Source organism: Chinchilla lanigera, unplaced genomic scaffold, assembly GCF_000276665.1.
Source record: "Chinchilla lanigera isolate Chin_1 unplaced genomic scaffold, ChiLan1.0 scaffold00070, whole genome shotgun sequence".
NCBI classification, from domain to species: Eukaryota; Metazoa; Chordata; class Mammalia; order Rodentia; family Chinchillidae; genus Chinchilla; species Chinchilla lanigera.
The window spans coordinates 3,504,085-3,647,534 of record NW_004955471.1 but is presented as its reverse complement, the minus strand read 5'-3'; the positions used below and the strand labels follow the sequence as shown (position 1 = coordinate 3,647,534).

The following is a 143,450-nucleotide window of genomic DNA, read 5'->3' as shown; positions in this document are numbered from 1 at the left end:
TGTTATGAGCTCTAGGTCTTAAGCTGTACTCATGTAGGACATTTTCGCGGGATCCAGGCCCTCAGCTGAATTCTTGGTCTATAGGGTATGGACAGATTTCCTGCACTTTCTTATACATTGTTCTTTGGGTGACTATTATAAATAATCATATGAAATATGTGTCCTGTATTATATTGCTCCTCTTGCAAAAATAACCCCCAAACCAACACAGGTTGCGTGCATGCACACATGTGTATGTGTGTACATATGTATGTATGTATACATAGATAAGCTGAGTAACAGATGACTAGACAGTGCAAAGACACAAAGATAAACATCACTCTTGATACCCTCAAACAAAATGATTGGAGTGAAATAGACCAAAAGCTGTGTAATGGTATCTCCAGGAGATAAGATGAAGAAATATTTTTCATTTGTCTTGGACATCTCTATCTTTTCTGTACTTTACATTAATACTATGCATTCATTTTACACACCATATAAAAAACCATCTAAAAAATTCTGAGGAGGATTGTATTGTTATATTAAATTCCACTATACTAAAGAATCCACAATGACAGGGACTGTTAGCACTTTGTTCACTATTTTGAATCCAACAGAGCATCTGGTAGAGAATAGGCACCCAATAAAAGCATACTGAACTTATTAATGAATTAGCTAAGTAATTAGGTTAAAACACTTTCTATTAAAGTGCAATAAGTGTTTTTTTTACATGCTACTTAATAACTATCTCTCTGTGGCCATTAAGGAAAACCAGATTGTTGAAAAGAAATGCCAGATTTAACTTGAATTAAAATGTACTCTTGACACAAGCGTATTTTTAATGCGTCCTTACACTTAAAGTACCTCCACTGGAGCACAGTTATTTAAGAGTTATTGTTCACTATAAGAGGAGCCATTTTATCAAGGCATACATACAATCTGTCACAAATATTTGCATCTCAATTTAATACTCCAATTTGTTCTCATATTGGCTTTTATCCTCCTATTTCACTCAGTTCCAGACAAAAAGTTTTACAGCCACATTTTATCCCCAGATTCACTATCACTCACTGGTCTTGCACTGATCGATATACGGAATCCCCATACTCCCCACCCCTGTTCATGTGTCCATCCCTGGGGATTCCCTTGACCTACTTCAGTGCTGCTTCTGTCTTTGTACAAATGGATGAAGAGGATGTAGTTAAAAGACCTCAGCTTCAAGCCCTGAGGCTACTTGTGATATTTGGTTCTGGCAATGGAATAAACACGAAATTGTTAAGTCTCTCTTGTCCTCTGCCTTCCTCATCCGAATCCCTCTATGTCCAAGTCTCTCCATCATGACTTGATTCTGTCATGTTAGAGAGTTTGGGGTGGTTCTAATGGACCAGCTTTCCCAAGACATGACTTCCTCCCTTCTCTTAATGGTATCAACGACAAGACATACACAGTCTAATGCTGTGTCTATTCTGTCAGTGATCTTTCAAGACAGAGAGTGGGTACAGGTTGGGGGTATGGACCTAGTAGAGTCAGAGGTTGCAGGAGTTTCTCTATTTGGAGTCCACTCTTAAGAGCTTAGGGGATGCTTCCTCCTTTCTTATACTGAGTACAGCCAGAGCCAGGTATCAGGTGTTTCTTTCATGCAAGCAAATTAAGCTACTCTTGTAAGGGTAAGATGTATTTTAAGGTCTGGGCAAATAGCATCTGTGTTGATGTGGCTTTGTCCCCTGAAACTTCCCAGGCCAGGTTGCAGCACACTGCTAGGTCTCACAGCAGAGGCCCTGCAAGATGCTCACAGGGACCTTATGGCTACCATTAATTTGAAACCACAATATGTCTTTTAGAGGGGAGCAGGGGAGGAAGGAAGAGGGGAAAAAAGATTTTTAAAAGTCCATACTCTTAAGTGAAATAAATTGGACACACATGTTTAAATATCTGGTGAGAAGGGGCTGGGGATTTAGCTCAGCGGCAAAGCGTCTGCCTGGTAAGCGCAAGGTCGTGAGTTCGGTTCCCGGTACCGGAGAAAAACCCAAAAAAAAAAAAAAAAAAAAAAAATATCTGGTGAGAGAAACTGAAAGGGTAGATAAGGACCAAAATGTATAACATACCGGGAAATAGGAGGAAAATATTCAAATGGGAAGGGGAACAAGGGAAGGGGGATGGGAAGGAGGAAGGGAAAAGAAAAAAGGGAACAGAAGGAAGAAAATGAAAGCAAAGTTTTTGTAAATAAGGAGGCTAAGAGGGGTTCAAAGGAGGAGAGAGGATTGGGGGGGAAGAAGCATTAAGAAATATCATATACAGGTACAGATTCCCTCCAGTGAATGTGATCATTATGTGTATCTAAAATGTACCAATAAAACTGATCAAAAGTAAAAAACGTAAATGTATGACACACACCTATCACTCCCTTGAAATCTTGAAATCTCACATTTAACCACATCACACAGACATATATTTCTTCTTGCTAAGCTTTTGATTTCTTCCCTTTTGTTGAGGTTCTTCCTTGGTGGCCCTCCCTCTCCCTCAGAATTTCACCAGGAAAGTCCAGGCTGTCTTGGGCCATAATTTGCAAAAGTGCTCAAATTCCAACAGCAGGTTGAAAATGCAGGGCTCCCTAAACCAACAGCTTCTCCATCATGGCCCTACCTGCGTGCTAATCTATTTACCAAAGCATTGTTAGATCTACTGTATGTTGGCCGGGCTATTAACTAAGTCGCTAAAAGGGGAAATTGGTTCAGATTTCATAAATGGAATCAACGCAAAATCGAATCCATCAGCAGTAACTAGTGAAAATGTAATTGTCCTACTTGTTTCAGCTTACCCAATTTTCTCTAACCATAACAGAAGAATTGTTTTGCCTTCCTCTAATATCAAATGACCTAGAACAATTTCCTTCAGTAGCTATCAAAGTACCTCTCTTTCAATGGAAATTGGAAAGGTCTCGACAGCTTCACTTGTATTATTATTCTCCAATATAAGTTTGTATTTTCTCTCAGGTGAAAGCCATAACTTTCTGGGGCATTAAGTAATGATGTCAAAAAATGACAGCCACCATCCTATTCATGTGACAAACATCTGCTTCCACCAGGTAGGAAAAACATGATAGGAATTTCAATGACAGTCGGTAAGTTGCAAGATTCTTTGCACAGGACTTATTCAAGCCCCTTATTCCTAACACAAGGAAAGCATAACTCCTAATAACTGAAAGACATTCATTTCTTCAGGAAGATTTTTGGAGCAGGAAGAATACAAAATTTTCGAGTAACAGCTTCTCTCCTAACCTTCTGAACCTGTATTTTTAATCCTCTAATTTCTGTACTAATATTTGAATCTCTTTTTCCTCCTCTGATTATCAAGCTCTGTGTGATTCTCTGAAAAGAAATAAATAGAAATGCATTGATATCTTACACCAGGTCTTTACTATCTGGAGAATTATTCCACACCTAAATAAATAGCATTGGTAGAACCTACTCTGAATGAAACCACTGTCCAGATATTATATAAACACATTTATTTTCATAAAAATAGCTAACACCTTCCACTGCTTTTCTTTCTACAAAACTATTTCATGTGGATAACTGTTCTCTAATTGTCAATGGGGTTTTCCTCAAAATGTCTACTTTGAGTGCTCTTTGAATAACACATGACAGATACGGCATTTCAAGAAAGAATGTACCCAAAGTAATCTTGTGTCTTTGCCTTAAAGTTTAAATAAGCTGTAGGGTTTTTTTAAATTCAAATAATAAAAAGTATAGGTTACAAAGTAAATGACATTGCTCTTCTCCACCACTACTCTTTTCTTACTGTTTATTTCACAGACACTTCCTAAAAGGGAATTGATATAAAATTGCCTAAACTTTAGTGTATATATTTGTACACAAAAGCACATATGGCTGTAAATAAATTGCACCTTATTTATTATTCTGAAATGCTATTTATTCTCGCTTAATAATAGATAAGATTAATAATCATATTCTCCTGTCTTGTAGATATTCCCCAAGTCTTTTTGAGTGTGGCAAAATATTTATAATATACAGGTACCATATAACCATTCCATTATTGATTTATATTTAGGCTAATTTCAGTTATTCTTGATAAATTCTGCTGCAATAAATATTCTAGTATCTAATTTTATACCTATGTCCAAAGAAGACATTTGGTTCAAAAATTAAGCTTATTTTAAAACTCAGTAGATACTTGCAAAGGTCCTCCCAATAATCTTGACCAATTTATATTCTCACCAACGGTATAGTAAGTTCACAATCACCATTTCCCCAGATACACCAAAGTTGTATATTATCATTTTTTTTTCTTTTTCCCTAAATTGTGGGAAATTTTTTTCACTAGTTTCACTTCTTTCACCTCCATAGTGCAGTTTATTCGTTTCAAAATTTACAATATTTTTATCTTTCATATTATTTGACTTTCTTCTTATTGCTGTGATTTTTGTATTGACCTCTGGATTGTTTTTATACGTTAAAGATTTTTCTATGTTATTCATGTATCTATAATATCTTTATTCTAGCCTATAACTTCACTTTTAAATTGGTTTCACCATGCTTATATATTTTTGTTTGTTTAACTTGCTTTTGAAAGTAAAATCCTTTGGCTGATGTTCCTTCAGATTCTAGGTTTGTTCCTGTGTTTCTGAAGGCATTCCTCAATCCAACTGGAATGCCACCATTTATTTTATATTACTTAGTGAATTAATTTTCTATTAATTTTATACATGCACATGAATCTCTTTCTGGGTTTTAGATTCTGTTCATGTGTTTAATTATGAATTGATCTCCAAAGACTTGATAGGGCTTGATGCTCGAGCAATGCTCAGAAGTAAGGACCTAGAGATCTCACTGGAGCATAAGTGCGCTAACCTCACCAATGAATGGGCCCATTGAGGCATCCATAGCTGAGCAGACAGTTGGGAGCTGGGGCCCAGGTGGAGGAAATAGCTCCCCAGGGATGTGCCTTTGAAGACTGCTTCTTACCCCTGACCTCTTCTTTTCTGGCTCTCTCCCTTGTCTTTGTTCCCTGGCTGTCGGAAGGTAAGTAGCTTTTCCCCACATTCCCTTCCTCGAGGAGGTTTCTCGCTTACTGCACAGCTAAAGCAACAGAGCCAGCACAACTCACACCCTGAGTGCTCTGAAGCCATGAGCCAAAATAAATCTTTCTTTCTCTAAGTTGTTTTCCATGGGTATTTTGTCACAGCAGTGAAAACCTGACCCATGTCCCATTGCTCTATTCACTTCCTTTTGTATCAATGTCTCTACCTATGTACATTTACATTTACAGTACTTGTATAATGTGAGTATATTGTGTAAATCTAAAAGATAGTAATATATGATGTAATATATTGTAAGATATTTATATTACTTCTATTGATCGTCATAATATAAATATGTGTCTTAGTTTCTTTCTCTTTGCTTCACAAGATGAAGAAGGAAAGGTGTAGTTTCAGCTCAGAGTGTGTAGAGCTTACAGTCCATGGTTGGCTGGCTCCACGGCAGGGAGGCCTGGCAGAGGAGAAATACTTCATGACATGGCAGCAAGAAGTAGAGAAGCACCAAGCGAGGAGGAGAGAGTACACACCCTCCGAGGCCATGCCCACAGTGACCCCTCTGTTCCCACCAGGCTTCAGCTCCCAGCATCACACCTAGCTATAAACCCATCAGTAGACTAATTCGGTATCACACACCCATGATCCAGGCACTTCTCAAAAGCCCCACCTATGAACATGACATCTAGTATAAACCATACAAATCTGTAAGTTATTATATATAAAATAATATCAATAACAAAATACAGTTTATACATCACTTATGTTTATAGATTTTTAAAATGTTTAATTTATCTGAGCAAGATTTCTCCTGCAATGTCATATAATAATAGTTGTAATAAATAGTTTTGTCTTGTGGTTGGTCATAAGGTGAACAATTAAAATAATTTATCATTAAGTGTGATCTTTCATCCTTAAAGTCTTTCATAAACATACCATATGGAGTTAAAAGATCTGTCCCTTAACTTCTGTCTTTCTAAGATACTTTTGCAAGAATTCAGGCTTCTCAACATCTATTCATTTATTATCCTCTTGTTCTTTTAATTTACTAGTAAAATGAATTGCACCACTATCTTTCTTTACATTAAACTGTCATTGCAAACCCAAAGAAAATCCAGGTGATCATGATGTATGATAATTTATACACTGCTATATAAATTCACCATCATGTAGTTCTTTCGTATATATGTCTATAAGTGAAGAGAGGGAAAGGAGAAGACAGGAAGGGAAAGGGAATGAAAGAAAGAATTAAGATGTGTTATGTGCATGTACCAACTCCACACAAGGAATGTGAGCATTATGTACTGTAGACACGGACTAAGATAAATAAATAAATAATAATAAGGGTTGATGTTTCAGATATTATGGTGGCTAGGAACTTGGAGGGACTAGTTATCCTTCTGAAAACAACTAGAAATACTATATTAAAGATAGAACTGTCATGTTCAAGCCATTTATCATATGACAAAATAGCATTGTCAATCAAAAGTTAAATAGATCAGGGAATATAAATAACAGGCAGAAGACTAAAGCTACTTTTGTCATAGACATATGTTCTGAACCAATAAACTTGAATTTCATTATAAACAGCCTCCTGGAGTCAAATGCATTGAAAATAAGCCACAGATTTCACTCAACTCAAGAAGTCTGTAAGCAACTCTTTCTAACCAATAAGTTGGGGACTCAAGCAGCTGCAAACAGTGGAAATGAATCAGAATTAGCTACCCCCCTTTCCCTGCCTATGGGAGCTGCAAGGAAACATGCTTTGATGAAGGTGAACAAAAGGGACAAATCTTCCCTGATAAGTAGAAACCATAAACTAACCTTTGTATAGAAATATAGCTCAAATTTGTACTATGTGTGTGCTCCAGAAGACTTAATATTATCCATTTGGTTTAATATAGTCCCAGATGTAACTGTCTTAGGTACTGAAAAGAAACAACCAAAAAATCTCTTGATATTTGAGGATTTGTCTTCATCTCTGGTCTTCTTTTAGGACTCAAAATAGTCCCGCCTGTGATTTCCCAAGCAAAAACTCAGAAATACAGCTATCTACAGGCCAAATCAAGGCACCATAAGAACAACACAAATTCAAAACAGACTGAGATTTCAGATATTAATGTCATTGTCCATTTATTATGAAATGCTTAAAGAAGATAACTACATGTACCAGGTGTATCGTTGCGAGTTCAAGACCAGCCTGGGCTAAAAGTGAGCTCCAGGCCAGCCTGAACTGCACAGCAAGACCTTCTCCCTCAAAAAAAAAAGACTTCTATTGTCTGTGAAAGAGGTGAAAGTATTTTTGACATTACATTTTTTTATTTTAAAGAGAATAAAAAATTAAAATGCAGAATTTCAAAACAAGATGATAGGAAATTAACAATGGTTATTATATTGCATATTGTTATCTTCACAATAATTGCTAAGATTATCAGATACAGGCATGTAAGATTGATCAAACAATATAAACATTAACTGTTCCTTTCAATGAACTAATAGAAATTAGAAGTAAAACTAACTTAGTTTATATATATATATATTCCTTCCTTCTTTTCTCCTTTCCCCCACCTCAGTTAATCTTTCCGTTTGAGCAGTTTCTTTCCCTTTCACACTGTCTGGTGTACCTTTTGGATCTTATTTATTCTTTCAGGCTCTTATACTAGGAAGACAATACGATATCCACACATGTGAGTCTGATTTATTTCACTTATGAGTATGGTCTCTAGTTGCATCCATTTACCTATAAAAGCCTCAAGTTAATCTTTCTATATAGCTGAGTAATATTCCATTATATAAAAATACCACAACTTTTTTATCCATTTTTCAACTGATGGGCCTTTGGGTTGCTTCCAAGAGTCAGCTAGTATAAATTGTGCTGCTATAAACGTGTGCTGCTATAAATTGTGCTGCACATACATCACTGTGATATGATGTTTTCAGTTATTCTGGGAAAATAACCAGAAGGGGTATAGCTAGGTTGAATGGGACCTCTAATCCTAGTTTTTTAAGGAATCTTCACACTGATTTCCACAGTGGTTGTACCAGTCTACACTCCCACCAGCTGTGGAGAAAGCCCCACCAGCATTTGTTATTGGTTTTCTTGATTATCGCCATTCTTACCAGGGTGAGATGTAATCTCAGTGTTGTTTTAATTTTCATTTCTGAAATGTTCAGTGATGTTGAACATTTTTTCATATATTTACTAGCCATTTGTATTTGTTCATCTGAGAAGTGTGTATTTACCTCAGCTGCCCATTTTTGGATTGGGTCTTTGAATTTGGGAGGTCTGATTTTTTTTTTAAATTTTTTTATGTGTTTTAGATAGAAGTCCTTCATCTGAGGGACTATTGGCTAAAATTTTTTCCCAATTCATGGGTTTTCTTTTTACTCTGTTCATGATTTTTTTTTGATGTGCAAAAACTTTTTAATAAGATGGGACCCCAGCTGTTGATTCTTTGCAGTACTTCCCATGCAGTTTTGGTTTTTGTTCATGAACGCTCTGCCTATCCCTATGTCTTCAAGATTTCTATCTACTTTCTCTTCAGTAGATTTAGTGTTTATGTTTTAATATTTAGAGCTTTGATCCATTTTGACTTTAGTTTAGTGCATGATGATAGACATCGGTCTACTTTTCATTTGTGGCATATGGAGAGCCAGTTTTTCCAGCACCATTTATTAAAGAGGTTTTCTTTCTTCCAGTGGACATGTTTGGCCCCTTTGTCAAAGATAAAGTAGCTGAGTATGTTTGTAGTTGTGTCTGTGTCTTCTTATCTATTCCACTGATCCTCAGTTTGATATTACATTTTGACTGTTAATTACTCATATTATAATTTCTAGGAGAAAACACTGAAAGTAATGAAACATAATACACATATGACTTTGGGGGTGCTAGATAAGAATAATAAGAAATAATCTTAAAAAGGAAACAAAGTCAAAATACTGGATAATTTAATTGGGGTTTTTTTGTATGTTTGTTTTTCTTCCAGTACCAGGAATCAAACTCATGACCTTGCACTTGCAAGGCAGACCCTGTGCCACTGAGCTAAATCCCCAGCCCCTAGTACTGGATAATTTGAAATGTTAAAAATTTTATTAAATTGAAATGTGCTAAGTGGTATAGGTAAAGGACAATAAAATTTAAACTGTATTTTTAAAATTCCAACTATGTTCTTTATGGATACAACTTAACAGAAAAAATTGGAAAGGACAAAGCTATATCCTAAAACACTAACCAAAACAAAGTTGGTATATTTCATCTACTATCATCCCAAATATTTCCTCTCTCATTTTTCTGTTCTTTAAGAGCTCAGAAAAAAATCATAGAAAAGTAAACAAGGGGCTGGGGATTTAGCTCAGCGGCAAAAGCGCCTGACTGGCAAGCGCAAGGTCGTGAGTTCGGTTCCTGGTACCGGAGAAAAATAAAAAACAAAATTAAAAAAGAATAAAAAGAAAAGTAAACAAAAAATAGAAAGACAAGATTTTTGACCAAGAAAATGGATTTTTCTTGGAGAATCTAGTACTTGTTTGCTCAAGCAACCTGTCAGGTCTTCCTCTCATGAAGCACAGAAGGTCATTCCCATTCACACTTTGCAGTTGCAAGAGGAGGACCCAAGACTCCCTGCAAGTTATACACACAGCCTCATCAATGCCAGCAGTGCCAAAGCCATGGAGTGGAGGTTGAGGGGGCTCAACAATTGGGAAATGACCATAAGCTTTGTGGAATTTGAAATGGGCCTCACGAATATGTGTCAACATGATTAGCGATTTCTGGAATTCTTTGGGGAATGGAATTAAAAAATATTAAACATCCTGGCTTATGCAAATGTATACTAGGATTCATCAAGATATGGCTAAATATGTTAATTAGATAGCATCTGTCTTCACCAGCTGGTAGTAACTTCACCAATTTCCATAGAATGCTTCTGAAGAAACATCAAACTGTAAAACTTAAAACTAAAACTACTTGAGCAGTTAAGGTACATCTTATAATTGGGACAAATAGTTTCCAAAAGTAAACTAATACATTTTGAGTTCTCTTCCTTAAAATAAAGTCTCCTTATGTCCTTTCAGCTTAAGCAGTATGTTTATTTCTGGAAAGCAAAAGCATCAGGTAATGAAAGTAGCATGAACCCTTGTAAAGGGTCAAAGAATAGCTCAGGACATTTAGAGTAATACGTGGTTTCAAATGTGAAAATATGTGGAAAAAACTCACTTTAAAATGGTCTTAATTTTAAAACCATTTGAAAATCTGAAGTCTAATACTGTAATTGGTAAACTGCTCCACTGTCTGTAGAACCTAAATAAAAATCGCTTTGGACTCTTAACATCAAACTTCCTTTTTATACTTCAAAATGTAATGCCATCCCCTATGGCCCAGATCTCAGCAAAGTGTTGAGTCTCTTCCTGTGTGTTAGGGTCCTTGTAAGTGGTTTGTATTTGTACTTGCAAAAAATATAAAGCCTTTGGATATCAGTGCCATCTTTCCATTCACCTTACAGGTAATGAAATTCAGGCTTAGAGTGTTTTCAAATTACTCAAGGTCAAAAGATAATAATTGTCAGAGGTAGCAGTACAGTCCAGCTTCTCTCCCTTCCAAGTTCTTGCACTTAACAAAGTCACAACTCTTGAGAGCAATTAGTAGTTGGTTTATCACATCTAAAGCATCTGGGATCCATAAAAATTCTATTACCCCTCCTGTCATTGATACCAGAATATGAACATAAATCTCACTGAAAGTATAGCAGTATTATTGGCCAAAAAATGAGCAAAAGTCCACTTTGGGACAAAAAATAAAGACTCCATCAAAATTTTAGATTGCTTCCTAGTTTGTTTTAAGAGTACGGCATCATTATGTATGTAGCTATTTTTCTCTTTGAAAATTTTTATTGAAATGTTTGGGATGCAAACTAAATATATTCACCATGGGATATTGGTACGTATACTTTCCACACTTTGAAAAACTCAAAAAAACTAGTAACATCAACAAATGGTTAAAAGAGTGAAAGAAAGAAAATGGAAGAGAATGCGCAGAAAACCAGCAAGAAACTCGAACATTGTATCTTATTGTCTTCAGGAGGGGAAGGGAGGGGCTTCCAAGATGTTAATATCGGTACAGCTTGATGACTCATCCCTGGATCCCCCACAGCACCTGCCACCCTGCCTCGCATATGTACATAATCAATATTTAAATGAATGGATAGATGCATATGAAGCATTAGCGTTCCAAAGTGCTATATCTCAATTCTCCCCCTCAAATCTAACATCACATACTCATCGTAAGTTATGAAATCTGAAGTAAAAATAGATTTGAATCTATGAAGGGCACAAATTACTTAATATTTTAAACTTTAATACAAAAGATACTACACCTCTATGGGAACATATTTATGTCACAAGGTAACTCATACATAATGCCGTTCTTTTGTAAAAAAGAAACTACCTCAAGATTTTGTGACTCAACACAATAATTACGCTTCCCATGGTTCTGGAGGGTGAGCTGTTTTAATTTGGATTTTTTTCATGTGGTTGCATTCCAACAGCCACTAGAGTCCTATAAAACCCTTGGCTGGGCTGGTTACCCACGATGGTAACTTTTGGTGCCTTGCCCTTGGTAATAGCTGCGAGCAGGCCTCAGGTAGGGCTGTAAACTCACACTATAAACACATAGCTTCTCCATGTGTGTTGGATTTTTCACAGCAAACTAGATGGATTCTGAGAGAAAACATCCCCAAAGATCAACAAAGAAACTATGAAATGTCTTATATTCTAGCTTCAGAGTCTCCAGAGCATCACCTCTACCAGGTTTTATTTACACTCATCACTAAGGTAGCTCAGATGCAGGGAGACGGAAATTAGACTCTACATCTTGGTGTGAGGAGCAGTGTATATGAACAAGGAATGGAGGGTGATCATCAGAGAACACCACAACGTCTACTCCTTACAGAATTGATAAAGATGAGATGTAAAGTGTTACATCTGAATATTGAACTGCATGAAAATGCATCATGTAAATTGAATATTTACCTGATGGAAAGAATATTTCTGTTGTACCCAATCTTTAAAAACAGCAAATCTCCAAATCAACTCCATTCATTGTGATAATCTGATAAACTATATGGTAGTTTTAATGGCTTATAAAATTTCAAATGAGTATACTGTACTTAGGTTACTTCTGAGAAAACATGGGAAACAATATTATTATTTTCTAGTACTAAATCCTGTTTCCTCTGGTTAACAGCCTTATACCTCATGAAAACTAAAATATAGCCTTTCCGTTTCTCCTGGTCTTTGCTTGATAAAAATAAAGAGTGGTTTGCATTGTCCTGCTAATATACTCAACAATTAACCACAAAAAGAAAAAGACTGACACTTTTCTATCATCTATAATGTGTCAATATTGGGGGAGAGTATGTATAAATTAATTTAATCTGCATTAAAAACTAAAAAGATAGAAATGATTTGCCCTATGATGCAAAGGAGAGTGAAGTCCTTAAAGGTTTAGCAGATTACCTAAGTTAATAAAGGGAATAGTAATAGGATTCCAATCTTTTTTTCATATATTATTTTGACAGGTAAGCTTGATTATGTCATTTGATTGAATTGGTGCCTTCCCAGGGTATTGATGAGGTGCATTTCTGTTTGTATCTAGGTGGGTTATGGAGGCATGACACTGAGTACTACATTTGGTCCTTCAGCCCTCACTCCCTGACACTCTTCTCCTGGTCCAATTCCTGGCCACCCAGGGCTAAGCAACTCTTCTCCACCACACATTCTGCCATGCTATTTCTGCTTTTGAGCCAGCCAACCATGGACTGCATCCGTTGAAACCATGACCTAATTTAAACCTCTCCTCTTTTAAATTGTGGGGATCAGGTATTGTTACAACAATGGGAAAGCTGGCTAATAAATGCTTTTGTCTCATGAGGCAATGTGTGTTTATGTCTGTTTGTGAATTTATAAACACACACATATACATTTATATATACACATGCATACATATACTTTCTTTCTCCATGACATACATATAAGAATTTATAAGTATACACACACATAGTATACACATATATGCTTACCTTCTCCAGGGAATGTATACTATGTGTGCATATTTATACTCTATAATTTTCCCCAGAGATTATATTATATATAATTTAGACATAAAAATATCTCCCAAAAGGAGATGTTACTGCAGGAGTATGTACCAATAAATAGGAGGAAAGATTTCTTTTTAAATAAATATAGTCTCCACACTGCACTGGTTCACCAAATATACAAAAAGTAAAAAAAAAAACTATATTCATATAGAGGTCCTAGAAGGATTGTCTTGTTGTCAGTGATTCAGGAAATGGAAAGATTCCAGTAAGTGTGAACAGACATGAAACAATTTTTTCATAGATTCATATTTAATACTATAGTCAATCTATACTTCTGCAAAATATACTGGAAGAGTATTACATGGCATTAAATTATTTGCCTTTATGACTAATCCTTGATCTAAGCTGCTCAAATAAGTAATTTAGTACAAAAAACTGAACCAAAATGTGCACACTTTTTTTTTTTTTTAGCTCACTAAGGTTTAGAAGAATATTGCCACCTTTCTGGTAAGGAGACACATTAATTAAGTTTAGAGCTTCCAACAAAAGCCTAAAACCAAAGATAACTAAAACACTGAATCAGAATCTGATAGATGTATTATTTAAATATTGGCACAGATGTGCTCTTGAATGTGAAGCATTGAAATTTAAGTTGTTTATCTCTCAGACAGATATAATTTAATATCATGCAAGGCAAACAGACCTTTACTTATTCTGGTAAAGTAATGCTGAATCAATTGTAGCTACTACCCACTAAAAGAGAAAAGGAAAATGTAGCAGCAATCATTTGTGTATCTGAAGAACAAAGAAGATTTTAAATGTTGTGAAATAATTTTTCTTTCTTATAATTAATAAACTAAAAGTGTGCAGGACTCTTGGGTCTTTGCTCTGATGTTCCAATATTCTCTGTCTTCTAGAACAGGCAATGAAGGCTGACATAGCAACCAAGGTCAGAGAATCCTGTTTTGTTTTATATGATCTGTCTCAATAGTAATATTGTGTTTAGTATATTTTTTTAAAGAGCAGAATTGTTTTCCTCCAAAGGTAATCCTTGTCGCATCTGCAATGCCTTACATAAAATAAAGACTCCATAGATGTTTTAGGAATGACTTGAATGTGAGTTTATGTGAGTTTATTTCTAATCTATACGAGATTCCCACACTACCTATGAGCCCTCCTACTAATTTGGAATGCTTCACGAATTGTGTGCACTTCTAGAGTCCCTAAACTATATCAATATAGGGAATTTACCCAAACAACTTGATTGTTTTGACTCATTAGAGCAATCAAATTCTTTAAATCAGTCAAACTGGTTCATTTACAAACCACACCATCTTAAAAGATAATGTTAATGTTGCTATTTCCCTTAAACAACTTACAGGGATGTGGCATCTTACTGCAACTGCTGATAAGGTTTGATAAAATGATAAAGTATGTGGAAGGATACCTCCTCTTCCCCTGTTTAAAATTCATACGTACTACTGACTGCCATGTTTTATGAGTACCCAGTGGCTTGAGAAACAAGTCTTATTTTTCAAATAAATCTCTTATCTCAGTCCCTGTTCAAGGCTTAGGTCCACTGCAATGGCTTATGTCACAACCTCTAAAATTGGAGTCATTTAAAAAGTTGCCCACACCCTTTGTGAGATAAGAAGTTGGCAGTGTTAAATGTATGGGTAACCATTAAAGTAATAATCCCCAAACACTTATGTTTCTAAGCAACCTCTAATAAAGTAGGGTGGCATTTGGTATATTTGAGTTATGCCAACTAGTCAGATGTCCTGTCCGGTGTATTGACCAGTCAAAGGTATTTCAGAAAAAAAGAGATCTAACTCCTTTCTTTTTGCTTCTTAAAAATAATATAGCATAAGGAAAAAAAACACCGCATAGCAAATGTTCTCACTCCTAACTCCCATGGGCAATATGTTCATATTCAGAAACCTTAAATAACCTTTGTCCCACAGTTCCACTGACCAAGCTACAAGTAGCGAGTGGTGATCATAAATTTATCTTACTTTTGAAAATCCAAACACAATAATTGGCTCAAAAATCTCACTCAGGTAGGGAGATAATATACCGTGCTTTCTAAGCACATTTCTTTCACTCTTTTAATCCACTTTCATTTTCTAAATAAATATTCTGAGCTACAGGATATGGCTTGTCAAGAGTAGGAAGGCACCAATTCTTCAGCTTGGATAACGCCTTCACATATGAACCAAAACATTAACAGCTCTTTCTCTATGGGTATTGTGGGTGTTGGTAGATTCCATATACCCTTATTCAGATTCTGGTAAGTGGAGACTACTGACAGTGAACGTTCTACTACATCAAAATTGCAGATGCTCTTTGACTTTGGCCTTGGGATCCCACTTAAGAACTTCTAGGATACTGGAGCTTGATGATATATAAAGTTGAAGTGGATCATAGGGTTGTTAGGATTGGCTTTGCTAATTTCAAATGTTTATGAGAGATTTTTTACCAAAAATGCTTCCTTTTGCAACGTGGTAATATGACCTCTGCATTACTTATGAACATTCACAAAGACAGTCTTACTCATCCTAGCACAGTGCTGTATAAAAGGTATGCGTTCAGTATGTCCTTTGCAATTAAGTGGCATTGGGCTGGGGATATAGCTCAGTGGCATAAGAGCCTGCCTGGCAAGTGCCAAGGTCCTGAGTTTGATTCCCAGTACCAAACAAAAAAAAATTTAATCAATGAAGTGGCATTATGTGTGATACTTTAAAACATCCTCAAAGACCCCAAACCATAAGGTTCCAACCAAACTTTCATATGTTAAACCCAAATGTTAACACATTTTATTTTTGTAAACCCAGAATAATCTCAAAAATTATTTCATTTATGTTTTTCCCATAAAGATATGAGTTACACTAAAAGTATTTATGCTGTATTAAAAGTATTTCTGTACATGAAATTGGCACTTTTACATATGTATCCTATTCCACATTAGCTATAGAGTTGCAGCAGATACTTAAACAGAAAGAGCACAAGAAAAATTGGTCAGGATTCAAATCCCACTTTCTCTACTGCCTGATATATTTCCTACTGTTTGTTGGAATGACAATACCTTGCAGCAAAGTTATGGGACTAAATGAGAATGTATATGAAAATTTCCTGGTACAATCAATGCCTAGCATGTAGGAGGGCTCGATTAATGTTTCATGATCAGCATGTAACAAAAAGAAAAGACTGAAGTATTGGAAAGAGACTGCTCATTTCACTCATGTGATAAGGGCAAACCCTTAGAGAACTACCTAGTTTTACAAGCCAAAGGATTTGTATTATGTTGCTTTTTCAAAAAAAGAACTGCTACCATAGAATAAGATATAAGTAATAAGATATATATAAACTCATTCATTCATCCTAAAGAAATGTCTTTAGGCTTACATCGCTTTCAGGACACATTAAAATTTCACATTTTTTCTGAAATCTTAGTCTTCCTGAGTTAGTGAACTTGTCGTCTTCGTGTTTGCAAGGAGAATGAAAAATTGTTTTCTTCTGTAATCATGGACTCACCTCTGTTTCCTCCCTAGCGACATCGGCCATCATGACTGGCTCCTAGCAACCACATCCCTCTATCAGACAGCTTTCTTTGAAACAATCTTCACTGCAGAAAAGGTAGTAGAAAAAGAGTTCACATTAAAAATAAAAGTGAAATATTCGTGAAAATAGATAAAACTGATGCTTCCTTCAGATGAGAGTAGCTTTTCCTTGTATGATTTTAACAAAAATTGCAAGTTAAAAGAGAATAGATTTGTCAGAAATCTGAAGAGATGTGTATTTCATTATCTAAGTGCTGCATTCCAAATGCTATGCTAAAAGAATTGAGGAAGTAACATGGAGAGGCAATGGAAGGAGAAATCCTGTTCAAGCTGCAAAGTTCTAAAACATAATGTGTCAAATATTTCATGAGAGCTTTGTGTTACTAAACACGATTTTGATACAACAAGCTGTACTTTGAGTGTTTCTGCCCTGCAGCTTCTGGATGAGTTAATTTCTATATCAAGTTGGCTCTCGGTGCCAAAGGTCTGACAGAACACAGGAAAGTTTAAGCAAACAGTTCACTTTATTTGAAACGGATTTACTACTGTCATTGGGAACACTGTGTCCCTCATGGCCACATTTTATGGCCCATGCACCTGATGGGCGAGTTCCTGACAAACTCGTTCCTCACTGCCCGCTCCCTCCCTGCAGAAGCCTTCCCCACAGGCTCCCATAGGACCTCCGCCCAGCTCTTCCTTTAAACCCAGAATTTTCTCAGCCCAAAACAGTGATCAGAAATAGCCAGATTTCATTTCTGTCTACCAACAGACTATCTTATATTCATATCCAAATGAAGAAACAAAATAAAAAGTTATACCTTAAAAGAATTCATTGATATTCTAAACCAGGAAACATCTGCTATGGAAACTAGGAAAATAATATTAACTAAAGAAGGTATATACCATACTCTTAAAATCTTAGCTTATATATAAAAATATGGAAAAACATTTAAAAATAAAAGCTTTGTGTCTAATTTTTGTTTTAACTAATGCATTAAAATGTACATATGTATGGGGTATGTTAATGTCTAATGCTTAAATTTAAACAATTTTAACTGATCTATTAAAGTTGTACATATTTACTGGAAAATATGCACAATGTTCATGCATCAGAAAATAAATCAGGTAAAAATTAAGTAAAAACAAACAGAAGACATAGAATAAAATTTCTGATAATAATGTGTTTACAAATGTGTAGCATCTTAAGCATCTAAAACTATTTCAATGGCATGCCTAGGCTTACCTTGAAAAGCCTTTCAAGCAAAGAAAGGCCAATAATTATTATTCCCATGTTATAGGCAATGAATCTGTTCAATGTCATATCGTAAATAGTGACCTACACAGAAGTAAAGCAAAATTCTCCTAAATATGATCTAGACTCTAGAGGAAATTTGGGGCTTTTTAAATAGAAAACTCTCTTTCCAGTTCCTCATCAGTCCTATCTTAGGTTATGTTCTGTTGTGCTCCCTCCCAACTCACAGGCATATAAAACAGCCCATGCTAATATAAGTATACAGCTCTGCAGCTCCACTGGCAAGGAGTAAGAGAATAGCATAACTGTGCAGTCACTTTCTATCACTGTACCAAGTACCTGAAACAATCAGCTCATAAAGAAAAACGGGGTATTTTGGCTCACAGCTTTGGAGAATTCAGTCCATAATTGATTGGCCCTGTTGCTTTGGGATCCATGGCAGGTCTTCATGGTGGGGTACATAGTACAAAAAAACTGCTCACCTCAAAACTGGAAATCAAAAGAGCAAGGAAAGGGCTATGGTGGCACAATTCCCTTTGAGGGCACCCTCCTATGACCTGAGGACCTCTGTGAGGCTCCTCCTCTAGGGCCGACTCAGGAATGAAGCCCTTACCACATTAAAGGCTTTGCAGGACACAAGATCCAAACTAGAGTGATACCAGTGGATATATGCCACCAAGATTTGAAAATAGACATCCCATGATGTGGGCAACACCTAGTTACTCAACACTTCTTAACCCTCAGCCATTCTTCTAAGACATTACAGAAACAAAAACTAAAGGAAGAAACATCTCTGTCTGTATGGTGCTCTTTTTCTAAGAGGAAGAGACAGACCAGAAATTGTAACCATAATATATAGGTGAGTTATATAGAATATTATATCATGACAAATGCTAAGGGGATAAAAATAGGATATATTAGGGAGCTCATGAACGTCAGAGTTTGAAAGAGGTGAGGTGTGATTGCAGGTAGGACAGGGGTCAGCACATTGTCCCTCCTTTACCTTGCAGCATTTTATGAAGGGGGACAGAGTAGGAAAGACTAGCAATAGAAAGGCTATTCACAGAAAATATGTCATAATGAACATACTTGGTACTAACTGGAGACACTACATCTACATATATCTATATATCTATCTATATATATTTATTTCTATCTTATCTATGTATGTATTTATCTCTATCTATATCTATCTTATATATATATATCTACATATATCTAGATATATAGACAGTATATCTATATAGGTATATATAGAGATATATATCTTTTCTATATGTACATATAGAAAAGTCACCAGTGACCTGGGATATACAACCCAGTTTTCATCATCTGCAAATTCTGCAGTCACGTTCCCCTGAGGACTGACATATTAGATTTTCAAGTGTTTCTCTATTCAGATTGAACCACTTCCCATATCTTCTTACATGCTCTGTTATACCCTGTGCCCATCTCAAGACTCATCCATGCAAGACGCCCCATTCATGAGATGTGTCTCTGTAGAACCATGTTCTGGAACCAGGGTCAACTTGATTGCAAATAAAGTGTTGTCTCTCCTCTCTGCTACTCTGGGACTTGTCAATCAGGTGCTGCTGGGTTGACAGTCTTGGTTCTACTTGCTCCCCGGTTTATCCCTAACCATATTTCTTTCAAGAAGGAACAGAGTCCTCCTTTGTTTAGGGCATTTTTCACTCACTCTGTTAAGCCTCCAGAACATGCCACACTCTGCCTTAACCAGAACACTGTTTCCTTATTCCTTTGGGGTTTTTTTCCATCCTTTCATCAGATGGCAGATTCTACTTCCCATAATAATTTACCTATCTCTGATTTCTCTTCCAATTTTAGCAAAATTGGTCAGCATTGCTAAATGTTTCTACTGGTGGTATTTGAAACAGGATATCCTTTGGGTACAAATACTTCCTTGTACTACTCTTCTCTCCATAATCAAGAACATGCTCCTCAGCCAAGCAAAAGTAGAAGGTCAAGTTCAAGGTAGATGCCTCCTTTATCTCAAAATTCAGCTTCTGGGAAGTTAAAATAAAAACAACCAGAGCACCTAAATATACTTTAAGCTTCTACTGTCCTATTCTGAAGTCACTATCAAGAAGGCAGAGACCAACCAGGTCAGTCAGGTGTAACATCACAGATGAGAAAGAAAATAGAAATTTAACTTGGGGGCGAGGGTGGTGGTGGATTCAGATATACCAGGAAAAAATACAACAAACTGATGTATGCCTCTAATTCCTAAAAATTTGGTTTAAAATATATGAAGAACAAGCAGATATTTTAAACCAAGGACTTTCTATGAAAGGAGTCAAAAAAAGGATATTCACCACACTTATTTTAAATGTGTTTTTTCATTAAATATCAAAAGTAACAAACAATAGTTTTAAATATGACAAATTACATTCTCTGGTGGATTGACAGCTAGTGGTCAACTTGTAACACCCAGCTGAACTGAACCAGCATGGTGCTGGGTGTGGGAGGCCCACCTGAGGATTGTTGCCAGCAGCATAAGAGGCAGAACTGGAGAGGAAGAAGTGAAGCTGTTGGGAAGCTGTTGGTTTTCCTGGAGGATCTTGTCCTGTTGGCTTTCCCAATGAACTTGGAGGTGCTCAGGACCTTGTCTCTGAGAATGGCTATTGTTCACTTTGAGGAAGCTCTTGTCCTTACTTTGAGCATTGATTTCCGGCTCCGGAGTTGAAGATGGTGCACTGTTCAGTTTCCTGGAGAAGCTTGTCCCGTTGGCTTTCCTGATGGGAACTCCACTGTTCTCATTATCAGAGAAGCTCAGGACCTCACTCTTGCTGAGGATGGCTGTGGTACTTTTCGGGGGAGCTCTGGTTCTTACTTTGAACATTGCTTCCTGGCTCCAGTTTAGCACCCTCAGCCTGCTAGCACAGATCCTTCACCTCACTAGCACAGACTTCCTAGATTCCACAACTGACCTTTGGGTCTTCCCAGCACAGATCCGTGAAACAGACCTGCATGATACATTGTTGTGGGCTCTAGGCCTCCAGTTGGACTCGTGGGGTCTATTGTTATGGGCTGTAGGTCTTCAACTAGACTCATGTAGGACATTACCATGGGATCTAGGCCCTCGGCTGTCTTCTTTGGTCTTTAGTGTATGGACAGATTTCCTTCACTTTCTTTATATATGATTCTTTGGATGACTATTATAAAATAATTTTATAAATTAAGTGTCCTGTATTGTATTGTTTCCCCTTTCAAGCCCCAGACTACAACACACTCTGATGATAAAATTGAAATTAAAAAGAAGGTAAATATATAAGGCAGATTACAAAGCATACTCAGGAAAATAATCTGCCATTGGTCATCACCAAAGGTTTCTAGCTCTAGGTCTGCCATTAACCACCTGTGGTGGGTAATTAGGGGCAAATCATATGTTTCTTAGTCAAAGTTTTATTATCAAGTATATTAATGTTTCAGTATATCAATCCCTATCAGTGTTTTGGACTAGGAGTTCTCCAAGTTCCTTCCATGCTGAAATTATTTGAATCTCCAGATGATTTATACAGGTTTATAGAACTGTAGGTTAGAAATTGCATAATTGTTTTACCCATGCCCTTTGATTCTAAAATCCTATATCATTTCCATTATTTCAATTTGAAGCAGATCATCACATAAATTTAAACAGTGATCCTACAAAATAAGACAAGAAAGACTCAATTGCTATTACCCAAAACTATAAACCTGAGGTTCATTGTCTTTTAATCAAATTAAAAACAGTGTTCTGAAAAAAATAAAATAGGAATAATTCTTTTAACTATAAAATGTTAACTCTTACTTTCCTGAAGTTATCTAAATAATTTATCTCACAAATTACAGTCTTTAGTTCTAATTTTCTGAAAAGAAAATGAAGTACTTTATGACCTCTTATTATTGTTGTTATTACTTTTTGCCATGCCTTAAGAAAACTTTTTTTAAAGAAAACTTATTAAATTTATTTTCTTACTTGGGGGTAGATATAAGTACAAAATTATCAAAGCCTAGTTTCTTCAGTTCTGTTGAATGCATTTAAGGAGAAAATTTAATCATCCTCGTTTACAGAGAATGTTTTCAGGATGAGTACTGGTCTCTTTGAACAAGGTGGTCATACCAAATTAGAAGCCAGAAAGCAGAATTTCAGCTGGACTTTCCTGAAAACCACACTGACTGCTGTTCCCTCGATGTACCAATTCTCAAAGTGTTTCATATAAAAGATCTCTCAAAAATTAGATATCAGTAAGGTGAGAGTTTATTCTTCCAGTCCTTATAAATTCCATTTATTTGTCAATTTTCTCTAGAAGTCAACCTAACCCAGCTCACTCTTTTGTTAAAAACCAAATCATGCACACATATAATATGTAAGTATGTCATAAACATGTGCTCAGAATATATGTATATAAACAGACATGAATATCATATATGGATATGCACATATGTATGCAACATATTTGTAAACGTTTCCATTCTTTAGTGTCTATTTAGTTCCTTAGCATCCTGACCTAGATGTGTTAGTATAGATTTAGAAAATATTACTAATCTATAGATTGCTCCTAAGAGTCTCTCAAATTTAACTATTGAGATGATATTTGGGATAATTTATACCCCATTTCACTTTCTTCACAAAAAAATAACCAAAATGTTGGAAATGACAAGAGATTAATATTAAAGCATATTTTCAAAAGTTATTTCTACAGCTATTCTTCAATAACCTTAAATAGATTTTTAAAGATTAAAAATGTAATTAGAATATAAAATTCCACTTGCTTCATAGCTACAGAAAACTGCATCTGATTATTTGAATTTGGTCAAGATTTCTCCTTAATTAACATTTTAAGATTCATTTAAAACATTCTATAAATTCTAGAACATCACTAGACTAAATCAGATTTGAACTGTTAGCATTTTTATTAATCTAACAAATGAAAATTTGGTTTATTTTTATTTCTGTAATGTTTAACTCATGATTTAAAAGTTACCATTGTATTGCCTTGGATCTCTTTATTGGAGTGTAGTCCTGTTTTCTAGCTTTTAAGGAAAAGAAGCAACTATCTCAGTTAATTACTGTTTCATTGCTGCTACCCCAGAGCAAGCACAGTTAAGTGTGCAATGTTCCAGTGTAATTGGCAAGGATTGGGAAGAACCAGGACATATAAATTTGCACTAACAACTTAAGCTAATTGGCAAAATGGAAACGAAGACAAGAATTTAGTGATTACCCTACACTAAAGTCAAAGGAATGGCTGACAGTAAGCACAATCCCAGAACACAAGTTGAACGAATCCTGTGCAAGTTACTAGACACTTTAATTGGGATGGCAAATAAAATAATGCGTTCAGACAGCCTCTGTTTAATCAGCATACACACACAACTGATAGGGAAATATCCATGTCGAAAGAGGTCACAAGAAGTGACAACTCTTTATAGCTCTTTATTTGTATCTAAAATTAGTGAAAGAGGAATCTCTTTTTGAAGGTAGAAAAATGCCTCAAAGCATCATGCTTCATACAAATTAGGAAGACCAATAGTACAGTATTTATGTTAAAAGCCTTAATGATCTGTGGATGTAGCTCAGTGGTAGAGCACTTGCCTAGTATACACAATGCCACAGGTTCAACCCCAGCACGGCAAATGTAAAACTAAGAATAAATAAAAAGCCTCAGTGTACAAAATGTTACCTGAATGACAGTGGATTCTGAGGAGACGTTTCAACCTATTTGGTAACTGAACATTCATATACAAACAAAATCATAAAACACCATAGATCACTGGCAGTACTCTGTTATCAGAAATGATTATTTATTATGATGATGATATCTTTAGTTTGGTTGCCTAAAATCATTAAAGCACAGGTTTGGGGAGGGATCTTTTTTCTTGGCAAAGTTCAACCATGGCAAATCATAAAATGTTGCTACTCTGGACTCACGAGGTGGAGTTCAGTCATAAACAGAACCAGATGCTTCACAGGGAGGCAAGGACCAAGCACTGAGGCCACGAGTATTTGCAGGGCACCCGCCACATCAGCACAGTAAACACGGCCTGTACATTTGACAGCAGCTCAGTGATACATGGGAAATCTCATGAGGCAAAGTGTAGCAAAGAATTCCTCCACAAAATCAATATTGAACTTTATATTTTCTTCATCCAAATATACAGCCATTGTACACTTCACACCTAGCCTCAACCACACAACCAAACCTTTGTGCATCCCTTGAATCCCAGGGACATACTGTTGCTGTCCAGTATCAGATAATAGAAGTTGAGGTCCTGAAGCCTGGCCTCTCTTCTACTCCCCCAGGATCCATCCCTTACTGACTCTGTTGCACTGCACATTCCCTGTGTCTCCAAACCAAAAAACTGCTGCCCACATCCAGAGTCTTCAGGAGCTTCTATGATTTGTTCTTGACTGAGAACAACCCCAGCTGGCAGATGTTTATTCATCGTAGATGAGCTCAGCTTCATGAAGTCCTTCAGTTTTTCTAAAGCAAGAGAGAAATGCGTGGAAGATCCATCCCATCTGGGTATGACCCCTGATGGAGCCTGTTTTCTCATCTATAAAATAAGGATATTAATACATGCCATTCACTGTTAACTGCTGAAGATTATTGTTAAAATTAAATCTTCAGCTCAGTGCCTGCCACTAACTGTCCAAAATCCACTGCTGTAACTATTATCACCTGTCCTCGCAGAACAATTTGCCACAATTCTAGAGTAGGGTTTATGCACTTGTATAAGTCTCCATTGTCATTCTCAAGTAGATAAACAGATATTGTGTCTCCAACATCCAGAATGTGATCACACGTGTACTTAATATATAGAACAGTCAGGAAATGAATCATCCAGGGGACATATTTGATGGTCTTCATATTAGTATTTTGAAATGTTCCCAGTGGAAATTTTCAGTTTTGATTCTTTCCTTTCTATAATCATATGGATGAAATAGAAATAGAACCATGTAGTTCCACAGCAGGGTGATTTAGAAACCAGCATCACCAGGAACTTCTAAAGTAGATGGGGAAGCAGATCTCAAAATTGCATGGTACAAAAGATCTGTCTGGTGGAACCTGGGTGCCACTGAATGTTGAGCTCCTCAGCAGGACCTGTGGCACAATTTGCATGGTAGATGAGCTCATGATCAAAAATTACATACAGAAGGGAACAAACCACCATGGAAATGAATCAGCTGATGCAACAAACGTAAAATTTCATAATCTGAATTACAATTCAAATGCAACCTAATAGTATTTCACATTTTGAATGAGATAAAAGTAAATCTATATTTTGTAAGGCAAAATCAAGATAGGCAGAAACAGAAATACTAGAAGTAAAAACTATAATCAGTCCAATGAACAATCTTACTTTGTGATTTACAGTTTAAACTGTGAATAAAATATGATTAAACAATATGACCTTTCATATTGGATATCTTTTAAAATATACCTGATGCAAGAAAGATTTTCATTTATCTCCTTAGGCATATGCTATGACTTGGATGTTTAATGTCCACCAAAAGCCCATATGTTAATGGGTGACCCTGAGAATCGTCGGACCTACTGAGAAATCCTTAGATCACTGGAAGCATGATCCCCAAGAAGATAGTGGGATGCCAGTCTCTCTGTCTCTGTGTGTCTGTCTCTCTCTGTGTCTCTGGGTCTTTGTCTCTCTCTCTCTCTCTCTCTCCTGGTTCATCACCTGAGGACTTTGACCTTCTACGTACTTCTGCCATGATGCACTGTCCTTCCCAGAGGCCCAAAATAATGTGGTTCCCCATCTTGTACTGTATTGGAATCAGTTGTGTATTAGTTGTGTATTACCTGATTGCTTTGCAACTTTTGAGTCTCATCACAACGTGATATCCATGACTTCTTCATTAGAGATGAGGAGAGAGATGATCTGTTGGAGTCTTCTGGTCTTTAGATATAAGAGGTCAAGGTTCCCAAAGGGTTTGCTGGTTGCAGTCCAGGACTGCATATACAACCTGTGGGATGGTGCCTCAGTCACATAACTGAAGCCTACTACAGTAGCTCACAGAAGAGCATAATCTCCAAGAGCAACTTTTGGGGAACACAAGAGGAACCAAAGTGACCATATTAGGAACAGAGAGGTCCCATCTCAAAGGTGAAACTGAAGGAGAGTCTCATTCCAGTCCTTTTTCCACTGGGTATCAGAAATGTCTTTCAAATAAATAGAAATTGGAAAGAACATCGACATGTTATACAATCTAACATCAGTTGCAAAAGCAAGTACTAGAGAATGCTCTCCAAGGTTAAACAAAATGTATAGCAACAAGTATATCTCATTTTTGGATTTTATCTTACATTTAGGTAACATGAAGGGAATTGCAATTGTACTTTATCATCTGTATCTTGTGGATAGATGTGATTTGTTGATTGTCACCACTCACAGGAAAAGAAACTGAGAAACCTAGTGGTTAAGAGACTTGCTTTGTGTTACCCAATGTATGGATAGAATAGCTTGTTTTCATTTCACAGTTAATATGATGCCTTAAAATAGTACTTGCTCTTAGGGAGAACTGGAGCCAGCAGGATGCTTCCCTTTATAAGAAGCATTCTCAGTGAGACTTAGACAGTCTCCAGCTCTCTGTGCCCAGAACCAAACTGACTCTTTTTCTAGTTGCTCAACCATGACCTCTTCTTTCCTTTCAGTTCCAGTCTAGCACCAAACTCTGCCAATTCTGCTTCCTTGATGCCTTTGATGCCTCCGAGTACTTCTTCTCTCCTCCCCAGTGGTTCCATCATGGTTAGACCTCCTGTCTTGGTTACTTTTCTCTCATGGCTGAGACAAAATACTTGACACCCAAAATTAAGGAAGGAAAGGTTTATTTAGCTCACAGGCTGTGGAGGTTTCAGGCCATACTTGGCTTGCTCCAAGACAGGGTGGCACATGGCAGAAGACAACAGTTCATGGCAGTGGAAGATAGCAAAAGCAGCAAGAGCACAAGGGAGGAGTGGCAGAGAAGAGCAAGCCTCTTTCCCTCCCTTATATTATAAGCAGGCTCCCCCACCCAGGGGGCGTGTAGCTCTCACATAATATCCATGCCCTCCTCTTACATAGGCTCAGGATGAATACAAAGAAAGCACACTGGCTCCCTGCTGAGTCACATCGTTAACCTTCTAAACTTCTCAAGTGGATACAATAAAAAACATCCCAGAAGGGTAAGGCCATGTCCTTTTTACCTCAAGATGTAGAACTGCTGAGTCACTTAGCTAAACCTCTAGACTCCCCAAGTTAACACAATGTATCAGTCGTAACATCTCCATAATCTCTTGCCTGGATTACAGGCATTCTGGATTCAGGCTGGTTCTGTCCAACATATTTCCCACTCTGAAATGACTAAAGGTTTTCAGTAAGCTCGGCATTATGTCCTATTTCTGAAATGGTGTAGAGAGAAATACCCATTCTCCTCTTCCCCTTGCTCTGGACTCCCTTTGTTCCCAGCATGTTGCATGATTTCAGTTCCTCTGCTCCACCACGCACTTTCATCCTCCCGGCCCAGGTCTGTTCTGTTCCTGCTGACATAAACATGCTCCCTTTTTCTATCCTTTCTACTAGCCAACTCCTGTTCATACTTCAAAGCTAAGCTGAGCTGTTATTTGCTCTGAGAAATCCTGTAATATTGTATTTTCTCTGACCTGCTTGTATTCCCAACCCGACTGCATGTGTTACAAAGGAATGTGTCTGAGTGACCTACCACTAAATCCCTAGTATCTTGCAGTGCCTGATAAGTATTTTTTCTTTATGCAATATTTTAATATTTTTGTTTAAAGTTTTATAAAAGAATTACAAAACCTGTCCATCCTCCCCATAGATAATCACAATGTTGCTCTACAACAGCATTAATGCATTTATTTTACATAAATCATATCATACATTGGCCTGTTAAGTCTGATTTTTTTACCCAGATTCATACATATTGTTGCAAGTGATTTTAGATCATCCATTCTCACTGCAATAATGCCCAATAAATTTTTATTAAATGAAGATAATTAATGAAGCAATGATCACCAAACTCCAAAAGAAGAAATAAGCATCCACATTTCACAAAAGAAATGGCCCTACCCTGCTCTTCTGTCTAAATCTCCTCAAGTTACAAGAGATATAAGAAATAATATAACAGAATCGGTCACATGACCCTCCCTCTTGTCGCAATAGTAAACTGAAACATCAGCGGCACACCTTTCCCATTGTTTTACTTTTAAGGTGTGCCCTCTCCATAATTAGAATCACAGAGCCAGGTGCAATGGGCCTCAGGTGAGTTCTAGGATGGTCATTAGAACACAAGCAAGCAATCCAGACATTAAATGTGGAGTTACTTCCTGTTTTTGTGCTTCACTATATCCCTTTTCATATGCCAAGTGGTCTATGAATCCCATCTGTCAGATTAAGGAAGTACAGTACAGTGCAAGCAAAGGAAGCAAATTGAAAGTGATAAAAAAACAACAGAGGCAGAGTACAGGAGCAGAGGGATGATTCATTGAGAGTATCAGGTGGCAATCCTGGGAGGATGGCTTTCCTTCTGAACTCAAGTTTCCAGTGAAAATCACCTGAAGAGAATTCTGGTGGCTGGGATCCTTCCCAAACCAGTTATTTTTAGGATGGCCAGGGGTGGAGAGCAGGCATCAGTATTTTTTCAAAGCTCTCCAGGTGATTCTGACATGGAACTGGTATCAGAACCACTGATTTAAAACAAAGACCACAGTGAGACAATAAACAGACACACCTGAAGTTGTTCCCAAACTTTATTATGAGGAAAAGTCACCTGGAGAACTTGTTTAAATTGTGGATTTTCTCAAACCCACCCACACCACCCCCCAGAGAGCAGATTCAGTTGATCTGGGTGAGCCTTAGGACTCTCCACTTGTCACAGTCTCTCCAGTGATCCCAAAAAAAGACAAACCCTAGGGACAAGATGGTTAATAAGGGATGAAGAAGGAAAGGAGAAGTGGAACTTCATCGATGAGGAAGTTCTGCCTAGCCCTGATCCAGAGCGAGCACACTAAAACTCAGACCTCAAAAAGGTAACAGATTCATTTTCTCTTAAAATATAGAACACTAGAAATTCAGTGTTTATTAAAATTTCACTTTCTGGTCAATTTAAATTTTTCTAAAAGCATGTGAGTACTACTGGATGGGCACCAGTGACTTATTCACCTTACACAGAAGCAAACCCATTGGGCCACCCTGAAGCGAACACACAACTGCATATGTTCTACAACACACAGCTTTCTAAACTTATCTAATACTGAATAAGCATCTTCTAAAATTAACACGAGAGAATGTTTAGAAAGGCCAAAGCAAAGCCTATTTGAATGAACAAGGGCATGGGGGACAGGGGTGGAGGGAGTAAATGGCCTTTAGAATTCTTTTCATTATGAGATGAAGAACTCAACCTGAGAACTTCAGACTTTTTTCCCCCTCTTACAACCTGCTAAATCATTCAGTGGTCTGCTTCCACATTCCAAGGAATTGCAATGTAAAAATTGTTACAGAAAGAAACGATTGCACAAAATATTAGTCCCCAAAATTTAGATGAAGAGTACAAACTTAAGCCTGGGTAGGGAGTCCTAGACATAAATAAGGAGCCATGGGGGAAATCACATCGCTGACACCTGTGTGAACTCCAGCACATCACTCAGTCTTTCTGGATCATGGTTTCCTTGCCTGTAAATTAAAGCTTCTAATAATAGCTACCATTTACTGAACTCCTGTGCAGCAGTACTTTTGTGCATACTTTTATACAGTAACTCTATTAGAGACTTTTCCCCCAAGTTAGAGATGAAAAAAGTGAGACTCCAAGAGACCAGGTAATGAACACAAGGTAAAGCTTGTAAGTGGCAAAAAAGAGTCCAGTTTCAGCACGTTTGAAGTGTTGCAGTGCAGGGCCCACATCTTGCTCACCGTCGCTGGACCTGGGTCCAGTGACAGCAGGTGCTCAGTGCATTTCTTAAGCCATTCAGTCAACATAACCCCAAAGCTATGTTCTTTCTCATTCCAATTATTCTATGTGCATCAAGAAATGGACACTGGTGTTAATCTCCCAGAACAAAGTTTGTGGAACTGAGATTAGAAACATCTGAAAAGTTCAGGATTTTGTTTCAGATGAGTGGAAGGGGAGATGCAGTGGATTTATTAGGTGGCAGTTTGCTCTAGTTACCAGATAATAGAATGTTGACGAGTCCCCACCTTCTTAATCTTGTTACTTTAACGCCGGTCAGCTAATCTCACTTTCCTCATCTGAGAGGCGTTGTGAATCCAAAGATCCCCAAGGTTCACTCAGATATTAAATCTCTACAGTAAACATTCCTTTCTTAGTGTAATAAAAAGACTATCCACATCTCTATTTTAAATATCCCCAACATCCACTTATAAGGAGAAAACCTGTATAATCTATACAAAGGCTTGTAAACAGAATTGACCATTCATACTTTTTGGATATTATATTTATCCAAGGATCTGCATTCTCTCCATTCTATTTATGTTTAGTTTGTGGGTAATCTCTGATTCAGTGACAGGGAGTGGAAATCAAATACTATATTCTGAGTGAGAAAAATAGTTTCATTTCACTCAGCACTTTTGAGTTCTCTTTTTACCAAAATCACCCAACAGAACACTTAGAAAACTGCAAAGAAACACTTTGCTAGAGACACAGCATGTTCAGGAAATGGGAAGGGCCAAGGGGTCAAAAATTACTTGAGATTTAGAACACATTTGTACTTAAAAATTGTGGACCTGGGTTAGCTACACAGTAATTCTTAAAATAATCAGAAAAAACAGAAATGGGAACCTGAAGATTCCTCTAGATCACCTAGGAGCGGGACTCCTATCTGACTTCAGGAGGTAGCAATTCTTTCTCTGTCAACTATCCAATCTCCTGTTCTTTTTCATTCTACTTGTCTCTTTTACCTACATTGCATACCTACTATGTGCACCCAATAGTGGAAATCAAAGAACAAATTTTTAAAAGTGTCTAAATTTGGGAAAGGTGAAAATAACAGGAAGACACACAGATAATCAGACATCATAAAATATATTGGTACTAAAAAGCCAGTCTGGGGACAAGTGCAGCTGGGTTTTAACCCCTGCTCTACTAACCATGTAAAGTTGGGCACGGTATTTAATTTCTCTGAGTTTAGTTTCCTTAGATTCAATAAATAAATGCTGCTGCTGCTGCTGCTGCTGCTGCTGATAATGATGATAATGATGATGATGACATCTAAGTCATAAACTTACTATAATGACTTAATATAGGTAAATGCCAATTGTGTATTTGGTACTCTCCCAAATGATAGCTGTTCTGGTAAGTAGAGATGAAGGGTTAAAATCCATTTTAACCAGGTTGTGGTCATAGACTTCCTAGGTTCTTAACTGACTACACTGCTGTCTTGGTTACTTTTCTCTCGTTACTGAGACAGAATACCTGAGGCCCAAAATTAAGGAAGGAAAGGTTTATTTAGCTTACAGTTTGTGGAGGTTTCAGTCCATACATTGCAGATTACAAGGCAGGCTGGCACATGGCAGAGGGCTACAGCTGATGGCAGCAGAACACAGCAAAGCAACAAGCACACACCAGGGTGGAATGGCCTCAGGCACCCTTTTCCTCTCCCTTACATATGCAAACTATCCACCCCAGGGCGGGTGCAGCTCTCACACCTATAATCAATCAAACTCTAAAAGCCTGCCCCATGGCCACATGAGGCTTTGGGGGGACACCCAGACACAAACCATAACAACTGCCCTTAACACAAAAGAGCACTTATTTCTTCTTAAAATTCACTTGGTTTTGCTACTATCACAATAGCCTTGTTGGCTGTTTGTTCCTTGAACTTATTGAAAAGCTGTCTTCTGGTTTGGTGCTCTTTTTTCCCCTTATTGCTTCAAGACTCTCCCTACTTCTAGTCCTTGCATCTTGAATATCATGTCTTGACTGTATTTCCTCTTGGGCCATTTCCACGTCTGTGCTACTGCCTTTATCTCTACTCCTAGAGCTGAATGGACCTCCCAAATGAAGTGGCTGAGCACACCAAAGGCTGGTGCCACAAAGGTTATAGCATGGTCCAGAGACAAGATACTAGAAATTAAAAGAAAGAGCTTGAGTTCATCACAGGAAAAGGCCCTCTTGGCTAACTGAGGGCTCCTTCTATGTACTAGGGCAACACTGCCATGGAAATCTTCCAACATCATAGCCTATATTCTTTTGTTTCTGTCTTCTGCTTCTCCCTAATAGATACTGCTAGTGCTTCTCTGCAGGAATCCTTTTGTATACCCAGGAATATATTAACCACCTCTCTCCAAAGCTATTTTCATCAACCTATCTTCTTGCTAATAAATTCAGTAGTCTGTTTTTCTACAGTAATAATGCATGTAAAAGTGCATAACACTTTGCCAGGCAAATAAAGAGTTTCACTAACAGCCCTGCATCAACTCCAGCTATTTTTGGAGACCATATGAATGGTTTTATCTGTTCACTGGCATCCACTGGCATGGGGGTGAGTGCTGTTGCCATTTGCAAGTGGTGATTCCACATATTCCTTGTTTGCCTCCTGTACATATTCCCAGAGACAGCACTCCTTCTCCATTTCCCCTTTAAAGAGACACTTTTGACTGTCCTTCACACTGTACAAAGATTCCTTAGAACCTTAAGAGCCAGAAAGGAAAACAACTACCCCTAAATTGTAGATCAAGGTGCAGGATATGAATAATACACCATATCCAAACTACAGGAAAACTCATGAGAAAAATAAGCACTGTTCTAAACAGTGACTTCTTTCTGTAGAACAAAGAATTTTTTTTAATTGCACAGTTAGATCCTGGTCTCTTGGTTGGAAAGATAGTGAGATTTATAGTTCCCTAAGATTTATATCTTCTTAACTACAAATCTCAGAACCTAGTTGCATTCCCAGGTGTAGATCATTCAACAAATATTTATTGAGAGCGTGCTATTGTGACAGCACAGTGCTAGAGCTTTCAGGAGACTTCTAGTCTGTTAAAGACTGCACAAGCATGCGAGTTATGCACATAATCATATTCTGGTAAAATATACAGAAAAGTCTATGCCATTATAAGGATTGAGAAAAGCAGGAGTTTGTGTGTATTTAGAAAGATACAAGAATCTTCTCAAACAGACTGCTATTTGAACTGGAAAGAAGGGTAAGATTTATGACAGGTAAAGATGTGGAGAAAGTTTTATAGTCTGAGAGTAGTGGGTACCAAGAAGGAACATGAGGTCCTGCATAGGGAACAGTGAATTGTCTGGCTGAATGAAGATGTACAATGTCTGCAGGAGTAAAATAAGAAAATCTCAGGGACAGAGGTGAAGGTCAGGACAGGAGTGGCCTTATTTTCCTAATTAACACAATTAGTTTTAGTTTAGTAGTAAGTGAAAATCCACTGAAGGATTTTGAATATCCATGATCTGCACCATGCTTTTATGGAACCAATTTCCCACAGGTTAAAAATTTGCTTGTGAGGGGCTGGGGGTTTAGCTCAGCGGCAAAGCACCTGCCTGCCAAGTGCAAGGTCCTGAGTTCGGTTCCCGGTACTGGAGAAAATAAAAAAAAAAAAAAAAAATTTGCTTGTGGTTTGAGGTCTTTGCCATTTTTTTGCTGGAATTATTAGCATGATAATCTGTATCCTCTTCAAAACTAATTACCTGGTATAAGCATATGATTTACTATGATAACTATTATTTAACCTTCAAAACTCTGTTGTGATCATTCTTTATTAATATTTTCTCCTATTGTGTTGTGATCTCAAAGGCAGAGGCTATACTTTGCCAACTGTGTGCCTGGCCTTCATATAACATTTACAGGTATTGGGTTCATTGTGACATGTGATTCATGCAGTGAATAAATGAAAACATTTAGGCAGGAAAGCCAAGCAGCAGGCTATGGAAGGGAACAAATAAGACACAAAACTTGGGTTGAGATTACCTTATTGGGAGTGGACCCAAAACTGTTGCATAAATGTTAAGATCTGGATCATTTTCTAAAATGATAATGAAAACTACAACCTTCTTTCTCCTTCATGAGCTTCAGAACAATGTAGTAAATAATGACTGGTAAGCAACATAGAAAGCATCCTTTACTCACTTGCCATGTATATCCATGCTTAGGTTCAAAAGGTATACACCAGTGTATGCACATAAACACACTATTCTTGATGCTGGGTTAACCACCAGTTAGGAATGAAAGTAAAAGAATATTAGTGACAGAAATACAAGGAGAACCAGAAAAAGAAAATGAATAACATATTTTTTTAAAAAAAAAACAGTAAAGCCTTAAGAAAGAGTAATGATTAACAAAACGTGCTCATAGTCACGATACAGCCAGTAATCGAATATTTTCACCATCCAAAAAGGTTTAAATTATCAGTAGAAATAGAAAAAAATCCTAAGAATAGCTAAAATCCAAAATAGACAAGATATACTGGCAAGGAAATGGAATAACAGCAACTCTCATTCATTGCTGGGGCAATACAAAAAAAGTATAACCACTTGGAAGCCTGTTGAGAGTTTCTTAGAAAATTATAGATATTTTTATTATATGATCCAGTAATTGCACTCTGTTATTTACTCAAAAATTCAAAATGTACATCCACACAAAATCCTGTGCATCAATGTTCATGGCAGGTTTGTTCATAATTGCCCAAACTTGGGAGCAACTGTGATGTTCTTCAGTAGGTGAAGAGGTCAACACTGATAGATCCATATGATGGAAAATAATTCCACAATAAAAAGAAATGAGGTATCAAAGCACAAAAAGATATGAAGGAAACATAGGAATGCATATTGCTGTGTAGAAGAAGCCAATCTTGAAGGGCTATATATCGTTATGATTTCATCTATACAAGATTCTGAAAAGTAAAATTACAGAGACAATGAAAAGATCAGAAGTTGCCAGTAGTTCAGAGGAGGAAAGAGCAGGAAATAAGGAAAGAAAATAGGTAGTGCACAGAAAATCTTTAGGCAGTGAAACTCCCCCTCTGCTACTGCTGTGATAGGTACATGTCATGCGTCTGCTAATCCACACAGAATGTACAATACAAAAAGCAGGAACCCCAATGTAAACTAAGAATTTGATTAATAACCCTGCACCCTTGGTATACACTTGCACTAGATTCAAAGTAATTAAGTTTTGTAGTTTGTTACCATCAAAACAAAACTCAAAAGAACAGAATGATAGTTACAACTATCAGCTGTCTCACAAACAACAAACATGTTATAATTCAGATATAAGACTTATTTAATAGCACAGGTACAGAACAAGATGGAAAAATAAGAGAGTTCTAGCTTCATTTTACCACATGGAAAAATACAAGTAGCAACTGTCCACAGGTAAGAATACCCTCCCAGAACTCATGAATCCAGGAGAGAGACCTCCTTGGACCACAGACCTGATATAAAACTTAGTCAAATGGCATGAAGAATGACTTGCATTGACCACACTGCCTCTCCCTCAACTACAGAGCCATCCACAGAGAATTTCCTGGGAATTGCAGTTTCTACAGTGAGAAATGCAAATTCAAGGTGAGCATTCAGCTTCCCCACTATTCTGGGATGCTGTGCAAGAGACTCACTCCTGTCTTGCCCGCAGGAAACATTGGGAGTATCTACCGGCATACGCCACCAGAGACCAGTCAGAAATGAAGAACAGGGTAAGGGCTCATACTGAACTTGATGTTGGTGCAGTGTTCTTAGTGGTTGCTCTGTCTTTCAGTCAATGGAGGCATCACAGAAGAAAAACAAGCCAACAGCATCCCACTGAGGGAAACATGGTCCATGGTCTTCCAGGCTTGAAACCTCAGCCAGGTTCCCCACATTCCCCACACAACCTGGGTGTTCCTATATCTTCTCTAGACAGAGGTAGCTGCAGTTCAGTAATTACAATAGAAGGAGTATCTGACCCCCATTTAATTCCAATTACAGGGTTACAACTCCACCAAACCTCCGTGCTCCACCTCAGGCTCCCCAAAGACAGAATGTAAGTCCATTTCCACGTATATCTGAAGCATAACTTCTAGCCACACCTACCCATGTGTCTGAGCAGCAAACCTAGAGACATTACTAACCTCAGACACCATCACATGGCCCAACCACAGATTTCAATCAATAGCACCTCCCAATAGGGAAGACAGCAAGTAGCCCTGCCTGATTAGAAATAATCACTGAGCTTAGCCAGCAGCCATACCTAACAAAAGAACTCACCCTGTGATCTTAACAGCGTGGAGCACAGTTGTCAATATCATTCAACTGCAGAGAACAAGAAGTAGCCCAGTCCAGCTAGAGAACCTTGCCTGTCCAGCATTAGCAGGGAGCTCATCCAGATTCCCAGGTAGAATAAATAGTGAAATCTACCACTACCAAATAATAAAGGGCCATAAAAAGTGGCCTCTCTCCTCCAATGTGCAAGTATCAATGCAAGGACAGAAAAACTATAAAAAATCATGGAACTATGTCATTACCAAAGAAACCAATAAAGCTCCAGTGCTGTAGAAATGAAGACCTATGAGATTCTGGTGAATTCAGAATAACCCTCTTAAAGAATTTCAGGAAACCACCAGAAAACAAGGATAGAAAATGGTATAAAATTCAGAAAACAATTCTTGAACAAAACAAGTTTGGCCAAAAGATAGAAACAAAAAATTAAAATCATAAAAAGAAAGAATACAATAACTGAACCAAAAAAAATAATCAATGCAAAGTTCCTATGTTATTTTTTAACAGAAATCGGCGGCGGGGGGGGGAGGGGTTCTTTAAATGTTTACGGAAACACCCAAGATACCAAACCAGAAAAACAATGTGGGGTAAAAAGAACAAAGCGGGAGGCATCACACCCTCTGATTTCTTACAAAAGTGATTGTAAGAAAAAACAGCATGATACTGACACAAAAACAGACACTTTGATTAATGGGACAAAATAGAAAACAGCAATAAACCCCATGCCTTTACATTTAACTGATTCGTGACAAAGGTGCTATGAAGGCACAGCGGACAAAGGACAGTGTCTTCAGCAAACGGCATGGGGAAAATTGAATAGCTACATACTGAAGAATGAAATTAGACCCTTATTTTATGCCACATGAAAATCTACTCAAAATTGATGAAAAATTTAAATATATGACTTGAAACTGGAAGGTTATTAGAAGAAAATGGGGGAGGTCTTCATGACAAGGGTCTTGGCAAAGATATTTTTATATGACGAAAAACACAACAAAAGCAAAATTAGGTAAGCGGGATGGTGCCAAACCTAAAAACTTCTGCACAGCCAAGGAATAATTAACCAAGTGAATAGACATCCCACAGAATGGGAGAAAATATTTGCAAACCACACATTTGATAAGGGGTTAATATACAAAATGTGTGAAAACCACAAACAACTCATAGCAAGAAAATATTTAACTTAAAAACAGGCACGAGTCCTGAACAGACATTGTCAGAAAAAATCATATAGACAACCAATAAGTACATGCAAAATGTTCTCTATCACAATCATTAGAGAAGTTGTTATGGTTTGTATCTAGATGTCCCCCCAAAGCCTTAAGCAGTCATAGGGTTTTTTTGGTTTTTTTGAAGGCAGCTGAGTCTAGAGTGTGTGATGCTGGGATTAAGTGTGTGTGATCCATTCACTGATTAGTTCAGTACCGCCTTAATCCCAGCAGCCTAGATAGAGTATAAAAGGGACAGGAAGATGCTGTTAAGGTCACTTGCTTGCTTTTACTGTCTTCTGCTCCCATGAACTGTTCTCTGCCATTTGCCATTCTACCTTGGAGTCAGCTGATTATAAAATGAAACTTCCATAAACTATTAACTAAATGAACTTCTAGTCCCTTAATGTCAGGCATCAGATATTTTGACTCAGCAACAAGAAAAATAGCTAAAAGAAATTTATAATAAAAATATGTTAAAGTCACACCTGTTAGAATAGCCTTTATCAAAAACACGAAAAATCCATGCATGGTGGTGCAAGCCTATAATCCCAGTACTCAGGAGGCTGAGGCAAGAGGATCACTGCAAGTTCAAGGCCATCCTGGCTACAAAGTGAGTTCAAGGTCAGCCTGAACTGCATAACAAAACCCTGTTTCAAAAAGACAAAAACAATTAATTAAAAAAAATAAAAGGACCATGAAAAATAAATGTTTCAAGAATACAGAAAATGGAAATCCTTACATGTAGTTGATGAATATAACTTAATGCATCCATTATGGAAAATGATATTGAAATTCCTTTTATAGCCAAAAATAGAACAAATCTGGGACCCAATAATTCCACTTCCAGATATACTGTCAGAGAAGGTTGATTAATATGTCAAAGAGATATTTCCACTTCCATGCTCATAGTAACATTATTCAAACTTGCCATCGGTCTAAATGTCCATCCACCAATTAATGGATAAAGAAAACGGAATACTATGAGGCCTTAAAGGGGTGGGAATTCCTGTCATATGTGACAAAATAGATGAATCTGGATAACATTATGCTATGTGAAATAAGCCAGGCACACAAAGACAAATACTGCATGATTTTATTTATATCTTCTTTTATTTATATTTTATTTATAATAAACTTGAACTCTTAGAGGTAGAGGGTAGAATGCTAGTTACTAGAGGCTGGTAGATGGGGAGAAAAACAAGACAGAGTAGTTGACCAAAGAGTTCTTAGTCTCAGGTAGACAGGACGCATAGGCTTTGAGATTTATTAAACACATGCTGACTATTGTCAGTAAGATTCATTATATATTTCTGTCTTGGGGTGGAATATGACCCAACATATTATGACCCAATGTATTTGGATAGATTTATTTAACATTATCTGTATGTATAAAATTATAGGAAAGCATTTATTTTGTAAAACTATATATATTTTATACTTGCTGTAACAGTGATACATATTGCAGCAAGATATATTTTGCCTTTAACCAACCATAAATGGACTGGAACTGGAACTATGAAAAGCTGCACATGTACCATCAACAAATCACACACACAAACTGGGCGCAGTGACGCACACCAGTAATCCCAGCGTTGACGGAGGCTGAGGCAGTAGGATTATAAATCTGAGTTTTCTTGGGCAACTTAGCAGGACCCTGCTTCAAAATAAAAAAGAAAAAGAGCTGGAAATGAGGCTCAGTGGTAGAGTGTCCCTGAGTTCACCCCCCAGTACTGCAGCACATATATGCACATGTGCACACAGAATGCAACAAACATAAAGAAAAATGCATTGTTCATAGCTATGTTCAGGAGTATTAGGCTTATTCAGAGTAAATCACATCAGGAAAAGATCTTTCATACAATGATTCTTTTGTGCAATGGTTTGCAAGCCCGGCTAATGATGACTGTTCTATTCTGTGGTAGGGCTGAAAGAAACCTGGTTTGGGATTAATCATTTAGTGTGTATCTTCCAGTTGTTGACTAAGTAGTAACACGTTGAATCAGGACACCCTACAGAATCATCAGAAAATAGTGGTGCTACCAAAATAAAATCTATCAGGACTGCAACTTGAGCAATAGCTCTACCCTCTTCCTGACTTCATGGATGTTCTGAGGCAAGCTATCCCCTATAGAGGACAAATCTCACGTTTAGATTGAGAATCCTACAGAATATCTGGCTGCTCATTTCATAAGCAAGAAAATTAAATTACACAGGCTTAGGAAATGAACAAGTACTTTCAGTATCCAGTGGAATATAACCTTCTCCAGAAGGGAACCTCAAATATGTAAAAGTGTTTTGGATGAGAGAAGGAACATTTTTGCAGCCAATAAAAATTAACAGTCTATCCTCCATCTCGTGTCATATTGCAGATCTGTCATTGAATGGCTATACATTCAATAGAGAAAATACCCTTTCTATCCCGCTGTTATATATAAAAGAAAACTTGTAGAAATAAGTACAATGTTTTAAAAACTGTATTACTTTAAACATTTAGAAAGTGTGCTTATCTCTTTCCTTTGTTAACAAAGCAAAAATGCCCGAATCGAAAGTTGTTCTTTCTAGAATACCTTAACATATAAATTTTGGAGTTAAAGACATTTTTATACTGTCTGAACTACATTTTAACACGAAGTTATTTTCAGAATAGTGAAGCATTCTGTAAGTTGTCAGATATTTAGATCATCTACTGAGAGATGTCATTTTAACAGTCATCAATTTGTATATATTATTTCATCTGATACTTACAAAAGGAAAAAAAAACTTTGAAATGGGATAGTAATTTGATCTTTATGTTTGCGGATAAGCACAAAGAATTTCAGAAAGCTAAGTAATTTAGACTGAAAGACTCTTAGAAGTGATTAAACCTTCAAGGCATACATCAGAGTAACTTGGTGAGTGAGGGGGTTGTTTAAAATTCACATTCCTAGACACTACCCAGCACTTGTGAATCAGGATCTCTGGGAGCAAAGCCCAGGAAGCACTGACAGGCCCTAATCACTCCCAAACCATTTTCTGAGTCATAGAGTTCTGCAGAATCAGTTCAGGGACTCCTGGAAGGGCCTAGGGAAACCGTAAAGGCAAGCCTCCCAAAGAGGCTGCAAATTGGCTGTATATTGGATTTCTACATATGATTTCACCTAAAGGAAAAGTAGAAGAGGTGTTCTACTGTTTAAAAACTTCACCTGCAATTTTCAGATGAGGAAGCCAGTCTCGTAAAGGCCAAAGTTCATATAGCTTGCCAGGACAAATCTAGTTTCTTTGAAGCTTTGGTACCTATTCTAGAGTTTTCGCCATGATATCACAGTGAATCTTCCTGCTGTGAAAATGTGCTCAGTCCACAACCCAAAAGATCTACAAAAACCAAGTGTATACCTATAAATGCAAAACACAAAATTAGCCCTACAATGGAGCCATTTCAAGCCATCCTGTTAGGATTTTCTTGGGAACAACTTGGCTCATCAGGCAAACATTAGGGGCTTTAAGGTAAGAATACCACAACTTCATGGTTTAAGTTCCTGACCTCTGCTGCTCCATCTCGGGACACTCCAGCTCAAAAAAATCTTAGCCTCTTGCTTCATCTCTGCCTGTCCTGCTTGCCCTGCCTTGAAGGCACAGAATCTCAAAGCAAGAATTCTCCACACTGCTTCACTCAATCCCCACACATTTTTTGGGAAAACAGAGTCCAAGAGTTGAAGTAAAAGGTCACTAGTTCACTGGGGTACACTCAATGTCCAGGCTGTCTCTTTTTATGAATTTAAATCTAGTTATTAGAAAACAGCCAGAAGGATGAAATCTCAATCCCCCTGAAAAATCTGCTAAGAAAAGACCTCAGTGGAGGCATCTCTTAATTCAAAAATCGTCCATCTGAGAGAACCACCAAATGATTTTATGTTTGTATGTATGCACTGATCGTACTGAACAAACATTTTACAACTGGAGGTTTTCGTTCCTACTCATTCTTTTGCTTTTATACCATGGGTTCTCTCTTACATTGTAAATGAAAACTCTTTCCATAAGGTGCCTAGATTACATTGAATTTTATAATAATTTCCAGCCAAGAGATTCATAAAAATACTTTAGGAAAGTGGCCCCTTTCAAAGCTATCTGGAGGTATAACTCCACTTTAACCACACAAGCTTATTAGAAAAGTACAAATGATCAGGAACTACAACCCCACTCAGAAGAAAGAATTCTGACCTGCTCTTTCTTGACTTTATTCAGAGAGTCTCTGGGTATCTGTTTTGGCTCCTTTCTGCTTCCTATAGGTGCTGTGAAAGTGATTCTCTCTCAACCAAAACAAAAGTCCCTAAGTAATTATTTAGCAAGGAATATTGAACTCATGGTTTACCTCCCCAAAAGATTTAAATTTGAAAACTCCTGACCTTACAGTACTTAATGATCTGCCTAAATATAAGTTTGAGTTTTCCACTGAAGTTCAATTTCGCATGGGTGTTTGTGGTAGTGTATGTTTATTGTTTGTGAGAAGGTACGGTAAGTCTTCCTGTTATAGAAATACGCTCAGCTCAGAACTTCTGCTATTGCATATTTACAAACACTGATTATGCCACATGTGGAAACATCATATTGCCTCGTTGGTGTAGGAACCTGAAAGAGCAAGTAAAACTCAAAATGTACAGTAGATGATAGAAAAGGGAGAGAAATTGCTCAAAGGAAGGAACAACTGGGATGAGAGAAAGAAGAAAAAAGAAAGAAGGTAAAATATAAATATATGTATGAATAGCTGCAATAACTGCATTGTTGAAGTCTGATGGTACAGTGAAAGGAATAGTTAATGCTTAAAATTTTTTATGTTCTGATCAATTTTGCATGCTTGTGTCTGGTAATCTGGGCAGCTGACTTGAAGGTAACAATACACAATGGAATTACCATGGTGAATTCCCACCGTCTTGTCTAGTGAAACTCTGTATTATCTCTAATGTTTTATCTAATAATTATTTTTTTATTCTCTTTAATTGTTTAAACAATCTTCCATTCTTACATCTGGTAATCTGAGCAATGTAGTTGAAGATAACAATTTGTAATATAACAACCACTGTTAATTCCTATCATTTTATTTTGAAACCTTGTATCTCTTTAAATGTTCTTGCTTTGGTTTGTTTATGTTTGTGATACTGATATGCTGCTATTTTTCTATTTTGTTTGTTTGTGTCTCATTTATTACTCTCTTTAAAATAAAATAAATAAAATAAATACTGGCCATGCTTTTAAAAGTAAAAAAAAAAAAAAAGTTCCTATGTGGTACAATAAGATAGGAATGCTTTTAACTGAAAATTAGCTGCCCATTTTTTAGTGCTGCCTTTATCATTAATATATTTTCAGAGATAAAGAACCTTGCTGACCAGTCTGAGTCCTCTTTTCTGACATACAGATCTATTTGTTAGGATTTTGCTACTATAGTTTGGTGGTGAATCATATTTGGAAGACCAAGTCTTCCTGCTTGGTTTATGAGCTTCTTTTTCTTTGCAGTAAATTTTAAGGAAAAATATTGTATTGTATTTTAATATCTTATTGGAAATTTGTTTTGAATGTATTGGGTTTAAATTATCTTAGCTACAAGCACAGAACTATGCTTCCCCTTTGTGTCAAGTAATCTTCTTGCTTCCTTCTTGGAATTTAGAAGTTATCTTCAAAGAGTCCTTTGTATTTTTTTAAAAATACTGACATGTATTAATTGTATATAATATGTAAGGGTTTTAGGTGTGATATTTCCATATATGCATATACTGTGCTCTGATCAAATTCAGACTCCCTGTTTTTACTCTTCCCCTCCCACTAACAAACTTTCCTGATCTCTAATAATCAGTGTTCTGCTTTAAAATCTACGGGTTTTGGTTTCCACATATGAGAGTGAATATGTGACACTTGTCTTTCTGTGTCTGACCTATCTCACTTAACATAATGTCCTCTAACTCAATTCATTTGTGGCAAATGACAATATTTCATTTTTCTTTATGGCTAAATAATGCTCCATTGTGTGTGTACACACACACACACACACACACACACACACACACACACCATTTTCTTTATCCTTTTTTTGTTGACAGGCGTATGGGCTGATCTCATATCTTAGCTGTTGTGATTATAACTGCAATAAGTGCAGGTATGGATATGCAGGTACCTCTTTGGTATATTGATTTCATTTTCTTTGGCTATTTACCCAAAAGTGATGAACAGCTGGACCATCTGCTAGATCTAATTGACTTTTGTTAGGGAACTCCATACTGTTCTCTATCATGGGTGTATTAATTTATATTTCCACCAACAGTGTACCAGGGTACCTTTTCTCCATATCCTTTCCAGTACATATGTATTTATTTATTTTATAATAGCTATTCTGACTGAGATAACATAGTATTCCATTGTACATGTGATTTGTATTCCCCTAGTAGTGAATGATATTGAGCATTTTTTCATATATTTGCTGGTCATTTATATTTCTCCTTTTGGAAAATGTTCATTCAGATCATTTACTCATTTTTAATTAGATTACTTGTTTTTGTGTTTTTTTATATTCTGCATATTAACTCTCAGAAAGATAAAGTTGTTGGTAGCATTTTGTTCCATTCTGTCTGTAGTCTCTTTACTCTGTTGATTGTTTCCTTTTCTGTGCAGAAGATTTTTAGTTTAATATAATCCCATGTGTCAAGGTCTGATTTCTTTCCTGTGTTTTTGAGGTCTTATCCAGAATGTAACTAACTCTGTCAAGGTCTTAAAATGTTTTTCCTATGTTTTCTTCTAGTAATTTAAATTCCTGGTCTTACACTTAGGTCTTTAATCCATCTTGAGTTGACTTTTGTACACAGCAGAAGATAAGCATCAGATTTCAACCTCCAAATGTGTCTATACAATTTTCATAGCACAATTGGTTGAAGAAGCTGCCCTTCTTCCAGTTTATGTTTGTTGCCAGCATCTTTGTTTATAATCACTTTGCTACAGATGCATGGGTTTGTTTCTGAATTTCCAAGTTGTTGCACTGGTCTATGAATCTATTTTTATGCCAATACCACACTGTTTTGATTAGTGAGGCTCAGTACTATGTCTTGAAATTAGGTGTTACAATGCCTGCCTATGGTTTTTGATCAAGAATGCTTTGAATAGTTGAGGTATGCTGCACTTCTGCATGACTTTAGGGTTCCTTTTTCTTTTGTGGAGAATATCATTGTTATTTTGGTGGGGGTTGCATTGAATCTGTAGATTGTTTTGGAGACGTTTTCCTGAATGTGTGTTTTAAAATACCACTTTTTTGTGTAGTGTTGACTTTGATTCCAGCTGGGTACCGTGTTGTAGTCTCCTGTAGCTTCTTTTCCTGTGATTTGTGATTTGGGCACAGTGTATACTGCAGTGCAGTTGGAAAGACCCACTTTCTCTGTGGGTCATGCAAAAGTGGGGATACTCTAGCAGCTCAGGCAGACATGGTGTAGACAGCAGTAGATATGGGATACTCACTGTGTGAATCCTCTTACAATAGAAAGTGATGTCCCCAGTCAGGTGAAGGGGTTTTCTTAGGTACGGTTGGCACTAGCTTTGTGACTATCAAGAACCTCTGACACTGGCAGCCTAGGTAGTGGTGAGGGGCCTGAAGGACATGTCCTCCCCCAAGTCAGTGGTGAAGACCTATTTATTGCACAGGGAGAAGCAGTGGCAAGAGCCATGGCATCCCCTCCATGGCACTCACACCAGTCCTGACAGCAGTGGGTGTTCAGGCCATGGATCTGACCATGAGAACCACTGTATCCTCCTTATCCTGTGAGTAATAGGTACCTATACAGAGGCAAGAGGCGCCCAGAGCCAGGTGGGCCTTTTCCTTTGTCCTGGCATGAATCTACATGTGACCGGTGACACCCTTAGTCTCACAGGCAAATGTGTGGACCTGGTTTTGAGGGCTGCACTCTCCGTTTTCATCTTATCTCAACACCCATCCCCTACAGTACAAGTGTGGTTTGCTAGGCAGCTACCCACATGCCAGCACAGTAGAATGTCTGTGGAGTAGCTTCAGAGATGGAGTATGCAGGGATTTCTACCACCCAAACTCAGATAATAGCTCTGTTGTCAAGGGGGCTCCTAAAGGTTTTGTGGGACATAGTGTAAGATGTTTTGCTAACCAAGTCTACTGTGAAAATCAGGCTACTTATCTAAGTGAGTTGCAAGCCTGAGAAGATTGAGAATCTCTTGAAGCTAGGATATTCAACGTCTATGGTGGTACAGTGTGCTGGGACTGTCTCTTTCACCCCTACTTCTGTAAAGAGGAGACATCCCCTCCCCAAAGTGTGAAACTGGGATGGCAGATACTAGGATGTTTCGTTTCTCTTACTGTGCTGTTGTTCCAGGTCTTTCTCTCTCTTACTGATTTCTATGTTCCCTACAGTCACTCACCTTAAAAGGCAGATATACTCCTGTTACTTTTTTCTCTTTTTTACTTTACAGAAAAAAAGCCAAAACAAAAATTCATAACAAAATTACAGGAGAATAACAATAGTTAATACATTACATATTGTTATCTGTAAAGTGGCTACCTTTCTACCTCATTGTAGAGGAAGATGTAAGTGCTGCTTGCCTCTATTCTGCTATTCTTAGATGATTTCCCAGGATTTTTAAAAAATTATTCAACCATTTTATAATGTTTTCAGTAAAATAAGGAATTTAAACAAAATGTTACCAGTTCAGCAAGTTGAGAGTTAAATGAAAGTTTAAAATAAGTCTGTAAGTTTCCACTCATTCTTTTTTTTCTATAACTTTTCACTAATCGAATGTATCTGAAAAGAGTCTGCCTAAATTTTTCAAAATAAAATTACTGCTGGGCTTCAACCATGCATTTTTTAAGCATGGATAATTTAAATCTGAAAAAGATTATTTCAGAAGGCTTTGAACAACTGGAAGAAAGGGTTATAATGAAAATTACCTTTCCCTACTAACACAGCATTGTGTTATAATATGGAATTCTCACATACTTAAATGTAGCTATTTCTTCATCTGGTCTCCCACAAAATACAGTCTTGTTGGAGTCATTATCATTCCAGGAACCAGATTCTGAAATCCAAGTTAGCACCCAGGGTATAGTGTAGGCAAAAGCCATCATCCAGGCTGTAGTGTAGGTCCTGCTTATAAGATGCTACATCACCTGGACCTTGGTTTTACCCACTTCAAAGTTACATTCTCTGAAAAACACTGAATTAGACTAAATTAGATGCTCCATATTTGTCTTGGTTACTTTTTTCTCATTGCTGGGACAAAATACCTGATGCCCAAAATGAAGGAAGGAAAGGTTTATTTCGCTTACAGTTCTTGGAGGTTTCAGTCCATACTTGGCAGATTACAAGGCAGACTGGCACATGGCAGAGGGCTATGGCTCAGGGTGGCAGACAACAACAAAAGCAACAAAAACACACCAGGGCGGAATGGGGGAGGAATGGCCTCAAGCACTCTCTTCCTCTCCCTTACATATGCAAACTATCCACCCCAGGGCGGGTGCAGCTCTCACACCCTTAATCAAACTTTAAAAGCCTGCCCCGTGACCGCATGAGGCTTTAGGGGGACACACAGACATAAACCATAACAATATTACACTGAAGTGATATTTGCTTTTTATCTGAAAATTTCTGGAGACATATAGAAATAGTGATAATAGATGCTTTGTATAGTACAACTGAGCTTCAAAGTGAACTATATTCCTTTTCTAAATCATAGGCATGGTGGGAGTAACCTCTTCGGAGAGACTTGGATTCTTCCTCTACTAAATAGGAACTAGTATTCTAAAAAAATCTCTAAAATAGTACACTGAATATAAACTACATGACTGATTCCAAATATGAAAACTACATCATTGTTGCCCCTAACAAGTGGTACATGTTGTAGAAATTAAAGTTTTGGTCTACAGATTGTTAGGATAAAAGTTTTGGCTGGGGATATAGCTCAGTGGCACAAGCACCTGGCTGGGAAGTACAAGGTCCTGAGTTTGATTCCTGGTACAAAAAAAGAAAAAAGAAACCAAGAATAAAAATTTTATGTATCTGATAAAATGGCAACCAATCTGCCACTGGCTGGTGGCTCTTAAGCCTGGACTTAGCCATAGTAAAATACTACCAAAAATATATAGGATAGGACTGTAGAAGGGTGATAATGATAAACTAAAAGTCTTTTAAGGTGTGTAAAATTATTTGTTCAATTCAAGAAGAAGATAGCCTTTCAGAAACAATAAAATTCAGAAACCTTTAGGAGAAATGAATTTAGGTAGGAGCTCTCATAGATTTGGTATATCTTCTCAAGAATAGGAGTGAAAGTATAAGTTCAAAGTCAGAAAAAATGCAGAACTAGGTAAGAAAAGAAACAAAAAAGAAGCAAATAAAATACAGGACATAAATGAACTTAATCCATTTTAAAAGTAGCTACAGTAGATATAAATTATTCAAATCCATCAATCCAAAAAAGATTTAACTTTGGACTAAGAGCGTGATCTTGCAATATATTGAATACTGGAGTCACAACAAGAGCAAGCAAATATAGAAAGGCTGAGAAAAACATACAAAGAGAAAACACATATCAAATACAATTATAAAATGAAAGCTGAACATTAAGTTTCAGTACAAACATAGAAAGAACCTAGAAATTTTCAGCCCTGTGCTTATAAGAAAGTACTGAGCAAATGTAGAACCAGTGACTTTTCTTGAACCTATCAAAGAACTGAGTTTGTAGGACAAACCACCATCCCAGAGTCTAACAACACTGAAAAATACAGATGCTCACAGTCCAGATCTACTTACCCTGGAACAGAAGTGTCTGGTGTAATAAACAAGTAGAAACACTTAAACAGCAACTTTGATGAACTGCTGAATGTAGGCTAACTTGAGTGTGAGAAACAGTCTACAAGTGCTGTATCTCCAGGAAATCCGCCAGCTGCTCAAAACTGATGGTTGAAAAAGGTCTTCCTATGGCTATAACAAGGGATGGGAAAGAGTAACCTTTAGGAAATACATCGGGAGGCCTCTCCATTTGAAAATGTCCTACCTTCAGAAAGAAATACATTATCAGAGCCTTCTCTAATAGGTGTAGGAGAGGACATTTATCTCAGTCTGGGCCCCTCTTCTTGGTACACTTAAGGGGAATGGGATCATATATCCAAGAAGAAATGCTTGTGAGGTTCACAAGCTAAAGGCCCAGACTTCACTATAACACTGACAATTAATTGGAATACTATTGAATGTACTCCTACTGCACCACAAGCCACATCAACAGGTTTCCAGTATAAGATAAAGACCATTTATTCCAATTTTCTGTAGAGTTTTATCATGAATGGATGTTAGACTTTGTCGAATACTTTTTCAGCATCTATTGAGATGATCATGTGGTTTTTGTCCTTGGCCATGTTCATACGGTGTATTACATTCATTGATTTGCATATGTTGAACCATGGCTATATCCCTGGGATGAATCCTACTTGGTCATGGTATATAAGCTTCTTGATGATTTGCTAAATACTGTTTGCCAGTATCTCATTGATGAATTTTGTGCATATTTTCATTAGGGAGATTGGTCTATAGTTCTCTTTTTTTGCTTGGATCCTTCTCTAGTTTTGGTATCAGGGTAATGCTTGCTTCAAGAAATGAGTTTAGAAGTATTGCTTCCCTTTCAGTTCCATTAAAGTGTTTGAGGAGTAGTACACTAGATCTTCTCTAGATTTCTTATAAAATTCAGCAGTCAATCCGTAAAGACCTGGGCTTTTCTTTGTTGGTAGGTTTTTAATTACATCTTCAATTTTATTGTCTGATATTGGGTTGTTTAGAATCTTTATATCTTTTTGACTCACCTTTGGTAATTCATATGTATCTAGAAATCTGTCTATTTCTTCTGTGTTTTCTATCTCATTATAATATAGCTTCTTGAAATAGGTATTAAGGATCTTCTGGATTTCTGCAGGATCTGCTGTGATTTCACTCTTTTCATTCCTAATTGCATAGATTTGAGTCTTTTCTTTCTTTTTTTGATAAAGTTGGACAAGGTTTATCAATTTTATTTAATCTTTCAAAGAAACAACTCTTTGATTCATTGATTCTTTGTATTATTTTTTAGCCTCAATTGCATTAATTGTTATAATCTTTATCATTTTCTCACTCGTATGAGCTTTGGGCTTGACTTGCTCTTCTTTTTCTAGAAGCTTAAGGTTCAACATTAGGTTTTTTTTATTTGAGGCCCTTCTGTTTATCTGATGTGAGAATTTACTGCTATAAATTTCCCTGGTAGGACTGCTTTCACTGTGTCCTATAAAAGCCATCTATGACAAACCAACAGCCAATCTCATACTAAATGGTCAGAAACTGAAAGCTTTCACTCTAAAATCAGCAACAAAACAAGGATGTCCACTGTCTCCACTCTTATACAATATAGTTATGGTAACATTAGCCAGAGAAGTTAGACAAGAGAAATAAATAAAAGGAATAATGATAGGAAAGAAAGAAGTAAAATTACCATTATTTGTGGATGACATGATACTCTATATAGAAATTCCAAAATACTCCACCAAAAGACTTACGTTTAATAGCCAAATTCAGTACTGTCACTGGATATAAACTCAATACCCAAAATCAATAGCGTTCCTGTACACAAATAACAAGCACACTGAAAAAGAAATTAAAGAAATAACACCTTCACAATAGCCTCCAAAAAATCTAATACCTAGGAATCAGCCTAATGAAGGAAGGTAAAGAATTTTACATTGAAAATTACTCCCCTCTGAAAAGGGAGATCAAAGAAGATATCAAAAACTGGAAAGATATCCCTTGTTTTTGTGTAGGAAAAACTGATATAGTAAAAATGGCTGTACTCTCAAAATTGTGATACAGATTTAATACAATCTAAATCAAAATACTGATAGCAGAACTCACAGAACGGGAGAAACCAATCCTACAATTCATTTGGAACCAGAAGAGACCTAGAATAGCAAAAGAAATTCTGGGCAACAAAGACAAGGCAGGGGGCATCACAATCCCTAATTTGAAAATATACTACAAAGCTACAGTGATAAAACTAGCATGGTACTTGCAAAAAAACAGACCAAAGACTAAAACTAGACCCATATCTCTCCTCATGCACTAAACTAAAAATGGAAATGGATCAAAGACTCATACTCTTAAGTGAAATAAACCAGTCACATGTATTCAAATATCACATAATTTCTACAGCATGAGAAACTGAAAGTGTAAATAAGGACCAAAATGTACAATAGTTATTGTGCAATACGCATAAAATGTTCAAATATGGAAGGGAAACTACGGAGGAAGGGAGCGAAAAGAAAGGGAGGGAAAAGGAAAAAAGAGACTAGAAGGAAAAAATGGAAACCAAGCTTTTGTAAATAATGAGGAGTTAAAGACAAGAGAGGGGACTGGGAAAAAAGCAGAATTAAGGTATATCATGGGGAGCTGGGAATTTAGGTCAGTGGCAAAGAACCTTTCTGGCAAGCACAAGGTCATAAGTTCAATTCCTGGTACCAGAAGAAAAACAACAACAACAAAAAGATATATCATGTACAGTTTCAAATTCCATCTGATAAATGTTATAAATATGTATATCTAAAATATACCAATAAAGTTATTTTTTAAAAAAGATAAGTTTCCAGTAAAATAATAGTGGATTTCAGATAAATAGACTTTCTAAGAAGGAATACTTAGGGAAGCTGAAAGTCAAGAAGGAGAACAAAATCCAGAACACTAGAAGAATATGAAGTCTCTGGCACGAAAATATTACACAAAGCCCAACTCCTAGTTGGATGATCATAAATACTTAACTGGAGGACTATTTACCTCACTTTCTAAAACCAGTTACATGTCCGCCTTTCAAAAAAAATTACAAAGCACACGAACAGGGTAAAAAAAAGAAGCAACCACAGTCTAAAGAGACAAAGCATCATTAAAACCACACAGGGAGACAACATAGATTTTGGAATTAGCAGGAAGGAATTACCTATAATTAATATGTTGATGGCTCTAATGGAAAACGTAGAAAGCATTCAACAACAGAGATGGATGCTGTACAAAGAGAGAAGGAAACTCTCAGAAAAAAATTAAAAATAAATGCTAGAAAACAAAAGCATTGTAACATAGATGAAAAATTCTTTGCTGCAATTTCAAGAGACAGAACATAGCAAAGGAAAGAGATGGTGAGCTCAAATATATGTCAAGAGAAACTTTACCAAAAAAAATGTATAAAATACAACAAATTAAAGAAAGAAAACATCCAAGAACATTGGAACAATTTTAAAAAGAAGTTGTAGTGAATTCCTCTAATTTTATGTGGCTGAGATATCCATTTTTAATATAAACTGTGTTTCCTTATAACAGAAGTTATTAGTTACTCTTAGTACAATTTCCTGTCCTCTGTCTCCTCTCAATTCCTCAGTTTGCTGCATCCAGATATACACCTTACACAACTACCTCCCACCTGGGCTATTCTATGAGATAGCCACACACAATCTAGTACTTGGCCTACCCTCACAGGCTCATGCCATGTCTGCAAGGACTGTTCAGGCACACCACAGCTACCACTCTCCATCACAGTGTGGTCTCCTGGAATCTGTGCCTGCTTGCTGATAACACCAATTAGGCCTTCCTCTGAGAAACTCACTTGGGGATGCCCTTGATCCCAAATAAAGACTTCAGCCCGCAGATCCCTCTGTGTTTCTCCTCACCTGCTGGTTGAACATATGTATCCTGATGCCCACCCCCTTCCCATTGGCCCTGCAAGGCATGTTGTCCTCTTCTCTCAAGAATCTGTGAGTAATAACCTTTCATCTCATGTGCTGTCTGGAATTGCCTCTTTTGTGTCTCATTTGACCAATATACCCGGACTGAACTTCTATCCTGCCAGGACCTGGAGAGTGGCTATCTTTAGAGGAATAAGCTGGACACAGGTCACACAGGATCTACAAGGGCTTTGGTCAGTAACAGTAAATTTCCTATGAGATAGATGCCTGGACATGGATCAAACATTTAGACATTAGGCCATCAGTCAGGATATGGATGTAAACCTTGCAAGGTACATTGTGAATGAACATCCTTAAGCCAAGCCCTTGGACTCCAACCAGGGCAGGGCTAGAGTTTGTAGTCGCTCTCCAGAGAAAAAGACTTCAAGATCAAATTAGAGAAAATTAGATTACAGAAAGAGAACACAGAGGAGGCAGAATGGATTTATTTGAAATAATAATGACTGAGAACTTTCCAGAATCAATAACAGACACCAAACTATAGACCCAGACAAGAATGCTCAAAAAATATGAAGTAGAATAAATACCAAAAGAAAAAAGTGCATATATAAATGCATTTAAGTAAAAGTAACTTGGATATAAATATAAATATATTCATATATAAAAATTCAGAGGAAATAAAGTTAAAATATTTCCTTTTTTCCACTCATAACTGATCTGAGAACAGCTGTTTAAAATAATAATGGTAACGATATATTGAATATTGTGTATGTTTAGGTAAAATGAATGACAGTGATGTCATAGAAATAAAAAAAATCAGAAACATAAATACTGTGTTATAAGATACCTGCATGATATGAGAAGCACAACAGTGTTATCTGAAGATCAATGTAGTTGAAAATGTATTTTGTAAAATCTAAAACAAATCTTTAAAAAAGGTAAGAACATGCAGTATATACTGGAAGATGATAAGTGGAATCCAATAAGGTGTTAAGTAAAAATTAGAGAAAGAAACAAAAGAAACCACTATCAACGGCATGAGATAATTACAAAAATATTTGAGATTAACCCAAATGTGTTAATAATCATTTTAAATGTGTGTGGTCTAAACACAACAGTTAAAATATGAAGACTAACTAGATTTTTAAAAACAAGACCTAACAAAACATTATTTCAGAAAACCCACAGAATATAAAGGAAATATTAAAAGCAAGGAAATGGGAAAAGATAACTAATCACAAAGAAGCTGAAATAGCTACATTAATTTCAGACAAAGCAGACATCAAAACAAAAAAATTGAAAATAAAAGTATATGGCAGAAAATAGACAAATTCTTCCCCAAAACATTACGACCATAAATGTGTATATTCTTAAAATATAAAATACATAAGACAAAAATTGATAGAAGTGAAAACAAAAATAAATCAAAACTATTTTAGCAGTTTTTAATATCCCCTTTTCAATAATTGATACATGAAGTAGAGAGGAAATCAATGAAGCTCTTGTTCACCTGAACAACACTATCAATCACTTGATCTTACGGACATTTGCAGATCATTCTGTTCAACAAAAGCAGAATCACCTTCTCTCAAACTCCCCAAGGTACACCACATGCTGGGGCAGAGAACATACTTTGCCAAAGTTAGAGGATTAGGAATCAGACAAAGTATGTTCTCAAACAACAATGAAGATAACTTTTAAACTGTGAAAATCCATTAATATTTGGAAATATACAGCTATAATTTACAACAGCACATGAATAAAGGACAAATATTAAATGTTTTAATTAAATGAAAATTAAAATACAACTATAAAACTTTGTGGGACGCAGTGAATGTTTAGAGAGGAAGTTATAGTATCCGAGGCATATGCTACAAAAACAAAGAAAGATTTAAAATCAGTAGCCTAAAAAAAATCAGTAGCCTAAGTCTTAACCATGAGAAATTTAAAACTGAACCTTTAAGCTTATAACAAAAAGAAAAAAGATTATTAAAATTGAAGTACAAGTCTATGAAATTGAACAAGAACTCAATAAGAAAATAATGGAGAAAAATAATGAAACCTAAAGGTGGTTATTTGATAAGATTGATGAAATGAAACCCAGCCAAGCTAACTAAGAAATATAAAAAGAGAAGACCCAAATTACCAATATTAAAAGTGAAAAAGGGTCATCACTATTGATCCCATGGATGTCATGATAATAATAAAGGAATATTACAAATAACCCTATGCTAAAAAAATTTGACTACAGATAAAATGAACCAAGTCCTGCAAAGACAGGGATAATAAGAACACACATAGGAGGAACTACCTAGATGTATATTTATAGAATAATATAGTTAGTCAGCAATTGATAATCTTTCAAGCCAGGAAATATTTGGTCCACATAATTTCACTAATAAAGTTTATCATTTATGAAAGAAATATCAGTTCTTCACAGTCTCTTTCAGAAACTTACTTGAATCATTCTGGGAAGCCAGGATTTCCTAAGTACTGAAGCTTGATACAGCCACTATAAAAAAGGAAAATGATACACCAATATTTGTCAAAAACACAAATGTAAAAATCCTTAGTAAAACATTATCAAATGGAGTTCAATAATGTGTACAAATAATATACTATAACTCATTGGGATTTATTCCAATTATGCAAGACTGGCTCAACATTTAAAAATAATCTACTACATCAACATAGTTAAGAAGACAAATCGTACGATCATATCAAGTGATGTAGAAATATCATTTTACTGAACCCCATACCTACTCATGATTTTAAAAAACTCTCAGCAAGCTAATAAAGCAAATCCCTCAACTTGATGGAAAATATCTATTTTAAAAAGCCTATACCGGGGCTGGGGATTTAGCTCAGCGGCAAAAGCGCCTGCCTGGCAAGCGCAAGGTCGTGAGTTCGGTTCCCGGTACCCGAGAAAAACTAAAAAGCCTATACCTACCGTCTCACTTAGTGATAACAAAATGAATATTTCTATAAGATTAAAAACAAAGTAAAGGTGTCCTTTCTTACCACTCCTCCTCAATATTGTCCTAGAATTCCGAGTTATAGTCAGATAAGAAAAGGATGCAAAAAGCATATGGACTAGAAAGGAGATAAAAACTCCCCCAAAGAATAAGAATCCCCCAAATTGACCAAAAAATCCCTCATGTACTAATAAACAGTACAGTAAAGTCACAGGAGACAGAGTTAATATAAATATCAATTGTTTTTCTATACTAAAAATGAATAATTGGAACTTGAAATTCAAATATATAATATATAATCCAATAAATTAAAACCCATAGCAAAGATTCCAATAAAATATGTGCAGGTTGTATCTAAGAAAAATACAAAGCACTGATATTTTTAAAAATCAATTCTAAATTCTAATAAAAATAGATGTAGTGAGTTAATGCAATCCTGGCAAACTATCCCACCAAACTATCTTTTAATTTGTTTATTTTAAGGAGAATAATAAAAAAAGATACAGAATTTTAAAATATGATGATAGGAAATTAACAATGGTTATTATATCATATATTGTTGTCTTCAAAGTAGTTACCAGATATAGGCATGTAAGATTGGACAAACAATATAAACACTAACTGTTCCTTTCAATGAGCTGATAGAAATTAGTAGTAAAATTATCTTAGCTATCTTTATATATATATATATATATATATATATTCCTTCCTTGCTCCTTTCCTTTCCTCCATATCTTTTAGGTAATAAACTGATTGTAAAGCTTGGCAAATAGTAGGAGCCAAATTCATCATTGTTAGAGTAAGATGTACTGAAAAGCAAGGAGAAGATTCTAGAATGATCCATGTGATGGAATAGAATTGGATACACCTTAGCTTAATACAGAAACAAAGGATTACACAGAGAAATATTTCATATGTGTGTGTACACACATATATTTTCTTGCTCTGCCAGCTTAGAGGACCCAGAACCTATGGTATCCACTAGCCATCAGAACATAGCATCCTAGCATCCAAATCTTGATTTCTAATATCATTGTCCAAAAAAAGAACTGGGCTCCTCAGAGAAATGGTTAGTTCTAGGACTAGGCCAATAAATACATAAAATAATCCTGGGATATCTTAGAACACTAGTAATTAAGAAACTGCTCAAAGAAGAAGGGAAGGAGAAGGGATGAGTGGGGAGGAGAGAGGACAAAAGGAGAAACAGAGAAAGACAGTAAGAGATCCCCAATGATGGCATATGTCAAAATGTTAAAGGGATGCAGGAGTTAATTTAAAATGTTTAAAATAGTGAAAGAATAATTTAACAACAAAATGATTAAAATGATATTGGTTTACGACCCAAAATACAAGTATTGCAAAATCCGTTTTGATTTAAACTGACAACTTAATGACTAAACGCTGGAGATGAGGCAAGTCTCCCATGCAGAATTTCAAATGCCTAATACTGATACTGTACCCTTAAGTAAGTGGATCATCTCTCTCCTCTCTTTAAGTGTGGGTTGTGCATTATGCCTTTTTCCAAGGAGTATAATATGGAAAAGGAGGATAAAAGAAATAACTTTATGGTGGCCAAGCTGACCAAACAAGTTAGTTAACATCAATCATGATAGATTGTGTTCAGAATAGATACCTTTGATAATGTGATAAAAAAGTTCTTCGCTTCTGTGATCATCTTCCCAATCACACATTATTCAGTCTAATCATGAGAAGCCATCAGACACATCTCAGCTGAAGACTTCCTGCAAAACTCCTAAGCCACATTCTTTAAAATTCCTTAAAATTCCAGGGTCACTGAAAGTAAAGAAAGTGTAAGAGACAGTCATGACCAAGAGGAGGAAAAAGTAACATGACAACTGATGTTTGAGTGAATTGTTTGATTGGGAGAAGAACATTAGATAAAATTCAGGAAAGCAGATTAAATTATCAGTGTAAAAGACAACAAAAGAAAGAGACAAATTGAACTTAAGGAAAATTTAGAATGTGTGTGTATCAAAAGACATTCTCAACAAAGGAATAAGGCAGCCTGTGGAATGAGAGTAAATATTTGCCAGTCATACAAAGAAAAAAGGCAGCCTGTAGAGTAGTAAAAAATATTTTCAAATTGCATCTGATGAAGGATTCATATGCAGAATATATAAGGAGAACTCTAAAATTCAATGACAAAACAAACAATCTGATTCAGAAGTACACAAAAGATTTGAATAGATATTTCCACAAAGAAAGTAAACAAATGGCGAATATGCGTGAGAAAAGATATTAAACCTCAGGAATCACCAGGGAAATGTAAACCCAAACTATACTGAGATACCAATTTACCTCACACCTATTGAGATAGTTACTATTACAAAGTAAAATAAAAACTGAAGACATGTGTTTGTAAAGGTGTGGAGAAGTCACAACCCTTGTACCCTATTGGTAGGAATATAAAATGACTGTAGGAAACAGTCTGGCAGTTTCTCAAAAAATTGACATAGAGTTACCTTATAATCTATGAAATCTACCTCTGGTTAAATACATGTAAGAATTGAAAGCAGGGTCTTGAATAGATAGTCATACACCCAGGCCAGGGATATAGCTCAGTGGCACAAGTGCCTCCCTGGCAAATGAAAGGTCCTGAGTTTGATTCCCGATACCAAAAAAAAAAAAAAAAAGGAAAGAAAAAAATTCATACACTCATATTCATTGCAACATCATTTATAATAACAAATACAGAATCAACTCAAGAATTTATCAACAGATGAAAAAACATAAAAAAATGTACATACATACAACGTGTATTAGCTTCCTGTTACAGGGAGAGAATACCCAACACCCACAACTTAATGGATGAAATAGTTTATTTCATTCATGATTTCAGGGGGTGCAGTCCATTGATGACTGACTTCAAGGCAGGAACATCATACTAGGATACAGAAGAGTAAAGCTTGCTTTCATGGTGGCTGGGAATCAGGGTAGGGGAATAGTACCTGAAAGGAAGGAGTCAGAAACCAGATATAAAATCCCAAATCAGGCTTCTAGGACCCACATGGACACACCCAGAAGTGTGCTTTACTAATCCTCCAGCCTGTCCTTAAGCCAATCAAGTTGACAATCCAACTTGATTATCACACAATGAAATATTACTAGGACTTAAAAGAAATTCTGACTCATGTTATGCTACAGATGAAACTTAAAGGCATTTTTTTTCACATGAACAATGCCAAATACAGAAAGTTAAATACTGCACTCCCCCACTTACATGTGATACCTCGCATAGCCAAATTCATAGACAGAAATTGGGATGATGGTTGCTAAGGTTTTAGAGAAAAAGGAAATAAATGGGTAATTATTGTGTCATAGGCAAAGAGTTTCAGTTTTACAAGATGAAAACAGTTCTGGAGGTGGATTATGGTTATGACTGCACAATAATATGTGTTTATTTAATACCCCTAAACCATATAATTAAAATAGTTGGATAGTAAATTGTACATTCATATATTCTGCCAGTATAAAATTTTTTCTCTTAAAATGAAACATTTGAAGCAACAAAAATGTCATGTGAACAAATGAATAATTTGGCACAGTTACGAGATAAAGATCAACTTATAAAAGTGAAAAATGTTCTTCTAAATCACAAACTAGAAAATAAAGCAGCAAATATAGCAACAAAAAAAGCAGCAAAATACCAACAAAAACAATAAACTACTTAATACAGGATGAATAAAACCTTTAAGAAGAAAATACCTAAGCTCTTTTAAAGACAAAAATGTGAAGCAGTAAATGAGCATAATATATTATAGAGAACACAATATAATGAGATATCGATCTGCATAAGATTTTTCTCCAGTGTAATTATATTGACATTTATTGACATTAAATGTAATGTCATTAAAGATCCTAGTAGTAGTTTTTTCAAATGTGCCTAACTTTATCCAATATTTCTATGGAAGAATAAATGTTTATAAATAACTGTTAATCTTTGTTTCACATTTGCTCTTTTGCTTTTAGTGACTTAATACTTATTTCTACAATGACAATATCTTTATTGTTTTTCCTGATTAGGTAAACATATGTTCCCTGAAAAACTTAGAACAGATGTTAATAATTCATCTGTAATTTCAGTATTTTGTGATAGATAATCAATCACTTTTAATGCTCAGTGACTGTCCATTCTTGCATGATTTATACATACATAATTTTATACATTTGGAATCGTACCATACTTCCTTTTTTTTTACTACGAATGTCTTTCTCCACTGTCTTCCCCAATCCCATGTGTCCACGCCCACATTCTATTTTCCTATCTACATCCTATGCACAATCACATATCCTATCATACACATATATCTATCGCTCTAAATTACTCTCATGACTGTAGAATACTGTATGAACCATAATTCAGTTACATTCTTCTCAAAGGGCAATTTACTTTCACTTTTTTGGTGAGTATAAGCAACTGCATCATTGAAGATCTTCTCCCTTCACGAGTTTATACAATTTTATACTTTTATTTTTATGGGCAGGATGTGTACCTTTATTTCTATAATAGAAATGTCCGAGAATAGAAATGTTGAATAGAAAAGAATGTGTATTTTTAAGCCTCATAGATTTTTCCAGATTTCCTTATGAAAATGATCTAAATCTTAGCATTAGTGCCACTAATATATATATATATCATACTACCTTTTTTTCTGTATCCCTCCCTGTTCAGAGAGCATGTGGTTACAGCTGATTGATTCTGTCTTTAAACTGGTGCATCTTTTTCCATTTGTTGGCTATTTAAATTTGGTCCTTTGCTATCAGTTCTTTATGTATCCATCTGAGTTTATAACCTTTGAATAATACAAAATGTAATGCTTTGTCATATGAGTTACAAATGTCTTTTTTGAATCCAATCATTGCCTATTGACTCTTTATGGAAAGTTTTTTCATATACAAGTTTTCAAGCTTTATATATTGCCAAATATATATATATATATATATATATATATATATATATTAAGATGCTTTAATAGGATTTATATATTTCTAGTTTTGCTAGGAAGGCTTCAGAAATCCATCTGTTGTACATTTCTTCTCATAGAATTTTTAACAAACTTTTATTTTGCATCATTTCTAAGCCATTATTCATCTGGAATTTATTTCTATATAATAGGATACATTTTTATTTATTTCCATATGAAAAGCCAGTTGGCTAATAGATCAATTTTTTAAAAGGAAAAATAACGAGGGGTTTAACCTCTCGAATGTTAACTCATACCACAAAACTACAGTAATTTACAGCAATGTAACATTGGTACAAAACCAAATAGACCAATGAAACAGGAGAGAGAGCCAAATAGAGCAATATTTATATGTGATTTGCTATCACATAAAGTAGACAAAAAATGAGAGAAAAAGACTGAAAGATAGCTTATTTAGTAGAAGGTCTTGAATAAATTACATAAATTACATTACACAGAGAAATAAAGTAAAAAAAAAAAAAAAAGATGCTGTGGTTTGGAGGTATCCTCCAAAGGTTCATGTATTAGAGACTTGGGTTACCAAGCCTGTTGCTATTTTCAGATGGTGGAACCTTTAAAAAATGGGGCCTAAGCTACACATTGTGGTACATACCTATAATCCTAGCACTCTGGGAAACTGAGATAGAAGGATCACAAATTTAAACCCAGCTTGGGTAACTTAGGGATTAGGGAAACTTTGTCTCAAACTTTAAACATAAAAAGGTATGGGGATATAGCTCAGCACAAAAGCCCTAGGTCTAAATTCTAGTACTTCCAAAAAAGAGGTGGAGCCTAATGAGAGAAAGTTAGATCACTGGGGGTGTGTCCTTGATGAGGACATTGGCAACTCACCCCTGTCTTCTCTCTTCACTCCCTGGGTGCATGAAGTGTGCAGTTTCTTCCACCATGTGTTCCCTGCAATGATATTCTAGCTCACTGCAGGCCAAAAGGCAACTAGATCAACTGATCATGGATTGGAGCTTCTGACATAATGAGCCAAAACTAAACATTTTCTCCTTATAAGTTGATCTTCAGATATAGAGATACTTCAAATAAGTTAAAGTATGAAAAATTAAAACACTATAAGACATAGGAAAAAATATAGGGAAATATCTTAGTGGTTATAGGGCAAAACTACAGGCTACAAACATGTATTTTATATATGTATATATACATGCAGAAGTTCTAAATATGCATATATAAATATGTATACATCCATACCCACATAAAATTCAGTGCCTGTCTGTATCTACATATAGAAAGCTAGATGAAAACAAGCTTTGTGGTTTTTTTGTTTGTTTGTTTGTTTGTGGTTCTTTGGGGGGGCTTTTTCCTGGTATCAGGGATTGAACTCACGACCTTGCACTTGCTGGGCAGGCACTGTGCCACTGAGCTAAATCCCCAGCCCTGAAAACAAGTTTTGAAGAAAAGTTAGACAAGTAAGAGCTTGTGTGCTGGACTGATGGCAGTAGAAAGTGTTAAATTCTTTCCAGAAAGCAAATTAACTCTAGTTAGTGAAATTCGGAATTTTTATATCTTAATCCCACTGGAGGAATAAATCCCACAGAAACTCTTATAACTACTACAGGAAATACTGTTATGTATAAGCAAACAACTTCCTATTAGTAGTAAAATTTGGAGCTGCTTTATGTACTCATCACCAGGGGAAGATAAATACGATAATAGTGGCTATACATTATGCAATGCCATAATGTTGCATGAAAACAATTTTTTAAAATAAAATTAGATTGACAAAAGCATTGCAAACTGTTTAAGTGTTATATATATTATATACATATATGTGTATATATTTGTGTATATGTGTAACATGTACACACATAGAAAATCACACTATATAGTTTACTTTTATAAGAAATGTGCTGAGTATTCTGAGTAGATAGTGCAACAGTTTGGGTATACACTATTCCCCAGAGGCCCTTATGCTAATGACGTGCCTGCCTTCCAGTGGCACCACTGGGAAGCAATGAACCTTTAGGAAGTGGGACCCATTGGGAACAAGTTAGGTCACTGAGTGCATACTTTAAAGGAATATTGGGCCCCCAGTCCTGTTCCCACTCTCTGTGCTTCCAGGAGCTATGAGGCAAGCATCTTTCCTCTGTCACATATCCCTGCCATGGTGTACTGCCTCACAACAGACCCAAAGTGACGGTGCAAGGTAACCCTGGCTTAAACCTCTGAAATCATGAACCAAAGTAAACTTTTCCTATTTAAGTCATTTAATTCAGGTGTTTTGTCACAAGGATGGAATGCTGACTAATACAAATGGGCAGTGTATGGTATTGAAAAATGGAGACTTGGGATTTAGTTGACAGGGAAATAAAATAAGAAAGAGACTTTGATTGTGTAGTACACATTGAAACACTGAGGTACAGAATCATCTCAATTCTGTAACTCAGATCAGCAATCAAGCCAAAAAAATAAAATTATATATAGAATATAGATCTATACAGCCCCCCAATTTTCATCTCTGGAAACTGAGTCCTTTAGAGATTAAGCTCCTTGTGCATATTATATAGCTAATTAGTGATCATACCAAGGCAAAACCCAAATATGCAGACCATTTCAACCCACTGCTTCTTTTACATAAACTTTAAGCAATGAATATACCAATAGTTAAGTTGTTAGGGAGTCCAGTATGCTACACATGCATCCACCTGATATTTTAAATAAACTTAATTATAGCATAGATTTGGAGTCATAGATATCTTGAGGTTTGTTTGCCTAACCGCCTTTCTTTGGGTACTTTCCCTCCCTAACTCCATGCTTCAGAGGTGGGAAAGGTATTGCTGGCCCCAAGAATTCCCTCACAATTACCACCAAATTATGCACTTTATCCAGGATACCTCAATTATTCTCTCTCCCCAGGAATGAAATCTTGAGGCACAAATCTGAGTGATAGCCTCACCCCAAGAAGAGAGCCCTTCACTCCTGCTTTCCATCGCCAGAGCAGAAGTTATTGTATTTCTCAAAGTCTGCCAGTTCAGCTCTTTCTTGGAAAGTGTGGGCTGCCCAACCTCTCCCAAGATGTTTCTGTTAATTAAATTAGCATCCATTGTTTTATGTGAGCATGTCTGAAAGCAACATGCTAATTACAGTAAACTTTAAGCATTCGGTAAACAGCCATTCTTCGTATTTCGGAATATGATTGGCCTGGGGAGGAAGCTGATGTGGATTGCTGATGTTTCTTAAAATAGATTTTTATGAATCCATGATTATTTTTTAAAAATGGCTTTTAATTGTGTAGTTAATAGATAAATTCAAATTCTTTCCACTGGTCAGTCATTCTGAAAGAGATATTCCAGTATCTTAATGTTTGGAGGCACATTCAGCGTGCTGAATGATAGGAGATGGGAGTTACTTGAATGTGAAAATCTTGACTATCTTTCTTTCTTTGCTCTTTCCCTTCATTACCATCTCCCGCCCCAATAGAAGAAAATGTAAATCACAATAGGTGCTGGTGGTGGTACGTGTACAATAGTACAATAGTTATTGGGTGGCTGTTTGTTCAGGAAAAACGTTTGAGACACTTTTTTCCACTGTTGAATCACTGCCCATGTGAAGTCTGGTATAGATATGAATGAAGAAGTGAATAAACACATTACAAAATATAGGTTGCTATAGCTCTATAGCACATAAATCAGAAGAGCACAAATGCATGTGCTGCTTGTGTGTCATGGAACTCAAAATATTACATGAATTTTCTCACTGAGTTCATAACATCGCTATGAGATGGTAGACAATCTCAGGATGCAGGACCTTTTCCTTAGATATATTCCACGCATACATCCTCATCCTTAAATTCTTAGGAACCTCTAGAAGACACGGACTAACCTCTCAGCTTTATAGGTATGGAAATGAGCTCAAAAGAGACAATGATTTGTCTGCTGTCAGACTGCAAATTGGTCATTGAAGTAGACATTGTGATACCCAAAGTATCTCTCATAAAGACACTTAAGAAAATGAGAAGTAAGGCTCTTAGACGAAAAGGAATGAAAAATGAGACAAAAGAGGAGAAAAACTGGTGGTCACCTCAGCGTGATGACCCACTTGCCTCCACACCGTAGCTTTAGAGAACAAAAAGGCTGCTTTCATTTCTACTGCCATTTTCATTCAATGTTTCAAGTGAAATCTGGTTGTCCGAGGGAGCTGCAGGGAGGGGGATTGTCTAAGTTTACTTCCACCACTGTACACATTCATATCACCTCTTGGTCTCATTCTCCCAGTGTTGAGATGAATTATTTTTCACATGTAAATTCTTCCTCTGTAATCTGTGATTTCTGACTGAAATTCAGAAAGGAAAGTACAGAGTTACTGGGGATAAACTGGGCCAAGTTCCTTTTGGCGTATGACCCAATCCTCCAGGTCAAAGACATACAATGGTGAGAGCGAATGAAGAAAGAATCCATCAGAGGTTTTTGTATGACTTTAGATGCCAAGAAGTTTGCAGTTAAATTATCCATGTGCTGTGCACCACTGATAGTTAGTAGTATTTTCTCTCTCTGTTTCTTCTATTTCTCTGCAATCATCTCCATTCTTCCTTATCCCAAATATCTGACTTTACACCCACTTTTTTTTAACATAAGAAAAGTTTGTGCTTTGGTATTTTTAGTGCACATGTTAATTATGCAGAATAATAGGTTTCATTTTGTCACACTCATCTATATGAAGTTTTGATCTTTTCTGATCCCCAACTATCTTTTTTTTTTTTTCTTTTCCCTTCTTTTTTTCTTCGTCTTCTCTAACATTCTCCAGTCTACTTCCATGTTTTTTTTCTCTGGAATTATGTTTGAGACAAAATGGGATATTGTCTTTCTGATTCTGGTTTATTTTGCTTACTATGATGGTCTCCAGTTCCACCCATTGTTTTTCAAATGATATGACTTTGTTCTTTATGGCTGAAATATACTCCATTAGGCATTTGTACCACATTTCATTATGCATTCATCAATTGACAGGCATCTAGGCTCTTTCTATAGCTTAACTATTGTGAATTATGTCACGATAGATGTAGGTATGCAGATATCTCTATAATATGCTAACTTTGAAACCTTTGGGTGTATATCTAGGAGTGGGATAGCTGGATCAAGTGGTGTCTGTATTTTTAGTTTTAGAAGGAACAACCATACTGATTTCCACAGTGGCTTCAGATTTGCATTCCTAACCACAGTGTATAAGGGATTCTTTTTCCCCCATCCTCACCAGTATGTTTTCATATTCTGAGAGGAAATCTCAAAGTAGTTTTGATTTGCATTTCCCTGGTGGCTAAACTTATTGAACATTTTCATACAGTTAATGGTAATTTCTATTCTTTGGAGAAATGTCTGTTCAGTTCATGTGCCCATATATTACTTGGTTTTTTTTTCCCCCTAATGTTAAAGTTTTTTGAGTTCTTCATATATTCTGAATACTAATCCTCCGTTAAAAGAATAGCCAGTAAAATATTTCTCCCATTCTGTGTGCTGTCTCTTCACTCTGTTGTTGCTCTTGCTGTGCGAAAGTTTGGTAATTCGGGGTAATCTCTTTTGTCAATGCTTGCACTACTGGAGTCTTGTGTAGGAAGTTATTTCCTTTGCCTGTCTCTTGAGTGTTTCCCCTATGTTTTCTTCTAGCATTTTGAAACTTTCCAGTCTTCTACCTAGGATTTTTAGCTATTTTGAATTGATTTTTGAATAAGGCATCCGATAGAGGTCTAGTTTTAATCTTCTGCATATGGATAGGCAGCTTTCCCAGCACCATTTCTCAAAGAGGCCGTTTTCTCCCATGCATGCTTGTGGCACTATTGTCCAGTGATTGCTGGGGTGGTATAGGTTTGTTTCTGCGTCCTCTGTTCTGCTGGCCTGCATGTCTATTTTTATGCTAGTACCGTGTCTTTTTGTAAATCATTTTACCAACAGTTGGGGATTAAGAAAAACCCAGTTATAGATTTTTAAACACCCTTCTTGCCACGTAGTGTTAAACTACCTTTAGAAAACTAAATAGAAAGAAAAACTAAAACAGGGTCAGGCTCCAGGAGAAGCCTATTTTACCTCCTTCTCTTCCCTGGTGCTCCTGGTGGATAAGCATAGGAAGGAATGAGGGTGAGAGAGGAGAAGACTGACCCCTGGACAATGCAACGGTCCAGCTGCACTGAAAGGTGAGTCAGCACTGAGGTTAGGTTGTTTGGGGCAATTTTAGCAGAATGAGATAAACCTGTTGACCATGACTTGCTAACAAAGTTCAGTAGTGCCCTTTTACCCACTATTTCACTGCCCATGGTTTTAGTTACCTGCTGTGAATTACAGTAAAAAAATACTAACTGGAAAATTTTATAACCAAGGGATTCATTCATTTTAAATTGTACACCATTGTCAGTCACCATGAATTCCTGAGCTGTTCCTTCTATCCTGCCCAATTGGGCATCATTCCTTTGTCCCTATATCCCCGTGCTACCCACTCACTAGTTACTTAGTGGCTGTCTTTGTTGTCCGTTCAATTGTAAAAGTACCAGAGAGTTTGTGTTACAATGCCTACAACACTCACTTCGCTTCCTCTCATACATAGGCATTGTATCATGTCACATTGTTATAGAAAGAAGCATGATTATATTAAAATAAGATACTTTGAGAGAGATTATATTAAAATAAGATACTTTGAGAGAGATTACATTCACATAACTTTAACTACAGTTTATTGTTATGATTGTTCTATTTTATTACTATTATCACATTCACCTCTTCCTGTATCTAATTTATAAATTAAAGACTATCACAAGTATGTATGTATAGGAAAAATAGACTATATAGTGTTAGATACCACCTCTGGTTTCAGGTATCCACTCTGTGTTAGGGGACATATCCTTTAGAGATAAACAGGAACCACTGTCTACTAAATGCCTTCAGTTGCTGTACAAATATTAGCTATTACCTAAAATCTCTGGCATGATATTCTCTTCCATCAAAATGTAAATTCTTTTCAGAGGACACTGGCATGCAGGATATCATTCTTGTACAAAAACAATGCTGATACTTTTCAACTGCTTCTCTTAATCTTGAGCATACAATGAAGGAATTTTTGTACCAAATCATTTCTCATAGCCTTAATAAAGATAAACTAATGATTTAGAGAATTTTGTGAAGTATTTTTGAGCTAAAATATCACCATATGCATTTATATGGCTTCTTTATCCTTGCAACAATAAATATCTTAGCAAGGCAAAGATGAGGGACTACTCATAAAAAACTGAAACAAAGCAAAACAAAAACTAAAGGAAAAGCTTTGTGTAGATCTTCAAAAACTCTTCTGAAGGAGAAAAAATAATCACTTGTCAAATTTGATATGGAAGTTCTCTTAGTGAATCATAAACCCATTTCTACTATAAAAACATGTCACATGGAAGAGTTTGTGCTAGGACAGGAAGAGAACCTCTCAAAATAAAACTGGAGAGGTGAAGAACATTTCCTTCTGGACAGTGTGTCTCCAAGTATATTTCTACCTGGGTTTTGTCTATAGAGATAAGATGACATCTTTAACTCAACAACTAAGCAATAAATGTGATATCACTAGTTACACAGACCCTCATTTTTTTTGGACTTTTGGGCAGTAAAGTTAGAGAAATTTAAGTATTGTAGTATTTTCAGAGAAATTAAATTATCAACTACATAAAACACATGCAGCATAATTTTTGGTGCTCCATTCCCATCACTATGGATCACTTTTACCACTACTCTGCCAACTGCCCCTCCGCTAACCTATATGCCTACCCCTTTTGCCCCTAATGGCGGCAGAACCCTGACCTTAGGATACTGGATGCACTGCTCTGTCCACATACAGAAGCAGGGTGCTCTGTCCTCCCTTTCCTTCTGCCCTTAACTCACCACAGCCTGAACCAAATGACCAACAGGTGTTGGACAGCACATCCAGGTCAAGACACAGCTGTGATTAATACTTCATACCTCCCTGAAAGATTGTCTGCAATCCACCTCTGCCCTGCCTGCCCCCTTCCCTGCCCAGGGTCTCCCACTCCCTTGCCATCCTCTCTTGGAAATAGTTCCCTTAATGAATCAGCTTGGCCACAAGTTCTCCTCTCTGAGCCTGCTTCATGGAAAATAACCTCAGAAACTAACTCCAAATCATCTTTAAAACAATGCCATCTGCTATCCCTATTAGTCTATAATTATTGGTCAAAAACAGTATGTATTCAGAATCCTCTGAATTCACTTACATTAACTAAATACCACAGTCTACTAAGTGACTTCTGTGGTGGATTGATAACTGGTGGTCAACTTATAACACCCAGCTGAACTGAGTAAATGTGGTGCTGGGTGTGGGAGGCCCTCTTGGGGATTGTTGCCAGCAGCATGAGAGACCGAACTGAAGAAGAAGTTAGGCTGTTGGGAGTTGGTAGAAGCTGTTGGGAGCCTGTTGGAAGTGGAGAGAAGCCATAAGGAGCTGTTAGTTTTCTTGGAGGACCTTATCATGCTGGCTTTCCTGATGAACTTGGCTGTTTTCATCCTTGGAGGAGCTTGAGACTTGCTCCTGAGAATGGCTTCGGTTCACTTTGGGGCAGCTCTGGTCCTCACTTTGAGCATCGCTTCCTGGCTCTGGAGGGGAAGATGGTGCACTGCTCAGTCTCCTGGAGAAGCTTGTCATATTGGCTTCCCTGATGGGAACTCGGCTATCCTAATCATCAGAGGTGCTCAGGACCTCTCTGTTGCTGAGGATGGCTGTGGTACTTTTTGGGGGAGCTCTGGTTCTTACTTTGAGTGTCGCTTCTTGGCTCCAGGGTAGATCCCTTAGCCTATTAGCACAGATCCCTCATCCCGCTGGCACAGACTTTCTAGCTCATGCAAGACATTATCATGGGATCCAGGCCCTCAGCTGGATTCTGTGGTCTTTAGTGTGTGGACAGATTTTCTGCACTCTCTTGTATATGATTCTTTGGGTGACTATTATAAATAATCTTATAAAATATGTGTCCTGTATTATATTGTTCTCCTTGCAATTACTCCCAAACCACAACTTCCTTTTACTAATTACCTCTCCTTCAAAGAGAATATAAAACTAAATATTCTCCTATTGAAAGTGATCGTCAAATGTAACATTAGAATATGTAAATTCGTTGAGATTTTTAAAACAGTATTTAGCTTTGTAGCAGTTTGGAGAACTCTAACAAAAAAATTTAAGGCAAATTTCTTTCAAGTGACTTTTTAAAAATATGGTCCATAAATTATTTCTTTATGCCCCTTGAAAGAGATTTGGCTACTTTCCAGTTAATATAGAAGTTGTTCAGCTAATAGGATTTAATTTTGAGAGAGGACATACTATGAAAATGTTAGGAGAAAATTTATGATAAATCAGAAGCATTTTTAAAAAATAAGTGGCAAATGTTTTTTGACCTACTTCCAACTCATTAAAATTATTCTGAATCCAACCTGAACCCTTGTCTCAGAGCCTTAATGGCCTTTAGTGGGAAAATTAAATTAACTTTTGAATTCGACTTGTAAAGGTCAAAAAGAACATACTTCTGATGACATAGGAAATTAAGTGTGTGCTAGTTCATCTTCCATTGTTTAATGCATTATCTGAAAATGATGAGGGAAAAAACCTTCCATTCAAAAAATGTTCATTTTCAGTTAGAAAATACAACCATGTTCTCTGTGGATTAATTTTGTGTCCATACTTTGAAAACTAAAGAAATCTCCAAATCTAATGAATAAACATATATGCAAGCAAGAATAAACTAGAGAATATAAGCAGTATATATCCCTCAAGGAAAACCCATAATCCATATCCATTTACTCATTCTATAAATATTATTGAGCACCTAATGTATACCAAACACATCAATGGCCCCTCCCCTCGGTACTTAGTCTATAATTACTGTTTTTAAATCCTCATTGACTTCTTTGCAGTATTTAACACTGTTGTCTAATCCATTCCTCTTGAAGTTATTTTCTCTCTAGAGTCAAAAGCTCTGAAATATTGATCCCACCTGATCCCTCTGGTTTTTCTTTCTTTTTGCTCCTGCCTTTTGCCGATCTCCAGGTCATAAGTTTCCACAAAAGTCAGTTTCTATCTGGCCATTTACTTGACTGCATCTAACCCCTACAAACACCCAACACAGATAAACAGTTCCAATCTAGACTAATCTTATATGCCCTAGATGCATATTTCCAGCTGTCCAATTCACTGCTCCTCCTGGAAAACCTAGGTACCTCAAATTCAAGGTGTTCTGCTTCCCATCACTAAAGCAGAAGCCCCATTAAATACAATACCTACTAAGACTAAAACCCAACTGCTTTAGATCAGAAAAGCCCTGTGATCTGGATCACCTTAATAATCCTTCCCTTTTGTCTTCGGTCTCTCTTCCCACATTTCTGGAGATCACAATTTATGTCATATCACCACAAAGTTATCATTTGAAAGTCAGAGATGCAGTATTATTAATTCTCACTTTGAAATCCTCAGAGCCTTTTGTTAACTGTAGTATAAAGTTCAAACTTCTAAATATGGCATGAGTCTCTTCCAATCTAACCTCAGCCTTCCTTTTGAGATTTAGCCTCCATCCATTGCTGTCACACACCCAGAAGGGCTGGGTTATCATTATTCCCTAAAATCACCATACCAAGTCAGGCATGGTTGCACATGCTTGTAATCCCAGCACCCGGGAGGCTGAGGCAGGAGGATCGCTGGGAGTTTGAGGCCAGCCTGCTCTACAAAGTGAGTTCAAGCCCAACCTAAAATGCATAGTGAAACTCTGTCTCAAAAAAGACAAAAAATAAATACTAAAATAAAATAACCAAACCAAGCTTCTGTTGTTTTTCTTCACATACAACTCTGCCCAAAATGCATCTACCACCTTGCTCTGACTCATCTATATAACTGAGAGCTTCTGGAAAATAAGCGGTCATTTATATTCATTTTTGTACCTTCAGAGCATAGCCTGTGCTAGGATTCTCATGGATATTCAATTAATGTTGAATTCAAAGCCTTTTACTATGGGGTTCTCACTTGCCTTTTCTGTCTCACCTCTTGCCTTTCACACAACTCAACCACTTTTCTTATCACCCAAACATATGTTCTTTCTTGCTTAATCCTCTTTGATAAATCCTATTTATTCTTCACAAGTCAACTCAACCAATGTGTACTTAGTTGCATATACTCACTTGCTACATGAAATTTCCCCATCTCTCCTTCTCTGATATAGCCATGTGGAACTGAGCATGCCCCCTCTCAATACCTAATTATTCAGGATATAGTACTCAGCAGGTTAAATCGTATATCCATATGTTCATGCCTCTGTCTCTCCTACTGAGTCATGAGGTGCTAATCTTATTTGATTTATTATATCACCACTAACCAACATAATACCAGCTACCCGCTACATTCTTAACCTTTGAAGTGAACTGAAAGATAAGCTAGATTAATTGATATGTGGAATTCTCATAGCCCGTTGTGTATATCCATGACTGGCATTCAAATATCATGAGGAACATTTAAAAATACTCATCCACCTGCCCCATATTCTAATAGTCTCATTTCATTGGTCTGAGGAACATTGAGCCCCAGCACTCTCCGTAGGGCTCCATGGGTGATGCTACTGCTGGTATGAACGGTGGTGGGTGGCAATGGAAGGAAGGAGTAAAGGTCTGACTAGATGAATGTCATCTCCAGCAATCAAGGAACTAACATGCTCTGGGGCCATATTTCTCACCATGGAATCTTTGGGCTTCCAAGGGTCTGGGGAGGTTTGGATGATTGGCATTTTCCATAATGAAATTGTAATGTTCCAAGAGCTGTGTCAAAGTCAAGAAATACAGTACTAGGCTAGCTCTCTCTCCCTCTCCCTCCCTTGCTCCCTCCTCCTTCCCTCCCTCCTTCTGTCTCCTTTTATGTGTATCAGATTAGAATAAGTCTCCCTGTCTTCCAGTGGAGTATTGGCTTCAGTCTCTGTGAAACGTCACCAGCACTAGCGTGGGTTCCCTCCCCTTTAGCCATCTTTGTTCCGCCACGGCCAATGCAGTGATGGCCGAACCTTGCTTACCAGTCAGTCCCTCCTCAGTCTCTGAGTCATTCTGACACTGCAGCGAAAATTGCTATAGCTTCAGCCCAGCACTTAGCAATCTGGCAGCCAGCACATGACTTGCCAAAGGCATGCCTCCAAGACTCCCTCGGAACCATTGTGTCTCCTGCTTTCCCAGTCAGGTTGTCGTCGTGCCCGCCCCATTTGCCTAGGAAAGACAGCCAGATCTTAGGGATTCAGAGATGATCCTGCTACCCCATCTGCCACTATCTAAGCCCTATTTGTGCTACCTGTTATCCTAAGATGGTCTCTCAGCTTCAAACCCACCTTATATCACCTTGGGGATGCTAAGACTAGAACTGTAGAGACCCTATTTCTGCTTTGCTGGCTTGAGTGTCAGAGGGGGATTGCAGACTCGGAGGAAGGACAGGAGCCTGTTTACTCCTGTGGGCTTTCGGCTTCTTACAGTACCACTCAGTAAAAGTTCTTCTTCCTCCTGGTCATGCCAGTCAGGCCCAGCATCAGCCTGCACATCCAGTTTGCCAGATATTATTTCTCCCAGCGTCATTGTTCTATCTCAGAGACCACTAGCAGCCAGAGTCTACTCTGTAAATCTGGATCACAGACCACAGAACACCAACACCAGCCAAGCAGCAATCATACCACTTGCTAACTTGGAGATAAGCTTGTATTCTCTATTTGTTAACTTTTCACTAAATAATAGTTGTTAATTCTTCACTAAATAATTTAAAATTCTTTATGTTAAATTCTCACTGTTAAAGTAACTGGTATGATTCCTCTTTGCCTTGTACGTGTTATTCTAGCCCTGACTCTAGCAGCAATGTTTGCCTGAGTTATAACTCAACCACTTTAGTACCTTACATCTCTTTGCTATTTTCAATGGACTCATCCACCATAACTACAACCAGAAAAACTTGTATTTATTCCACCACTGGTGTAGTATAGACACAGTTATAGATGATTTAATTTGAATTTTATTGATTTGCAAAATAAGGATGATACTATCAGCACGTTCATTTGAGAGTAATAAATTTAACCACGAGACTTTGAGAGATCATAAGGAATGTGCTTGTGTCCTCTTTGCTTTTTCTGGTGCCGTCACCTTCTTTTCCATTTTACCAATTGCATATGGCATCAAATGCAAAAGTTGAGAAAGTAAGATGTGGATATTAGGATAGCCTCAGATCCCTCTCTAACTAAATGGCTCACTTTCACAGCATGGATTCATAGGGCACAGATGTAAAACTCCTGCTTCTGTATACCTTAACATCTTGTTGGATTTTGGTCCATTCAAAGTCAGATGAATTTTTAAACACATAAATTTGTAAAGTATTGTTACATATGATTTTCCAAAATGATAGAACAAAATGTGTGACAGTCTATACTTACATTTCACATGCATTATTTTAATGAATCCTTGTAAAAAAATTATATAATGTAAGTTATATACCTATGTTGCTTATTGCAGATAAGAAAACTGAGAGACAAAGAGGTAGTTTGTTGATACCATACAACTTGGAAGTGATAGAATACAGATTCTAAGTACCAAGTCCACATCTCTCTGGCAGTCTAGCATGTTAGTATCACATGTTCATCTTGCTTACAAACTCACCTCTTACCTTAAGGAATACATATAATTTGTTTTTACTAAAAATTGGATGAGTAACTGATTGTTTTTATAGTAGCACAAGGAATGAATATATTTTAATGTAATTGATTCCAAAACTTTTATAATTTTAGAACATAAATATGCTTTTCTACCTGGATTTTATACTTTCCATTTATGAACTTACAGAATTTCATTAGCTAGTCATGTTTCTGGATATAATTTTATTTCCTTGTAGGAATAAAATTGGACATGGTGGTAGTATTCCAAGACCATAAAAAATTTGGAGTTGCTCATGCTATACCTAGAAAACTGTAACTTAGTAGTAAGTTTAAATGGAAAAATCTGAGTTGCTTTTCCTTTTAATATTCTAAAATATATTTTGAAATATTGCTTGATGGATTTTTAAAGTTCTACAATTCAGTGGAAGTGTAGGAAACCTAATTTCTCTTGAGGGTCTTTTCTGGGGACACATACAGAAATAGGATAGAACAGAAATTAACTTGGCCCGAAAGCTTCTTCCAGAAAGAAAATATCACTCCGTCATTTTCTATCTGCTGTCTACAGAGAGAAACAGAGAGCATGCTCTCCCACAGGAGAAAGAAGAGAAGATGGGGTCATGAACTGGCATATAAATTTAGTAACAGCCATGCTAACAGACAGTAATGTAGAGGGAAGGGCATCAGGTTAGGAGGGAAAAGTCTCCTCGGTGCCAGGCAGGTGACAGGTAGGAGACAGAAAGGAAATCTCTCTGGGTGATAGCATTGTTACCAGAAGCCAATACAATAAGGCCAGATCCAGGAGTGAGAAGAGGGAGACCCTTTGGCTGCTACTCCATGGCAGATAAAAGTCATGTAATAAATGAGCCATAGGGAAATGGTCCATATTATTAGAGCTATTCTTCCCCATATTTCAAGAATCACAATTATCCTTGGGTTCTATTATTTCAGTGTTTAGATAAGACTTTAAATAGATCTTGTTTCCAGGGAGAATTGTATTGCTCAAAGACACTTCTAGCAAAATGCTACCAATAAAGAATGAACCCTAACTGTTTAAATTAATTCTGAAGACTGAAACTTTACATTCTTAGGCTCATTCATTGATTCATTCAGGCAATGAGTATTTCCTATATACTACACGTGAAGTACTGTCCTAGGTGCTAGAGGACATTGCTGACAAAAACATCTGCCTCCTGAGGATTCATTTTCTAGTTTTATTGTAGTTGGGAATTCATCTGCAAATAGTTAAGTCAAAAATGTTTCTTTATGTAAAGAAGTAATCCTAAGCCTCAGGAGGTATTTGTAGATAAATCAGATTATGAATTCCACTCATAAAACTACAATGTTATATAACTTTTAAGTAAAAAGATTTTTTAAGGAAAGGGCTGGGGACGAGGCTCCTTAGTAGTGCTTGGTAGTACTTGCCTAGCATGTGCCAGCCACTGGATTCAATCTCTAGTGCTACAAGAATATATATATATATATAGATAGATAGATAGATAGATATAGATATAGATATATAAAATTCACAGATTTTAAAAAATTCACAGATTTATCAATAAATTGTCTTCATAAAGGGGTGCCAGACAAATGTGCCTCATAGAGTTTTTATTTTGCCTTGCAGTTGTTGGCTTATCCATATTCAAATTATTTAAATCTGTTTGGAACACAGACTGTAGAACTGTTTGAATGATTGGCATTTTGTAGGTATACAATATGTAAGGTACACACTCCGGTAGGCAAAGTGTTGTGCTAGTTCGCCTGCTACTGTATAAACCTCCAACTATTTTAACCAAAAGCTGAAACTGAACTTTGAAACTGTCTTTCACAGTAAACAAGGAATTTCTACCCATCAAATACAGTCTAAATATTATTTATAGAACATATATTAAGAGATTTCTCTGGGTCTATTGAGAGTTCTTAATCCACAAAATAAAAACATGATACATAGATTTCTGCTGAGAACTGGAGAAAATTATCCAATGGATAAAAGAAAAAATACAATTCTCCAGAGGAGGATAAATACCACGATGTCAAAACTTCCCTCAGACTGAATCCTATGGATTAAATCTAGCCTGGTGAAATCAATTGAAAGAGGCTATGGGTATGACTTCAACTTTAAGAGGTTTTTTCTCTAAAATGGATAACACAGGCCTTTGAAAAAGATAGCAGATAACAAAAGTTTAAGAGAAATTAAAACAATGAAATGTAGTATATAAATAGGAATGAAATTTAATAAAAACTGATTCACTTCAAATCTACTAATTCCAAGGTCGAGTTCATGAAGCATAAACTAGAGTTTATCTTTGTTGGTAATTCAGGATGAAAGATCTTCTAGTTCAATGTTTCTCAGACTTAATGAACATAGGAAACACCGGGATAGCCTCTTAAAATACAATTCCTGGCTCAATTTGTACCAAGCTTCTTGGTGATACTTCTGCTCCTAACCCACTCTCATACTCTGAATAGCAAAAATCTGAGTAAGTCAGATAAGTTGCACTGCAAGGGCAACTATAAACCCAAACCAAAGGCACTTTTGCAATATCCTTGAGGGGCGGGGGATTCACTACTTGACTATGAGTATTTACAAATGAGTCTGTGTTGCTCATCGAAACAGGTTGTGGTAGGAGTTCTTGGCAATGCGTTGCAAACAGCCAATTGGAGTTAAGTCACATTGTTAAAACTAAAACCAAAGGTGGTCTTTAAAAAAACACCTTGCCAATTTTTCATTGTAGTTTCATTCATCTGCTGATGTCTATTGGTTTATTGAAAGGAACAGTTGATGCTTAAGTTTTTTTGTTCGATTTTGCATGCTTATGTCTGGTCATCTGTATCGACTTCATTTTAATCAATGAACATGTAGGATTTGGAAAACTGAAAGCAAAAAGAATAATATCATTATCCATATTTAATTCCTCTTGGGTTCCTTTTCTCAAGAGTGTTGAGATCTTCTCATTTACTTATTCATTTACTCAAAAAAAATGCTGGAAAAATACTGCAGCGTGCAAATCCTAAGAAGACTAATTAGAAGACAATCATAAAATATTCCCCTTCACTCCACCCTACCATTGGTAAAATAAGCAGAGAAGTTTTGTAAAGGAAAATCTTATTGTATAACACTTGCCATAAATAATAACGCATTTGAAGCTCCAAAGTGGTGTTTTTATGGGTCATTACCATGGACAGCAATTAGCTGAGGTTATCCAAGAGCCTTTGATGTACCTTCATCCTTGCCACATTGCTGAAGCAAAGAATATTAAGAAGTAATGGAGACAGCACTTTCGTATAAACAGGAAATGATAAACATGCATAAATTCTTCAGGGTATCTGTCTTTATTCACCAATGACCTTGTTTCCTGTGCAAACCCTTAGTCCCTCCACCATAGAAAAGCAGAAGATGGGAGGACAGAGATGCAGACAGTGTCAGGAACGTACAGCAAGACACACAAAATGTGGCAAAATAGAGTCCTGCAGAAAAATAGAAGATAAGTGATTGTGTAAAAAGGATACAAGCAAAGAAATGCATCATTAGAAGCCAGAGGAAAGGAGAGAAACAAGGAGACATTGAGGAGATGGAAGAACTTTCAAAGCCTAAGTTTTAGCCACACAAACAAAATTGTGTCTGGAAAAGGAGATCCCCAGGCTCCAAAGAATAGATGTGAGACTAGTTCCATTCAAGATGGCAGAAAGATTCCCAAAAACATGAATATATCCATATACAAAGATTCTCCCTTTCAGAAATATGTGGTTCACTCCACTGTTAGTCTCCTGCCATCAGTCAAATAATAATTGATTTCCCTACATCTATTTCCCACATTCATAAGCAAACAAACCAATCTAACAAAATAAGCACTACAGTACACTTGACATTTGCACTGCTCATTGTAAATTAATAAATTGGCATGGATGGAGAAAAGAAAGATTCAAGGAGTGGAAGAGAAAAAGAGAAAAACTCGGGACTTCACCAGAGTTTTGAGTTCTTGCTGTTGACTATCACGAGGACACAGAAACTAATATTTGCCAATTATAATGTCCTTCATAGACCTAAGTTCATGCAGTGGGAGCTAAGCTGAATACCGGATAGTCAGGTCAGAGGTCAAAAGAAACCTATTGGGTATGAGAGTTAGAAGACTTTTGGGGCTGGGGATTTAGCTCAGTGGCAAAAGCGCCTGCCTGGCAAGCGCAAGGTTGTGAGTTCGGTTCCCGGTACCGGAGAAAAAAAAAAGAAAGAAAGAAAAAAAAAGAGTTAGAAGACTTTGGATAGAGGAAAAATAGCAGGAGGAAAAAGCACATGGAAGTCAAAACTGAGAAGGCAAAGAGATTTGAGGTTCAAGAACATAAAATATGATGTAAAACAAACTGCAAATATGACATCACTCTCTAGCCCATGCAACCCTCCCGCCATCTTGGATGGTACTGTTGCTATCTGTGTTCTGTGGCACTCCAATACAAAGCCAAGCTGTGCTGGAAGATCGCAGGAGACCAGTGTAAAAGTAGAACAGAGGCATAATTCAATAGCTCCCATAATTTGCCTTAATAAGTAACAATGGCCCTGAGGGCCTTATTATATTTGGAGAGGTGGGGCCAGTCTCAGATACCAGAGAAAGGGAGCATTCAGGGTTACTAGAGTTTGCCAGAGTCGGACTCTTCTGTGAAGTGGGCCTTCCACGAACTACACTGGCAGCAAGAAAAGACCGGGCAGCTCCTGGCCCATGCTTACATTGAATGAATTACACTGTTTCTGACTACTCTATCTTTCCTAGGGCATGTTCTAGACTGATGTCCTAGATGAAGGAAAAACAATCCAGAATTTCATCAGCCCTTCACAAATGAGAACTTGTGAAATGCTCCTCTTTATGCTCCTCTCAGCATGACTTACTGGTCAATAGAAATTCATACCTAAAGACAGCAGTTCCTACTCCCCGTCTCTGCTCATTAGTGGTACAACCCTCTTCTTTGACTGATCTCTGTACCTTTTGTGAGTGAATAATGACCTGTTGGTGGATTGAAATCATGGGTCCTCTCCAGCCTGGAAAAGACATTATCTGGAAGTACACTAAAATAAAATACTCATGCGAGCACAATGTTCTTATACATCCCAGTATTTATGTTTGTAATACTTACGGAGATGTCTTGTACTAAAAGCAATACTCAATGTCCCCCAAAAAGCACAAATGACAAAGTCTGCAGCATGAGCCACACCGACATCTCAGGTGAACTGGTGCAGAAAGAAATGGGAACTCTCTTGTCTGTTTCCGCTAAGCAGGTGTATGAAGACGGAAGCTTTTCTTTGGGTTTTATCCACCCCACTCATTTTGGGTCCTTCTCCCCACCCTCTCCTGTGACTCCAGTACATCCCAATGCCCCATCCTTGTTCATGTGTCTTGGTGGCCAGAGAGTATTCACACTGTTGCAGTATTTCGGCTTGGGCAGAACTTCCTCAGGCAATGTCCTATATATAGAAAGGACAGGGACTAAGAGCAAGCTTTGAAATTGCGACAACTGTACACAAAGTACCCTGTGGTGAATCCAGCTATTATGTTTTCAATGTAACAATGCCCTGAGAAGTCAGAATAGTGTGTTCCCTTAGGTGGCTGGTCACTGACTGGCAGGGAGTTGGTGAGTTTCTGGGTATTGGTCATACTCTATGACTTGACCCAGGGCTTGTTCCAAGGGTGCCTTCAGTTTCAGAAAACTCACTAGGCTACACTCTTATAATAGTGTGCACTTGGGCCTATGGAGGCTACATCAATGAAATATTAAAATGCAGTGATACCACACAAGATGCTGAAGAGATTCAAAATAACTCAAAAAATCCATAATGTTATTTGGATATCTTAAGAAAAAATAGAATGTCATCTGACAATACTCTCAATACAAATCCCTTGAAAATATTTTCATAGTTTATCCCTACTGGGAAGCATTTTTTGAAAGGTGTTCAGCGGTGAGTTTTCACTGTTTGGGGTCTGGAAGGTGCCTGCAACAGGTAGCAGGAAGCTGCGTCTAGCACAGTCCTGAGAAGAAGAAGCAAGCATAGCTGCATCAGGTAATCCAAACTGGGCCTTCAGTTGATTGGGTTATTCAGCCAATCCCTCGTGCTTAGAAAGCATCCCTAGACAGGCAATGGAAATGATGTTCATTGCTCCAGATTAAAACTATTCTGATTTTGTACAGTTCTTTGCGGAGTTCTAAGTTTTTTCAATAGGATAATCCTTTCTAAGCTAAAAAGAAGGTTGGTCAATATCACATAATAGTAGCTATGTTTTTTTTTATTTAGTAAAAATGTTTGTGGTAACAATGTGTTCAGTGAGTTGCATGTTTTATATTAATCTTATATCCACAACACTGAACATACTTCATAATATCTGTCAGTTTAATGGGATTTAATAATATCAGAAAAGAATCACAAATCCTGGAAGGGGAGAAGTATCTGCTAACAATTATAGAAAGACAAACAATGAAATATCCTTTAAAATATAAATATATATATATATGATTTCAAAACTCACTACTTATCTGTAATATTTTCTAAAATCAAAGTCTATTTTTTCTATCAAATCAGTTTTTTTAACTAAACTTATTGGCTTTTCCTTAATCTGTTCCAAGATGGAAATGGTATAGCTTTCCTATTTCATACAGACATCTCAAATACAAATTTTCCATTCAAAGAAACCTTTTCCCTTCCCTTTTGGAAGAATAGCTCAGCTTCTAGTTCATGCCATTGTTTGTAGCACACCTAAGACATTCTGTATTGCTAATCACCAGTTCCTGAGTAGTCATGAAGAAAACAGTTGTGGAAATGTGATGGCTGGCATTTAGTGATGTCTAAGTTCCTATTTTCTCACACTTAACTCTTCAGCAACTTCTCATACTTAACTCTTCAGCAACTTCTCATACTTAACTCTTCAGCAACTTCTCATACTTAACTCTTCAGCAACTTCAGAAAAGCAGGAAAACATCAACTACTCTCCCAGAGCAACCTTGGAAAAACATACAAGATGTCAACATTAGTTTTAAATCAATTGTTACAATGATGCCAAGATATAAGCTGAAGTCATTCACATCTGTAGAAGAAAAAAGCAATCGATAATAATCTTACTTCAGTTTTCTGAGGTTTTGCCTTGTTTTTACTTCAGTTACTAAACTAGCCAGTTAAAAATTTCCTCACTCAATATCCTCACACAGAACAGGACTTGCCCAGGTCACAGGTTGCACATGAAACAAAGCCAGGTTAGAGGTGCAAAGAAAAAGATGAAATCTGCCACATTTCACATCCCTGAGCACAGAGAAAGAAAAGAAAGAGAAAAGAGAAGACCCTAGCAAGCTTACAAAGTGCAAGGGAAAAACACTATGTAGCACGCTATTCATATGCAAAGTTATTTAATACTTAGTAACCTCTAGCTCTAAGCACAGAATTTGTTTTCCCCTCACTCTTTTAGCAATCGTAGCACCATACTGTAATTGTGAATGAATATATCAGTTTTTCCCTTTTCTGTTAAATTCTATCTGCTAATTTGAATTATGAAAGGGAAAGTCCTTTTGTCTATTCCCCATGTGACACAGAGGTTCTCAACCAGGGACAGTTTTGTCTTCCATGAGACAACAGCCCATGTGACAAGACATTTTTGGTATTCCCATCTTAAGAAAGGGGGACTGCTGCTGGCACTTATTGGGTAGATGCCAGTATTCCTCTTAAATATCCTTCAAGGTACAAGAAAACATCTGGTTTTCGGAGATCACAGTCTGAGACAAGATTCTTAAAGATAGGAAGCCTCTGAACAGAAGAATTTGGGATAGCATAACACTCCACATAAGAAATAACCACAAGGGATTTATGGGGTCCCCAGAATCACTTCGGAACACTAAGTGCTGAGAGAGGGAATCAGTGGCTGTGGGCTCCATCTCAATGCATAAGGTCTGCTATAAGTGTAACAGAAAATGCCCCTCCAGCCAGCATACTTCAGTTTCTTAGTTGCCCAGGTAATAGCTCCTGTTCCAGTTCCAGTTGCTTCTATCTCTTAGAAATGGCTGGTCTCTGTGATGCATAGCTCGTCACTATGATGCACATTGTATCATAGTGACGGTCCCCAACTGACAAGCCATGCTGCCTCTGTACTTCCGGGTTGCTTATCCCATAGAAGCCCTAGACCACTAGAGATCAGGGCCTGATATTCTGGCAGTGCATCCAATCGGTGCCCACCAATATAAAATAACCTGCCTCCAAATCCTGGGGTCATTTTAGTGTTTCTGCTTGCCCCTGCATAAGTAGCAAATTAGAAATGTTACTGAGAAGTTGAAAATGGCTTATTCAAGTTAAAGAGAGCCAACCAGATGTGGTGCACACCTGCAATCCCAGCTACTTGGGAGTCTGAAGCAGGAGAAGGGCAAGTTCAAGGCCAGCTTAGGCAACTTAGAGAGGCCCTGTCTCAACATAAAAAGTTAAGAAAAAAAAAAGACTTGGGGTGTAGCTCAGTAGTAGAGCACTTGGCTATCCTGTGAAAGACCCTAGGTATGCATACACACACACACACACACACACACACACACACACACACTATAAAAAACTCAAAAAGCTTCTGAAAACTGGTGAAAGATTTCCTCTGAAGTAAACTGTAAGATTTAAAAATGATTCCCCCACACCACCAGAAAACCTCTTCGGCTTTGTAGCAGGTGGGAGCTACAGAGCTCAAGGGAGCCAATCTTGCAGGCACTGTGCCTTCCCAGCTGCTTCTTCACCTCTCAGTAACTAACCAGAGTCATTTCTCAGCACAGATCCTCATCTTCAGGAGAGGAGAGTAGAACTGCGGTTCCTGCCTTGATTGGTGACAGGCTTATAAATTCCAGTAGTGATTCAAGTTAACTAGAATGTCAACCATGAAACACACCCACAGTGCATTGAAGATGAGCCCATGAACTAGGGCACCATAAACCATGGCTGTTTTAGAACTGAGTCATCACAAAAGTTTGAATGCATTTACTGCTGGTAGAGTACGGGCTGCTGAAACCATCTAAAAGTTATCCAAAACAGAATAAAGAATTTGCACAGGGTAGCATACAGAGCACTGTGTTTTATGGCTCATTATAACATGTGTTCTTATGGAAACTCATCTTTCAAGTCCATCTTTGGCTTAGCAGATAGGTATTTATTTTTGACAGATGTTTCCAGCGTTTATAATAAAAAACATTTCTAGAAATTGTGCCTTAAAAGAATCTTCATGAAAGTAACATGTAGGGTTTTGCATTTGGATAGAAAATATTTAATGTCAGTGAGATATTCTCTAAATGAGCAGGTATAAATGTTTATTAAGTGGTTTCAAACAAAGCAAGTGGAGACCTTCAAAGTTCTGTTCCTTATACTCATCTCCAAAGGAAATATAGTTAAGTATTGATTCATAATCTAAGTATCCAAATCCTAAACTGTTTACAGTCAGAAGCATCATGGTTTGGACCATAAGCCCAGAATTGTGGGGCTCAGGGTCCAATTTGGATGAAATTTGTACATGTGTGACTTATAGTTTCATAAGTACTCAAAAGAAGTCCTCATGAAGACCTGCATTTCCCCAGCCCATGGCCAGGAGTGCCAGACCTCAGCTGGAAAGAAGAAATGGCCGAAAAAGATAGACTTCCCTCAGAGGAGGCAAAGCTCCCTAGAAAAGGAACAAACAGAACAAAGAAGGAAAAGGAAAGATGCTCTTTGCTGGGAGAAGAAGTGAACCAATCAACCATCCTAGAAAGGCCCCTGTAGGTGGTCAAGAGGGAGGTAAGTTGCACTGAAGGATTGAAGCCATCAAATATGATGCAGAAATTTACTCTCAGGGGTCTGAACTCCATGGTTATGTCACAGGAAGTTAGATCTTATATACATTTTCTAATAAGTACACAGATTTATATGTATATATGCACATATCTATGTGTACATAAGAATATGTAAATACATACAGTAAGAGTCACATGCAATTGCCTCCCTACATATATACACACATGCACATACATATATACCCATACAGAGATGTGTACACACCTGTACATAGATACATGGGCACATATACCCACTCCTTCCCCCTTAATTTATAATAGGATTATTGCATTCCGATAAACCCATCATAAGTTGAAAATATCATAAGTCAAAATGCATTTAATACCCTTAAGCTCCTGAACAGCACAGATTAGCAACACGGAACGCTGCATGGTATCTGTGGCTCTTTCCCTTCATTACTGGGTGGCTGAGGAAGAGCTGCAGCTCACTGCAGCTGCCCGACTTCATGAGACACTTTTGTACCACATGTCGCTAGCCCGGGAAAAGATCAAAATTCAAAATTCAAAATGCAGTTTTTACAGAATTTCTATTACTTTTGTATCACCATAAAGTAAAAATTTTTAAAAATTAAATCTAACATTGTAAGTCAAGGACTGTCTATGCACTGAAATGCTTAGAACTCAAGGTCATAGAAGAACTCTTTGTGAAGGAAGCTTCAAGTAGTCGTCTTGTCAACAACCGCTCTCTAATCATATTCACAGCAATGAACAACTTGGCTAAGATTTAAGGACTCTGCCTTGGAGCTTCATATTTGCTACCTGAAATCTTGCAAAGTTGTCCAAGGTTTCTAAGCATGCTGGTATTCTTTGGGTAAGTGACAAAACAAGCAGAGACTGGCCTATCATCGTGTATTTTTACTTTTCTATATTCTGTTCTTAGTGATAAAAGTAGAAAAGGATTTAGGAGATGCCATGTTAACATTTGCATTAATTCACACTTTCTTTGGAAGTTTAATCCTACCAGTCAGGAAATGCAAAATTTAAGGTTCTTCCATTTATGTAAATTTGCATGCCTTTAATTGGCTGCATTTTTAATTACTAAGGAACAACTATTATTTTGTTGTCCCATTCTTACAAAATAGCCAGTTAAATTTCCATTGTAGCATCTAATTGTCATGCCATTCATCAATTTTAAGCTCAAACCGCGTTCCTGAATGCAAAATATTGCTTAAAGGACATGCAGGCCCAATGACTTCGCAACTTACAAGGCTAAAGGAAGTCATAGAGCAATTGGAGAAGGCAGACTGGTAAGAGTTTTTATAAATGCATGAATGCAGCCCCAAATTTATCCACATCCCTGGCTTCTCCATCCCTCACGGTTTTCTTCTCCTTTGGGAATCTCGAGGATCATTGTTACTTCTCCCAGAGAAGAAGTAAGTGAGAAAGAAAAGGCGTGAATTTCCAATCAACTGGTTGCTTCTTAGTTGACCCTTCAAAAGATTTGTTGGTGAAAAAGTTAAAATTACTGGCAAAAAATGAAGTTTGGAGAATATGTTAGGTTTCATTTCTTCATGTTCTTATACACTTAGTACCTCAGGGGTACTGACAATTGAAAGTTTGCTTCATTTATCATAGCACACAAAGCAAATGCTGTCATTTTCAGCAAGACCGCAAAAAAAGCAGGATTTTAAATGCTGCAAGAGAGACAATTACAGAAGTAAAGTAAATGACTTCGAGGATGACAAAAGCACTAGTTTTCAAGAGAAGCTGTAGAGTCTTCTCTGAAACTTTTTAGCGTTCAAACAAACACTTTTTCACTACTTAGACACAGAGAAATCAACCTGTAATTACTTAAAATCCTATGCTCTGTAGTTTTATACTAGTTTTCCTTTTTTTTGTTTTTTTGTACTGGGGATCAAACTCAGGACCTTGCCTCCAGGCAGGCACTTATGCCACTGAGCTATATCCCCAGCCCCTAGTTTTCCTTTTAAATGTGCAACCTATGAATTATCTCAAAAATTGTGTTTCTTAATTTGCAGTATATAACCTAGAAGTCCCCAGCCTTTCTCAAACTGTGATTACAAGATTTGGTTGCATTGCTACCCAAATCCATGTAAAATGATTGCAATCTCCACATTCCCAGAATAGTAATAATGTCAATATACATAGACAGATTATGAATAATCACCAGGTTTATTAGCTCTGGTTTCAGACAAATCATGCATCTCAACAACAGGTCACCTTCAGAGACACTAACCCACTGACCCTGATTCTATTGAGTTCCTTTACCCGGAAGCTACTAAAACCTGAATATCCCGCAGAAACGCCTAAACCCTCCAGGCCATGAGCAGTTTTGCACAGATTCTAAGGATGTGCTATGTATATTCTAAGGAAGAGCTTAGTGCTTTCTTGTGATACAAAGAAAGATACCAAAGCCAAGTACAAACTAAATCTAAAAAGAACTGCTTGAGTCCCAAGTTCTAATTGCTGATGTAGCTTTAGAGATTAGGCTCTATGAATCACATTGTAGTTATAGACAGAGAATTGTTATATCCACTCCCCTGAAGACTATGCTTCAAAATAAAATTCCATAAGAAAATTGTGGGTATGGCGACAGGGTTATAATGTTTAACCCTCACATGTGTCTCGCAAGGTCCCACATGCTGTTTGAGCACATGGTAAACCATGACTATAAATAGCCAGCGTCTACATTTCCTGGGGGAAATTAGAGGGGTTCAATTCAATATTCCTACCTAAACAAACATTTATTGAAAACCTGTTGTTGGTACCCATTGCCTGTGGATGCAGTGAATTCCTTTTGTGCTTCACTAGGGGAAACACAAGGCACTATGAGAACCCTAGGAGACTGGGATCCACTTTTGGGGAACCAGGAAGCTTCCCAGGAGAAAGTGGCGTTGAAATGATAACTGTAAGGAGATCAGGAAGTTATCAGGTAGAAAGGAAAAAGTGAGAGTATTTCAGCAAACGGAAATAGTCTGTGCAGAGGCTTGCACATGCAGAAGATCATGTCATGCTCAAGGCATTTCATGTGACCCGTATGGCTAGGGATGAAGTTTGGCACAATGCATCCAGGGAGGTAAGCAGGGGCCAGCTGTGGAAGGATAATGGGACACTTCTTCCTTTGTGTAACCCATACTTATTTAACTGATGGCCTTACAACATAACTTCAAACATAACGGGACATTTCTTTCTTTGTGTAACTTAGGCTTGTTTAACTGATGGCCTTGCCGTATAACTTGAGATGTTTACACTCCTTTGACAACCCATGATGTCACCCAACCCTTCAATTGCAAGACACCAAATCTGTTTTTTGTACCTCCCTACTTACTCTACCTGTAAAAGTCCCAAAATCCCACTGAGCAGGGCTTTGACTCTTTGGGAGAGATCCCAGTCAAGCCCACCAGTGTAATAAACCGTCCCCTAAATCTTTTCAGTGCTGTTTCTTCTCATGTTTAGTATTTTTTTCCATAACAATCTAAAGTCCTACAAAAAGTCATGAAATGCTTTTAAACAGAGGAGTGATGTGATCCATTTTCTACACTAGAAAGGTAATTCTCAACATTGCTTGTAGGGAAGTGAGGCTGGAGCCCTTGGAGGTACAGCAAGAGGTACAAAAACAAAAGAAAATTTAAAAGAGCCTAATTAATGATATACAACCACTGAAGTCCCTGGCCCTTCTCCAACTCTGATTACAAAAATTGGTTGTATTCCCACTGAAAACCAATGTACAATGACCCCAATCTCTTAGTATTACTGGAAGAGTAATAGTGAATAGTGATATATTCACTATAGTGAACAGTGAATAGTACTAGAATAGTAATATTCTGCTCACACACACACAATTATGAGAGATCCTTACATCACTATGTGATTGTTTTAAAAAATAGAATAATTCCCTGAAGGAAGTAAATTTTAAGAGCTGGCTAAGGGAAAGGCTGTTCAGGATTAACAGAGCATGAATAAATTGTAAGGACCAAACCTGTTAAGATCAAAGTACTAGAGATGTCTGAGTAAAAGTGTGGACTTTGAGAAGAAATCTGGGGCACAGTGTGGTTACCAGGGTAATTTGAGATGACATTAGAGAAAATCTCACATTGCACATTAGTGTTATTCTCATAGCATTGTGTGTCCTGGAAGAATCTTGCCATATCAAGTTTTCAAAACAGTGAAGTAGATGTTATTTCGTTTGGGTAGACTGAGTCTTTCAGTGACAGAGATCATCTCTCTACTCTTTGAATTTGAATTTGAACTTTCTGGACCTTACACAGCGTACATTTGGCAGGTGCACAAATTTGTTTATTTTTTACATAGAAATGGCTGGAAGGACTGGTAGATGGAAGAATGAATGGGTAGAAGGATGAATAAACAGATGAATCTTTATACCCATAGTAAATGAGCCTCGGGTAAAGTAATTGATCTGAGCAAGTAAAAACCTAAGAATCCTGTAAAATAGGCAAAAGGATCCCCATCAGGCCCTGAAGGAGTTAACGGAGAAAATAATCTCCCATCTCTTTTCTGAGGAGCTCTTCATTTTGGATCCAATGACACTTGGAAGTGTATTTTCCAGAAATCTGCCATGTGACCTCTCCATTGACATATTGTTTTCTTCAAGGATAACTTCAAAATCTTTAACTTTTACAACTATGGATTCCCATTTTCCCTGAGGATTAAGACAAGGGACTTCACTTTCTTGGAATCACGTACAAAACCTTGGAGACAGAAATGCAAACGTATATTATAGGGCAACCACATACTTTTCCAGAAATCAGCACCCCTTCTCACACCTAAAATAAAACTCTTAGAACAAGTTCCTTAATTAGAAAGAATAAGTTGTTTCCTTGATTAATTGCACACTGCAGAAAAAAAGACTATGTAGGAGGTAATAATTTATGGTAGCAATTTGAGGTGATTTTGTCATAAGCTTTCCATGGTTTCACATTGTAGATTTTGGCAAACATAATACTTTGTCAAAATGGGAGGGGGCTGAAGGAAGTAAAATAAATATTTAAGCCCAGCGAGATCACTCCAACAAATGTTCATTCTTAGATCATCTGTTCTTCATTTCATGATATATGTTATAAACAACAGCCTCACTTCAGCTCTTGTGTTGCTCAATAATTTAAAATTCAACTATAATATATATAAATATATAAATATAAATATATAAATATAAATATATATATATATGTATATGGCATTCTTGTTTGCATTCACAGACAACACTCCTAATGGAGCCGTTTGCCATACATGTGGGCAAAGTTAAACATCTCAGAAGGAGGCTAACAATCTTTCCACATGGGAGGACTCTCCTATTTTTGTAGCTCTAGAAACCATTTTAGGACAAATCATTTCTTATGACTGTCTCTGCTCAATGGGTTACTGATGCCTTTGCTCTAAAAGAGCTACATCAATTTCACTGCCAAGTGGGTCTTTTGGCGGCTGATATAACCAGAATATCTTAACAATGTAGCAAGGCTTTAAATTGAATTTCATGATGTCAAGTTAACATTTCTTCTTCTGGAAGATGCAGTCATCTCCTGTTCCAGTTTTCCACACAGCTGCTAAAGTTTTTCTTTCTTTTAGTAAGAAGGGATACATAACGTCAGGCAAGGTTAATAAGCACTGATCCATGGTTAATTTGAACAGTTTATGAAAAAGCAAATAAATAAACCAAAAATGGGAACACACAATAGTGTAAGTTGCTTCCATTCTTCAGAGGAGTTCAGAGTCTTCCCCTTCAGCCTAGACATCATCTGCTGGCTTCTAGCACAGACTTATCAGCCTTCTGTTGCAGATCCATCGGCCTCCTGATATGGACTTGCGTGGAATGCTGCAGTGAACTCCAGACCTTGGACTGAATCCTTTGGTCTCTAGCATGCAGACACCTGTACACGCTTCCTCATCCAACTCTGCGGCTGACTGTTCTAAGCCAATCTTGTAATTTCTTATACATTTGTATATCTTTTGTTATATCTGTTTCTCTAGTAAAACCCTGACTGATACACAAGCCATAACAAGAATGTAACTCTTAGAAGAATGCATTACTTCAGTAGTTGCCAAGAAAAGCCCATTTGATCTTTTTAAAACTCCCAAAACTCAACAGTAAAAACAAGCAAATAGATAAGCAAATAACACCGTAATAATACAATTAGAAAATAGGCAAAGGATAGGGAGAAGCATTGCACTGAAGAGGAGACACAGCCAATGAATAAGCACAGGGGACGATGTCCAACGTGATTAGCTATTATGGGAGCACATATTAAAACCACAACACGATGCCACAAAGAAAAAGAATACTGTAAATTGTTCAAAATGCTACAGTATGCATTTTGAAATGAACCACTTTTTATTGAGGCCAGATCATGAGATCCACCTTCTCAATAATGTTAAGGTCACAGTACAGTTGGTTAATTTTGCAAAATATTGTACAGCAGATTTTTAGAACTTACTCTTCTTCCATAACTGGAACTTTATACATATTTAGTAGCAACTTTGCATTTCTCTCTACTCCCGACCCCTGAAAACTGCATTTTACTCTCTTCCATGATTTCAACTTTTTAAGATCTCTCCTGTAAGTGGAATTGTATAATATTTGTTCTTCTATGACTGGTTGATTTCGCTTAGCATAATATTCTCAAGGTTCATCCATGTTGCCACATGTAGTAATACTCCCTTTCAAGCTTGAATAATATTCCATTCTTCATATATCTCATTTCTTTAATCCATTCACCCTTCATCCTAAACAGCTACAGAGTAATATAGCCATAATCATAGGAGTGCAGACATCTCTTTGAGATCCTGATTGCCTTTCATTTGAATGCATATCTGGAAGTAGAATTGCTGGAACGTGAGGTATTTCTGTTTTTAATGATGTGAGGACACTCCATATATTCCAGCAGTTGCCACACTTGACATTTCTACTATCAATGAAAAAGAGTTCCTATTTGTCTATCACCTCCCCAACACTTGTTATATTTCCATTTTTGAAATAGCCCATTCTGACAGGAGTGAGGTGATATTTCATTGTGAATTTAATTTGAATTTCCCTAATAATGATTTTGAGCATCTTTTCATATAAATGTTCACTTCTTTGGATAAGTGTGTTTTCAACACTGTTAAACATTTTTAAACTGAATTTTTTTCTGTGATATGTAGGAATTTATCTATTTTGTACAGTAATTTCATTTTTTATTTAAAAGAGAGTAGTAAATGAGAAACAACAAAAAAAAATAGAACAGTAGCAGCATACCAGTATCACAAACATAAACAAATCAGAGCAAGGACTTTCAAAGTGATATAGGGTCTAAAGACAAAATAATATGAATCAACAGTGGTTGTTACATTACATAGCAATTTGGAGATTCATCACAAAACTAAGATTGGAAGTCCCATTTAACCCAGCTATTCCCTTTCTGGGTATTTTCCCAGAAGAATTAAAGACATCATACCACAGTGATATATGTACAGTAATTTCTTAACAACTGTATGGTTTGCCAGTATTACCCCCAGTTATAAAGTTACCTTTTCACTCTGCTGATAATTCCCTCTGCTGTTAAGAAGTTGTTAGTTCAATCACGTCACCTGGACTATTTTTGATTTTCTTACCTAAGATTTTAGGATCATACCCAATATATTTTTCTAAGACCATTTTCATGAAACTTTCCCTCCATTTTCTCCTAAAGGCTAAAAATTTCAGGTCTTATGTTTAAGTCTTTAGATCATTTTTAGTTGATTTTCTTATTTTTGTGATGTAGGATAAGGATTCAACTTCATGCATGTGGATACTGTTTTCCTAATACCAATTTACTTTGTGTTTTTGAATCTTTGTCAGTGGACCGTACATGGAAGGTTGATTTCTAAACTCTCTATTTGGTTCTATTAGTCAATGTTTGTCATTGTACCAATGTCATACTGTCTTAATTACCATAGTTTTGTAATATATTCTGAAATTAGGAGTATGTTGCTTCAAAGTTTTTCACCATGAAGGTTGTTTTAGTTGTGTGGAACACTCTGTGGGTCCATGTGAATTTTATGATTGTTTTCTATTTATATAAAAAATAACTGGGATTTTCATAGGAATTGCATTGAATGTATACTTTGCTTTAGGAATTATTGCTATTGTAACAATATAAAGTCCTCTAATCCATGAGCATGGAATGTCTTTATTTGTATCTTCTTTAATATCTTTCATTAATGTATGTTAGATTTCTCTGTACAAGTCTCTCACCTTCTAGTTGACTTCATTTGTAAATATTTCATTCATTTTTATGCTGCTGTAAATGGGATTGTTTTCTTAATTTCCTTTCAGGAAGTTTATTGTTAATGTATACAAATGCAACAGATGTTTTTATATGCTGATTCTGTATCTGTAATTGCTTAATTTTTCTCGCTAATTTTAACAACTTTTGTTTGTGTTTTTCTTTTTTGGGGGGGTTGTTTTTGTGGAGTCATTAGGGTTTTATAGGTATAAGATCATGAATCTGCTAAAGGATAATTACGCTTGCTCCTGTCCCATTCAAGTTCCTACTTTCATTTTCCTTTCCTAATTAACATGGACTTCCAGTATCACACACAGTAGAAAAAATGAGAGTGGAGCTAGCTTGTCCTACTCCTATCTTATAGGAAGAGTTTCCTGTTTTCATCCTTGAATACCATGTACATTAGGACCTTTTTACATATTGCCTTTATAATACTGGAGTAATTCCTTTATATTCCTACTTGGTTGAGAGTTTTTGTCATAAGATGGTGTTGAATGTTGTCAAATAATTTTTTATGCATCTATTGAGATATGATTTTTGCTCTTCTCTTTAATGTGGTACAGCACGTTGATTTTTATATGTGGAATCATCTTTGTAACTCGGGGATGAATCCCACTTCTTCATGGCTTATGATTCTTATAGTGTGTTATTGAATTCAGTATACTGAGAATTTTTGCAGCCACGTTCATTAGGCAGATTGGCTTAGGAGGCTTCTTCTCTGTAGTATCTTTGTTTGGCTTTGGTACCTTATAGTGTTGGTGTCATACAATAGGTTTGGAGTTATTTCTTTCTCTTCAGCCTTTGAAAGAGTTTGAGAAAGAGTGGTACTTGTTCTTCTTTAAAAGTTTGACAGAATTCACAAGAGAAACCAAGAAAGTAGACTTTCTTTGTTGCTACTGCTGGGTTTTTTTGACCCTTTATTAGTTATTGGTCTCTTCAGATTGTGTATGTTTCCAGTTTCATCTTGGTAGGTTGTATATTTCTATTATTTTTTTCATTTCTAGATTCTACAATTTATTGGCATTTAATTATAGTTACATATTTTGATTCTACTTCTGTGGCATTGTTGCACTGTCTCTTTCATATCTAATTTTATTTGTTTGCATTTTTGGTCTCCTTTTGATGATCTACCTAAAACTGTCGATTTTATTTATCTTTTCAAATACAAACTCAGTTTTATTGGTTTCCATTGTTTTTCTGTTTTCTGTTTTATTTCAAATATGGCATTTGTTTGTTCCATTCTTCTACTAACTTTACCCTTAGCTTTCACTTCTATTTCTAGATCCTTGAGATATGAAGTTAGGTTGTTGATTTGATATCTTTCGTTATGTTTAAGAAAGTATTTATCATTACAAACTTCTCTCGCATTATTGCCTTTACTACTCCAGAAATATTTGGTGTGCTGTGTTTTCATTTTCATTTGTCTCAAAATATTTTCTAATTTTACTTTTGCTTTCTTTGTTGATACATTAGTTGCTCAGGAGCAGGCTATTTATAATTTCTATGTGTTTATGAATTTTCCAATTTTACTGTTGTAACTGATTTCTAGTTTAATTCTTTCTTGATCAGATATTTGTTATGATGTCGATCCTTTTAAATTTTTTACACTTGTTTTATGGCCTAACACGTGACACATCCTGCACTTGATCTTAGCCAAAAGGTGGAGAAGCAATGACGTATCCTGGAGAATGTTCCATATGCACTACGAAGTGCAATAAACCAAACACACAAGTTTAAATATGACATCATTTCTCTTGTATGAAAAACCTGAAGTGTAAATAAGAAGTAAAATGGAGGGTGGATACTGGGAAGTAGGATGAACTTGTTCAAATGGGAAGGAGAACAAAGGGGTGGGGAGGAGAGGAAAGGAAAAGAGATTAAAAAAAAAAGAAGGAAAAAATGGAAACAGAGCTTCTGTAAATGGAGATGGGAATAATGGTAGGGGAGAGGCAGTGGGAAGAAAGAATTAAAATGTATTAGTAGCGGCACAATTTCTCATGATGAATGTAATCATCATATATAGCAAGGATGTACTAATAAAAAATAAAGATTAAAAAATGATAAATAAATACAACATATATATTTTTAAAAGAAAGTATATTCTGTTGCCATTGAGTGGGTTGTTCAGTATACATTTGTTATGTTCATTTGGTCTACTATATTGTCCCATATTTTCTTATTCATTTTCTTTCTGAATGTGCTAGCCACTGTTGAACATTATTATCCTTTGTACAGAATTCTCCCTTTTATCATTATATGATGTCATTGTTATCTCTTGCTATCCTTATGCAACTAATGTCTATTTTTTTCTGATATAAATGCAGTCACTTATACCACATTCACTTGCAATTACCATTTGCATGAAATATCTTTTTCCAATCTTCATTTTTAGCCTATATGTATGTTTAAAGCTAAAGTGAATCTCTTGCAAATAGCACATATTACTTCAGCCTTATGTTTGTTGTTGCTGCTTCTTATCCATTCAACCACTGAGTCTTTTGATTAATGAGTGAAATCATGTACATTTCAAGTAATTATTAGTAGGAAAATACTTTACTGTTCCTGTTTTATTAATTTTTTTGTCTGTTTGTAATTCTTTTTTCCTCTCTTGCTCTCTTCTTTTGTGTTTTTATTTACTTTGTATTAGTATAATTTGATTCCTTATTCTTTTTGTATCTTCTATATGTATTTCCTTTATGATTACATAAGATTTAAAGAAAACACCATATAGTAATCAGTCTATTTTTTAGTGTTAACAAATTAACTTTCTAAGCACATAAAAATCTATACTTTTACTTGTCATATACACACCTACTTCTTATGTTATCATTCTCAAAATTTACAACTTTATATATTGTGGATCAAGTAATATGGTTATTATTTTAATACATTTGTTTTTAAGTTTAACATCAGATAGAGTGACTCACTTTCTACTGTTGAGATAGTACAGTTTTCTCCATGTTTATGTATAGTAAAATCTTGGATTGAAAGAACTTGTTCTGCTAGTTTTCCACAAGACAAGCAGACATTTCTAATAATTTTCACTTGATAATGGTTTGCAATATGAGTATTATAATATATGAAACTAAACATCACATGATCACCACTGAGCTATTCCCTCTCCCTCTCCCTCTCCCTTCTCCCCTGCTTTCTGGTATTGATTGGTCTTCTTGGTGGTATTATGCACAGCCCTGAAATTTTCTTCACTCTTTTTCATTGCTCCTTTTTATTCTTTTTGTTCCTCTAAGTCCCCAAATCTTGTCTTTGAGTTCTTAAATTATTTCTTTTATTTGAACTTTTCTATTGAACTCCTCTAGTAAATTTTTCTATTTAATTATTATCACCTTCAGATGTAAGATTTCTGATTGTTCTTTTTTATATATTTATATCTGGTGAAAATTGCCGTTCTTTCCATATTATGTACAGGTATGTGTGGGTACAATATCCTATGATGACTGTGGGCTTTGTGTATGGCAAATATGTACTAGTAAAAATTTTTTTAAAGAATCTGAACACAAATCTGAACAATTTGTGTTCCCAAATTGCAATTAAGACTCTAAATAAAGTCCTGTTTACTTTTCAGAATAACTGAAAGAATCAATTTTTAGTTCCAAAGCAACAAAGAATGTCTTTCACATCAATTGAATTAGCAAAAATAAAAAGGGATAGAATTTTAAAAACCAGGGATATACATTTCTTATATTGACATACATTGTTTCCTTTGAGGATTAAATCTGACAATAAATTCTAAGTATCACAAAAATATTGATAATCTTTGACCCAATACCTGCATTCCTAGGCACTTAAACTAATAAAAGGACTTTTCTAAATGAAAGAAAGAATGTTATCTGGACAAAAAATGGTTATAGCAAGAATGTTAAGATAGTCTTACTTTTAAAATATAAATGATTCAGCATCCTAAAGACGAATAAATTATGATACATTATCTAGAATGAAATATGAAGCTATTTAAGTGTAGGAACATGAAGGTCATAGAAATACAAAAAAAAAGTGTCTACAAGTATAAAAGAGAAAATGTACAATTCTACAACATAAAAATGACAAAAATGGATTTACTAAATAAGTAACACTGGTTATAATACATAAGGTGAAATGACTGTGTTTACTATTGGGCAATGTTTATAATAAAAAGTGAATTTGAAATCGCAATTATACACATACACAGACATGCATGCCTAAATTTAGTCATATCACATACTGTGGAAATTTTCTCTGCAGTCGTACTTCACCTTTTTCACCTTGCATTTGCTCTTACCACACATTTCACCATGTTATCCAGGTTTATAAATCTAGTGTACAGTGTTTTTTTATTTTTCTGCAAATTCTTAAAGCATATACAGACGTGTAGAATTATATATAGACCCACAGTTATACATATATATGTATTTAGAATCTTTCTACCGTTTTACCAAAATATAATAACAATATTTCTGTGTCTCTGCATATTCCATTTACTGCTCACATACCCCCAGATTATTACCCTATTAATGGTCTTTTATTATGGTGAGATGTAGATTTATCAAAAATTTTATATTCAGGACTAGGTGTGTATCATGCCAGTTTTATATTCTACAAATATTCCCACAATAAACAACTTTCAGATATAGCACTAAGTATCAGAACTTTTATTTATATAGTGAGATTTTCAGATGTAATATCATTGGTCAAAAGAATATGTAATTTTATTTTTAAAAGATCTTGTCAAGCTACATTCTAAGCTGTTGTAGCAGTTCATATTTTAACAGTTGTTTTACCTGCTTTATTATTTTGACAGTCTTGAATGTAAAGTGATGGTCCATTATTTATATAACATGCATTTCCTTAATTGTAGATTTGAGCATACTTCCCTTTGTTTGTTGGTCGTTTACTTGAATTCATGGATTTGCTATTTTTTGTGAATTTTCTGATAACTTGTTTTCATCAGTGAAATCAAAATATATAATAGATATTATAGATATTATATACAGTAATATCTCTGTTCACAAACAAATTAATGCTCCTGTTCAAAAACAATTTGAACTGAAGCATTCAGCAGAATTTTGCTTCCATTGTTGAACTCCACATGGGATAGCCAACACAACCCTGGCCATCTTCTTCACTTGAACAGGACATAGCCATCTTCCCCAGAATCATGGAATGAATTAAATGAATTAAATTCATGGTAAACCAAGCTACCACTGTATAATGTGTAAATCTGAAGTGTACAGCTGGATGTATTTTTCCATGAGCATACACCTCCCAAATCACCATGGAAAATATCAGCAATCACTTCAAAGTGTCCCTGGTGCCCCTTTGCAAAAAGACCCACTGTGATTCCACCACACTCAAAGAATAGGTCACCTTCTGTAATCTCAGATTAACTTTGATTGTCCTTGATATTCATGTCATTTTTACAGTAAATTCATTACTGTCTAATTTTTAATTTACTGGTACATATATGAGAGTCAGTTATATAATTTAGAGGATAGAAGTTGTATGAACTTTTCATTGCTTGAGTATATGAATCTTATGTAATTGATTGTGAAATTCACTCTTTTGCCGCTACTCTGAACAAAACTACTAAAATTCTGACTTTATATATCTTTTGGAAGATGTATAAAATCATTTTTCTTGTTAATATACCTATAACAATAAATGCTGAGATATGGAGTAGATATAGTTCAGATACTGCAAGATTACCTTCCAAAGAGATTGTACTAATTTACACTCCCACCAGAATATATGATTCATAGATGACACTGTCAATCTTTTGATTTTGACCATTCTGGTGGTGGTGTAATTGGCTCTCATTTGGTTTTAGTTTGTTTTTTCTTGATAAAAAAGTATGTTGAGTATTTTTTCATAGTTTTATTGGTCTTGAGAAGCCAATTTTATGAAGTTACTGTTCAAATATTTTTTCCATTCTGTAATTGAGTTGTCTTTCTCTTAATAATTTGCAATGATTTTACTCTTTATGTAACCTTTGCTTGATGTATTATGAATATATTCTCACAGTCTGTGGCCTCCTCTTTCACATTTTAATTCTACCTTTTGAAGAATAGACGTTCTTAATATTAATGATTTTCATCATCAATCTTTTATTTTAGAGTGTTTAGGAAATTATTCAATAAAAATGCATGAACTACTCCATGATATTCTCTTGCTTTTATCTAAGAGTTTTATCGTTTTGTCTTTCACACTTAGATCTTTGATCACCATGAACTAATATTTTATAAGCAATCAAAAATTATTTTGTGCAAATACATATCTAATATTTCAGCATGATAAATTGAAAAGATCACCTTTACCCCCCCCCCGCTAAAATGCAGTCAAATCCTTGCAGTATATGTGACCATGTACGGGTGGAATTGTTTCTGCATTTATATTCTGTTGAATCTGACAAACTGCTGTCTTTGGACCAATGCCACAATATCTTAATTACTTTACCCTTTTGATGAGTCTTAGTATCGTGCAATGTGTAAATACACTTTATTTTCTTGCCAAAAAATATTGCCTTTACTTCTCTATCACATATAAACTACATAAACCCTACTGTTATTTGGGACTTATTTATAGTCATATATTTATTGTACCTATTAAGCAAATTCATTTGGTATTTTAATACATATTTATGCAGGCATGCATCAAATCTGGCCTCCCTTTATATACATTCATCCCAACTTCCAGAACTTTGGAAATAAATATTCTACATTCAAAGTGACTTTTTAAATTTCTACATATGAAAGAAATCATAGTACTTGTTATGTGTCTCGCTTCTTTTCCTTACTGCAAATGAAAGGATTTCATTATTCTTTGTAGCAGAACAATATTCCATTAGTTATATATGCCACACATTCTTTATCTCTAGATGAGCACCTTACTTAATTCCATATATTAGCTCTCATGAATAGTGCCGCAATAAACAAGCGTATACCTTGCACTCCTCTACAGCTGACTCTACTAAACACTAATAAATGTGTCTAATTTACTGGTGGGTTTTATATTTTCATATGTTTTCATGATGCTGGTTAACTTTCTTTTGATTCTGAATGTAGGACTCATTGAGACCTCTTACTAAAACTAGGAATTCCATTTGACCAGCTATTCCGCTTCTGGGTATCTTCTCAAGAGATGAAGCCATCATCTCAAGTGTGAAGCCATAGCAACACACTTCATAATAGCTAAATCATAGAAGCACTTTATATGTACATCAGCAGAGGAATGGATAAAGAAAATGTTGTATTTACAGATAATGGAGTACTACTCTGCTATAAAGAGGGATAAGTTGAGTCATTTTTAGGGAGATGGATGCACCTTGAGACCATAATGTTAAGTGAAATAAATCAGACAAACAAGCTTAAATATCGCATAGTTTCTTTTATTGATAAGCCCAAAATGTAAACAAAGATCAAATAGAAGATAATAGAAAGTAGAGAGATATTTCTTTATCAAATATGTAGGGGATCAAGAGATAGAGAGAAGGGGAGGGGATTAAAATGAGGAAATTAGATGTGTTTTGCATAGTGCTACTTCCCCATGAGGAATGTAGGCATTATGTACTGCAAACGAGTATTAATAAAAAAATTTTAATGGGTAAAGTTGTGAATTCCCTCAGTTTTGACTTGTCTTGAAAAGTCTGTATTTTCTTTTTGATTCTGAAAGGCACCTTTGTTTGGATTACAAGTCTTGATGAGCAGCTACTTCTTTTCAGAACTTGAAATGTGCCACTTCACTCCCTCCTGGCCTGTGGTGTTTCTCTTGAGAGATCTGCTGTTAGTCTAGTGGGGGTTCCTTAACTATAACTTGGCATTTTTCTCTCTCAGTCTTTAGAATCTCTTTGTTTTGTCATTTTGATGTTGCGGTAAAGATCCTTTCTTATCATGTCTATTTAGGTTCCTATGAGCCACTTATATCTGGATATTCATATCTTTCCCCAAATTAGCTATAATGTCACATAATTCAGCTATTATGTCACTGAATAGGTTTCCTCTGCCTTTCCTTTTATCTCACTCGTGATTAAAAATGTATTTGTTCTTTTAATAGTTACCAGAACTTCCTAAAGGATCTATTTATTCTTTCTTACTTATTTCCTTTTTAAAATTTTTTTGTCTGACTGGGATATTTTGAAGATCTATCTTCAAGTTTTTCTATTCTGTCATCAATACTTTCAATTATATTTTTGATGGACTTATTACATTCATCATTTCCATGATTTGTTTGGTTCTTTTTAAGATCTTTAGTTCTTTACTGAATTTCTAAAGGATATTATGCATCATATTCCTAATTTAGTCAACTGTCTAGTCTTTTGAGTATCACTGATTATTTATAATGATTCCTTATACTTCTTTATCAGACATTTTATCAGACATTTTTTTGTAATCTGTTGCCTGAGAGCTATTGTGATTTTTGGAAATGTGGTGTCATACACACACTCTTTCCTATTCTTTATGCTCCTATACTGAGGCTTGTGGTTCTGGTGAATCAGTTATCTCAACCATTTTGATGAGGTGACCTTTATAATAAATAGCTTCCTCCTGAAGATATGTCTTGTAGTGCTGGTCTTAGTATAAAATGTTGGCTATATTCCAGCTGGACAATGCAGTGTTAGCTCTTGTCTTGGTTACTTTTCTCTCATTGTTGAGACAAAATACTTAACACAGAAAATTAAGGAAGGAAAGGTTTATTTAGCTCACAGTCTGTGGAGGTTTCAGTCCATACTCAGCTGGCTCCAAGGCAGAGTGGCACAGGGCAGAGGGCTACAGTTCATGGTGCAGAAGATAGCAAAAACAACAAGAGCACAAGGGAGGAGTGGCAGAGAAGAGCAAGCCTCTTTCCCTCCCTTATATTGTAAGCAGGCTAGCCCCACCCAAGGAGCATGTAGCACTCACACCATCTCCATGTGCTCCTCTTGCACAGGCTCAGGATGAAAACAAAACAAGTACCCTGGCTCCCTGGTGAGTGACATAGTTAACCTTCTAAACTTTTCAAATTGACACAGTAAATAACATCCCAGAAGGGTAAGGCCATGTCCTTTTCACCCCAAGATGCAGAACTGCTGAGTCACTTAGCCAAACCTCTAGACTCCCCCAAGTTGACCCAATGTATCAACCAAAACAGCTCTCTCTATCTTTGGTTATAAATAATGACAATGGGCATAGTGCATTGTGTTGCAGAGTCAAACACTGTCTCCTGGGGCCACACATGGGAGGGGATACTTGTAAGTCTCAGGCAGCAGTGGTGTAAATAGTTGTGGGTGTGGTGTGCCCCCTGTACAGCCACTGCATCAACAGGAGTGGTGATATCAGCTGTTTCCTTAGTTATTGCTGAAATGAGTTGTTCCAGTGGCAAGAACCTCTACTCTGGAAACCTTAGCAATAGTTTGAGCCTAAATTTCCACATATATAGTCATGTCACTTGAGAAAAAGTTAGCAGTTTAATTCTTTCCTTGAATATGATCAACAGAATAATGTTGAGTAGGAAGGCTGATAGTCAATATCCTGCTTTCTGAAAACTGCTTTGATATTTTCTCGTAGTCACCAGGTTAAAAATACTCCTTTGTACCCTCAGTTTCTTGAGAGTTATCATGAATTGTATCAAATGCTTTTTCTGCATCTATTGAGATAATCATGCTTTTTCCTCACTGGTGTTTCTGTTATTTTGATGAATTAGATTGATTATTTTTCATTGATTGTGTTCAGCTAACCTTGTTTTCCTGTAAGAGTCACTTAGTCATGATGTGTTATCCTGTTCACACAGCACCAGTTCAATGTGTGAACCTTATGTTTAAGAATTTGCATCATTACAGTTTTATAACATAACTCCAAGCTTGGATTGTGTGCCACTTGCTTTAAATCTGTTACCCAGGATTGTTTTTGCTATTCTAGGTCTCATCTAATTCCATATAAATTTTAGGAATTTTTTGTAGCTCTGTGAGAAATGGCTTTGGTATTTTGATTGGAATTACATTATATATGTATATCAGTTTTGGAAGTGTAGCCATTTGGTTATGCTGATTCTGCCTAAATAGGGAAGGGGGATACTTTTTCCATATTCTGTTGCCCTCCTCTATTTCCTGTTTTGGTCTGATTTCTACCAGTAGTTTCCTCCTACTCCTCAATAGGAGCTCCTGTCTTACTTTGCTGTTCCCCTTTTCATATCCCATTGATTAATTTTTCAAACTTTTCTTTTATCATTCTCCAGCCTCACACCCTCTACCTTTACTCATATAACTACCAACCTTTATGAATCTCTATATAGCTAGTTAACTTTACACAATTTCTGTTGAATACTACTCTATCGTTAGTAGAGGTAAAGTTGTTCTATGTATCAGAGGTTTACTATGGTGAATAGAAGGTAAATGTTTGATTTGTTTTAATGTTCATACTATATGACCTTATATCATCTAAGGTTAAGAGTTGTACATTATTACTCCTTTGGGTGTGTCAATATTAACTTTGTATTTAATAATGCAGTTAATGCTGCTTTAATTACTATAGCCAAGGTAACTGTAGTGGTTGATTGATTATGTCAACTTTAGAAGTTTAGAAGCATGACTAAACTTGGCTCAGCAATTGGCTCAGCAATTCTAGAGGAGCCACCCTAGGGTGTAGAGGAGCCACCCCAGGGTGGATCATCACCTAGATAATATAAAAGGGAAATGAAGAATGACAGAGGTATCTCCATTCCTTTTGGAGGAGCTCCAGTCTTCACCTTCAGCTTGGACTTGTCTCCTGGCTTCTAGTGCAGACTGTTCAGCTTCCACCTTGGATCCTTCAGCCTTCCGTCGCAGACTCATCAGCCTCCTGGTACGGACTTGCACGGAACTCTGCAGTGAACTCCAGATCCTGGACTGATTCCTTCAGTCTTCAGTGTGCAGACACCCTCTGCACCCTTCCTTACACAACTCTCTGGCTGACGGTCGTAAGCCAATATTGTAATTTCTTATAATTTGTACACCTTGTGTTATACCTGTTTCTCCAGTAAAACCCTGACTGATACAGCAGCATAGCTGTTGCTCATAATTGATTTTGGGGATGGCAACAACTGGATTGCCTTGTGCTCATTAAGAATACTGTGGCCCATTCCTTGAAATCAAATATGCTGCAACTTATCACCCCACGTAAATGGATATGATTAGATCCTGGGACAGAGGGAAAGGCCAAAAGTTAGCCACTCCCAGAGGACATCACTGAAAAGTAGACATTAACAGCATAGATCTCCATGTTAGAAACAAAGCTTTCCACTACATCACACTGCAAGCTTCAACATGCATGCACACACACACACACACACACACACACACACACATGAAGACACTTGAAGAAAATGCCAACAAAAACCCCCAACTCCCCAAAGCTGATCCATGGCACATTGAAGAGGAATAAAATTAAAGCCACACACACGAATTATTTGAAACTATATCAGAGGAGGTAACAAAGTTGATAAGGCATTTGGCAAGCTCATAGAAGAGACAAGTAATAAAATATTGGGCCAAATAAACAAAATGATCAGCAAGTCTACAAAGAACACTAATAGAAAGCTAGCCAAGCACAACAAAAGGATGCAAAACATAAATATCAGCATAGAAAATAATTAGAGTCTATAAAATATCTTTAAATAGAAATTCAGAGCATTAAAAATTGTATTGAAAGTGTGGACAGCAAAACAACAAATGTTAAGACAAAGTATCACAACCAGAAGACATGGCTGTTGTTGGCAACCAATTAATGAGAGATCACTTAAAAACAACAAGAGAATGAGAATTAAAAATGGTCCCATGACACAAAGAACACTAAGACTAATTGGAATTAGTACAAAATCAGAAGTCAACACAAATGGCATAAAAAACTTGTTTACTGAAATAATAGCAGAAAAATTTTGAAATAAGGGAAAAGAATTTAACATACAGTGTAAATGAGGCACATAGAACTCCAAATAGCCAGGATCAGAAAAGAACTTCTCCTTGACACAGTCAAAATCCCAAAAGCCTAACATAAGAAAAGAATCCCAAAAGCAGTTAGAGAAATCCAATGAATCACTTATAAAGAGAAACCCAGTAGAGTCACAGCAAACTTCTCAATACTGACCTTAAAGGCCAAAAGAGCTTGGAGTGAAGTGTGTCAAACCATAGAAGGAAACAATTTCCAACCCAAGCTAATATAACCTGCAAAACTATCTTTCATAATTTATGGAGAAATAAGACGTTTTCATGAGAAAGATCAACTAAAGAAATACATGCCAACCAAACCAGGAGTCAAAAATTTCTCAAGGATAGCTTAGAAAGAGGTAATACAGCTAACAATGACAAAAGTTCTAATAGAATGAATATACCAACTCTAAAAGAATGGGCATTTGCATAAAAGGGCAAGATATGAAATCAGCAACAGGAAAATGAGGCAAATGACAGGAATACATCAATACCTATCAGTAATCACTCTCCATGGGAATAGTCTCAATTCCCCAATCAAAAGACACAGAGTGACAGAATGGATCAAGAAACAAAATCCAACAATACACAAAGAAATATTTACCTCCTCCCCGCAAAAAAATACATAGACTTAAAATCAAAGGATAGGAAACAATATCCCATGCAATGGGAACCACCAAAAAAGCAGGTGTAGCTATAATATATACAGAAAAGTGTAAGTCAAAGCTAATCAAAAGAGGCAAAAAAATGTTTAGTAGATGTTGATTAGGGGTATGATCCACCAGAAAGTGATAATAATCATTAACATATAGAGACCAAACAAAGACATACCCAACTTTATAAAACAAACACTACCGGATATAAAAGACCAGGTCAACATAAAGAGGAGTATAGTGAGGATCTCAAAACTGTACCATTACAAGATCAAGTAGACAAAATAATCAACAAAGAAATACCAGAACTGAACAAAACCTTTGAAAAAATGGACTTAATAGATATCTACACAGTGCTCCACCCAACAACAGAATACACATTCTTTGTGGCAGTATGGGGAACCTTCTCCAAAATAAACCAATACTAGCCAAGAAAAGAAGCTTAATTTAAAAAAGAATTCTAATTATAGTATACATATTATCAGATCATATTGCGATATTAGAAATCAAAAAAGACACAGAAATTATGCAAATGTGTGGAAACTAAACAATACACTTAAATAAAAAATGGGTTACAGAAGAACTCAAGGAAGATGTTAGACAGTCTCCACAACTAAATGATAATGCCAGTACAACATACCAGAACTTACAGGACATAGTGAAAGCAGTCCAAAGAAGAAAATGCATAGCTGTGAATGGCCACATCACAAAAACAGATCTAGCTCAAATAAACAACATAAAAATACACCTCAAGGTCCTAACAAAACATGAACAACCCAAACCCAAAGCTAGCACAAGGAAGGAAATTATAACAATCAGAGCAGAAATCAATGAAATCAAGACCAAAAAGTCAAGTAGTGAATCCAAGAGTTGCTTCTTCAAAGGATTAAACAAACTTTAAGAATCCCTAGCCAATCTCACCAAAAAAGGAGAAAAAAAGATCCAAAGGAATGTAATTAGAGAGGAAAAAGATGAAATCACAACAGATACTGACAAAATAAAAAGATTATTGACAACTGCTTCACATACCTATACGCCAATTGTTATGGCTAGTGTCTACATGCCCCCCCTCTGAAAGCCTTATGCAGTCATGGGTGGGGCTTTTTGGAGGTGGCTGGACCTAGGGTATGTGATACTGGAATTAAGTGTATGATCCTGGAATTAAGGGTGCCCCACCCTGGGCATGGGTGGCATCAATCCATGGAATATAATGCATGGATGGAATACAAAGGGACAGAAAGAAGTCTGCTGCTGCTTCTTCACCACTTCCTGCTGCTCACTGCTTGATGCATTTGCTGTCTCCTGCCTTCCATGCCATAAACTGTTGCTTCTCCTCTGTGATGCCCTCTGCCATGCAACCCTGCCTTGGAGTCAGCCAACTGTGTACTGAAACCTCTACCAATGGTGAGCCAAAATAAACCTTTCCTCCTTTAACTTTGGGTGTCAGGTATTTTGTTTCAGCAATGAAACCAGTAAATAAGACACCAATAAATTGGAAAATTTAGAGGAAATTGATAGATATATATGAATTAACAAAACTGAACCAAGAAGATTTTAAACCCCTGAATTATCCAATAAAAGATAAAGAAATTGAAGCAGTAATAACAGCCTTATGAACTAAGGAAAGCCTAGGTCAGGATGGATTCACTGCTGAAATCTACAAAACCTTCAGAGAGTTCTAATACAAATACTCCTCAAGCTTTTTAATGAAAACAAAAAGGAAAATACTCCCAAAGTTATTCCTGTTGGCTACCATTTCCCTGATTTCAAAACCACATAAAAATCCAACCAAACATGAGAACTCTATAAACATCCCCTTAATGAATATAAATGCAAAAATCCTTTACAAGACACTACTAGCAAGCAGAATTCAACAGATCATCCAAGAGATCATATATCATGATGAAGTAGACTTCTCTCATACCAGAAACACAAGGATGGAAATTAATGAACATATGCAAATTAATAAATGTACCATGTAAACAGAAACAAAGACAGAAATCACCTGATCCTCTCAATAGACACAGAAAAAGCCTTTGACAGCTCAATAATCTTTTATGATGAAACCCACTAAAGAAAATAGGTATAGAAGGACTTTATCTCAAAGTGATATAAGCCATTTATGGCAAACCTTCTGCCAAAACCATTTTAAGTGAGGAAAAAACTGAAAAATTTCATGCTAAAATCAGGAATAACACAAGGATGTCCACTATTACCACTCTTGTTCAACATGGTACTAGAAACATTAGCAACAACAGGCAAGAAAAGAGAGAAAAGGTATATATATATATATATATATATATATATATATATATGTCAAATTATCACTATTTTTGGATAACATGATCAACTACATAGAAGACCTCCCCAAAAATCTACCAAAAGATCCTTAGAATTACTAATCACATTCATTAATGTAGCATAATATAAATCAGTAAAGAAAAATCAATAGCATGCCTCTACACTAATAATGAACCCACTAAGAAAGAAAGGGAAAAATACAATATTCATGAAAAAATTAAACACTTATAAGTTATCCCCACCAATGAAGCAAAAGACCTCTACCAGCAGTCTGGAAAAAAAATGAAATCAAAGTGGATATCCGAAAATGGAAATATACCCCAGTTCTTGGAGTAGGTCAAACCAATGTAAAAAATAGTTATAATTTCAAAGTTGGTATGCATGCAGTCCCAGTTAAAATACCAACAGCATTCTTCACAGAACTAGAGGAAACAATCATAATTTCATATGGAAGCACAGGGGCTAAGAACAGCAAAAGCATTTCCAGGCAACATGAGCAAAGCAGGAGGCATCACAATCACAGACTTGGAAGTTATATTACAAAACTACAGTGATTAAAAAAAAAAAAACATGGTACTGGCACAAAAAGAGATATGAAGATTAGGGGAACAAAATAGAGCATGCAGAATCAAGAATATTCAACTATTTGATCTTTGACAAAGGAGCCAAACACTGACACTGGAGGAAAAATAGCCTCTTTAATAAATGGTGCTGGGAAAACTAGCTATCCACATGCAGAAGATTAAATTTAGACATACATCCCTCTCCCTATGCTAAGCTATAAATCAAAATGGATCAAAGCGCTACACGTTCAAAGAGAAACACTTAATCTGCTGGTAGAGAAAACAGGTAAAACTCTTGAAGTCATAGGTGTGGTAAGGATTTTCTGAACAGAATCCTGGTTGTACAAGAAACAGTACCAAGAATCAACAGTTCATATTAAAAAGCTTCTGCACAGTAAAGGAAACAACCAACAGAGGAAGAGAAAATGTACAGAATGGCAAAAGCTTTGCCAACTCTTCCTCAGATGACTCATATCTAGAATATACAAAGAACTCAAAAAATTGATCACCTCCCAATAAAAGATGCAAATGGCCAAAAATTACATGAAGAAATGATCAGTATTACTGGCCATTAGAATCATGCAAATTAAAACAACATGAGATTTGAATGGCTAGAATCAAAAATATCTAATAGCAAATGCTGGCAAAGCTGCAGGAAAAAAGAAACCTGTCTGCATTATTAGTGGGAATACAGTATAAACTGGTACAACTTCTATGGAAATCAGTATGGTGATTCCTCAAAAACCTAAAACTAGGAACTCCATTTGACCCAGGTATTCCCCTCCTAGCTATCTTCCTCAAAGGATTAAAGACATCCTATGTGAGTGATATGTGCATACCCATGTATATAGCAGCACAACTCATAACAGTTAATCTTGGAAGCAGCCTATATATCAACACACAAATGAGTAAAAAAAATGTATTTACCCATGATAGGGCACTATTCTGCCATCAAGTAAGATAAACTGGAGTCATTTGTAGGCAAAGCGATACACATTGGGACCATAATGTTCAGTGAAACATATCAGACACACAAGCTTAGATATAATTTGGTTTCTCTTATATGAGAACCCCAAGTTAAAATAAAGATCAAAATAAAAGATAGTAGAAAGTAGGGAGATAGATCTTTCTCAAGTGAGAAAAAGTCCAGAAATGGCAAGAAGGTAGGCAGGAGTTGGAAAGTGATGGAAAAAAAAAAAAAAGAAATTAAGATGTGTTATGTACATGTACCAAGTTCACACAAGGAGTGTAAATATTATATACTGTAGACACAGACACAATAAAAATTTTCTAGGTATTCCTCTGGTGTAGATATCTAGCTTATTTCAATCTGGTACAAGATCATACCCTATGTACTTCTGTTATTTTATATTTTTAAGAGTTTTTAATGACTCAGGGTAAGCTCTCGCTCTCTCTTTTTTTATTTTGTCTTTTGAGACAGGGTGTCGCTATGCGGTTCAGGCCAGTCTTGTGCCCACTTTGTAGCCCAGGCTGGTCTTGAACTTGCAACAATCTTCCTGGGATTAAGGGCATGCTCCGCCATGCCTGACTTCATAAACTCCCCTTTGTTCAATGCTCCATAGTCACTTGGAAACTGTACACATATTCTTTTATATCAATTAGGTCAAGTTGATAACTCTTGCTATCCAATCTTTACAAATTTGTTTTCTACATGTTCTATTTCCAGTGTTCACTGTAAATTTGTGAATTTCTTCCTTTCATTCCCTCAGTTATTATTAACAGAACTATGAATATCTCCATGTGGATTTATTTTTGTTTTTCTTTTTTAATATAAAATATACTTGTTACCTTAAAATCTACTTTGTGTGATATTAATATAGTTGCTCTGTATTCCTTCAACTAGCGTTTCACGTTATATATTTCTTTGTTCTTCAAACTTTCACCTTCCAGAGTTTATATTTAAAGTTGTCTCATGTAAATAGGATAGTACTGTCCTGTTTATCTTAAATATAGTTTAATAATGTATATTTTTAATTGTATTTGTTACACAATTTACATTTCATATAAATTTTTAATTTAATATGTCTACTATTTTGCTACTTGTTTTTCATTCCCGTGTGTTTTTTATTGTTCTTTCCCTTATTTTTTCCTTTTCTACTTATTTAAGACTAATCAGTACTCTAAGATCCCTCTTTACCTGCTGTACTAGCGTTTTATATATATATATATTTTTTTTGTTTTGTTTTGTTTTGTTTTGTTTTGGTTTTGGTTTTTCTCCGGTACCGGGAACCGAACTCACAACCTTGCACTTGCCAGGCAGGCACTTTGCCGCTGAGCTAAATCCCCAGCCCTGAGTTTATATTTTATTAGACACTCTAGATATTAAATACAAGACAGATCAAAGCAGATTAAGGCAGATGAAGGTGAACTACTATAAACGTCACAAGATAGCAGTCAAGTCACATACCTGTGCCAAATATAATCTTTACTGGAGCTGATCAGTACACCTTCCGGAAGTTAGTATTTATTTATTTATTTATTTAACTAAATTGTCTTTTCATTTCTCTATGTACAGATGATTATAACCATTTTACTTCTTTACTGTGGGAGTAATTCACCTTCACTGTTCTGTTTGATTCTCTTGCTGTCTACCATATTTCATCACTTAATTTAACACAAAGTAATAGAAAAATTCGTGGCCATGTATATTTGATGGATTTTTTCTTTGAAAATATAAATGATAAAATATATTTGATAATATTGATCTCCTATTTCATGTACTAAGTTTCTAAACATGAGTAGTCTAATTGTATCTAAGCTTTGTAAATTGGTCCAATCATTTTTTCTCTCATTTTTGCCCTAAACATTCGGAGCTGACGTGTAAATTTTCCATTGCTATGCAGTCATCTTCAGACATTTTTACTGGAACAAACAATTTTCTGTGTTCCTGTTTCCTAATGGAAAGGCATCATAAACTCCAGCTCTGACTGAGGCCCTTCTGCCAGATCAAACGCTATAAGTTTGGAGATTGCTAGCTGAATTCAACATACAATTGAAGATATCATGACTCCTTTACTCAGACTTTGATTTTTCTGCCACTACATTTTACATTCTTTTCAAATCTCAGTGCTGAAAGATAATGAAAACCTTTCAGCAAAACATTCTTCAACTTCTCTGTGCCTAATTTCATAACAATAACCTGCTTGTTTGGTTCTGCGGAACTCAGGATTCCTTTACATCCCCTGATGTACCAATTTCACTTTCTGTAGCAATTTTCTTAACGTGTCAGGATTTATGAAAAAGACAACACAGAGAAGTTGAGCATAAATAATTCATTTTTAAAAGTGTACTTCGATCTCACAAGCATTCTGACCCCTTACAATTCTGTATGGACTGGCCTGAAAAATTTTATCTCAATAAATTAGTCATCAATATTACTAAAACTGTCCTAGAAAAAAAATGTCCATATGTTCTCAAAAATATGATCATCTAATTATCTCCCATTTTCATGTTTTCAAGGATTAATTGATTTTCTAAGTGACATATTTTGATCTAAGAAATTTAGAGTGGTAAATAATGAAAATAAAAGGCATATGAACTGGATATATAAAAAGATTATTTAAAATGATGGCTAGGATTTCACATAATTTACAGTTGTTTTTAGAACTATTTGTATTTATTAATACCTACCAGTATAACCAAAACTCCCTGAGAGGAGATGGAAAAATCATTATTAACCCAAAGACATCAGTGATATAATGAAATGGGCACTTTTTTGGGAATCTCTGACTTCAGACTTCACCTGGTTGCTTATTTGCTGTGTGAACTAGAGCAAGTTACTGAGCTTCAGTGTTGCCATCCCTAAACTATAAACATGCTCCCCAGAAAATGGTTGTGGAATTTAGGTAAGGAAATGCATTAGCCCAATATAGAGCGTACCAAAAGACCCCAATGAATGTTATCTTTCAGCAGGGGGAAATATCCCAAACTAGAATGGTAGAAAAATGACTCACTTACTACCACCACCAACCATGGTTCTGTTTCTGAGTGTGTGTTTCCAAATGAAGACAGAAGAATCAAAGGAATAATCCATGCTTGACTCTCATGTGGAAGTTCAAATGGCTGGTATGGGGTAAAAAGGGAGGGGAAGAGGGGTTGAAGGGAAGAGAGGGGATTGGGGGGAAAAAGAGGAATCAAAATACATAAGGTATGTGTACAAATTCCCTATAGTGAATATGATCATTATGTATATCTAGAAATTTACCAATAAACTTAATAAATAAAAATTCAAATGGCACCAAACATCCCATCTGCAACACTGCATTCTCCTATATTGTCAGTTTTGGTTTATAAAACGCAGTTTGATCATGCAGCATATTCACTGTACTTCTAGAACAAGAACAAGAATTCTATTTAACAAGACAGACTTTCCTAGGTTGGAATTAGTCTCTAAATTCAAACTTCACTCCCATGATAGAGCCTCTTCCAATGCATCTAAGAACACAAACTAATCAAATTCATATATCTTCCACCTTAAGGGAGAGTCTGCTAGCAACTTTGTAAATATTGTTTTTTAAAATCTTAAAAGTCAAGATTAACAATAAAATTAAATGCATCCCCATGGGAGAAGCTGATGGTAAAGATATTAATGAGATTGCTTGTAGGCCCTCTCCTGATGGAAAACTGTTAGTGGTTCTCTTTGGATTTACACTTGTTTTATTAAAGCCCATTCTCTTTTTCATGTATTTTGGGGTGTGTGTGTGTGTGTGTAGATAGAGCATAAAAAGATAAGGATAGGACAGCAATTACATATTTCATAAGATTACTTAATGTTTCATCAGATAACATCTTAGTGCTACTGGTTTGAATTCTACTCTCACCACTACTAGCTGGGTGACTTGCAAAAATATGTAACTTATGTGACCTTCATTGTCCTCACATGTATAAATATAGAATCACATGAAATTGAGAATAAAATTAAACTAGGATAGCAGTCTACAAAATGTTAGTTCTTCCTTCACATTTCTACATTTCTTCTGTATGACTTCATTATAACAATCTAACAATATTTAATAATGAATATTCTCTTCTTCCCTTCATTTCTATTTTTACAATTTTCTTGTTACTTCCATCCCTGATGTAAGCAAGCAGTATTAGTGAAAGCCTAATGAAGACAAAGGAACTATTGGAAATTAAAAAGACTGAAGAAACATAAAAAACAATTTCTGGATTATATTTGAAATATCATAGACATTAGTGAAATAATTGATGAGATGTAAATAAAATTTGTAACTGTGATAATGGTATCAAGGCTAATTCCTTGGTTGTGGCTGCAGTGTGGTTACTTAAAATAGTGTCTTCATTTTTAGTGTACATAAATGAAAATATTTAAGACTAAAGGAATAACACTTGTGTAGCTTACTCTCAAATGGCTCACAAATAGGTGTACACATATCTACACACATGCATATATGTATCTGCAGAAATACACATACATGCCCCCAATTTACAATGGTCAGCTTACAATTTTTTGACTTACTCTTGGTGCAAAAGCAATATACATTAAGGAGAAATCATACTGTGGAGGCAGAACAGGCAGAAAAGAAGTTAACCCACAGTTACAGTAAAGCTACCTCTTTCCCCATCAGACTCCTCTGAACTGGCAAGCAGACATAACATTTTGCACATGCAAAAGTAAATAATAAGTATAGCTTTGATGCACAGCACACATATTTCTCCCCAATGGCCTGTGACCCTTGCAGTTGTCCTTGTCTGGAGACTTTAGTCAAATTGGCTCATTGAACATATAATTATTGCCATACTACTAGGACTCCTATGAGATAAAGTACAAGCTGATCTAAAGAAAGTTGCCTGGGATATTTGCCTTTCACCCTGAAGGCACAGCCTCCTTTGGAAGTCCCCACCACTCCTTCCAGTGTACCAATAAAAATCTTAACTTTCCCAAACTCCTTGACTGTTGGTTAATTTCTTTATTTAATTTTAAAGAGGAAAAAACAATAACAAAAAACAACAAACACAAAAATAAAACAGCACAAAACAATAAAAACATACAAGATTATAAAACAAGATGATAGGAATTAACAATGGTTGTTACATTACATAATGTTATCTTCAACGAAGTTACTCAGATTACCAGATGTAAGAATGCAAGATTGATCAAACAATTAAAGAGAATAAAAAATACATGAGAAATGATACAGCGCTTCACTAAGCAAGAGGGTAGGAATTCAACAATGGTTCTTGTATTGCATATTGTTGTCCTAAAATCAGTTGTTCAGATTGCCAGATATAAACATGCAAAACTGGTCAAGAAAAAAAAAAATTAAGCATTAACTGTTCCTTTCAATAAACCAATAGACATCAGCAGTACAATTATCCCAGATATATATATATCTGGGGTACATATATATACATATATATGTTGGATATATATATATTTTTATATATGTGGGATATATATATATATAAATATTTTTCCCCTTCTTCTTTCTTTTCTCCTTTCCCTCATCCTAGTTGTTCCTTCCCTTTGAGCAATTTCTTTCCCTTTCACAATATCTATTGTACCACTCAGTTTTTATTTAATCTTTCAGTAGGGAGACATACGATGTTTACACATGTGAGTCTGATTTATTTCACTTATGAGTATGGTCTGTAGTTACATCCATTTATCTATAAAGGCCTCAAGTTTATCTTTTTATAGCTGAGTAATACTCCATTGGATAAAAATGCCACATCGTTTTTTATGTTAAAAAAAAAAGAACCAAAACATATCAACAAACATACAGACATAAGCACAACAACATAAAAACAATAGAAACAATACAGAATTTCAGGCAAGGTGGTAGGAAATTAAGGATGGTTGTTGTATTACATATTGTTATCTTCAAATTGGTTACTCAGATAAACAAATAGAAGCATGTAAAATTAAACAATTAAACAGCAACTATTCCTTTCAATAAATCAATAGAAATTAGTAGATCAATTATCTTAGCTACCTTGTATACATATATACATATTTTTCCCTTCTTTCTTTTCTCTTTTCCCTTATTCCAGTCATTGTTTACTTTTGATCAGTTGCTTTCCCTTTCACAATATCTATTGTACATTTTAGATTTTATCTACTTTTTTAGGTTCTTATACTAGGGAAATAATACTATGTTCACACATGTGAGACTGATTTATTTCACTCATGAGTATAATCTCTAGTTGCATCTATTTACCTATAAAAGTCTCCAGCTTATCCTTCTTTATGGTTAAGGAGTACTCCATTATATTAAAAAAGACACATCTTTTTTTATCCATTCCTCAGCTGATGCACATTTGGGTTGTTTCAAAGATTTAGCTACTACAAATTATGCTGCTATAAACATGAATGTATATATATCACTGTGGTGTGATGTTTTTAATTCTTCTGGGAATATATCCAGAAGGGGAATAGCTGGGTCAAATGGATCCTATCATTCTAGTTTAAAGGGGACAACCTCCACACTGATTTCCACAGTGGTTGCACCAGTCTACACTCCCATCAACAGTAGAGAAGAGTTCCTTTTTCCCCACAAACCCTCCAGCATTATTTATTGCTTGATTTCTTAATGATAGCCATTCTTTCTGGGGTGAGATGGAATCTCAGTGTTGTTTTAATTTGCATTTCTCAAATGACTTATGATGTTGAACATTTTTTCATGTATTTAGTTGCTGTTTGTATTTCTTCATCTGAAAAGTGTGTATTCATCTCAGATGCCTATTTTTGTATTGTGTCTGAATTTGAGGGACCTGATTTTTTTTGAAATTCTTTATATGTTCTAGATAGAAGTCCTTTGTTGGAGGGACAGTTGGCTAAAATTTTTTCCCAATTTGTGAGTTTCCTTTTTACTCTGCGGGTGATTTCTTTAGATGTGCAAAAACTTTTCAATAAGATGAGATCCCAGCTGTTGATTCTTTGAAGTATTTCCCATGCACTTTGGTTTTTGTTCATAGTCTCTCTGCCTACCCCTCTGTCTTCAAGCTTTTTACATACTTTCTCATCCAGTAGATTTAGTGTTTCTGTTTTAATATTTAGATCTTTAATCCATTTTTTACTTTACTTTGGTGCAAGGTGATACACATAGGTCTACTTGCAGACTTTGGCATGTGGAGTCATTTTTTCCAGCACCATTTATTAAAGAGGCCATCTTTCTTCCAGTGATCTTGTCTGACCCTTTGCCCAAGATAAGGTGGCTGAGTGTGTTTGTGGTTGTGTTGCATCTTCCAGTCTATTCCATTGATCCTCAAGTCTGTTCTTTGCCAATATCATGTTGATATAATCACAGTAGCTTTGTAATATAATTTCATGTCAGCGATTGTGATGCCACCTGCCTTTCCACTGTAGTCCAGGATTGCTTTTGCTATTCTGGGTCTCTTCTGGTTCCAGATGAATTTTAGGAATATTTTCTCTAGATCTGAGAGGTATACTAATGATATTTTAATTGGAATTGCATTGAATCTGAACAACAATTTTGGGAGTATGGCCATTTTCACAATGTAGGTTCTTCCTATCCATAGGAAAGGAACATCTTTCCATTTTCTGAAATCCTCTTTTACCTCTTTTTTCAGCGTATTGTATTTTCACTGTATAGACCTCTTACTTCTTTGTTAGATTGATTCCTAAGTATTTCAATTTTTGGATGCTACTGTGAAAGTTATGCTTTTCTTAATTTGTCTCTCAATGTGTTTTTTGTTTGTGTATAGGACTGTCATTGATTTTTGAGTGCTGACTTTGTATCCAGCTATGCTGCTGAATTTGTTGATTAATTCAAGAAGTCTTTTGGTGGAGTTTTTGGGTCTTCCGTGGACAGTATCACGTTATCTGCAAATAATGATAATTTCACTTCTTCCTTTCCTATCTTTATTCCTTTTATTTCTCTCTCTTGTCTAACTGCTCTGGCTAATGTTTCCAGAGCTATGGTGAATATGAGTGGTGACAGTGGATATCCTTATCTTGTTCCTGCTTTTAAAGTTAAGCTTTCAGTTTTTCTCCATTTAGTATGATGTTGGCTGTTGGTTTGTCATAGATGGCTTTGATCAGATTGAGGTAAAGAGCATCTATTCTGATTTTCTGTAGGGTTTTTACCATGAATGAGTGTTGGACTTTGTCAAAAGCTTTTTCTGCATCTATTGAGATGATCAGTGGTTTTTGTCTTTGGTTCTACTGATATGGTGTATTACATTAATTGATTTGCATATATTGAACCATCCCTGGGATGAATCTCACTTGGTCATGGTGCATACTTTTCTTGATGATTTGCTGCATTCTGTTTGCTAGTATTTTTGAGCATCTTTTCATCTATGCTTACTAGGGAGATTGGTCTACAGTTATTTTTCTTGGTTGGGTCTTTCTCTGGTTTTGGTATCAGTATAATACTTGCCTCAGGAAATGAGTTAGGCAGAATTGCTTCCTTTTCAATTTCATTGAAGAATTTGAGGAATGCTGGCATTAAATCTTCTTTGAATTTCCTGTAGAATTCAGCTGTGAATCCATCAGGACCTGGGCTTTTCTTTGTTGATAAGTTTTTAATAACATTTTCAATCTCATTAATTGATATTGGGTTGTTCAGAATTTTTATAACTTCTCAATTCAACTTTTGTAATTTGTACAAGGAATCTGTCCATTTCTCCTGTATTTTCCATCCTCTGGGAGTAAGGATTTTCAAAATAGGTACTGATGATCTTCTAAATTTCTATAAGATCTGTAATGATTTCACCCTTTTCATTCCTTGTTGAATGAATCTGAGTTTTTCTTTCTTTTTTTGATAGGGATGGCTAGGGGTTTATCAATTTTATTTATTCTTTCAAAGAATCAACTCTTTGATTCATTAATTTTTGGAAGTGTTGTCCTCATCTCAATTGCATTTGTTTCTGCCCTAATCTTTATAACTTCCTCCCTTCTTTGGGCTTTGGGCTTGGGCTTCATTTGTTCTTCTTTTTTTAGAAGTTTGAGGTGCAGCATAAGGCTATTTATTTGTTCTCATTCTGCTTTCCTGATATGTGAGTTCACTGCTATAAACTTTCTTCTGAGTACTGTTTTCATTGCATCCCACAGATTCCAGTATGTTGGATTTACATTTTCATTTGTTTGTAAGTATTGTTTAATTTCTTCTTTAATTTCATCTGTGACCCATCAGTTGGTCAGCAGGCTGTTATTAAATTTCCATGTGTTTATGAGCTTTTGTGGTTCCTTTTGTTATTAATTTCCAATTTCATTGCCCTATGGTCAGATAATATGCACGGAATAATTTCAATTCCTTTACATTTAGTTAAGCATGTTCTGTGGGCTATAATGTGGTCTATTTTAGAAAACATCCCATGTGCATCTGGGAAGAATGTGTATTCTGATGTTGTGGGGTAGAACACTGTAAAGTCTACTTAATCCATTTGTTCACAGGTTTGGATCAGGTCTATTATTTCTTTTCTGATTCTTTTATCTAGATGACCTATCTCTTTGTGTCAATGGAATGTTTAGGTCCCCCATTACAATAATATGATTAGTCATTTGGACTTTCCTGTCTATTAAGATTTGTCTTCTACAGTTGGGTGCCTCCATATTTGATGCACAGATATTTATGATTGTTATCTCTTCCTCTTGAAGTTTTCCCCTAACAAGTATGTAGTGACCTTTTTTATCTCTTTTGATCATTCTTGGTTTGAAGTTCACATTCTCTGCAATCAGAATACCTGTCCCTGCTTTTTTCTGGGTTCCTGTTGCACGGAGAATTGTTTTCCATTATTTGACTTTCAGTCTATGAATCTCTTTTTGAGTTAAATGTGTTTCTTGTATACAGCATTATGTTGGATTTTGTTTCTTGATCCACTCTACCAGTCTGCTTCTTTGATTGGTGAACTGAGGCTGTTTACATTAGTGCTTATAAGTGGTATGTGTTGTCTTATCTTTGTCATGTTATTTACCTGCTATTGATTTCATAATTTTTCTCTCTATTTAATTGCCTGCTCTGTTTGGTGGTTCCTGTCTGTTGTTGTTCTTAAAATTATGGTCATTTTTATCTCCTTCTAGAATATCTTTTAGTACTCTTTATAGGGTTGGTTTGGCACTCATGAACTTCTTCAGTTGTTCTTTGTCATGGAAATATTTTATTTCTCCATTAATTTTGAGCCATAGTTTTGCAGGATACATCAATTTGGGTTGGATGTTGTTTTTTATTTTTTTAAGGACCTGGAATTTTTCACTCCAAGCTCTTCTTGACTTAATGGTTGTGGTGAGAAGTCTGCAGTGATTCTGATGGGCTTTCCTTTGTAATTGATCTGTTTCTTTTATTTAACATCTTTTAATAATCTCTTCTATTGCTAGATTTCTGGGACCTTAATTATTACATGTCAGGGTGTAATTTTATATTGGTTATGACTAGTTAAAGTTCTATATGAATCGCCTACCTGTATGTCAGATTCTTTCTCCATGCTTGCAAAATCTTCTATTACTTCTGTAAATATTCTTTGTATGTCATTTTTGTTGCCTCCTGTGGTTATGTTTACACCTATTAGTCTTACACTGTTTTGTTTGCATAATCTTCCAGCTGTTGAATTGTTATTTTCTGGTTCCTTGTTATTTTTAAGAAATTTTTCTTTGCATGATCATTAGCTGCAAAGCTGTATTCAAGGTCTGAAAATCTATCTTCAGCTTCATTCAAGTGGTTTTGCCATCTTTTGATGGAATTTTTAATTTCCTGAATATCTCTTTCAATCTGTTTCACTCATTCTAATTCTTTCCTACATTATTCACTCAAAATTTCCATCATTATTCTATGCTCTAGGGTTTTTGTTTCTGTTTTTGTTTTTGTTTTTTTGGTACCAGGACTTCAATTTACAACTTCACGTTTGCCAAGCAAGCACTATGCCACTAAATGATATCCCTGGAACTCCTCTATTTTTTTTAATCTATATCTTCTTTAGATGTGCTGAGCTAGTCTGTCATTATTATTGTCATTTCTTCTTTTATGTGAAAGACTGTTTCTGATCTGATTTATTCTATAGCCTGATGGAGCTGTTTCTTTACTTAATGCTGTCATTTGAGGAAATTCAGTTGTGTGACTTGCAAACTCTTCTGTGTCAATGTTGCTTGGACTTGCTCTGGGTCTGAGATTGCATTTGGCTGCTTTGTTTTGTCATTTTTGAAAATTCTGGGTATTCTGGGAGATCTGCATGGTTCCCAAGATGATGTGGCGGGTGGGATGAGGTTTACCAAGGTTCCCAAAGCTCACTGGGACTCAGCTTGGCTCCTGTGACAGTGTGGGGGAGTGGAGGCTCACTGAAGCTCTCAAAGCTGTCCAGGGCTCAGCTTGGCTCCTGCGATGTTGTGAGTGGTGGGGGAAGCTCACTCAATCTGCCAAAGCTGTCCAGGGCTCAGTGTGGCTCCCATACAAGTAGGAGTGGCAGGGCAAGGTCACCGAGGCTCCTGAGGCTCCTGAAGCTGCCCAGGACTCAATGTGTCTCCTGCACTGGTTGGTTGCAGGGTGTGGTCACAGAGGCTCCCAAAGCTGGCCAAGACTCAGCATGCCTCCTGCAATGGTGTGGGAGGTTGGGGGCAGCTCGCTGTAGCTCCCAAAGCCTTCTGGGCTCAGCATGACTCCTGTGCTGGTGAAGGGGCAATGCAGCTTACCGAGGCTCCCCAAACTGTCCAGGGTTGAACAGGTGGGGGCTGGGCATGGCCACTGATGCTCCCAAAGCTATCTGGGGTTCAGTGTGGCTCCTACATCAGTCAGTAGGTAGTGCTGGGCAAGGTCATGGAGGCTTTCAAAGCTCTCCACGGCTCAGTATGGCTCCCGTGATGGTATGGTAGGGTCAGTAAATTTATTCTATCACTTGTGGTGCTAATATTCTTCATACCACACCTTACACAGCACATAATTCAGATTTCAAATTGTGGTCTTTTCTCAGCCTAGCAATATGCAGTCCAGTCCTCCCTCATGATACTTGTGACAGCAGGAAGCCACAGCTACCCGTGTGTTGCGTGATTGCCCAGGTAAACCACTGATATTCTTCACTACATTGTGTTGCTGGTGTTTTTTGGATATAGCTACTCAATAATTACATAAGATAGCCAATACTTTATTGTAAAGTACACTTTGTGTTAGATGATTTTGCCCAAGTGTAGTCTAATATAAATGCTCTGAGCACATTTCAGGTAGGTTAGCACATTTAGGTAGGTTAGCACATTTCAGGCTAAGTTATCGTGGTTGGTACGGTAAGTATACTAAATGTTTTTTCAACAATATTTTCAACTTATACTTGGTTTTTCCAGACATAACCTCATTGTAAGTTAAGAAAGTTAAGAAGCATCTTCGTACATACATGCATTTGTATGGTCAGTCCTCATTGTGCATGGGCTCCATTTTTATAAATTCATTTTTTGTGTAAAATTGATATATAAATACAAAATCAATACATGTGGTGCTTCTGTGACCCTTTTTCACCATGCACAAATGGGCAAGAATTTGAACTGTCCAATGTGCAGAATCCCAGCTGATGTCAAAGAAGCCACACCCTGCCTTGTCTCAGCCCTCCTGCTGTGCACAAGTGTCCCTGTTATGTTCTACTTGATGTTACATTCTCACTTTTGTGCTTCTTTTTGGTGATTTTGCTGTTTAAAGTGTCCCTAAACACAGAGACGAAGTGTATTCCCAGTGTTCCTAAATATAAAAAGATTGTAATGTGCCAGCTGGGGAAAACTCATGTACTAAGAGAACCTTTGTCCAGGCAGGAGTGATAGAGCCATTGCTCATGAGCCCTGTGTCAATGAATCCACAATACAGTATATTTTAAATAAAGTGTCTTTAAATAAATTTATATATTGATCAGTGAAGGAAATTAATGACTCGGTAGTTACCAAGTCATTGTTCACTTTTTCTTTATAGATCAGTGATAACATGAATAACAACAGTACAGGAGAAAAGAAAGAGAACTGAAAGGGGTGCTTTAAAATGTAGTAAAATAAATTGGAAATCTGGAAGAAAAATATGCAAGAATTACTTGTACTGTTGTGGCAGATTTACTATAACTCTGAAATTTAAAAGGAAATTTAAAGATTGAAAATATAAAACAGCATCTTTGGTTCTGAATCTTCCTGGAGGGCAAAGAACAATGTAGAAGTACTGGATTCAGGTGGGGAGGGGAACAACTGCTGAGGTACAGGATGCTGAGAGCAGGCCCCTGTTTATTATCAATAGCTGTACATAGCATAACTAAGAGGCAGCTCATTGTCCAGAAGACAAGTGTGAAGGTCCCTAAATGGTAGAAGAATCATGGAGTCAGAAGCTGCTCTGGTTTGCAGGAAATTGGAAACAACTGATCAGGTAGACTACACACACTAAAATTTGAAGATTAAATAATGAGAGGTGATTTGAAACTGTTCTGTGCCCACTGGCTCAACATGATAACTTTAAAAGAAGCAGGTAGAACCAAGTACTTCCTGCCTTGGCATTAATATTCATCTGTTTTCTGCATCAAAATTCTTCCAGAGCCATTTGTCAAAACTTCTTTTGATTATAAAAAGAATGAAGTAAGAAAGAATAATGATAACAACAAAAACCTTCTAGGTTACATCTAGGGAAAATATAGGTTACACCTAGGGAAAATATTTGCTTACTGAAATTGATATATATGTTCCTCTGGTTGTGTGAGTGGTGGAGACATTTTTGTTTATTTGTTTGTTTGTTTAGGAAATGAGTACATTTAACAATATACCCAGGACACATTTTTAAATGATTTTGTTATTAGATTGTAGTATGCATATAAACAAGTACATAAATCATAAGTGTTTAGCTTGATAATGTGTAAATTGATCAACAAAGAGAACAGTATCACTACTGATGTGGTCTTCTTACATTCTCTCAGTTGCTATTTCCTCCAGCACCATCCTAACTTCTACAGATTAGTTTTGCCTATTTTTGATGAATGTTATTATACAGTTTGTATTCCTTTGGTTTTTAATTTAATATTATCTGTATGAAAGTCATTTGTTTTCCATATAAAAATACAGTGATTCCTCTGTTCATGAATTTAATTTGTTCCATGATTCTCAGGAAGATGGATAAGTGTTCGTGTTCATGGGGGGAAGATGGCCACAGTAACATTTGTGGAGTGTGTGAACAATGGAAGCAAAATTTCACTGAATGCTTCCATTTTCAAATTGAATTATTCATACACAGAAGCATTTATGGACCAAGATATTACTGTAGTTTCTTCATTCTTGTGACTGTATTCTTTTGTTTGAATATACTAAATTTCATTTATTCACTCAACTAAGAATATATGGTTTTTTCCTGTTTGACGCTGTTGAAAATAGTCCTATTGTGAATAATTTTATGTTTTGGTTTATATAAAGTTTTCTACCTAGGTGTGAGGTAGGTAGAGTGTGTTAGCTTTATCTTACTGTGAAAAAACCTAAGATAATCAGCTTTAAGGAGGAAAGTTTTATTTTGATTTATGGCTTCAGATGTTTTGGTCTGTGTTCTTTGGCTCTGCTGCTTTTGGACCTGTGGTAAAGCAGAATATCTAGGCATGGATTATGTGGCAGAGGAAACTTCCTCTCATGACAGCTCAGACACAAAGAGAAAAACAGGAAGGGGCTGGGTTCCCAATGTGCCCTTCAAATGCACACCTCCAATGACCTAACTTCCTCCCAGTAGGCTCTAACTTTATAACAGTGCCAGTCTGGGGACCAAGTCTTAATACATGGACCTTTGAGTTACACATATCCCCACTGAAGCATTGGGTTATTGAGTATGTGTATATTCAATGTTCAGGTTTGCCAAAGATTTATGAGAGTGTTAAAACAATTTAACTTTTCATTAGTGGTAAGTGAAAATTATCTTAGATAACTCTTTAGTGTTGGCTTCTTCTCTTATTTTATTACATTCAGGGGTCATACTCTGCAAACTTCACATTTTCAGAGCATATAGTTTAATTACAGTAAAGTACTTGAATAATATTTAGAATATTTCATAGAAAGAAAAAATATATAATGCATGTTTGCTTATATATACAGGCAGTCATCAAATTGAGAGTTAAATAACTTTGGAGTATCAGCATATAACTAGGTGCAAAATAGTGAGAAATAAAATTTTTATTATCAGAATTGATAATGGGGAAACACTATGAACTTCCGACCAAAAACCACCAATGGCCAGAAGACCTCAATGTTTTTGACATTTGTATGAGAGATGACAAAAAGAAGCTAAACTAAGAACAGGGTGACACAAAACAGTCATCTTAAACTTTGTGGGACTACTGTGAGAACAGCAAGGTCACTAGAAAGGGTTTTGTACTTTCCAATGGTAATAAGTACAGAAGCATGGCAAGGCTGAAGAGTGTGGAGTAATGTAAACCTTGGGAATTCTTGAAACTGGGCTTCCTTGTAGACAGAATTACACACTGCAAAGAAATATTGGGAATAAAATGAAAACCAAGCAAAGATTTTACAAGAGAAAACAAAAGAACAGTCCAAACAGGTTGGGCAAAGTCATGAAGTCAGAAAATACTAGACAGTATATTTTAATACTACACAGTATATTTTAATACTACACACAAAAGAAAAATTTGACAGAAAGGTATCTGGACCAAGTTCCTTCTTATAACTAAGAACAACTGAAAAAAATATTAAAATGGGCACCATTAAAAGTTCAGAGAACAAATTTGATTCAAAATTCCCATTGGAAAAACAATAAGAATGAGAACACTCATTTCAAGATTCATACTCACCCTGATACAAAAGCATATAAAAAATTACAAGAAAACTATAGACCAATATCTCTCATGAATATAGGTACAAAACTTCTCAAGGCAATTTAATATAGCTATGTGTACAAGAAGTATATACCATAACTAAGTGAGATTTATCCAGTGTTTTTAAGATTGGTCCAAAACAAAAAATTACAAGAGGAAAAATAATACTTCAATCTTATAAAAATTTAAAACTGAGGGGTTAGAACTCAAAAATTAGAAATAAAAAAGTAATTTTGGAAATCAAGGTTAATGTAGAAAGAACACAGGAGTAGGTGAACCCAGAAAATATCTTAATGAATCTTTAAAAATATAAATAATGAGAAAATAAAAAATATTTCATAGAAAGAAATACTTGCAAAATAATAAAAAATTATTCAGAGAGTGACATAAAAAATAAGCAAAGCAGATCCAATATATGTATAATAGGAGTCCAGAAAGGGAAATAAGATAAACAAAAATTTTATGAAAGTTTCCTAACTCTATTCTACATTTCCAACAACTATGCATATGAGTAATTAAATAATAGATGTGGGATCTGTCTACTTATGAAATAGTATAAAATTAAGTAAAATAATAAATGAAAATTTTAAAATGAAGTATCATTCTGAAGAAAAGTACTTTGTACAATGGCATAGAGCTTGATGGATAAGAAACCAAATATAAATACAATATAATACAAAAAATAGCTAGCTGTGTGAGTGGTACACACTTCATAGGCTGATCTAGGTGTATCATCCAGGAGTTGAAGACCAGCTGTGGAAAAATACAAATACCTTGTATCCAGAAAAAAGAGGAGGAAGAAAGAAAAGAGAGAGGGACAGAGGGAAAAGGAAAGGGACAGAGAAAGACAGAGACAGAGGAGAGAGAGATAGAGAAGAGAGGAAAGGAAAGCAAAAGAGAGGAGAGGAGAGGAGAGGAGAGGAGAGGAGAGGAGTACCTACTTCAAAGCACTGCCTATTATTGGATGTGAATTGCATCAAGGTACTGAATCTAGCTGACAGTTTGTAGAAACTATAGAGAACAAATGTCTCTGTTAATCTGTACCATGAATGTGAATCAACAAGATCCAGATCATGAAAACACTGTAGGTCACATGATCAGGATCACTGAACATAAACATGTTACAAAAAGTGAAGGAAAAATGGGCAAGGTTACTCTTTGGTGTCTAGGGATTTTCACTTGTATGATTAAAAATGCAACACAATACAGTGAAGTGATTACTACCAAAGTCAGGAGAGGCAATTTTGGAAGGGGAAGAGGACCTCACTGGAACAAGCCACCGGAAGTTTTCCTAAGTGGCAGCAAAACCCTATCTCTTTACCTGTATTGCTGCTACAAGTGAACTCATCTTGTAAATCTTTTGTTAAGTCAGAGATTTTCCAAGTGTGGTCCCAGTTCTATAACCAGCATAACCCAGGAACATGATAGAAATGCAAATTTTCAGACCCCAGCCCATGCTTAATAGTCAGACATTCTCAGGCTGCTGGGGGCCCAGCAGTCTGTACTTTAAACATCTCTTCAAGACATTTAGATGCTAACTCCAGTTTGAGAACCAGTACACTAAGCCCTACATTTTATGTATGGCTTGCTGCTTTTGTTTTGCTTTATAATAAAAGGTTAACACATTTTCAACCTGTAGAGTAATGTATTTTTAAAAGGCAGTGGTACCTTCTATTATATATGCATAACATACATTCTATATAGTATGTATATCATATATGTAAAATACAAGTGGTGATTGAAAAATATAGAAAATGTTTGAATTTAAAATATTATTATATTGCTACTAATCTCTTCAAAATGCTTTCCATCACTTCAAACATATTTATCGCATGGTTCTTCCACTTTCTGAAGCAGTATTGGAAGTTCTCTTTCATGACTACCATGTTATTATGAGGTGTGACCAAAAATATAGTAAATGTTGCTGTCAAGTGTCATCCAATAAAAAGACAGGCTCATAAGAATATTTTGGTGTGTCCTCATTGAGCATGTCCACCAGATCTGGCACCATGCATATTCTGGCTCTTCCTCAAAGGCAAAATGACCATGAAAGGTAAGTGGTTTGAGTCAATTCATTTTGTCAAGAAATCTACAACAGTGCAACAAAAGACACTAATGAAAGAATTTCCAGCACTGCTTCTGAAAGTGACAAGAATGATGGGATACATGTGTTTAAATGAAGGGGGAATATTTTGAAGAGCATTAATGATACAATGTCTCTTACTATAACCATTTCTTAAATTTAAACATTCACCATATTTTAGATCATCATTGTCCATACAGGGTTTTTTATTTATATAATAAAAAGTGTGAAATGACATACATCAAAACTTCAACAGTGATTTAACACCTCAGAAGGGTGGGGAACTTCTTTAATTTATTTTTATTTTTTACATTAATTTGAGTTGAGTATCATTTTTAACTTAAAAAATTATAGTTTGAAAGATGCCAAACACAAAAAACATTAAGACTTTGACCTAAACGTTGTCTAAATTGTGTTTCAGGGAACAGTATTATACTACCAGATGTTATACAGTATTCCAAATGAAGTGCTTAGTAGGCAAATAAGAACATCTTAGAATTTAAAAATGAATATTAGTATTTTAAAGGTTATAATATTTAACTTTACTCAGCATTTTTTCACCCAACTTTTTTCCAACTTTGAATCCTTCCTTCACAAATTTCCTATGAACATTTAACAACCATGATGGGTGTGAGCCAGCTTGTATAGCTTGTGAGATTCAATTGTGCATGCCTCTTTTCAAGTCTGCTTTCATTTACATTGGATTAATAGCTTAAAATCAGTTATAGTGGGAATGTTTACACCACGCAAATCTACAATCACGTGAACAAACTTCCACCTGCTTCCACAGTTCGACATTTTCCAGCACACCACAGTGTAACACACTCAACATTTACATAGGACACTGGAAAATTCTGCTTTGTATTATTTCCTTTCACGGGAATCTAGTAGCCTTTACTAATTTTAAATTTCTTATATTCCTAATTTATAGGGATTAAGTAAATCAAAATGTTATTTCTCTTAGCATACCAGATATTTTAAAACACTGGAGAGGAGGTTAGGTCAGAGTAGAAGGCTGAGAGACTAAATAATGTCAAAAGTACTCCCGATAGTGTTGCTGTACATGGCAGAACAGAACCTTTGGGACACTTTCAAAGTAAATGATTGTGACAATTTTCTCTTGACATGTCACTGGTTTTCTCATGTAGTATAAAGTTCTAATTTATTTTTTTTTCTCCACCCACAACTCCCCCTAATGCTATCATATAGAAAGAGCTATATTTCCCATAGGATATTATGGAAGTAGTTCTTGATTTGTCTACTTTTGGCTGGTGTGATCAAGTCCTAAAGAACATTGTCACAACTATGGGGAACTAGGAAGCAACATCCTCTGTCAGGAGAGCTTGAAATACACTTCCAGTAAAGGCCATCGTCACTGGCATGTATGTCATCCTTTTGTCCTCTCTCAGCTACTTTTACACACACTCCTCAGAGATTAAAACCTCATTCACTAGCAGAATAGTGGGACAAGGGCCAATGGTTAGAGATTTTTGAACAGGTGGTAGTCAGCAAGAGTGAGACAGGAGCATTAATAAACTCATCTTATCTTTTTAAAGAAAGACTTATATTATTCTTTCACCTTATACCCACAGATGGATGTTAGATAACGCAAGTCCTACCTTGCCAAGACTGGATTGCTGGCAGCAGCCTTCCTTAACCAGAATTAGAACACACCACACAGATGAACTATGTGACATGCGCCTAGGAGAGCAAAATGGGAATCTCAGTGGTGGGAAAACAAACACTGTTGCTCAGTAACACAGAAGTCATGTGCTGTACAGTAGCACTGAGCCCAGGCCTTAAAGCAAAACTCCAATTCCTCCTTCATGGAGTCATGCATACCAGAACGACAGGCCTGAATGCCATAGGCTTCTGTGTGAAAGAAGAGATTCCCACTGTAAATTGTAGCATGGGTTTTCCTCCCAGTGGTAGCAACAGCATGAGCTCAAGCACCATTCTCACCAAGATGCAACTGTCCCAAGGATGATGGAGGGCCGTTTGTTGTTTACTGCTACCTGCTACATCATTGAAACTAGGCACACGTATGTTAACCTACCGATAATGGTATTACATTATCATATATATACAGTTTTAATTGATAAAAGTTATATCACATTTATGTTTAATTCTGGGGGACATTATATAAGCAGTTGAGTATTTAGAATTCAGCTTCCTCCTAATGACACAATGTGCATGCACACACACACACACACACACACACACACACAGAAGTGATGAAAGTTGAATGAGTGTCACAAAAAGTCAAGCATGCTTCTAGTCATTTCTTCTACTATGAGAATATCTCAGACTTGTAAGAGAAGTATTTGTTTTCTATAATTATTCTGACCTTCTTTGCTGACAGGTGACCTTCAAACACCTTTTTAGACTTCTTTGAAAAGTATACATCATTCTTATCTCCTAATGAGAACCATGGAGTTGAAGATTCTCTAAGGAGGTCTTAGGACCTATTTTACTTTCTTGATTACTACCATTTGCTTCCAAAGTTTGAAACTTTACTGGACTGTTAAAAGCATAATGATCAGCCTGGTGTGGTGGTGCACACCTATAATCACTGCACTCTGGGAAGCTGAGATGGGGCATTCCAAATCTGAGCCCAGCTTGGGCAACTTAATGATTTAGACTCCATCTTAAAAATTTTAAAAAGGGCTGGAGATTAAATTCATTGTGAAGGCAGTACCACAAACAAAGCAAAGAAAAACCATAGCTATCAATATCCAAACTCCAAAGGAAAGAGAATATTCTAATCTTGGTGTTTTATCTCCATCATAATAGCTGTTATTTATTGTACACTGTTTTCAGTTATTTTACATTGTAATTTGGATCTGAAGTATCGCACATTCACTCATGTGTTAAAGACTGTCAACAGCCTCTGGTACTAGAGGGATGGCAAATACTTTAGGAAATGGGATCATTGACAACATGCCCTGGATGGGCATATTGGGACCCGGGACCTCACTTTCCCTCTCTTTTTTTTGCTTTCTGACTAGTGAGATGAGCAGCTTTGCTTGAGCACATGCTCTGTAGGATGATGTGCTCCCTTACTGCAGTTCCAGAATTAATAAGGTCAACAGAGGCTGGAGATATAGCTCAGTGGTACAGTGCCTGCCTGGCAAGCATAATGTCCTGAGTTCCAGTCCCAGTACAAAAAACAAAAAACAAAAACAAAAAAAAAAAACAATAAGGACAACAGAATATGGACCAAAATCTCTGAAACCAAGTCCAAATAATCCTTTCCTCCTTAAGTGCATTATCTCTGTCTCCTTCTTACTTTTTTTTGGAACGAATTAATTAATTAATTTAGAGACAGGGTCTTCCTAAATAGTGCAGACTGGCCTTGAACTCACTTATGTAGACCAGGCTGGCTTAAAACTCATGGCGATCCTCCTGCCTTAGCTTCCCAAGTTTCTCTTCTTTAAGTTTTTTGTCTCAGGTATTTTTGTCACGGTAACACAAAGCTAGCGTGACTTATTTCCTAGATTTTTATGTATTTCTTACAAGAACCCTGTGGGGTAGACAGTGTATAGATAAGAATATTGAAACTAAGAATTAAAGGACTTGCCCGGAAATACACAGGAAGAGATAGAGGTAAAGATGTAACACAAAGGACTGATGCCTCATTCTTTCATCACTGATTCCTTGAATCATCAAAGCATAAGCACTATATTTTCCACAATCGGTGGCAAATATAGACCAGGCAAATAAATGTCCTCGTTTGTTTCCCGCAGGGTATTCCTATCAAGAGAGAGCCCAGTGGAAAAGCTCTAAATTGCCTCTCAGATTCCCTTCCAGAGCAAAGTTCAGAGGAAGAAGTCCATTGCAGAGCTGTAATTGAGATGAGCTGACTTTGCGCTCTCTCTGTGACATCTGCTGCTGGCGCTCACATTTCCTGGCCCTTTTCTTGAATGTTGGCACAGCACTGTGGCTATTGCTTGCAGGAGTCTTAATGAATGATTGCATTCTGATTGATTTCCAGCCTAGAAAATGCTGAATATACTTGGTCTCAATACCCAGTAGCTCTTCCATAAATGAGCAGATGATATTTCCATGTACATCAACGTTCCTAATAGATGTAGTGTCAGATTCATTCACAAAATCAGAAACCACCCGACGTGACTTGTAGCATGTGGACAGACATCAAGGTGAGAGGTGCTCCTTTGTAAGATTCTTTGGGCTCGATGTCAGTAGCCCAGGGAAAACTAAACGATTATGAAGTTTTCTTAGGAACCACAGTTTGCTTTGTTCATTTAGCTTTCTATGGTGTATTACTGCTAGGAATAAAATGTTTCCCATCTTAGGTTTTGTTGACATAATAGCAATGTGGTCTGAAATTAGAATCTTAATAAAAACTCAAAGGGATGGTGTATTATGTGTGGTGTGTTATGTGAGAACACCGAGATATAAAATCATAAATGTAATTATTTATAAGCAGTACAGGGGGAATTCTGGAAAGAGCTAGTATTATATCTACATATCTTTAGGCAAGGAACTATTATCTTTCTTAGTCTATCTTTCTTTACATGTACATCAAAAATAATATTATTTTTTCAGAGAATTCCTGTGAAAGCTAAATAAGGTAATAAGTGTGTAAGCATTTCCTAATCTACACAGTTCTATGCAAAGACTAATATTTATTAATACAATAGAGAAAAGTGCAATTATTTGGCTAGCATTGTAACTTTTCAGTCATACTCAGGGGAAAGACAGTAATATCTTTTTATAGATACTAATTCTTTCATAACAAAGAAACAGAAAAGCATTTCAGAATGGATATTCTTCAAAGCACTGTATTCTAAATGTTTGGCACTTCTCTCCTTATTCCTTTTTATCTTCATAAATAATTTTTTCCTTATGAATAACATTTTTTTTTCATTTTACTGATTTTTTGAGACAGAATCTGACTATATAGTTCAGACTGGCCTTGAACTCACTATGCAGCCAAGGGTGGCCTTAAACTTGCAATGATTCTTCTGCCTCAGCCTCCCAAGTGCCAGGAGTACAGGCGTGTACCACCACACCCACAAAGTAATATATAATGAAAATTAGAAAATATATTAAAAAGCATTAAAAATTACCTGTATTCCAGACACAAACACTGTTAAAGGTTAGTCATATTTATTTTAAAGCATTTTCTATACATTTCTATTTTTACCAAAAATTGTACTGTGCTACTAATTGAATCATGGGCAATAACTTTTATATTTAGTTATTATTTTTCCTTTTCCTTGTATCAACAAATGGTCTTCAAATATTACATACTCTCAAATATGCTGTTTTATAACAAAATTATTTATCTAACTGTACTTCTACTCATGAGTATTTTATTTACATTGTATTTTTTTTCAAATAATTCTACAATCAAGGTACCACAAGTATAATTTTATTCCAATCTGTCTCTAAGAAGTAAAAATAGTTTGACTAATACCAAGCCTCTTAAAAGCTACAACCTATCAGGTGTGGTGGCACTCCTGTAGTTGCACCACTTAGGAGGCTGAGGCAGGAGGATTGCTGTGAGGCCAGCCTGGGATACAAAGTAAGTTCAAGGCCAGCCTGAGCTGCACAGCAAAACCCTGTCTCAAAAATACAAAAAAGAAATGAAAGAAAGAAAGAAAGAAAGAAAGAAAGAAAGAAAGAGAGAGAGAGAGAGAGAGAGAGAGAGAGAGAGAGAGAGAGAGAAAGGAGAGAGGAGAGAGAAGAAAGAAAAGAAAGAAAGAAAGAAAGAAAGAAAGAAAGAAAGAAAGAAAGAAAGAAAGAGAAAGAAAGAAGAAAGAGAGAAGAAAGAAAGAAAGAAAAAAGCTATGACCAAGCTAATGTTTTCATAAATTTTAATCTATTTACACTTCTGTGAACCATGAGAGAATCTATCTCAACAAACATGTTTTTACATTGGCTATTATATTTTCCAAAATCTTTCACTTACTTGATAGAACAAGGGCCTCATTTTGATTTTGCTTTCTTTCTAATGATAGTGAAATTAAGTCATTATATTCTTAATAATTTATATATGTAATTGATCAATCATAGTTTAAAATCTCTCACACTGACCAAAGATTTCTGAAAGTTCTTTAGATTTCCAAACACTTTTGCCTTTTCTTTTAGTGATACTGATATTACTGATACTGATTTCTATTACTGATACCGATGTTATGCTGAATAGTATATGAGGATTTTTAAATATTTTCTCTTCGTTACTGATATTACTACCTTTTCATTAAAATGACCCTTTTTAATGTTAAGCATTAAAGCATTAAAAAGGATTTAATGTTTTTGCTTTATGAAATACTAATATTACATTCTTTTTATTTGTATTTACCTTGGATTTATTTACTTGTTTTTCCAAACATATATATTTTAGGGGAGGAAATTATGAGTAGCATATCACACATTTGCCTTTCATTTACATATTTAAATCACATATTTTTGGTTTAGCTAATATTTGATTATCATTTGCCTTTCACTGGAGTATTTAACTAACATATATTTTGATTTAGCTAATATTTGGTTATGCTTCTAAATGTATTTTCTTTTTGTTCTTTTAATATATGTGCTTTGTCCTCTTTTTCCTTGATAGAGATTTTTCTTGGGGTTTTTGTTTTATATTCTGAGGTTTGTTTTGTTCAGTTTAGGGTTTTGACTATTGTTTATTAACTTGAGTTTGGAAGGAAGAAATTTTACATTTATTCCTTAGGTAACTACTTTAAACAGTCTTGAAACTATATTAAACCAGAATAGTTAAGTAAAAATTAGTAATTTCTTAACTACTATTAATGGAAAATAAAACACTTAGGCTTTGCTTTACTACTCTTTAATTTCTAGATTTTAATTTAATTTAGGGTTTTCACCCTATACTTTTCCTTCTGTAATATTTTATGTACTAAAAGACATTTATTTTAAAGGGAAATCAAATTTCCTAATTCATATAATCCTTTAAAACTTATTAGACTACTTGTTTAATGTAATAATTTTTACAAATCACAGACTAATGGCCCTCTGCGTCTATTACTTCCTTTGTCAAGAGTTTTAGGTTTTGATTCAACTTGTATTGTTACAGCCCAAATTTCCAAATTTTTCACTCTAATTGCCAGATTTTGAATCCATAGTTGTTATATCCTCATTTCATGATGAATGAGCCAAGTGTAAAATTCTCTCAATGCCTTGAAATAAAAATAACAACAATGATAACAGGAAAAAGAGGAAAAGTGAATAAGAGGAGTAAGAGAAAAATAAAAAAGAGAGGAAAGGGGCTGGGGATTTAACTCAGCAGCGCAGTGCCTGCCTGGCAAGCACAAGGTTGTGAGTTTGATTCCCAGCACCAGAAAAACAACAACAAAAAAGAAAACAGGAAAGACTGGAAGCAGAAGGAAATGAACTTGTAATTTTTGTATTATGTCTCAGATTCTTTTCTAATACCTTGCAAGTATTAATCCATTCAATCCTAACAATAATCATATGTAGTATATTTATCTGCTTGGAACGATTGATGAAAATGAAGAACAAAAAGGATAAGGATTTTGTCCATGCCTAAAAAACTAACATTCAGCAGAGCTGAGGTTTGAAAGCAGGCAGTCTAACTCCAGCCTCTGCATGACCTTGACTGCTAACTTCTTCCTTTATATTCTAGTGCTTAATAGCAAATAAAACATAATCAATATCTTTTACTGGGAATTGGAGGAACATATGTTAACTTTCGAGGTGACAGTGCTCTTCATTTTTCTTGATGTCTATGTGATGCTAGGCTTCTAAGGAATTACCTAGAAATCAGTGTAGTATTGACCTGAACTTCAGTGTGCATTCTAGCTTTCGAGACTGAGATCATCCATTTCCTAAAAGATATTTTCCTTTTTCCTCTGACCATTGCCCTTGATTAATCCTTTCTATTTCCTATTTATAGAAGTCCTATTTTATATAAGTTAATCTCTTGGATGGGTCATTCCTGCCTTTCATGCTTTTTTCTCCAAATTCTGAACAAATATATTTAATTACAACAGTTCAATTTTCATCAGATTCTCATCTACTATTTATCTTCTCCCTTTTCCTATTAAATCATTGTTTTCCAAGTGTATGTAATATTTCCACATCATAGAATATTAGGGGTTTTTTTTTTGTTTTTTGTTTTTTGTTTTTTTTTTTTGTCTTTTTGAGACAGGGTCTCATTGTGCAGTTCAGGCTGGCCTTGAGCTCACTTTGTAGCCCAGGTTGGCCTCGAATTCTCAAGGATCCTCCTGCCTCAGCCTCCCAAGTGCTGGAATTATAGGCATGCGCCACCACGCCCAGCTAGATTTTCTTTTTCTATAATTTCCTCTTCCTGTCTGTCTTGCACTTTCTCTCTCTGTCTCTCTGTCTCTCTATCTCCCTCTCTCTCTCTGTCTCCTTCAACACTGTTTTCCTAAGTCTGATTGTCTTTTACAGAAGAGAGTATATATTCACTTAGCAGAGGCTTGGAATCAAATAGTAGAATGATAGAATTTTTATGAGTTTTTGCTTAAAGAGTTCACTTTTTCATAGGCCACAGTTTAAGGCAGAAGAAATAAGAAATAAGGTAAAATTACATTCACAGTACATTTGCATCACACATTCTGAGATTTCTAAGTATAGGGAAGCTGTGTGGGCAATTGGAGCCACTGATAATTAAAGAGCTGCATGTTGGTATTCCAAGCCCTGTTGGAAGGGTTGGCCCGGGCTCCACCCAGGTCTCTCAAGAGCTGCAGCTTTCTGGTGTCTGAAACATGTCCTGGATCACGTCCAGCTCATTCTACTGCCCCCTTGTTTGGCAACCAGTCATGACAGATCTTCCTGCAGTACACTGAGCGCTGAGCCAAGTACCGGAAACCCAAGGAGGATCAGCCTTTTCCTACTTTCATGCATTTGATAGGCACATAAACACCAAATCAGCGTGCTCCAATGTAATGTGATAATGGATATGATATGTAAATATTGAATACTATAGTGTTTCAAAGGATATGTATCAGTGGTGGCAAACCTTTTAGAGCTTTCAGTAACAAAGAGCCCGCTGTGTCATGCATGCCCTAGGTGCACCAACACTGATATATATTATCAGGTCATAATAAACTACTGTACTTGTAAGTGAACCTATTTTTGCAAAATGGATCCACTTTGGTCGAAGTGATCTTTAGACATATTGAGAAACTTGTACTTTGAGTTTTTTTAACATCATTATTTAATCATCAGGTTATTTTATTCTTGATAAAATTTATCTGGCTACCTCCTCTCCAAGCCATCTCATGCCTAAACCATAGTAACAACTTGTTCTTTTCTTTTCCCGTATTTACATGTCTGTGTCTCAAAAGTTGCATGCAGTAAAGTCAGAAGTCCAAGCACAATGTAATCAATGCATTCTGCCTCACACATCAGTAAATTAATTTGCACAGTAAAACCACGATCACTAAACCGTATCTAAGCCTGCATATCATCTCCCGACAGTTTGAATGGACATTACAATTCATTTTGAGCAAATTATTTGAGAAACATGAATCCTAAAGAGGAAAATAATTTCCTTGTTTTATACACATACACAACTGCATACAGACACAAAATATATAAATATGAAGTGTTCAATATAGTATATATTAATATTAAATGTGCATAGTTTATATAATATATACATAGCTGCAGCTTTATTTATATAGACATATATGTCAGTATCCAGCTGAAATCTGACAGCGCACTGGTGAGAACAATCATCCGCATGGGAAACCCATTCATTATGAAAACCATTATCCCTCCCTGACAAGAAAGCAAGCATCAGAAAGCAAAGCAGAGAAGAGAGAGGATGAAAACTCAAAAGCTTGACAAATGACTGTGCGAAGAGATTCTTTTCTCAATTTGCTGATGGTCTCTTCTCCAGATTAATAGTAATCCCATACCATATGTTTAGTTCAACCCCTACCACTTTTAGTGCACTGCTCTTACAAACTCAGGCTGCTAGGTCAGCAGCTTCAGCTGCTTTTGGCAGTGTTTTGATTTTTCACAAGAATTGTTACTATAACTTCAAATCTAACTGAGTTTCTTAGATAAACTTTTAAGTTAAGAGCTTTTAGCACTTCCCTAGGATATGAGACTGCCAAAGAATCCCACATTGTTCGTGAGTATTTATATTTGTTTAGATAGATGATTGGGATATGTAAATATTGTCTGATAGTTTTTAGAGACATTTAGACAACTGTCAATGTAATATATTTATATTTATGCGTCCAAGTTAAAATTTTTAACATATTTTAATTTTTAATTTTTTATTACTATATATTTGCAGTACATAATGATTACATTCACTGTAGGAAACTGGTACGTGTACTTAACACATCTCAATTTGTTTTTCACCCTTCCCTCTATCCCTTTTTTATTTTGCTGGCATCAGCTTCATATATTTATTTGATAAGTCCTTATAAAGTTGATACAGATTAACAACCAGGCTAATAGGCCAAAAAAAACACATAAGACAATTATACTAAATCAAGATACACTTTTAGATATCTTGTCCATACTGGATTACAATAACTTTTCTCCTTAACTAATAGCAATAGTTGAAAGTTTAGGTTGTATTTCAATAAAAGTGAAATCTCAAACGTCTAGAAAAATATTATTCTCTGTCCATTTATCATAAGTTAGAGCCTTTTTTATAGAAACATTAGGTTTAAAGGAAATTAAGATATCACACAAGTACATGAGGGATAAAACAAATGAAAAGCTAAAGGCCCTAATTTATAACAAATGTGACGAGTTCATTTTTAATAAACCAGAGTCCGTAAAATGAGTGATCCAGTGAACATGTAGAAAGACTACCATCTAGAATTTCCCATGTGTTCCCAAATGCTCTCAATTTAGAAAGAAAACTGACATCATAATCTATTTAGATTTTTTTAATCATCACTTTTTTGCCACGTAAGGAAACATCAGTCCTTACCATTCTCTGAAAGGTTGTGAACTTGTTGATTTAAATCTTTTAGGACACAAGGCGGGGAACAACAGGTATAGGCAATGACTTCAATATTTTCGGGGAATATTTGCATCAATCTTACTTGAGTAGACTAACTTGGAAAGACAGATATTTTCTGGGACATTTTTTGCCAACTCCTGGGGTTTAGAAATGCTACTGGGAGAAGTCTATGCCTTCTATTATCTCTAATAATTCATTTAGGGAAAATGACCTTGTTGTGCAACTCTGTTTGGAACTGTTAATTAAAATTAACGAGGATCTTGCTGTTTTGCACTGGCTTGTTTCTTAGATCAAGCTAGTTTAATCTGGACTGGTCTGACGTCCTGCTTGGACAGGCTTGACATTCTGCCAAGAAGCCAGCAATAGGCTGGGGAAGGTTAAAAATCTGAACTGGCAAGTAGCAGAGTTCTGAAAGTTGAATTCAGGACATGAACAATAGAAAAGGAGACTGAAACTAAAGGTAAATGTAAGAAAACTCTAAATTACCAATGAGTGTTAAAGAAAGCCACGCCGTCTGTATCAGAAATGTTTGTGCTTTTCTCAGTTATTTTCTCACTTATCAGTTAAGAGCTAGGCAGAGATATTCAGAAAATTTTTAGTAATTATCAAGAGTTTGTATTTTAAAAACTGCAGAGGCAAGGAGGACTGAAATACTTACTGTCGGAGACCTGCATTAAATCTGCTTTCTGCCTATTGTACCTCTTAAAATAACAACAGTATAAATTGTCTCTTATAGAGCCCTAATTTTGGAGCTTAGGAGCAGGAAATATCTCTTTTAAGAAGTACTTTGAGAAGTGTTCATCTTTAACAACTTACTGCATTTCCTAAAGCAAAGACATGAAAATGAAATGTGACTTATGCTTGGCATATATACGTACAGAGAGGGAAAACTAGGAAGGCCCGTAGCAGGAATCAAAAACTACTGTTCTGTTCAGATCAACACAGATAATTCACTTCTCCTAGTTGACTACACAAAGTAGTTTTGTTTGGGTGATATTTACAATATATTGAATAAAACCTTGAGAAACAGTAATCATAACTTCTGCACTACTTAGCATCGCATTTTAATAAACAAGTCTTCATTCCTTATGTTGCTTATAGTCAGTCCCTCTATCTGACTACTAAATTAGTAATAAAATAAAAGGAATACTTTAAGATGTTAGTTTTCCCAAAACATTACATTGATTGAACAAAATTCAAATCCTAACCTAGGGGAATTGTGCTTTGAAGTTTAATCAAGCAGACTGTAAATTTATATGAAAGGCAAAAGGCACTGAAATAGGAAAAAAAAAATTTTTTTAAAGGAAGAATGAAATTATAGGAATAACATTACCTTATTTCCAGGTTTTCCATAAACCTATAGCAGTGAAGACAGTGTAATATTGGAAAAACAATGGACATGTAGTTCAACGGAAAAAGATAGAGTCCAGAAATAGACCCACACATACATGGTCAACTGATTTTCAATAAATGTGCAAAACCAAATCAATGACAAAAGTGAAGTCTTTTCAACAAATGATGCTGGAACAATTACCTAACCATAAGGTAATAGAAAGTGTCTTGGTCTTTACTATGTAACAACCACAAAATTAACTCAAAATAAATTATATGCATACATGTAAAACCATAAAACTTTTAGGAGAAAAGCTTTATGAACTTGAATTACCAAAAGATCGCTTAGGCACACCACCCAAAGCACAAACCATAAAAATGAAAACAGAGAGAAAATTGATTCCAGAAAAATAGAGAGCAGTCTCAAATGACGCTACTGGTTTTCCTAAAGACCTACAAATGAAATATGAATTATACTTGGCATATAAACATACAGAGGCAGGAAAACTAGCAAGGTCTATAACAAGAATCAAAAACTACTGGTTTGTTCAGATCAACACAGATAATTCACTTCTAGCTCCTAGTTAAGATAATAAAAAGACTAGCCATATATTAGGAGAAAATACTTGCAGTACACATATATGATTTATAAGAGTGTCAAGTACAAAATATCTTTCAAAATTCATTAATAAGGAAGTAATCCAATAAAACAAATGGGCATACAGTTCAACATAGAATATATACACATTACAAATAAATACACGGAGACATTCTACATTATTTATCATCAAAGAAACACATTAAAACTATAATAGGTAACTCTTTTTAAATGCTGGTAAGAATGAAACAAATGAACTCCCATACATGATTGGTGAGAATGTAAAACAGTACTGAACTTCAAATACAATTTGACAATTTCTTAAAAAGGTAAGCATATACTTAATGTCAGTAACCTTAAGCCTAGGTATTTACCCAAGTGAAATGAAAACTTATATTTATACAAATCCTCTGTGCAAATGCTTACAGCAGCTTTCTTCATAATTATCAAGAATTGGAGACAACCCAAACATCCCTCAACAAGGGAATAAAAATGAACAAACTGGTTCAATCATGTGATGAAATATTACTCAGTAAATGAAACAAACTAGAGATACTTGTAACAACTTGGGTGATTGTCAAAGCATTATGTAAAAAAAAGAAGCCAGACTCAAAAGGCTATATGTGAGGCATGATTCCATTTACTTGACTTTTATGCAGAGGCAAAGCTATAGGGAAACAAAGAAATTCTAGTGGTGTTGAGAACCGAGCATAGGGAAGGGGTTTACTGTAAAGAATCTTGAAGGGTTTTGGGGACCCAGTGAACTGTTCAATAGATTGTGGTAGGGGCAGAAGTTACATAGCTGATATGTTTGCAAAATCTTATACTACGAAAAGTAAGTCGGGGAGAAATGAAGGGTTGGAGAAATAGTACAGAAAAGATAGCAGACAGAGTGCAGTGTTTAGGGTGAATAAGAATGGAGTATAATTCAGATAGAAGTGTGGGCAACACAGGCCAGCAGAGTAATTCTATATCAGTCACTAGCGACCTTGGATATATTTGGGTTCTTAGGCAAGTCACCCAACCTCCCTATGGCTCCATATTGTCTGTGAAATACAGAAGCATAGCATCCATTTCGTAGGTAGTTGTATGACTATATGAGAAGATTCCTATGCTTTCTCTTACCACAGACCTTGACACATAGTGAGCACACTCAGTCAGAGCTAGCTGTAGAGCATCTTGCTCTGGTATCCTGGGTCACATCTCTTTGACCCAATTCTGATTTCAGTCACAGGTGGAATGGACAAGATTTGTGTGCCACAGATTCAGAACAGACTAACACCATGGTCATTTCAAGTATGTGCTCCTGAGCTTTCTGTACTGTCCTAGGTTCTGGGAAAACTACTGACCTAGGTGAAAGTACAATCCTTAAATTTTTCTGCATTAGGACCCCAAGACATTCCTCAGCAAATGACGGATAAGAACTAGTTTCCTAGTCTGCAAAAGAAGAAGTGTAGAGCTTCTGTCCAAATAGAGGATCCTTGCCCACAGCAACACCCATGGGAATGTACTTTATATTCTCTCCTCCTCTCCAATACCATACTCCTGGCTCCTCTGCAGCCTCCCAAGATCACCCTTCAAAGAAGCTGTCTGTTCCAATGCCCCATTTCAGGATATGCTTTCAGGAGAACCCAAACCAAGACAATAGCTATTACCAGAAACATACATTTCAAAACCTGATGCAATAACCTAATGAAATGTCCGTACTCCCAACATATCATCTCTTCAGCAAGTATTGCTAGCTTCCAAAGTGCCTGTCTCTTTATACCCCATTATTCTGTAATCTCATCCGGATGTGCAGTACAGAATTTACAAATGTAGATCCCATTTTGCTTCCTGTCACTTTACATTACAATTATGTTCCACTATTGTGTTCCCTTTCTTTTGCTAACCAACAGGAAACCTCTATTTGAAAATGGACAACACCCCTTTTCTTATATGCCCAATTCCTTCCCATTCAAAGTACCACTATATCACTGAGCTGCTCTGTGAGGTGTGCTGGGGTGAGGCCTTGGGCTCCCAAGCACATTCACCTTCTGTGCTCTCGGGGAGCCTCTTTTAACCCAGCAAAATAAGAACACAAGGTGCACTCGAGTAAAAAGGAGAAACACAGACATAGCAATACCCTGCCTCTTCCCGAGAGACTAATGCTGTAAGGACCTCCAAAGATCTCCTTTTGCTGCTTCCTCTCACCCCAACTCCCATTCATTGTTGTTTGCAAAAACTGCTTATCCTATCAAAGAAAACTTAACCCCACACTGTGTAGCAAATAAGCCCCATTGTAACAAGATTTAACAAACACAAAGGCAGTCTTGAAATATTGTTGTATCCGTTAAAATGAGATTATTATCTATCTATGGCGCTTCACATCTGGTTATGATACCAGACAGCGCTTAAGATGGTTTTATGGCTTACACTTGTGCTGTCTAATAGAAGTTTTCGTGGTGATGGAAAGTTTCTATATCTGTGCTGGCCACTGAGCACTTTAAATCTCTAGGACCTAAATCGTCACTTGCCTTCCATAAACAGGTCCCATCTGCTGGTCACCTGAACCAAGAAAATCAGAGTCATCTTTGATTCCTCCTCTAATCTAAATGCAGTGAACAACAAAAAAGAAAACTTCATAGTAAATAAAGCATCATATCCTCTTTCCTCTTCCTATTATAACCACTTAATCTCTTTTCCTACACCAATGCGATTCAGTTCCTGGGTAGTCTCGTTAGTTTTCCTCCATTCAACCCACCTTGTGCTGTTACCATCTAAACTTTCGAGTTACTGTTTTCAAATTGCTCCCTTTATTCAAGATCTTCAAAGGATCTGCGTGACTTACCTTGCATTAAACCCAGACTCCACAGCTTTCCACTCAAGGGTCTTATTCTTAACATCTACCCCATCTTCTCTACCAGGGCTTCCTCCCTATGCAAATGCTCTGCTTCCATCTAGACCGCGGAACCAACTTGTGAGCTTTTGGTTACAGAGTGGTTCCCCATCTCCCTGTCCAAGAATACCCTCTCCTCCCCATGCAGTCTGTCCATTTCTTGCCTCTTTCAGTTCCTCTCACTGCTCAACCTTCTCCACATGGCCCTTGCTGTATTCAGCCCCTTCTGAGTTTCAAGAACTAGTATTGTCCACAGCACTCATCCCTTAGTCAATTATTGTGAGAGGACCATGTGACATGTATTTGTGAGGCAAGTCAGAATACATACAGAGCACTTGAACAGTGCCTAGGATGTGGGAAATGCTCGGTAGCTGTTAGCTAGTATTAGTATGATTATTCTTAATATTGTTACTATTAGAAGGACACTAATAACCTCACCTAATGTATTCAAATTAGTGTGTTCTCAATAAATATCTTGTGAACTAATTTCCATGCATAGATGCTTTCCAAAGCAATTCACAGAAGCATAGAATAGAGTTATGGGGGACTTAACTAATTATTATGAGTTTGGAAAATATATTTTGCATTGAAAATTCTTTTATGAAAATCTCTACACAGTGTGTGTATACATCAAGATTATAATATATTTAGCCTCTTCTCGGGGATAACAGCCCTCCTCCTACCCATCTGTCATGTCAGGTTGCACTGAGAAAATGCTAATTTACCTTTTTGATATACCACTTGACAATTTCTGGTTTCAGATATCACACGCAAGGTTGCACATCAGTGAATTAAATTTGAATCCATATTGTCAAGTGCATATTTAGAATAAAATTATGTTGTATCTTTCATAAAAAAAACTTAAAAGTAAAGTTGTACATCAAATCAGTGTGTGCAGTAGCTCAAATGCAGAAGATAAAAACAAGGCAGCAGAAGACATTATTATCTCATTGGCTACGGAATTACTGAATCAACTTAGGTGATTTATGAAAGATCTAAGCAGCTTTGGTTGAACTTCTGCAGTACAGCTTCTGAATGCCCATTCCATTAATTCATTAAATAAAAAGAGCATTCTTTTCATTCTAATTATCTCAGCTACCCATGTTAAATATGCTAAAAGCTAAACATAAGCAATAATGTTCCTGTCATCTTTTTTATCAGCAAGCTCCTCAGAAATAATTAACCTCTATTGAGGAGTAGTTCTTCACTCAAAATGATTTGTACCAATGCAAAGGAAGCGGTATGCAATAAAAATTCCTACAACCTAGTATTCAGTATAAGAATAGAAATGAACAACCACTAACAAGTCAGTTCAATGCAAGGGAAAAAATGTCTTCTGTTTAATTTCTTAGCATAAATATATTTTATATTTGACAGTTATTTCAAAGGCTTCTGTAAAATTATAAATTTATTGTGATCAGGAGTATTGGAGGGCTTTTAAATTTTGAATTGAAAGTATCAATATTTAACCCTTTTAAATGCAGAAAATATTGACATGATTTCCAGTCTCTCAAGCCAACAACTGAAGCAAGGAGTCGCAGATATGATGAAGAACTTCACCTGGGAAAAGATTTAAATGGGAGCTTTTTACTAAGGTGCTACAGTGGAGAGAGAGCTTCAGTTTTCTGAGGGAAATCCCTTGAACAA

General features: G+C 36.1%; 1 long non-coding RNA gene across 1 annotated transcript; it reads right to left on the bottom strand.

Annotated features, from left to right (window-relative positions):
• Positions 1-24,319: 24,319 nt before the first annotated feature.
• Positions 24,320-127,725, bottom strand: LOC106150305. The gene is made up of 3 exons (XR_001237041.1): positions 127,643-127,725; positions 54,561-54,614; positions 24,320-24,422 (listed from the first exon to the last, which is right to left on the bottom strand). It is a non-coding gene; the product is annotated as an uncharacterized LOC106150305 (long non-coding RNA).
• Positions 127,726-143,450: the final 15,725 nt, after the last annotated feature.